This window comes from Struthio camelus, chromosome 8 (assembly GCF_040807025.1).
Source record: "Struthio camelus isolate bStrCam1 chromosome 8, bStrCam1.hap1, whole genome shotgun sequence".
Taxonomy (NCBI): Eukaryota; Metazoa; Chordata; class Aves; order Struthioniformes; family Struthionidae; genus Struthio; species Struthio camelus.
In genome coordinates, this window is record NC_090949.1 from 12804012 (window position 1) to 12925907 (window position 121896).

General features: G+C 40.7%; 1 protein-coding gene and 1 long non-coding RNA gene across 3 annotated transcripts; one reads left to right on the top strand and one right to left on the bottom strand.

The window, feature by feature from the left end:
* Positions 1-20882: 20882 nt before the first annotated feature.
* On the top strand, positions 20883-121187 carry NR5A2 (nuclear receptor subfamily 5 group A member 2). 2 transcript variants are annotated; one of them, XM_068952136.1, is made up of 8 exons: positions 20883-21218; positions 31239-31376; positions 33475-33593; positions 34877-35018; positions 37789-38435; positions 76739-76858; positions 89881-90028; positions 118387-121187. In XM_068952136.1, the coding sequence occupies exons 1-8, from the start codon at positions 21155-21157 to the stop codon at positions 118632-118634; spliced, it is 1626 nt and encodes a 541-aa protein (XP_068808237.1). In that variant the 5' UTR covers positions 20883-21154; the 3' UTR covers positions 118635-121187. The 2 variants fall into 2 exon arrangements, with proteins under 2 accessions (XP_068808237.1, XP_068808238.1); XM_068952137.1 differs by lacking the exon at positions 20883-21218 and adding an exon at positions 24902-24918.
* On the bottom strand, positions 79285-93717 carry LOC138067996 (uncharacterized). Its single transcript, XR_011142481.1, has 3 exons — positions 93416-93717; positions 84276-85702; positions 79285-83808 (listed from the first exon to the last, which is right to left on the bottom strand). It is a non-coding gene; the product is annotated as an uncharacterized lncRNA (long non-coding RNA).
* Positions 121188-121896: the final 709 nt, after the last annotated feature.

The window sequence follows — 121896 nt, forward strand, 5'->3', positions numbered from 1 at the left end:
CTTTGTTAAACATTCCTAATATACCGTAATAGTGGTAATACCTAATGATAGGTGATGGCCTAAATCATAAATGCTTTTCTAAACTCTTGTTTTAGAATTGCTTTTAGCACTGGATGTTGTAGTCTGATAAGACACTCCTGCACTAGGCAATCAACTGAAAGTAGCAATTGGCATGGAAACTGCTGTACAAGAAATTGGCTTTTTTTACCCCCTCACTCTTCTTTCGTTATGTCTTTGTGAACTCTATAAAAAAGACAAATTAAAGTGAAAATTTGTAACTAAGAAAGACTTACCAGGAAAATATTTTCCAAAATTAACTAGGAGTATTTTTAATTCTGCATGAGATTTTGTAGTTAACAACAATGATATAAAAAAACTCATCTTTTCAATCTTTTATTTCAAAACTTAGTTAATTGATAGTTCATGAGTCAGAGTGTAACTAATTGAACGCATCCCTTCCAATGGATGCAATTTGCCAGCCTCAGCTGAGACATTCAACTATTTACATATAGGGTAATGTAGAATATATGATGGTGTGGGAAGAAAGTTTTTTTTTTTTTTTAGTCAGAAACAGTTGGGAGTATTAGTTATTTTCAGACAATGAAACTGTGCATCTTAATTGAATTCTGAGACAATTTCCTGAGACATTCTGCGTGTGCAACATGTGTTAGTAGAAAGCCATGCTAATACGCTGAAGAGATTTTTTTTATGTTGTTGCACATTTATTTGTTTCCAGTCTTCTTGGGAGCTTGTCTTGATTCCTATTTTCTGTACCACTGCAAGGTGGTAAAGGCCTCTGCAGTGAGATATAGTTTTAAGTGTAGTATTTATTCTCAGCCTAAAATATATTTTAAATGTCTAATTAAATCCATTCTCCTTTGTGTTCTGTCTTAGAACAGATGCACAGTGCACTTATTCTGCATGCTGACAGGTTTTTGGCTGCTTGTAAATCCTGAAAATATTGATCAGTTAAAAATATTCGGATGCTTGCATCCCTTGATTCTGCTTACCACAGCCTTTCTTCCTGGTCAGCTAGGAGAGCACCAGCAATTTTGTTATAATGATAAATGACCCTCATAGACAGGTCACTCTTTTTTACCTAAAGCCACAATTTGCTCCTTCCTTTAGGTCACAACCTGATTTTTCAGGGTGACAGATTTATTACTTTCTTTGTGTGCTAAAAAACAAATCACCAACAATTGCTCAAAATACAGTCCTGTCACAATAACTTTGAGCACTTCCCAGACAGAATGATGCAATACAAGTTTTTTTTCCTGTTTTCAAAGCAGCAAAATCACTTGCACACTTACCACAGCTGTTATGAAGAGGAGGAGTTTGGCTCATTTCATTGTACACAACATGTCCAGGCTACTCTCAAAAGAATGAAATATTTAAAACCTATCAAAAACCCCATTAAGTCTTTCTTAATGAGAGAGGTGTCACTTTTAAATAAGGGTCATTACAGAGTCATTTCAAACTGGTCTGACTGTGTTCCTGACGATGACTTTTGGATGGAAGCAGTAAAATAATGTTTGCCAAAATAAAGTGAAGCTTTCTAGACATCTTTACCATCTCCCCGTGTCTGAACCCCTGGGGCAACTCAGAGTTACTCTCAACTAAAAGCTGTTATTTTTAGCCTCCTCAGATGTTTCTGAGGAGACCTTTCTTTGATGGCTTTGGGTGATACGATGGTCCCAGGATACCGGTCCCATGCAACATCACAGAAGCTAAGATTTCTTTTGAATTTGAGTAAAAACCAAGTCCTCAGACCTCAAAACCTCACTCCAGCTGCAGTTCCCCAGTCAGGAAACCTGATATGACTAGAACAAGGCTACCTAAAACAGAAGACCTATGTGAGGCTGGGTGCACAGTTCCCTCATCACCCCTACCAAGGGGCATTGCATTAGCTTTCCATGGGCATGGCTGGAAGACAGGGGCCAGAGCTGGTAACTCAAGAAATGAAGCCATGAGTAGTCCCGTCCTGGCGAAGCCTGACTGCACTGACCAGAGCCCATCAAGATAATCAGTCAATACATAAGATAGAGACATTCAGCATCTACACTACTCTAATGTGGAGCTGACCCGTTAAATCCGCATCTGCTAAATAGCTACCATACTAACAGCATTTAATTTCTCATCTTCACCCTCAAAAGAAATAAGTCATGCTAACTAGGGTGTTTTGGGAAGTTGCATATTTTACAGGAATACTGAAATGACCGGGAAGCAATCTACTCCAGTAGCTTAACATCATGGACAGCCAAGACCAGGAACTTCAGACCAAATACCCTGAGGGGAACAGCTATAAAATAATAAAACAAACATAAAAATAATGCTTGTGACAAATACAAACTATGCAGTGTTGCAAGAATCTTATTTAAAAAGCAAAGAAAGAGCTGAGCTACAAAACAATGTTACATTTGTTCTGAAGACAGACATTTTCTGAAGCCAAAGCTCTCTTGGAGTCTTATATCCACAACGGTCTTGTAGATGAAGATGTTAGGCTAGAATCAGAAGAACCAAGTCATCTTTCCATCTCTTTCTTGTCTGAGCTTGATAAAATACTTAATCACTTTGTGCCTAGCCCCAATCTAAAAACTAAAGGAATACAACACCTCCTTTCTTTCACTTTTGTCTCTTCAGCGAATAAATCCCTCTGAACAAATATTGCTATTGCTATTGATCAACATTGCTGTATTGATGTATTTGATGATAGCTAGCAGAAGAGGGACATGGATCGGTTTGAATGCCTAGATGCTGCTTTTTATACACAACCAGAAGCACTCAGTGGGACAGTAGAGGCAAACATAGATCTCTGCATCCCCTGATGCAGCTTGCAGATGAAAAGGGCTCTACTGAAGCCTACTACTACTGAGTAGGCTCAGTACTACCTGCTCAGCCTCTACTGAGTTGTCTTTTGAACTCCCTCATGAATCTGCCACCAGGGACAGGCTATGAACAGTTTAACTGTGTTCTCTCTCAGAGGTTTGCAACATTTGACCACCAAAGATTCATTGTCTGCTCTTAGTACCTCTTTAACGTTATGCTGATTGTTTTGTGAAGGAAAGCAGTTACTAAAATCCTTCAAATATCAACAGTTATAAAAGTAAAAGAATATTCAAATTAACCTAAAATATATAATTTAGCACAGCTGAACTATACTCTACTGCTCGTACTACAGTGCTGCAACTGAGCTCCAGCGTTACAACCTTTACACAGGCAAAGCCACCCCCTGATTCCAAGGTATCTTCCCCAAAACAGCAAGGGACACATCTTCACAAAGCAAAACATTTCATAGTTTGCAAACTCTTGAGGCTGATCTAGCCAAACCTCTATGATTTATACCGAGTTCCAAATCTTGAGTAGTTCAGGCTTTTCATCTCATCATAATATACACATTATAGAGCTGCTGTCCTCCTGCTATGCGATGTTGGTAATACTATGCCATTAAACACACACACTGTAAACACAGACTTCTGATTAACACATAATTTAGTAGAACAGCTTTTGATAACTTGTGTGCTCAACTGTAGAGTACATAAAGTAGAAGATACAAACACAAGGAAACAAATGAAGTAGAACTATTTTATGTAGAGACTAGTGCATCCTTCGGAAAAAAACTGCCAAATAAGATCACTGGAGTGAACAGCGCAGCCAAAGCTTATGTAAAAAAAGACTCTGCAGGAGCAAATGAGAAGAGGGAAAGTGAGCACTGACAAGTTCAGAGATAAAGCAATTAAGTGAGGCTGAGAAAAAGCTTCTTGGGGTAAAAGACCTGCTTCTGTGTGTTAATTCAAATGCCATTAAGTCTGCAAATATTGAATGGAAGAAAGTCCTGATTTTCAGTGAATCGTTGACACTATTCTTCAGTCTTTTGGTCACAAATGGAGAATCTCTGCTTCTACACAGTTTTTTCAATCTATCTGTCCTTGGCATGTGCACATGAGAATCCCAAGGTGTCTCACGACACCTCAATTTCATGCTCAGTCACTTGGGGCTACTAGTAATTTTAAATGCTCTTCTTTTGCAAATGCGTGTCTCATCATGATCCTTCTCTTACCAGTTTGCAACAGTTTTCCCTGCTCCTGAGCTTTACCTTGCACATAATCCGCAATAAATATGAGCACCACCTAGGTGTTTTTAAGGAATTTAAATTGCCTTCCCAGCTGCAATCTTGTTCATACATGCGTTTGGCTCCAGCTGGCAACCCTCCATTTCAGGAGGGCTACATAATGAATACAAGTTGCTTCCATTTCTGCCTGATGGTTCTACTAATGAGCTTGTCTCCTCTGAGATGTCTTTGATAAAAAATAAAATCACAGAGTCCTAAGACATACAAGATTTCCACTGAGTTCCATAGGAGGTCTCATAAGTAAAAAGAGCATGGGCTTGAGATATAAATGCTCAGAAACAGATCTTTCCATCTAGCTAGCTACACACACCACACACTCTCCACATGAGAATAGGAGTGATAAGTAGCCTAAGAAAGGCTACTTATCTTTACTGATATGTAATGAAGACTATTTTCCCTAAGATTCTTTTTGTATTGTTGAAAGAAATGACTACCATTTCAAACCTATCCCCTGAAAGAAAAGAAAATAAAGTTGGTGATCATTAGCCAGCTTTATTCTGTTTACTGAGATAAGGTTTATAGCTCTGATATGAGACAAAATTCTCTCAGGACAGCTCATGCTAACCTTTTAGCACAGAAAGTACCTATTGAGATACTTAAAGATGCTGTCCCATCATGATGACTCCTGCATTCATATAGGAGAGAGAGCATGATTTAAAGAGCAAAAAGTAACTGAACTGTGCTCTGTTGTGTTGGTTTGCTGTCCCCAGGTCATAGAATATTTTCCTTTGCAGACAATCATTTTGCAGGCTATAACAAAGCATGGAGTTAGATTTGCTGCTTTAGTTTAACCTGTCTTGCCCATATTTGTAAAGGTCACATTCTGTGATAAAATTTTTCATTTCACATTTCTGAAAACTGACAAGAAAGTGGCAGATATCTGAAGCTAAATAAACTTCAGATTTCTCTTTTCCTGACAGGCTAACGTGAACACCTGAACAAGGCTATTCAAATAGTAAGCTCACAAATTTTCCTAGCTACATGCACCAGGAGAAAAATCTAATGACTAGGGAGCTGTTCACCAGAGTTGCAAACAAGCAAGCGTCTCAACAGCTCATCTGCCAGGCCCTCTCATGATTGCAAGCCGGAATGGGCCCATTAGTCTCAGTGCAAAATAAAAATCATACTGCTGTACCAAAACAGTGGAAAATGCTAAATTTCCTTGCACGGGTGCCAGCCAGCACAGCTGCTGGAACAAAAGTTAATGTTCAGAATGAAATCACCGTGTTGTGATCTCATTCAGAGCATAGCTGTTTAGTGAGTTGAAGGGATAGACGGAGATAAGAGAAGAAGAGGAGCCATGGAGGCCTGGCCTGCTCTGAGTTAAACAAAAGTCTGCCTGTTAATCCAGATTAAGGAAATCTAGGCAGCTTTGTGTCTGAACACACTTTAAGACAGATTTTCCCCATCTTAATTTGCTTCAAGAGAATTTCTGGAATAAATTAAACTAATGAAACAGAGAGAACCCTTTGGGAAATATCTATACTCAGGCTTTTACCAGTTTAACTAGCTTAAATGCAAAATTGGCACCAGAGGACAGAAACTGCCATTACAGAAGCCTAGAGACAAGAACAATTCTGCTGGCCTGCAGTTGCATTTCTGTTTGCTCCCAATAAGCCACTCCTTCCTTTCCTCCCCTTCCCTCCGTTGACTCTCAACGAGCTCACTTCCTAGTCAGGGTCTCTTTGCGTGCCTCTTTCTTTAGTGACCCAAGTCAGACAACGAAGCCCACTGCTCCGAGAAGTCTTGGCTGCCCAAATCCTGGGCTTCTCTCGCTGATTTAGCTTACACATCACTAAAAAATTGACACTCCTGCTCACTGTTTCCCTTCCTATGATGAAGCATTTAGTGATTTAATTAGAGGTTTACCAAGCTGTCTACAATCCTCCAATCAAGGCCCAAAAAGTATTAAAAGTCAATAGTACAGTATTACTCAATTAACAGCTCATGAGATCAGGAATGACAAAGATTTGTTTCCATTTATTTGTTTCAACCAAACTATTTCAGTGACAAGGAAGATAAAAGTTCTATTCCTCCTAGTTTAACTACATTGGAGTAAGAACCAAAACACAAGAACCACACATCTGTAGAGGAAGCATTCAAATACCATGTTTTGCTGGGTTTAGAGTAAGATAGGTAATTCTGCCCTTCAGTGGCAGTTCTCACAGGAGTCTCTCAGATTACCGTGAGGGATTTTCATTCAGATTCTCAAAGTTTTTCTCATGTGCACAGTGCTACCTAATGCTTAACTCGCAGCAGACTGAGAGCTGTAAAAATGCTACAGAATAGTTCAGCTGCAAAGAATGAACTGTAGATATCTGCACCCACAAATCCCAACTGCTACTTTTAGCTAAAGCACATATTTTTGGCACTGTCAATTACCAGGATCCAGCAGGACACACGCACAAGCACACTGTTCGATTGCACAAGATGCCTACATGTCTCCTGGAGAGCCAGAGTGGTGAAATCCTAGCAGAAAGAGATATGATAACCAAAGGAAAACAGTAGCAGATTTAAATGCCTGGGTGCATAAAATGAGGCAGCTGTATCAGTGAAGACAAAAGATTTTGGCAGGACATCCCGGAGCACTCCATGCTTTTCACTTTTGCCTGTTCACCCTTTAATGACCGCAGTCAAAAATACTGAACTGAGAGACACAGAATCACTTTTCCATGAAGGAACAAATCACATCAGATCTTGAACCATCGCACATTTGCTGTTGGCTTTGGTGCATATGCTACCATGAATCAGCAGTCATGTGGTTGTTTATTCCAAGATAACATAGTTATGTGTAAGAAATGAGAGTTTTGCCTTTTCCTAAATGGCCTAAAATTCAAGTTCTGCGAGCAGAATTTCAGTTCCTGAAATTAGTCCAACTAAATCAAGCTAAATCCTGCTGCTCTTTGATTTAGGCTTTTAAAAGAAAACCTATTTCTGTGCCTAAAGTACTACTCCTCTGGCACTGCCTTCTTTCACTTGGACTCTTTCTAGCTTTAACTATCTCCTCAAACATTACTGTGAACCTGCGCCCCCCCCCCCTTTTCCCAGGCACCAGTAGTAAGCAATATTTACTCCTCTTCAGCATACCCCTTTCAGCCTGTTCTTATTACAGTTGCATGTGTGGATAGAGACTACACAGCAAGCCTCACTGGAATAACCAAACAGATAAGACATACAAGTTCGTAAGGAATAAAAAAATTAAAATACCACTTTTCCATACCTTGACTGTCACTAGTTGCTCAAATTGTAATAATACAATGTTAGGTTTTATTCTGGGGTCCTGGGAGTTCTTTGTAATCTCCATGTCAGTTCAGTAAGCACGGAAAAACTTCACATTGGCTAGCCCTCTTTCTAATTTTTACCTCCTTAAATCTTCAGTCCTCATCTCTTGGCAAAATCCATTTAAACAGGGCTCGCAAGTTAATGGTTAAACTTGTTGTTTGTAGTACCATTAATATAGGTCAAGCAGCACAATAGTTACAACTGCTGAGAGGGAAGGTACATAAAGACACAGTAAGCAGTTCAGGACCTTATTACAACACGTCTATCAAACGCAGAGGTACAAACAATGTGTCTGATTCATCAAAAAGATAACTTCTGCTGACAGTACACACTGTTCCCTGGAGTCTCTTACGCATGGCTCAAAAATTAAAATTGGAAATGTACACTACACACACACATTCTTGCAAATGTGAGTATGTTTCAGCACAGCGAGCATTTCTATGAAAAATACCAGATATAGGCAGTGGAATTAATTCAGCTTTCATTTGCATCACTGAAAAAACTCAGCAACAGCTTTGACTTTACTCTGCATTTTCTCTCATGCAACCAAGGGAAGAATTTGTCCCACCAGGCCCAAGGACACACATTTTTCACCGTGGGATGCACGTGCATAATGTCTACAAGAGGAATTACCTTATGCTTTATTCAAGAATATTCAAAAAGACAGACCTCTATGCCTCAGAAATTTAGTATTTCAGGAATACTGACAGTAAGTACTTTTTCAAAACCAATGGCACCTTAAAGCTTCACAACATAGATTACTTATGCTCAGTGCCAGTCATTCACTGTCTGCCAGTTCAAATACACATCGCTCCCGATTTGGCTGTCAAGCTCCCTGGCTGAGGTTCCCAAACTAAAGTAAATTCCCAGATACTCTACTGCAGTGAAAGCTGAAAGAATAGCCTGGCTTCAAGGCTGCAAGAGTCTACCATCTGTGTCCACTGAAACACCTTTCTCTTAGTAATTATTTGTATCGTGATAGCATGTAGAAACATCAATGAAGTTTGTAATGGGATGTGCATCTTTTTTTTAACTTCCAAACCAAACATGATAAAGCAGGCTTTTCTGACCAAGCATTTTGGAAGTATGTACAGCATCACATTTCAAATAGTTTCTCCTTCAACCAAAACACTTATAAAATGCTTTCACCTCAGTCTCTTAAGTTAAAAACTTTATTCATGCCTAAGATCTAGCAGTTTTAATTCCAAGACCACCAGGTGAATACTGCAAATCTGGGGTAGAGGGATGAAGTTGCATTGAGCAGTATATTTTACTATGTGTAACAAAATACAGAACTGACACTAGAAAGAAAAAAAGAAGTCATGACAGATTAAAGTTATAATGTGCCTAAGATTTTCTTTCCAATAGATTTATTGCGATTTTTTTTAAATCAGTGGTAATCAAAGCCACTTTTCATCTGTTTATCACACTGATAGAATACTTTGCATTTCTGTAGTACTTGCTATGTCTTGCTTCGAGGTGCTTTATGAACCTTGGACTAGGTCTTCAGCAAGTATTAATTGGCATAGCTCAATAATGACTAACAAAACTCTTCTGCACTGCAGTAGCTGAAGAGTGATTAATTGACAAAGCTTCACAAGAGTTTTGTAGACAGAGAAGGGGCATGTAGCAATAACATCATCTGACAATGAAACAGTAAATCACAGATGTAATGTTTCTAATATCTTATGAAATAAAAATACTCTGTGCAATTGTGATTTGAAACGCTAGGTGAAGCTTACCAAAACCACTCTAACCACCTTAAGACAGACAAAAGACTGCACGGTTTTGTGCATGTTATACACTGTCATGCATGTCTCGTGGGGTGTGTTCCAGTGCAGCCAATGGTGTCACACAATTAAAAATTCACTTTTGACACTTTTCAAATGAAATCTGGTGCATGTTATTTATACTACGAAATAAAGACAGCTTGATAAACTATTCTTTCTTCTCATTATACTCACACTACCGGGGCAGTCTCCCGAGACAGCTTGGATAATGTAGCAGCTCAACAAAAATAGCAGAGAGAAAAAGGAATTGTTGTGCATTCATTTAGACATTTTTGCTTTTCCATATTACTGGTCTTCCCTGAAAGCTTCCTGTGTTGCACTTTCCTCACTCAGAAGAGATGTGTTCCACTTTAGTGCAGATTTACAGGAAACTCTATTGCTATATAGTTCCTCCCATTAACAGAGCTGAACACTTTTTGTAAAGAAACTGCTTATACTAACAGCACTGACTCGTACAATATTTTCTCCTGAGGATCAATGAAGATTTGATATAATTCATTTGACAGCTGCAAAGGAGAGAAGAAAAACTAGCAGAAAGTCAAAGAAACTATCCTAGAAAATGGCAGATAAGAAACAGGAGAAGACAGTCCACAGAACGTGCTGTAATCACCTGTAGAAGCACATGTGACTCCTACCTAAAATGGGTAATTCATGGCACGTACAGAAAGGTGGGAGCAAGGCTGCTTCCTTAGGAACTCAACGGACATCTCTGCACAGTCTCCCAGGAAGCAGGAGGTGGAGCTGTGCCTTGCTGATGTTCCGATTTGCAAGGGAATAAGGAAAGGGCTCGGCCTCTTCCCCACCCATCCCCACCCTTGCAGTTCACCCTGAGAAGATATCTGCTGAATTTCAGCTTATGACACTTCATCCTTTTTAAAATGGGGGAGGGAGGGGGAACTACACACTTTTAAATCCAGTGAAGACTATAAGTCACCGAAACCAGTTTCATTAACCTCTTTTTAAAATGTTGTTCTAATTCCAAAGATTTTTGTGTTTATTTCAGAAATTTTCCCCTTTTGTTATTATGACTGTCCTGTTTAAACAGAGAATTAAGATGAATAAAACTAAAGCTGTGCTGCTGATAAAGCACTCTGTAAATGCTGATAAATCAGTACAATTCAGTATTCCTATGAACTTCCACTGGGTCAGCCAGGATTATAACAGTTCACTTTGTTTCTACTAAAACACAAGTAGGAACATATCTGCCAATAATGCTGCCCTAATTTAATATTGTACCTTTTTAAAATTGGTGCAAACTTCTGTGAAGATCAATAGGCCATAATAAAATGATAAATGTTTCTAACAAAATCTAGATCCTTACTAGTGAATCTATATAACCAATTATGAAGTACGTGGATGGTCCTGGAAATATGACACCTGCTGTGAAGAAATGCAGACTGGTGCCCTATCTAAAGGTAGGTACCCTTCTCAGAGTATGAACTAAGTAGGCTTCATCTTTAAATTCTGTGCTTTATTAAGGATTCTCCTGACATGTGGTGTGCTTAAAACCCTTCAAAAAACTGGAAATAGCAAACTCTTCTTTACAACACTTCAGTAACCTGGTAGGACAATAGGGTCTTTGTATTTTGGAGTGTCTCTAGGACTGAATCATATCAGAGATTCACGATTCTCTAAACAGCTTCTCAGAACAATGGTATAAAAGCAATTGAGGCTTAAGGAGAAGTACAAAGTACCACACATTGCAGCCAGCTTTCAACACTGTGGGTAATCAAATCAAATAAGATAAAGTAAGGATCACCTAACTCACTATACAGCCATTTAGGTCTCTGCTTTAAAGATGGTTCTTTACATCTTCCACAAGCAGAAAGCTGCAGGCTTACAGGTCCTGCCTGTGAAAATGACAGATTTCAGAGTTCCCCTTGGCACACAGAGGTCTTGCACAAAAGGCTCAGGATTCATAAAGATTTCATTTTGATATGTTTAACTCATATTTTCTAGTCAGCTCAGCTCTAAGATAGCTTGGCAGAGTAAAAAACACAACCGTGGATGTGCTGGGATGCTTAGATTTGGGGTGCGTTGGTCAAGCTGTGACGTACCGAAGTGATCATAATTATTTCTATAGCAGTCAACGTGTAAGAAGATGGTTCAAAGATAAGCAAGGAGATATGATACCTTCTCATAAAGGCTGTATAGAACTCAGCCCAACCGACCTTTTCCAGATGTGTTAGGTATGTGTCTTCACATCTGATGTTATCAACATCATTGCCTCCCATGTATAACGAGGCAGACGTACTGACACAGCTCTCTGAACTGAAGTGTTTCTCAAATAACCTTTTGCAGTAGGACCAGGATTAGCCTCAAATCCCATATGAATCTACTATAAAGCCCCAGAGCTAAAGCTTTTTCACAGAAAAATCTTTTTAAAAATAGAACAGAGTCTTTGCATGTGGCAGAAGAAACACTGGGATTTTGGCTTCATGAGTTCTTCTGTTCAGAGAAAAACTCTATGAAAGACCAACTTTCCCAGTACAGCTGCTTCCAGGGAAGAACATGAATGGGGGCTCAGTGACCCATGGCATCCAGCACAGTCTGGGGAACTGAAGCAATATTGCGGGTTGCAACTTTCTGACAGAACAAAACCATGGGGATCCAACTGCCTTCTTGCAATTGAGGTGTATTATATTAAAGAGGCGAAAAAATACAGTGCAAGCTCAAAGGTTAAAAGCAACTCTTATTATTCCAGATGCTACAGTGCAAAGGGTTTCAGCTTTAGCCTACTAGGATTGCCTGCTATTTTAATGCTCTATATGCAGAATATTTACTGTACTCCTTTATATAAAGGAAGCATTTCTGGTAGTTGCAGCACTGTCATTACTGCAAGCAGCACAAAACCTAACTTGGGCTTAATATCCTCAACACCTGTAACTCAGGAGAAGCTCAGTGTGGGGGCCAAGCTAAGATTTCAGAGGTATACAGGAGGCAGCAATCAGAGGAAAACTGCCCAGAAAAGTAGACAGTGAAAAGAAGACAGTGAAGAACCAGACGAGAGAAAAATGAGATCTAAAGTAGAAAGAGGGGGAAATAAGATCAGTGGCAGAATAAAGAAGCTAGAAAGATAAAGGTTTCTGTGTTTGAAGTAACAAAATGTGCTTTTACTCATGGGGTAGAAACATTTTGAGCTACAACAATTTCACTTGAATTATGCTAGTTTCTAAAGTCCACTGATATTACAGTAGAAATGATACAGAAATGCTTGACTTCCTGCCAAAATCCTAGAGCCTGTTGCAAAATTAAAGACTATTTACCAAACTTTTGAAATTAAAAAATAAGATAAAATTAAAAGCTCAACTCTTGTCCCTTCCCAACATTTTATATCACTACAATGTCAGTGACTTCACTAAAGCAGCTCTCACTGAGATAAATGAGGAAAAGATTCTGGTTTGTTTTGGTTTTTATAAAATATATTATACAGCTGGTCTGAGCCTCCTCTAGTGAGGTCAGTATCAGAAGTCTTAAGACTTTCAATGAGAAAAGGACTGAGAAAATGTCCATAATAACTGATAAAAGTACGCACTTAGACCAAGAAGAACCTTTCCTTGTCTTGGTCTCTCCAATTTTGTCTGAACACTGATCTTTGAGTCAGATAGAACTGCCACTCCATTCCACCCCTCTTCTGCCTTTCCATAATTTGTTCGAGTTGTGCATTAAGTAAATAATTGATCCAGTACATTATTCTGAAGTTCCTAAATGTTTTATACAGGACTGAAAAAAAATCACTGTAAAACTTTGAATATTTTGTAAAATGTGAAACTTTGATGAGAATTCTATACAACTTCTTGACACAGCACATGAGGATGCAGGGAAGGAGTGAGGGGGCACTTCTTGTACAAAAAAATAGGAGGGTCCACACCGACATCCTACACGTTATCAGATTCAGAACTTACTGTTCTGTTAATATGAAATGAAGATCAATATTTATTGTTCAGTCATTACCTCCCATGAACTGATGCACAAATATCAAACATGGCAGCGAGTTAAGGAGACCAGATAATACCAGGCATAGGTGCCATACTTCAGAAATAAGACTGAGCTGCACGTTGCACATGTCATGGTCCTCTCTAGTCTCTCACCTGCAAGAGTGTTTTCTCCCCTCTCAGGGTACTGGTGAGCAGCCAAGACAGGCAGTATACCAGCACTGCAACCGCCTGCTTCAGAGCTGTTGCTAACTTCTCACAATTAAGATTTTGTGAAGGTCAGTGGCATTTTTTCCAGACACCACAGAAGACAGCATGTTCTTCTTAGTTGCCCTTCATTTTGAGCTAAATTACTCCCTCCTTTTATAAAAGGAAAAAAAGGGAAACTTTAAATGAATAGGAAGAATCCCAAGAGACAATCAGATTGCCATTTGAAAAGCCTTTGCCTTCTAAGTTAAAAGCAGGCAGAAGCCCCAGCAAGTCCATGTGCTTCATGGAAGAGATGAGAACTCCTTTAAAAGGCTTGAGAAGGAAGGAGAACAGAATGTAGAATGATGAATGAAGTCACCATTGACTTTACTCACAAGAGTAATCCTACTGAAGCAATAGAAGAGTAATAAATGACTTCCCTTATATGTGAAGGAACGCCTTCTTCTATGTGAAAGCAAGATCATTCCTCAGGATGGGGAACACTAGTACCAATATGAAAGTGTTGATGGAAAATCTAGAAATTCAGAGAGATGTTTAACTAGCTTGCTTCACCAACTTCACTGCAGTTCTACATGCTCAGCCTTGCCCCAAGTCTTTCTGCTTTCAGATCCAAAACTTCTGGTGGATGTTATAGAAAGATCAAAGATTTAGGCAGGGAAAAGAAACAATAGGGCAGCCATTTTTTGTTTAGATGTTTATGCTTTACAAGCAGTGAATCTCAGATGAGTTTGGGATGGTAATTTCATGATGTAAAAGCTGCCAGGGAGCATCAGGGGCCAACTGCACCCTAAGGGAAGGCAAAATGAGGGCCACCACACGGGCTGGGCAGAGACCTCACCACTAAGGCACAATCCTACGGCACCAGAGCCGGACAAGCGGAGCAGCACAGCAACTGCAGCAGGTCTCGCGGAGGCTCCAGAGATGGTCAGCAGAAAGCAAGGTAACAAGGCATGTCAGAGGTTAGGCCAGGACATCTAAACAACAGCTCAGAAACAGGCCCACCTACAGCAAACTGAAGGAACAGTTTAGGGCCCAGGTTGGCGCTTAAATAGAGCCCTGGGCTATGGCAGGGATTGTGGGTGGGCACAGGTGAGGCTAGTCAGGGCCATTAAGGCCTATCAGTGCCCTCAAGGCCTTGACAAAAGCTTCTTTTTTATCATTCTTCTATTATTATTCTATTAAACAACTCTTATTGTATATATATTCATAATACAGTATTTTCCAGAGGTCATCATCAGGTCTTCAGCTTCATTGTGCACACCGTTGTCTGGATCACTGAAAGCCTTTCAGTCTAACTAGGGAATAGGCAGCAGTGACCAGAGGAAAGCAGCAGTGTTATGACGAGACTTATGTGAATTTATGATTAACAAGAGTAATTAAATATCTGTTACTATATCCTGGTGTGGTAGAAATACCCAGAAGCCCCAGTCTGAGACCAAGAAATTAATCTAGGCCCTATACAAACAGAATGGCTGAACAGTAACTAATGATTTGCATGCACAGCTGAAGATGCATTAAAAGTCCAATTCAAAATTGCTCACTGAAAACTCCCTTAAGAAATTCCAGGGGCTCCTGCTCTCCCTAGAAATATAAGCACCCAAACTCCATAGTTATCTTTGTTTTTTATTGTGGCCCAAGCATATAATAAAATTGCTATACTGTCTGATAAACTGTGAACACATTGTATAAAAAGATAAAAAAAATTAATTAATATGTTACACTAATCTATTATTCATGTAACTTCACTAGGGAAACTATGTTCTTGAAGGAATGAAGTATTTTTCAGATCTTAAGCCTATTTGTTCTGGTTTTTTAGAACTGTAAGATTCACCGTGCCTAAATGACTTAGAAGACAATGAAAAAGCTGTGTTTCTTCAATGTTATATATGCTTATGAAATATACCCATTCGATAGAATAGATACCCTATTTTTCTATGAAGCTTACATCTAGATATAAAGTAGTTATTCATCCTCAAATTTCAGCATATGTCTCCAGAAAATAACCACCTTAAAATCTCAATTGCCAAGAGAAAGACTAGTGTGCTGTTTAATTATTAGTGCCATAAACCAGAGCAATATTTACCTGCCTATAACAGAGCTTAGGAAAATCCACTTATCTCTCCTGCCAGGTGCTACATTTCTCACAGTTATTACAAAAATGATAGAAATCCTTAGTTTCTGAGTGGTCTGTAGCCCACCTTTCTCTCCTGCCTCATACCCTTCCCAAAGAACGTCAGCTTTGTAATTGGAACAAATTCTGGACCTCCTTGTTAGGAAGACAGAAGGAACTGAAAGGTCTTGTCTGCAGCAGATCTCACCCGTCACTCAAGCGCTGAGCCTCAGGTCCCTCCTCCTACCTGCAGTTTGGCCCATTGTGTGTCTTTGTGCGCTGCTCTGCAGTTTGAAAGCCTCCAGACATCCTTCTGTCCCTAGTGCAATGACTGAGTTTCAGCAGGGAGACACTCCTCTGCTTAAATGGAAAATGCTGTCCTGAACTGCTTGCATTTGCCTGTCTTTCACTTGTCATTTGCACTCACGTCCCGCTGACTCCATGGTTTCCAGAAAGGCCAAACTTTAGCATACCTTCAGCTTCCTTCAGGAGTAGAAATTAGTCAGAACCTCATCAGTGCACTCATAGCCTTTCAGGATTATGTCTCCTGAGGTAAGACTTGATATTTCCATCCTGTCTCACGCTAAGTTTTGGGGGGGTTGACTGTGGCATCTCTACACTTATGTACATATCTTGAAAAGCCAGAGAATCTAGCCACTGCATTCAAAAGGTTTTAAGTACCAGTACTTTAAGACTTTTTTCCTCCTCACCTTCCAAAGTAATATATTCCTGATTTTTTATTAACAGTGCCCTAAGAAGGAACTGTTTTCTGCTCCTGAGTGCTACGTAAAATGACGGATGAGTTCACAACACCTGTTGCTGGTACATACATGGAAGTAATTTCCCCTCACCTATTGCACAGAAATCTGTTCTTTTCTCACACAGTCAAATACTCTGCTCCTATTTCTAGTAAATATCTCCCAGATAAGCTTCAAAAAGGTCCTGTAAGTAACTAATTAATATCATTTTTCTTTGTATGTCAGTAAGTTAGACTGTTGAAGAAAAGGAGGCATGCAGGAAATTCAAATTGAAGATGTTTGGATAGATGGATGGGCGGATAGACAGACAGATAGCTAAAACTTACCTGGATAGGTATTCTCACACCATGAAAAAGTTTGATTTTCTCGAGTACAGAGCTCCGACACTAAATCTGTGCCCCACCAAAACTCATGCCGGTCCTTCAGTCAGGGCCAAAGCAGGACTTTGTGATTCACAACCGTATGCTTTCTTTTGCATAGAATTAAGTTTCCATCCTAAGCAGTCCTGAAGGCTTTCTGATTGCTTACTTAACATAAGAGAGTAATTACAAATGTCTGCATTTACCTCCTATTCTAGATATTAATTTATTAGCAGAAATAGTTATTGAAATAATTTATTGAAAGTAATTATCAGGGAAAAGTCACAGGAAGCAATTTTATAATTTGTACAATTCATTATTCACCTCTGAATACTGATTTCTATTAAACTGTGTTCAATAAGTCACAGAACAGAAATATAAAAGAGATTAAAATATTCTAAATGATTAATGTAATCAGGGAAAACAGTTTGCATTTTGAACATCCACAGAGAACTCACTGCCCTTCTACTCTCTGGAGCTGGATTTGAATACACTGAAAATAACAAATAAGGAGTGGCGGATGCTGAAATGTATTTTAGTGCTATTACATTTCGTATTTGATGTGATAAGCATAACATGTAAATATATGTATAAAAACCAAAACTAATAAGACATGCAATCATATCATGTGACTAAATAGTGACTGGGAATCAACTTCTGGAAACAACTGATCAAGCTAGAATTTTTACATTTTGGTACTATAATTATTTGATCGAAACACCCAAAAGGTGGAGAGCAACAGACAGGTCAGATTCTCCTAATTTCTTTACAGAAACACTGGGGGAAACCATAAAACTGTTTTTTTTAATGCCATGGTTTTCCACATCTAAAATTATACAAAATTCATGAAGGTAGAGAAAAATACACTGAAACTTCCAAAAGAATTTTAAATGTCTGTGATAGATCCAGAGGAATATTGGAATGACTGAAATGCAGACAAGTTTTAAAAGAGTGATTTCCAAATCAAAGAAGAGAGTTTGTAAATCTCTTTTCACCTAAATAAACCTCCAGCTGACACCAACTGGACTACTCTCAGGAGTGGATAGCTCATGCCTGGTAGGCTTTGTGCCAGGGTCAATGCCACGTTTGCCATGGACTTTCAGCAGAATGAGGATCGTGTCCCTCTTTTGATGTGTGCTGTGCAGAATGTTTAGTTTTGTTGAGGCTTACTGACAATAAAATCAACAGTACCTTGCAAAGGCATAGAAAGACAATGAGGAACATACTGGATTCAGAAGAGCAATATGCAAAAGGAAAAGGACAAATTCAAGAGTGACCTCACTGAATTTACACCTACATATATAAATCAGGAATTCAAACTCTTTGAAAAGGTCACTGTCCATTTGTCAAGCCATTTCCAGAGCTTGTATCTTACCATTCTTACATGCCCAAATTAAATATCAGCAATGAAAATGTCCACTAGAGGAGAAACTAATTCTTATTCCATTTTTGTCGTAAATGGTTGCAAAATAATTTGATATGCAAGAGTCCAAGGAGGGATTGTTGCCAAGCTTTTGAAATCAGGTACATTTTCATTGAGGACATTTGTCTGAGGGACAAAAAAGGGACAATTTCATCATACAAGGACTAGCAGGAAAAAAAACTAAATGTTTTTCAATACATTATCTTCCTGAAAGACCAGAGACAGAAAAGCATGTGTCAAATAGTAACAGAATTACCTTCCAAAAGCCTTGTCTCACCTTTGCAGGATGGAAAAAAAAGCCTGGAAAACACAGAGATATCAAATGAGTTCATGATGCTTCAACCACAATTAGGAAAAGCGGAAGCAGGAAAAGTTAGGAAGGCCAGCGCCTGCTTTACCAGGGAGTTTATTGTGAAAAGGATACAGTTCAAAACTACTGATCTAGTTCTTAAAGTACATAGCTTCAGTGGGACAACTCAGATGCCTAACATTACACACATCCTTATGTATCTTTCTCAGCTGGGCCCCAAAACATATCACTGCTAAATATAAAGAGCGGCTGGATCACAGGCTCTGGATTGCCCTGGAGTTTTCCTGCAAATTTCCTTTCCCCCATTGGACTGGGTATAAAGAAAGTAAAGAAAGTCTGGTTATGCACCTGGCATGCATTCTTCTATCAATGGAGATGATGTATCAGAAAGGGAAAAAAGAGCATTTTTAAATGACCTTGACATTTGATACTGATGCAAAAAAGAGAAGGAATGACAGTGTTCGAAGCCAAAAGCATGAAGTTTCTTTATATTTCTTATGATTTAGTATCTCTCTCCCCCACAGACGGCGGATTCCTTCATAGAGACTCTTGTATACGGGCCAAGAGAGCTTCAACAATGTCTCTGATGACACAGTGGAAAGTTTCTAACCACAGTATCATCTGCTGCATTTCTCTTTTATTTTATCCCTAGTCCCCAAAGACATATTTTTTTGCTGATGGAATAAAGAATTGTTTTTATTTTTTATGAATTGAATTTCAAATGTATTTGATCATCGAATGAATTAAAATAGAGAATCAAATTCTTTAGGTTTCCATGAAATCTGTTGCAATAGCTGGCTTCCAGTTTTCAGTCAATCTAATCAGATAAAGAAAATTCAGTGATCTGGAAAAGAGACCCACTGTATCTGTTTAATCAGACTTGTAACTTATTTTTTTTTCCTGTAATAAACAGGAAGATATATTTACATAGCAAGTTTTGCTTTTAAAGCATTTCTTAGACCTTACAGACAAAAATATTCATAACATTGCTGTAGGGAAGTATGGTACAGTCTGCTCACTTTACAAGTATAAAAAAGAGGAAGATAAAATTGATTTCCAGAAGTTTCTGGTGCACAAATCACCATGATTTTACTCGCCACATGCACCATTAACAAAAGGAATATTTATGATTGTGACTCATTAACTGGGTGACCAAATGTCTGGTTTATATGCTCCATCACGGCAAACAAAGCACAAGCAGTTATTGATTAAGAATTTGGAAAATCCCTCCATGCCATCCTGGCTAAGCTATAGAGAGGGGCAGTAGTGTACAGAACAAATGATATTCCAAGACGGATGGCTCTAAGGCCCAAGCCTCAGAAAGTCACTGCATGGTTTGCCACGTCAGCCCCATTTACAGGCCATGCTCTCATTTCTAGTCCTGACCAGATGAAGCCTGAAAAGCAATTCAGTTCGAGCACTAACTAACCTGTCTGTGACTTTATCATCAAAGCCTAGCCATTGTGACCACGTATATAAAAGAGCATATGTTGCTTTACAGCCCTCCACGAATTTCAAGAGAAAAACTCCTGCTGACTTCAAGAGGCTTCAAATCTAGCCCACAGTGGAATAACTTCTCTCTATTTTTCAAGAGCCTTGAAATATCAAATATCAGCCAATTATTCAGGTTTGGGTCTGATCTCACAAAGTGTATACAGGCTTAATTTACTGGGCTACAGTTGAAATGACTGCTGATGCCACTGCAATGAGAGGAGAAACAGGCCCCCACCAGCTGCAGCCTGCACTCAAAGGGATACAAATGCAGCACAGTGTCATTTAAAGACCTGGAGTGTCCCTGCATATCCACTGATGTGTGTGAAAGCAGCACTTGCCCCACTCACAACCATGCTGAAAAATCACCCAGGGATCTGCACAGCTGCCCACCATTATGATGTCTTTTTATAGCAAAACACTGTTGACAGCCATTTTACATGCTGTGAATGCGTTTTGTACCTAAGCAGCCTTAGAGGTGAACACAATACTGTCTATGTATCATAATCCTGGGATATCAATGTTTAACCATGCTGTAAAGCGCTCACTTTATTGAGAAAATAGTGTATGCTTTCAACTAAATGGCTGTCATCCAAACAACCTGGAGCTAGTCTCCAGCCTGAGGAGTAGGTGCAATAAAATGGTTTTGTCTGACAAAACCATCAGCAGAGATTTGCTAATGCTATTACTCAGGGTGTAGAATCCTAAACACATTCACAAGCCTCCTTTAAGGAATTAATGTTTGCTTGTTTTGCCATCCAAAGAGTGTTTACAGAAGCCAAAACAACCATGCTTGTTGTCCACTGTGCAAAGAGGTGATGACATCAAGAAGACAGGTCACAAGTCTGAGTTTATAGTCATTACACTTACATTGGTATGGCTTTTCATCCACTCAGTATGATCTTATGACCCCACAACTTTACAACCTTCCACTCTCCGGGCTTCATAGCACCTCTCCACTCTAAGTTAATCATTTCTCTGTCATTATCTGCCAAGAGTTCTTATCTTTTTTGCTGTCACTTTATAACAGGGCCCTCTTATCAAGCTGTACAAAATCACGTGATGATGCCAAACCTATCACAAGTTCCAATTCTTCTGATTAGAGACTATCATGAAATGGGATACATGGTTTACAGCAGGTCACTAATGCTGGAAAAAGTACAGAGTCCACTGCAAGACATGCTTGTTACTTTCTGAATTCTTGGATAATTTTTTTTGTTGTTGTTCATCACACTGACTTTCACTGAAGGTTATTATAGCCTGGGTCTCAAGGCCAGAAAAGTTTACAGGCTGCACCTCTTCTGTACTCAATGCTGTACACCTTGCACCCAAGGATACTGTATATTTATATCTAATAATGTCTTCTAGTTCTCACACAGCCAACATACAGGAATCTATAAAACATGGACTTACATCAGATGGTAAGTAACAGTTTTCTAACTGTTTTGATGACTCTGTGTAAATATACTAGACTTGAGCCTGTCCAAACTGAAAAAAAATCATTATAATTGGGGAGGCCAATAGAACTACTTAATTTACATATGTATTTATCCATACAGGAGCTTTATGATACTAGGTAAAAATGTAGGAAAATAGCTCATGAATCAGTGAAGAATTCTTTTCTCTGGAGATAATGCAGTTATCACATATATCATCAGACAATTAATGGTATTTTTATCTACTACAATTGCTAGTAACTGAAATGGTGTATGTGTATAAACATACATGAAAAGCATAAGTTTACCAATAGATTTAAACCACTTCTGGCCTGATTCTTCTGGATGAATAAAATCTCAGGAATGTTTTCAGATCTTTTCTGCAAGTATACAGATGTCAAATAGATTCCTTTATATATCTTAAAAGGGAGATACTTATTTGTTCTGTTGGGGAGAGGATGTTTCAGACAATAAAAGTCATTCAAGACTTTAGAGCAGCAGAGAACTTGAATGTTTTCAGTAGCATATGGAAATCCCACTCGTGCCATGTCGGGAAAGCTGGAGGGCACTGATGCTTCCACAGTGCAGGCATGAGGGGTGCTGGGTCCCTCGGGCTCCCACGGGCTGGGGGAGCCTGTGCTGCCAGGGCTGTGGTTCCTGCGGCTGGACCGCAGCGGGCTGCCTCTCCCCACTGCACTCCCTGCACTTCTCCTTGTGTCTTGTATCTCGGGTCATTCTGCCACTGAGAGCGAAGTGCCTTTCCTCCGGCAGGGTGACAGCATCTCCTGCCCGGCTGGCCTGTGTCCGGGCTCAGCCCCCCACAGGGTCCACAGAAATGGGGCTGAGCAGGGCTAGAGGTAGAGGAAGGCGTGCGGAGGGAAGCTTCTCCTTCACGGGTGCTGCAGGTGGGATGCGTTGGCTCCCTGGCCTGAGCAAGCCAGCCCAGCAGTGCCAGAGGTCCCACAGCCTGGGTTTTGTGGGTTTGCGCCGTATGAAAAAAGATGAAAGGAGGGAGCTTGGACCCAGGCGTGGGCACCAGGGCTCTCTCTCCTCCCCTTGTTCCCAAGGAAGGTCATTGCATGGCAGGCAAGGTGCTCGCCCTTATCCTGGGTGTGAAGTGAGCACCTTGCTGCCAAGGGAGGCTTTGGGGCCGGTGGGGCACGGGAATGAAGGGGGCAGCAATGGCTACAGGAAATTGCTTGAAATGTAACTGAAACCTGATCTTGATCTCCTGGGTGGAGCTGCCACTTCTTCTGGGGGAAATGAAGGGTGCACATGGGAAAAGCCCCCCACTCAGGACCCAGCCTGGGCTCCATCGCTGACAGCCTGCCCTCCAAGGGCTCCTTTCACACCCTCTCCCCCTCCCCTGCACCTCCCCTACAAGAACCTTGTCCAGCACTACAGTGAGGTTTGCTGGGCTAGAAATGAGTGGCTGGAGGAGTAATGCCCCAGGGACTGCATCATCAGGCCCTCCAGCCGGCTGGCCTTGGGGTCAATCCAGCTCCAAGGACAGGTTCCCAGCGCCTCTCCTCGGAGGGAGCCATGTGGTCCCTCCAGTAGTGCATCCACAGTGGTGGCAAGACACGTGGCAGCCTTGGCCTGCTGGGCACAGTTCCAGGCAGGGTCAGGCCTTACCTGGGCCAGGAGGGCTCATCCTGGGGAAGCCATGGAGAAGTCAAGGCAGGTGCCCTGTTGTGCGCCTTTGCAGGTGTGGGGTGCTCCTTCGCACAGCCCTGCCCCCAGAAGCATATGGAAATGAGGGGCAAGTCCAGCCTCCAAGCTGAGCCTCACTCTTTTGGTCCTTGCTCTGACTTTTGCTCCGTTCAGCTCCTGGGGAAGAAAAGGTGTTGGAAGAGCCTTCAGCATGGGATGGTAAAATAACCAGTAGTCTCATGCATGTGAAGAGTGATCACTTAGATAAAGTTTCTCATGGTGAAAGGATACAACCCAAGGAGAGGAGCAACTAAGACATTCCTCTCATCAAATTTTGTCCAACTCAGTGCAATTTTTATGGTTTCCAAAAAAGTGGCAGGTTTGGGTTCCCTAAATTGTGTGGATATGAGAGATAAATTGGTGGATAACACAAGGTAGCAGAGCACTGATGTCACCATACATCCAAAGTGAGCTTATATGAGTGCTGTATTGCAGACCTACTGGGACAGATTTGCAAAGCACAGCCTGGGAAAAGCTGGTGTAAATCCTATGAAACTATGAAATTCTGTGTGCCCAGGGTCCTAGGTATGTCCCAGTTCACGGTGGCCTTGCTGAAAAGTGAACATAACTCGGCATGTGTAAACTCACCACTGCGTACCTGTAAGGGTTAAAGAAGTGTAGCCCGCACCACCCCTCAGGCCTCTGTTTGGAGGTGGGAGGGAGTAGGAAGGACCTGGAGTCTGTTCTTATTTGCACTTGCAGAGTAATTCTTTAGAAGAAAGAGCTGTCCTCCCAGGGTGTAAGTAGAATCAGAATTGGGAGCACGTGTTTTTAACAGTAAGTCCTGCCCCTGGACTTTCACTTTTGTTCAGTCCTTCCCAGCACCTCCTTCGCTTTTCCCCCTCAAAGTCAAGGCAGAGTGAGCGGATGGCTTCTGGGGAAGTCTGCAAGGCGCCTCGCAGCAGCCCCCCTCGCAGCAGCCTCGCTGGCCCTGGGCCCTGGGCGAACGGAGGAGGCAGGAGCATGGGGAGTGCCTGCTCTACACACACGCACTCAAGTGTTTTCAGCCCATTTGGGGATAAGTTCATTTTTGGTATAAATCAGTGGTCAGAGTCACAGTAAGAATGACCTAGCTTTCTCTCAGCGAGAAGGGCCTCATCCAGCTCTCATGAATGCAAAACAGACCCTTTCCACTGATTTAAACAGGAGTGGATCTGTCCCCTGGAAAGCAAGCAGAGCCGTCCTGGAGCTGCAGCGTGAGCAGGCACTGCCCTTTGTTGACACCTGGGTTTAGGTTTACAGTCACACAGTCAAACAGGCAACTGGAATTCACTGGACCTTAATGGTACACAGTATCTTCCAGAGCAAGATCGTTAAATTGGCTTCCGAAAATGTTTATGAAGGTGCCATGACATTTTTCTTCTATCAGATTCATGGGCAGTACAAAGCTACTTTACTAGCATTTTTTTTCCTCTAATCAACCTCATCTTAGTGTCCTCAGGGATACTATGTAATTTTTATAAGCATTAGCTATGATTATTTAACACAAATAACTGTTTCATTAACTTAAAAAAGTGGTTATATAACAAGAAAATAATCTACTTGTAGTTTCTAACTGTGAAATTTTCCACCTTGTATAATACTTACTGCCATCTTAATTTTAATGTATGTCCTCAGGCAGTTTACTATATTATAATATAATTAGTGCTTTTGAGTTTGGCAAAGTTTGTTTTTTCTGTATTATTATTATTATTAGAATGCATATATAATGCAATTTTGTATGACTAACAAAGACAGCAAAGATTATCTTTAAAAGTTATATAAACATTTGCGTCTTCTGTAGAGTAGCTAAATACAGTAGAAAAATAGTTATATTAGGAAACATTCATGAGACTTTCAGGAGTGCTAGATAAAGTAAACTCCAGTCTCATTACAAATTCTTAGATTAGGATTTTGGCTAGTAATGATGTGGGGAAACGTCTGCTGGAATGAGTGGAGTTTGGGCTGTTGTGAGGACTGCAAGACTTGAGCCGTAAGCAAGTTGTTTATAACAATGTACCTTTGCTGTTATTCTTGATTTTTATGCTATTTTCTTCTCAATATACTTTTGGAAATTCAGTTTACTATTAAATGAGCTACTTACAAAGTGGCAGGACTTACATTTACAGCCAGCTTTTTCCGGTTAGTCTGATTTTAAATACCAAAATAGATGATGCAAAGTAACAATGATGATGCCCGTGGTCTCCTGAGGAAAGCCTGCAATGTTGACAAAATGCGTCCAGTCACTTGTCCATGTTGGTAATTTAAAGGTCAGCTCTCAAACTTGTCTTTATACAGGGTGAAAGGGAAGAATTATCTGCAGCAAGAGCTATGCTTGGCTGCAACATGGGGAAAATCATTACAGCTTCGTATGCCATGTTATTATTAACGTGTACAGTTGACTCGTATCACACAAGTACATTATATGCATTACATGGCTAACATATGCAACATGTACATATTAATATATATTAATATATTCCTATATGCAATGAACAGACATGCATATGTACATAATTCTTATTGAGATTTCTCCGTATAAACTATGCCTATTATATCTTTTCATGGTTTGTTTTATGATTATATACTTCTGTGTGGAGAAATCTTATGCGATATGTGTATATATGAGCTTTAGCTTTGTTCATGATAAAGATCAGCTATTAAATTACTTTTTGAAATAAAGTTTTTCAAGCTTCAAAACATAATTAGTAAGGGGGGGGGGGGGGTGGAGAGACGCAGACCTAAAACATCTTTTTTTCACCAGCGGATCAAGGTCAGTTGCCTCAGCAAAAGAAATTTCATTTTTAAGCCTGTCTGTGCAGGATAGAAATCAATTATCTCTTATGATACAGAGGCCAGTGCTCAGCCCTGACAGGAGCCTTGCTTTATATACAAATATATTTGTAGTTGCGTTTCTAGTTCAAGCTCCGGCGTTTTTAACTAGATGTTCCGCACACAGCTCCGAAAGGGCAGCACAGATAAAAGACAAAAACGGAAAAGCAAACAGCTCCCGGCGGCGGCAAGGGGCAGCGGGCTGGCGGCCGCAGGCGGCAGCGAGCGCGCCTGCCGGCGGCGGCCCGGCTTCCGCGGGCGCCCGCGCTGCTCCCGCGGGCGCCCGCGCACGGCCCCCGCCTCGCCCCCAGCAGGCAGGAGAGCCCGCAACTTTCCAAGCGCTCAGAGACGAGCGCAGCGCCTACTTTTTCCCTTCAAACCGTTAGCGGCAACAGGTCCCGGCAGCCCGTCGCCCTGCGCTGCCTTAGAGCGCCTTTTCCATATGGAAGTCAAAATAATTTATCGCCAGAAAGAAAAGAAACTAGCAGCGTTTCTGCTTGCAAAACTGGATCGTTAGGGGTCCCAATGGAGAAGGCTGCCGCGGGGAAGAGGTTGCGGTTTGCTGCCGGCGTGCATGCGGTGAATCCCTTCCGCAAGCTCCGGGCGGGGCTCGCCGCCCCGGCGCGCCCGGGGGGCCTCGGCTTGCGGCCCCGACGGCAGAGCTGCGGCCCCGCCGCCCCTCCGGCCGCTTCACAAGCCCTGCCGCCGCACCGCGCCGCACCGCGCCGCACCGCGCCGCGCCGCTGCCGCGCACAGGGCCCGGGCGAGGCACCGGCCGCCGCCGCCGCCTCCGGCCAAGCCCGCGCGGCTGCGGAGCGCGCCCTGCCCTTCCGCGCCGCTCCGCGCCGCCGTCTCGTGCGCGGCGCGCAGCTCGCTGCTCTTTAAAAATAGCCTCGCGGTCTTATTAATTGGCTGTTTGGAAACAGTGCTCTGTGCCGGACCGGAGCGGGTCGACACCCCCGTAAGGCAACAGCGAATCGTTCACAGCAGAGAAATGCAAGAGACTTTGAAAAGTGATCCTCTGCGGCGTGCGTTTTACTACAGAAAGTGTTTCAGCCTGAAGCACCCACTCTGTATCGCTGACAGCAGATCAAATAATAAAGAAAAATAAAGTATGTTTTTGTTTTTTCCGTTCCCTAGACAGGATAGTTTACTTTCCAAAGCTTAAGTTGGAGGCACTAACAACCTCCGCCCGATGAACCCCTAGAAATTAGAAGTAGTATTTCATCGGTAAAGTGATGAGAGGAGCCCGTTCCTGTTCGTTATGAGCTTTGGAAGGTTCAGAGGCACTCTTTCCTTTGCACGGTGGGGGTGATGATCCGTTTATGACCAGGAAGAAAGGAAGAAGGGAAAAAAAGATGGGGCAAGGAAGAGAAGAGAAGAGAAGAGAAGAGAAGAGAAGAGAAGAGAAGAGAAGAGAAGAGAAGAGAAGAGAAGAGAAGAGAAGAGAAGAAGAAAATAGAAAAAATGGAGAAAGAAAAGAGCGGAGTCTGATTTAGATACGTATTTCCTGCTGTGAAGAGCCTCGTGAAGTTGGGCGTGAGGGGGTGTGTGGTGAAGCAGCAAACACGCGTTACAAACTTTCCCAGCTGCAGAGGGGACCCGAGCGCGCCACACTCCGCGGCGTCTCCCTGCGGGCCGGGGCCATGTGTGCCGGGGCGGGGGCCGTGTCCACGCGTGCCCGGGGACAGGCTGCGTGGCGATGACTGTCGCCCCCCGTCTGGCTGAAGCCACCAGTTTCAGGGAGACATTGTTCTGGTAGACTCTGCTGCTGGCTGCAAACGCGGATGTTCAGCGGGGAAGGAAGGTGGGAACATGTTGTGGATTTCTCTCCTTCGAAAATATTTCCCAATAAGCCTTTTTGACTGTCTTCGGGTTTAGACTTCCCTAGAAAAAAGTTTCAGTCTTTCATTCATTTATTGCTTTCATTTGTTTCTGCGAAGTTTGCCTTGATCACTCCCCGCCAAAGGCAGGATACATCAGTCCCTCTTCGGGACACTTTCTTGCACAAAGGCAGAAGGGACCATGCTATTTGTTGCTCACGGGGCAGACCCTCAAAGTTGGAAACGCCCCTCCTTAGGGAAAAAGTCTTTGAAATGTGCCCAGCTCTGTGGCCTCTTTGAAGCTGTGAGAAATTGGAGCTTGCCTTAAATACCATCACATAGAACGCTCTACCTTGAAAACAAAGAGGTGAAAGATGTTTCAGATTATTTAAAAAAAATAGACAGTTTTTTAATGTAAGTGTACATACATTTAAATTGGGAAGTATAAAATATTCCAGGTCTTGCTCCTTGTGCTAATCAAGGCTGCTGGAAGCTCCCCGAGCCATCATCTTTTATAATTATAATTACACGCGTCAATCAAGACCTTCAGGCAAAGTCAGAACAAGGCAGGCAAACTCAGGAGAGAAATCACATTAAAAAAAAAGTTTGGAGAACTTAGTAAGGAATGGAGGAGAGATTAGAAGAAAGGGTAATTAAGGTTGCTCAAGGCAATCGTGAGAGCTAGAACTCCATGTTAAATTAAATGTAGCCACAAGGGACCAGGTATCATTTATAATATGCACTGCCCTAAACTGTTACTTCGGAGAAAGGTGGATGTGTAATAACCACTCCAAAGTATTTTCATGTATAGCAATAGCTCGCGGAGTAGCTTTGCAACGCAGTTTGAACTCGCTCCAATGCCATGAATCCCACGAGCACGAGCGAAGCGCTGGGGACGGGTGCTAGGGGAGGGGGACCGCTCTTGCCGGGGGCGCGCTCCGGCGGAGGGGAGCCGCGCCTGGCCCGCGCCGGCCCCGACGGGGCAGGCAGCTCCCCGGACTGCCCGGGAGTCTGGTCCTGCCTGCCCTGCCTGCAAAGGATTTTTCCTCCCCGGCTTTCGCTTAAAACGTCGGTGCCTTTCAGGGAGCAGCAACAACGAGAACAGCCTCGGCGGGGCTTCACCAAGCGGCGTGAATGCCCGCGGCGGTGAGCAGGAAGGAAGGGACCCGGTTACTTCCCCGACCGAGCTCCGAGGGCTGCAGGACCCAGGTCCTGGCCGTGTGTTGCCGATACGTCTTAATTAAGCTTTGCAAGGTCTGCTGGAAAAAAACCGTCCTGGCTCTGACAACGCTTCTGCTGCGGGTAGGGGCAGCGGGGAGGCGAAGCTCCCCCGCGAGCCACCCCCAAGGGCTACCTCGACACCCGTCGGGCCAGGAGCAGCTCAGGCTGCCCCGCTGCAGGCTCGCAAGGCGGGAGGCCCCGGCCCCGCCGCGCCGCGGAGACCCCCGGCCGCAGCGCAGAGCCGCGGCGCAGCGCCGAGCCTCCGCCCGGCGCCTGGGCAAGCGGAGCGGAGCCGCGGCGGTGCGCTGCCGGCGTTGCCAGTGCCGAGCCGAATGGACTCAGCTCTGGGCAAGGGTACCCGGCGACGCCCGAGAGAGGGCTTATTAATGGTTAATAAATCTGGGGAAAACAAATTCCCAAGGGCCGAAACGGGGTCTCCTCCCAAGCGGCTCTCTGCCAAGAGACGAGGGCATTCCCTCGGGAGTTGTCAGCCACCACCCCTTAGCCATCGAGCGGTCTGGTACCGCAGCTCGCCACCTTGCTATGTTAAAAGTTACTCGCAGGCTGCTAAGCTGTGAAATTATAACTTGAGAAATAATATGTTGGTATAGATCAAGACTTCGCCTGCCCGGCCTCCGTCCCGAAGCGGGATGGGAAAAAGGCGTGAGTGTATGGAGATAGAGAGGTCTGAGTCTCTTCACATCCGATCTACCCCCAAACACTAAATCTTGCATACAGAAGGAAAAAAAGAGAGAATTTCTACTTCAGTGGCGCTGGTGCCCATCTGGCTCGAGATCTGCAGTGAATCAAGCGGAGAGCTCTACTTGATGCGAAAGTTCAAACTGTCTAGGAAAGAGCACAACCAAATTCACTGTCTGTACTTGAAGGACTTAATCCCACTTCGCTACAAACCTTTCGATCATCAACAGTTTTTAGTAAATCAGAGCAAGGGTCAAGTTTTACAAAGTCTGTCCTAACAGATAGGAAATACTATACCCTGCGCTGTAGTCAGTTCTGCGCCTCACTTTCAATCGGAAGCAATTTTCAGCGCCAAATATTTTCAGCTCTTAATATACGCAACGAAGATTCAAGTGTCAAAGAAGTTCGGCCACCCCAGCGGGCGGACAGGGGGGGCTCGGATGCTTTCAGAGGTGCAAATAACGCTCATCCCACACCGGCAAACATACGCGCCCGGCGGGAGCGGGGCGGCCAGGGGCCCCGCCGCCGCCCGGGGCCGGCCCGGGCTCACGCCGGCAGCGCTCGGGTGCCGGGAACGAGTTCTCCGGGACACCGCTGGAAGTGGTCCCGCTCGCTGCCCTGCTGGCCGGGGAAGGGAGCCTCTTGCTCAAGCGATGGCTCTGTCAGGACATTGGCTTTTGTGCAAACGATGCAACTGGCACCGATAGATTTCGCAAGAAGTTTTCAGGGGAGGAGACCCGACAAAGCTAGGACTGGGACAGCAAGCTCAAGTGTGGCTCCCGCCCGCTTCTCTCAGGCTCCAGGGCTGCGCGCAAGCGACGCGGCCGCAAGGGCCGGGGTTGTCCGGGCGGCGAGCCTGCCGCTGGCCGCCTCTGCCCGCACGGACGGAAGGGGAGGGCGGCGGCGAGGCTGCCCGCGGGGCACGCACCCTCCGCCACGGCTCCGGAGCCAAGGCGCAGCCCGGCTCGCCGGGGCCGGCGGCCCGTCGGGCTCCGCTGGTGCGGGAAGGGGTGGTTGTAGCCCTGGCCCCCACCCCGCAGCCTGGCTTAGCAAGCGGGCGGCGGTTAGCACGCTTAGCAAGTGTGTGCGTGCGTGCGTGTGTGTGTGTGTGTGTGCGTGCGTGCGGGGGTGTTGCTCATCCCATCTCTGCCTTATTGGCTGTAAGGGCGGTGTCGGTGCCCCCCTTCGCCGGAGCCCTCGCGCCCCGCAGCCCCCGGGCTCCGGGAGCGCCTCCCCGCGGGCCCGGGGCTAGAGGTCTCGACTCGGCACCTCCGCACTTGTGGCGGGGGGAGGAGGGGGAGGAGGAGGAGGAGGGAGGAAGGGAGGAGGGGGACGGGGGTGGGAACCCTGTCCAGCAGCACCAGCGGCAGCAGAGCGCTCCTGTGCACTGTGCCGCTCCGCATGGATCGGGGCGCCGGGCTGCCGCCGCGCTGAGCCCCGGGCGGAGCTGCTGTAGGCTCCCGGGGTTGCTCCTTCCTCCTTGGCACCCCCCGGTCTTCCTCCTCCTCCTCGCCTCTCCGCCCCCGCCGCCTGCAGCCCGGCCACCGGTCCGCGGCTCCCTCAGCCGCGGGCACCCGGCGGCGCTTCCCGGCGGCCGGGGCGGCCGGGGCCGCTCGGTGCTCCCGCTGCAGCAGGGCAAGGGCTGGCTTGGAGGAGAGGGAGGGAAGAGGAGGAGGAGGAAGAGGCAGCGGCCGCCGAGCGCCCCTTGCTCCAGCTAAATCTGTGCTGCCGTGTCCAGGTGCTGGTGTTGCGGACGGACACGGAGCCCCCAGCCCGGCCCGCAGCCGCCTTGTCATGCTGCCCAAAGTGGAGACGGAAGCCCTGGGACTCGCCCGGTCGAATGGGGAACAGGGGCAGATGCCGGAAAACATGCAAGGTAAGGGAGGAAAGGCACGGCACCCCGCTCCGCGCACGCCCCGGCCCCCCTCAACAAACTGCCCCTTCGTCCTGCCAAAAAAGTTTACGACCGCTGCCCGAGTGGCCGGGCGAGCCGCCCCGCCGCCGCCGCCGGCTCCGGTTCCCGCGGGCCGACTTGCAGCGCAGCTCGGGCCGCAGCGGGGGGCCCGGGACTCCCCGCTCCGGGGCCACGGCACGGAGGTGCCGCCGCCGGGGAACCACCAAGCAGAGGGGCGGGTGGCAGCGGCCGCCGGGAGCCTTCCCCGGATTGCAAACGCCTCTCGGGTCGCTGCTGGCTGGCAGCGGCCCCGCTGCAGATCCGGGGGGGGAGTTGGGGGGGGGGACGGTCTCATCTCCGGCTGGCGCAAAAGAGCCCCCAAGTTTATGGTGGAGAGAGCTGCGCTTGGAAAGTCGAGTCCCGGTGAGCACCTCCCGCGCAGCGCCTGGCGAGGCAGCGGCGGCCCGGGCACGGTGCAGGTGACGAGCGGCTGCGGCGGCAGCTCTGCCCCGCGGCGCCCCGACGGGGGACGCGGCGGCGGCGGCGCGATGCCCCAGCGGAGGGGGTTCTGGCCATGCCCCTGCGGGCCGGGGGCTGCAGGGAGGGAGCGGGGCTCGGCTGCCTGCCCTGCGCCCGGTGCACCCACAGTGCCCCCCTGCCCTGCCCGCCTCCCCCGGGCGGAAACTCCTGTGCTGGCCGCTGTTTCGAAATTGGTCCGTCTCCCGGCGGGAGCCTGCCGGGAAGCGAGGCGCGGTGGGCCGGGGGCTCGGAGGTGCTGGGGGCGCCCCCCCCCTTCCTCGCCCGCCGAGGAGGATCTGTGCCAGGGCGCGGCGCTCGGAAAACCCCTGCTTTCCCGCTTGGTTTTTCCTGCGAGAAGGGGGAACTTTGTCCCAGCACCGGGCCCGGGAGCAGCGGCCGAGGGAGCAGAGGGCCGGGCCGCGCCGGGCCCGGCCCTCCGCCTCCTCCTGCCGCCGCCCCGCGTCCGCCCCACGCCGCCGGCGGGCGGCTGATCCCCGGCCGCGGAGACGTTTCCCTGGGCTGCGTGACGGCCGGTTAGTGCCCCGGCTCTGCGCCCGCTCCGGCACAGCGCCGGGCTCGGCCCCGCGCTGCCCGCATCCCCCGCCGGGCCCCGGCCCCGGCGGTGCGGGGCGGCCGCTGAGCGCGCCGGGGGCGCCCGGCGAAGGGGCAAACCCTCGGCCCTGCCGCCGCCTCTCGCAGGGATCACTGGTTGCGTTACCGGTATACATTTGTTGAGCACATCGGAGGTTTAGCAGCAGGAAAAGGGAAGAAAACCGGCCCTGCGGTGCGCGGCGGGGTTTCTCGCGGGGAATACACCAGCCCTGCTGACTGGGCTCTTTGTGGGGCGACCCAGCCCCGGCGGCCGCGCTGCGCCCGGGCCGGCGCGGGCTTCAGCAGGCTCCTGCGCGCAGCTCCCCTGCCGGGGCTGGCTGCCGCCCGGCCGCGACGCAGCGCTGCGGGCCAGCGGTGGCCCGGCGGGCTGGCCGAGAGGGGCGGGGAGCCCCGGGGCGCCGAGCGGGGCCGGCGCCTGCAGCTGGCGTTGCCACTGGGTAACTCGCGTTTAGCGCAGCGCAGAAGTGCCGGCTCTGTCGCGTACAAGTTTAGGCTAAGTAAATATTTGCAAGCTGATGTTGAAAGACAACTTTAAAGGAAACAAACTGTTCCATACAGCCCAAGTTGATTTAAATGCGTCCGTGCCACTTCATCTTTTCATTCTGCCTTTTTAAAGCATGTTCGTGATCATTTGGGGATTTAAATGAATTCATTTAGTTTGTGATTCCATGAATTAAGGACTGGGTTAACAGCGCTCTGTAAATATAAACATTAAGAGCATAAAACTGTAAAGTTGATAGGTTTTGTCCGCTTGTTAAGTATCATGCAGATTTGCCGTTGATTAAGCGTTGCATGCTTCAATGCAAGCTGTGTTTTTTAAAAATAAAACTTTTTTTTTCATTTTACAGTGGTATATTTAAGTTTTTTTTTCTCTAGCTCAGAATAGCTGCAATAAATTTGAGTTATTAATGTAGATTCTAATTGAATGTGCTGTTTCTCCTTTTTCCAGTGTCTCAGTTTAAAATGGTGAATTACTCTTATGATGAAGACCTTGAGGAACTGTGTCCGGTCTGTGGAGATAAAGTGTCTGGGTACCATTATGGACTTCTCACCTGTGAAAGCTGCAAGGTTCTGTACTAATTACTTCATTCAAACAGAAGTATAGCCAAAAAGTTTCAAATATAGAAAGAAAAAAAAGATGATTAAAGAAAAGAGAGATGTGTAATAATTTGGGTTCTTTCTGATCTGTTTCTTGTTACACTCACATATAAAATTAACCTCCAAAAAGCTTTAGGATTTAGAAGCCTCTTAGAAATCTCAGTTGCACAAATGGAGAGAAACAACTCGGACTGTTTTGCATTGCAGCTTTACCATTGCTTTAAAGTGTTTTGCTGTTGTGAAGGGATATAGTTACAGAACAACTTTCATTCCTAACTGTCCTAAATATTAATCTTAGCTGATTTATATATATTCAGACTATTTCTGTTCCCGGAGCATAAGACGAAAAGGTGTCACTGATACAGATCAGCTTTACAAAATCTAACGCAGCTTTCTTAAGATTTTTCATACGTCAGTAGTAGAATGTAAACTTCTTTGACTATAATGACTTTGCACTTTTTTCATACAAACTATGTACTGTTAGGACTTCCTTGACACACTAAGTCACGTAACTAATGTACGATTTGTTTTGAGACTAAAACATTCACAAATGCAGTTTATCATATTGGAAGATAATTTCAGAACTATTTAAACTCTAAAGTACAGTAGTACTATGCAGATAAATTTACGGCATCTGTCAAATAATATGTGAAAGATTTTTTTTTAAGTTCTAAGTAAGGCACTGTGAAGGAAACTCCTTTGGCAGAGCAATGCAATTTAAAATATTTAGTGCATGGAAAAATTAACTTAGCACACGACATTTTCATGAAAAAAAAAATCAATGAGAAATGAATAACAAGCACTTATTATGCTTCTAGCATGCACCAAAGGGATATACAGTAGCCAGAGGTATTCTGTATTTCTGTTTTCTTTGCAACAGTGTTCCCATTTATTCCTCATAAAGTTACTTTAAAATAAACACTTCGATCATTTTACAATTATTCAAGAGTACAAAAGGGAGGAACTGGTCAGCTTTGCTATTTCTGCTACCTCTGTTAGGAACGCAGGAGACTTCAGCCAGTCTTACCAACCTTTGACATAAGTCTATAAAACACAGCACTAATACAAGAATACCTCCTCTGGAGTCTGGCAGTTTTCTCCTGGGTACATCTCACTGAAATTTAAAATAAACCATGTAACTTCATAAGTGCTTGAGTGGTATCTGAAAAGTATTTGACAATGATTTCCATAAAATAAAATGCTGAAGCCCACTGTTAAAGTAAAACAGGCTAACTTTTTTATCTATCATACAGGGATTCTTTAAGCGAACAGTCCAGAATAACAAAAGGTACACATGTATAGAAAATCAGAATTGCCAGATTGACAAAACACAGAGAAAACGATGCCCTTACTGTCGATTTCAAAAATGTCTAAGTGTTGGAATGAAATTAGAAGGTAAGAGCCATAGTCTTGCTGATATTATCAAGTATCCAATAGGTTAATTTCTGAAAATATGATAGAATTCTATATGTTATTATATGATATATACTATTTTATACAAATTTGGCTACATATTTATGACTTTTTTGATATTGTAGTAAAAGATGGTTTTGTGTGTGTGCTTAATGAAATTGTTGCTTTTCAAAAAATTCTCCTGAGTAAATGATAAATCACTAAAGACTAGTCAAAACCATAAACCCATTTTACATATGTGTATATATGTAATTTAATATTTCAATAATTAATTTAGAGTTTGTGCATGAAGGGATCTAGACAGCATGGAAATTAGTTCTGCAGCTTTTTAAAAACAGGCTTAATTTAGATTAAATGTAAAATGTGTAAGCAGTGTCCAGATGAGAAAAAAAAGTAATTACAAGTAAATGCAGATCTTCTTCATGGAGTGACCTGATTTTATTTATATTTAATAGGATTTTTATTTTTAATGTGCTTCTGACAATAAGCTAGAGATCAGATAAAAACAGATAAACCAGTCTGAGGGTTTTCCTCACATTGACTGGTCTTTGGGTTTAAGGAACTAAATGATCTCTAAAGTTTTGTCCTATATTTTTGTGATGCTACACCTGAGATATTTTTAGAAATGAAAGAGAATAAGGCATTTTCAAGTACATTTTTTGACTATACTACGCTCGCTTATGTACAAAGAACAATGAAAAAAGTAGCATATCCTTTGAGATAACAGCATGCAAAACTATCAGTAAGAATCAAATCTAGGACTCATACTGGTTTAACACAATGCATTCTAACTTTGATATATCGAATACTAAAATTCCAATTTCACAACAAATGGCATTATTGCTTGACTAAGGACAGGATCAGAAACATACCTTGCTATTCTTATGATTGTATGAAATGGCATTCACCTGAGACACTTAACCAGGAATGCTCAGGCCGAAAGCTAACCATAAAAGATAAGGGCCAATCACTCGAGTTTGGCAAGGAAATCTGTAGATTTATCTGAAGATAAACAGCCAGATCAGCCATCTGCAGTCTGGCGAATTCAACACTATTCTATTTGCCCACAAGACTCAGCTACACTGAATATCCTGTATTACTGCATATTCTTCCAAATTCAAACAATAAAATAAAAAGACATTTGGAATCCTTTTCCCATTGCTGGCATTAAGAACAAGGGTAAAATATGAGTGTGTACTCCTACTTTTAACTCTTCTCTATTACTGGCAGTGAGATAGGACCAATTTTTGTGCTTCTGTGATCACATGCAGTTCACCTTTAATTTCTGTTGGAGTTATAAAAAGTATTTCCCCATAGAATTTGGCTTACAGTTTTTAATTGTAGAGTACTTGGAGGATACTATGCATATTGATTTAAAGGTAATTACCTTTAGCCTCAACATTTAGCAGCATGTTGTTTCAGTTATTTCATTTTCCTGCAATTTTCTCCCCCCCCCCAAAATTAACAGCAATATTAGCAACAGTGGGTTTTTTTTTTTTTACTATAAATATAAGGTATTTGTAGTTCTAAAGATGCTCTAAAAATTTTATATAATCTTTCTTATGTCACGTCCATACAATTTCTCTTCCTCTAGCCAGCAAATTGGAAGAACACATACTTTCATAATTGCAAATGCTTTTGACGTTTTTATGTGTATTTCCCTGATAGTGATACATATAGGCTGAAAGTCTAGTTCATAAATTACTGCAGAACAAAAAAATCATTAAACGTTAAAGTCCTTATGATAATGTACAGTATTATGTGTATCTAGCATTCACAATAAATTTTTAATGTTGTACTAATCCCTAAGATAAAAAGCTCAAGAACTTAACCTCCAGCAATCTCAGCAGTCTCAACATGTCACCAGACTGTCAGAGGTTCCTCTTTCAATCTAATTGCCATTGGGCAAGGTGGGCTTGGTAGGAGCTACTCACTAGCCCATTAGATATATACCACGGCAACACCCACTGCTATGACAGAGACCACCAATATGACTCCCAAGGCAGCTGTTGAGGTGGATTTGTTTTAATTATTTCTAATTCCAGAGATATGACAAGCCAGAACAGTGTCAATAGTTTGTGTGTCACTCCCACCTTGCATGTGGAAGACAGCAAGCTGGCAGCGTTCTCTGGGCACGTTCCAACTGCAGCTAAATATTTCTGTAGCTGGTCACCTCACCAGCAACCTCCTAAACTTCCTACACTAACTTGATCAGAACGATCAAAAGGAAGTATTTCCTTTTTGCCAAGGAAGGCATATTCCCCTTTGTGACTACTGAACAGTTCACAGTTTACGTTCTGGATGTTTTGCTGTGGTAGGAGGCAGTAATGGAATGATTATAATGAGCCAGTATGGTCTGCTGGATACGTCTCCGACAAAATCTGGACATCAGCCCTTGTTTCTTAATGATATAGTAGCTTAACATAAAACCAAACATTCACTGAGATCTCAACCTGATCCCATGGCAGGTGTGAAATTCCTGAGGCCAACCATCGTGTTTGTCCCTGTGTCCTAATCAATGTAAACAGCAGACTTTCCATACTAGTAATATGCATGAGGTACTTAAAAATACCAGAGAAAACGGTGTTTGTTAAATCAGATAAAATCTTTTCCTTTAGGAATAAAAGTGCTATTCTGAATTTAAAAAACATTAAAGGAATTACATTTTTATACTTTCCTAATGTATGTTCTGCTCAAAAATGTTGATCTCTTCAGTTTTAATTACGTTTTACATCCTTCTTTGCCCTGACAGCTGTGCGAGCTGACCGAATGCGCGGAGGCAGAAACAAGTTTGGACCAATGTACAAGAGAGACAGGGCACTGAAGCAGCAGAAGAAAGCCCTTATCCGAGCAAATGGACTTAAACTGGAAGCCATGACTCAGGTGATCCAAGCAATGCCCACTGACCTGACAATATCCTCTGCAATCCAGAACATCCATTCTGCCTCCAAAGGCCTACCTCTGAACCATACTGCCTTGCCTCCTACAGACTATGACAGAAGTCCCTTTGTAACCTCTCCAATTAGCATGACAATGCCACCCCATGGCAGCTTGCAAGGTTACCAAACCTATGGCCATTTTCCAAGTCGTGCGATCAAGTCCGAGTACCCCGACCCTTATACTAGCTCACCAGAGTCAATAATGGGCTATTCATACATGGATAGTTATCAAACAAGCTCACCAGCAAGTATTCCACATCTGATATTGGAACTCCTGAAATGTGAGCCAGATGAGCCACAAGTCCAAGCTAAGATCATGGCCTACCTGCAGCAAGAGCAAGCCAACAGAAGCAAGCATGACAAGCTCAACACATTTGGGCTTATGTGTAAAATGGCTGACCAAACCCTCTTCTCCATTGTTGAGTGGGCTAGGAGTAGCATCTTTTTTAGAGAACTTAAGGTAGGTAACAACCTTACATTATGTTATTCAATCAAGAAAAAAATATCATTTGCTGCAATGTTGTATTTTAAGCAAGAAAGTATGCTTTATCTTTTTTTTTTTCTTTAAACTATGCATCTCATGCTTAATTTATTTGGCTTGATGTAGGTGGACTATCTTGAGGAGAAATTTGTAGCTGTCTTCCATCTGAGTTGGTTATAAGCTGTCTCAAAGAGATTCAAGTTTCAATTCAGCCCTTTTGTATTTTACTATTTATCACAATTGTTATTAACCTCCACTGGGCCTAGCATAAATTTTACTCCTTCCCTATCAATACTTCTCACTGTCATGCTGCTGTTCTGAGGTTCTGAGTTCTAAGTATGCATATTGCACCATTCTACATATCACTTACATAATTATTCTATTATCCCAAGCAACATATGGGGGAACCCTATTTCTGCCCTTCGGTGTATACTCCACATATAATTCCATATTTGGAATATTGAATTTTTCACCAGAATATTATTTTGCGTGCATGTGTGTGTGTGTGTGTGTGTGCGTGTGTTTGTGTATTTAACCATAAATGCTGAATCCCAAGTAATGTATACACAGAAGAGAAAGCAAGGAGGAGGAAGGTACCTTAAGGACTGACTCCCATTGGTTCTCATCACCATTGATACACTAGGTATTCCTTTAATCTATGCTGGTTACAATCACCCTTCAGGCTGTTCCTTGTTGGAGCACTAGAGTTGGACCACCCAATAAATCCTGATGCACAGGTCTCTGGTGCCCAGAAATTCTCCCACAGAAGTTTCTCTGATTATTCATTAAGGCAATTTTGTTGTCTATTATGGTCATGTCTGACACTGAAATATTAAGCCAGGAATTTCGGATTAGATATTAGAGATAAACTACAGTGCTCAGCCACTCCCTTGATACAGAAATTAGCTCTGGATTGATTTAAAAAAAAACTTCTGCCTCAGAAAAACTGCATAACGAATTCAAATCACATCTGAATTTCCCTATCGTATTGCTAGTTACTGAATCTCCTCCTGCTACACAGAGATGTTGTTGTCTCAACAGTTTTCTGCTGAACTATGCGTAAAGTCTTGTGACCACCCATAACTTCTTGCTGACTCCTGTCTAGCTAAGGGAAAGTAATGCAATGTCCAAACAGAATAACTACCATACAATTTCACTGAGAATTGAATCTATGGGAATCAAGAGCACAGAATCGAGACCCCCTTAAAAAGCTATAGCCAGGTTGCTTGCCACAAAATTATTTCAGTCATAACCATAAAGATACCAAGACATGTGAAATGAAACCTGATTACAGGAAAAGCAAGGTAACTTTCATTGTGTTGCATATACAACTCTGGCTTCTCTCAGATATTTCATTAGAATGGATGCAGGGACCATTAAAAACTCAGCCCACATGAAGAGAAAGAAAGGAGGGAGTTTACTCTAAGGGGAAAGATAAGACATTAAAGGGAGGAAAAGACTGTCACATCTTTGTTTGCTATATAAGTTGTTTATGGTTTTATAGTAACCCATGCTCCCCATTTTAAATATAAAGATTAAAATTGCAGACATAATAGATTTCCAGGAAACCATGTCCTAACAATCAGACCAGGTCTTTCTACCGATACACTGGGGATTATTTTAGTCTGGGAGTAATCATGTTAAAAGCACTGAGACTTGCAGAGTAAGATACTATTCAGTGTGAGTAAGAATTTTTAAGTTATTATGATCTGCCTTAAAATGTCATTTAATTAATGATTAAAGTTACAATATGAAAAGATATTTAAGCAATATTCACTTTTTCTAGTCACATGGCTTAATCAGTAGGCAGATTCCACAAGCATGCAACATGCTATGCTGGGAAGGGACAGTCTTCACATCCTACCTCAACCTTGAAGATATTCTTCAACATATATGTTTACTAGTATGGACATATAAGATATAAACATTCATTCCATGGAAGTGCTGACCAACAGCTCCAGGCTCTGGCAGTATATATATAAACCTGTGCATATACAGACTTCTAGAAATATATATATTCTGGAAATTCATGACATACAAGCTTTGTGACCTTATATTTGAGATAGTGTTATATCTTCTGGCATACTCAGATCTTTTTTTAGTTAGACATGATCTACTAAACCACACAGCATTCATGAGCCATATCAACAAACTTGCAAATCTATTTACATCCAGTATTTAGGGACCAGATTAAATGCAACGGTAAAAATTTGAAGCTTTTCAACTTCAGAAGAACCTGAAGTGCTCAAAACTTGTTTAGATCAGACTCTCCATTGTTAACAGCAATGGAGAGTCTGATAAAACATCTGATAACGTCATCTGTCTTTGCAGCTGAGAGAATCATAATTAAGCAAAACTTGTATTCCTGTGGGGTTTCCATACCTTCCCTGAACACAAGTGTCTTGTGTCAGCCCGCAGTGTCAGCTCCTCCTGGTCAAGGCAGCAAAAGCAGCTATCTCCAAATGCTTCACAGAACATAGAACCTTTGGGGGGAAAAAAAATGACTTCAGGATATGACAGAGAGATTTTAAACACAGAAGTAAGGGAAGAGGCACTTATGAGGAAGAGGTAACTAGATTTCCAGAACAGCTAGCTTTGTTCCCTATCTGTAGATAGCTGAGAAGTATGTATTGGCTTTAAAAGATATTTTCCTATTATTCCTACTTGTCTAAGCTTAAAGACTGAATCTTGAGATCTCTTCCAGATGAGATAGGTGCTCTGGAAGATCTCTAGGATTAAAATTTTACCTTGGATAAGTAACTCACATAAGTAATAAAACAATAAAAGTGTATATAAAGGTGGTTTGTATGAAATTCACAATGATTCTGTCATTACAGGCCATGCCTTGCACAACTGGGTGTGAGTTACTAAATAGCATGTTTGCCAAGTCTTTACTGTATCCGTTCAATTCATTCTAAACCTATTCTTACGTATTTGTCTCTTCAGTTCATACGAAAGGGGAAACATTTTCCTTTCTCTTTACACCTAGGAATTTGTAGCTGGAATGATTCAGGAGGGATTGAAAAGGAGGAGGGCATGATGAAAAAATGCTGTCTCAGCCCATCAGTGGTTTAGGTCATATTTATCTCAGAGATCACAGAGATGATTTAGAAACAAAAATCAGTGAATTATGGTTTTAAAATTTCCTTTTTTTCTTTCCATTTGGCTGACAACTGATTTTTTTTAAAGTGATCTCAAATGATAACAAACATATTTTAAAACTTTAATCCATGAAGTTTTTATCAGCTCATGCATTATCACAACTTTTTCACCTGTTGCTATACAAAACTGTCAGCACCGTTTTGGAACCCATTATACAAGTAGCAGATACAAAGTAAAAATATAGATGGCACGGAACTAACTACAGCACATTCTGCATTTCGTAGAACCAAAATTATATATCAATTTAAAAGTACATAATTTCTTAAGGGTAATGTTCATACTTGCTAAAGAGCAGATCCTTACATCTTCAGATCGGATATCAGAAATGAATGGAAATATTAATGAAGCAAAATAGTCAGGATGAATAACAATGCCAGAGTAAGATCCTAAGCAGCCAGCTGCAATCTGGTTACTTTGATTTCAACACCTGCCTAATATCTCAAACATACATATCTGCCTTGGAAATTCAGGATATTTTGTAAGAACATTAGTAATTCTGCTTTTGACATCATATATTACTTGCTTATTCATATTGAGAAATGCTTCTGTATATTTCTTTATACATAGATGAAATAAGAATACAGAGATAACCTCCCAGCAGACTCCTGATAATAGCAATAGCAAAGCAGCCTTTTGTTTGCTATTCTGGAGTTGTTGAAAGCTCAGTAAATATAAAAGTAAGATTATATCCATCTTATCCTCAGCTATGAAAACTCAGGAATGCCCTGGGGATGCTAGATTTGTAGCCAGCTGTCCTAGTCGGGTGAAAGGTCTTTGTACAAAGCTAAAAAGAAAATATTGCAAGAGTGTCTAGGGTCCAAAGGTTACCTGGCCCCAAGAAAGGATGCAGGCAGTTCCAGTGGACCTGTCTTTCCTCATCAGCTCACATCAGGGAAAATTCAACAGCTACTTCCAAAGTTAAGTATTCCTCAGCCCATAAAAGGAAGCAGCCTCTGCCTGGAGCAGGAAGACAACAGGACCTGCACTGGAGAATAGCCCTTAGGTTGCTCTCTCCTGGCTAAGGATCAGAAAAATAACTGAATGCTGATAGTCATGAAAAAGGCACTAAAGGACTTGTGAGTCACAGAAAATATTACCTTGACTTATTTGGCTATTTTAGTGAGGATGTCATAGGTCAAAGTACTATGTGAGCACAAATCCATTTAGTGAATGATTGCAGGAAGAGGCGGCATACTTCACGTTAAAGCAGCTCATCCTAAAACTATCCACTGAGTTTGCAAATTGATTTAGGCCATTCATTGATGCCAGACTGTATGAGTTCTAGGATAGACTCTTCCCTGTGAGTGAGTCCACACTTGCATTAGGAGTAAAGTACCCTCCAAAGAAACAATGGTTTAATTGTGTATCTTCAAAAGGTTTAACTTCTGTTGTATGTGGCAACAAGGAAGCTTTGGCAGCTCATAAGGGGACAGATGCCTAGTTTTGTATTACATATTCCTATATGAACTCTCTATAATTTATAGAGAGCTATAGTAAACTGTATTCAACTATATTAGCAGAATTGCAAAGTGTTTCTTAAAGCAGTGCAAATTTAGTGAGAACAGGGTCAACTAAACCACTGGAATCTGTCTTCATTTTCCTGTAAAACGTATTAGTATAGATACTCTATATGTGATCTTTAATTTCCATCTCTGTGCAATTAAGTAGCAAGAAATGCACAGAAAAACAGGAAATTGCAGTGCAAAAATCCAGTTAAACTGGATTAATTAAAATTAGGGAAAAAATCTATTTATTTCTGGAAAAAAATATCAGCAGTAGAATACCTTTAAAAGATCTTCCTCAGGGTGATGAAAGGTTGACGTATTATTTAGGCTCAAGTAATCAAAGGCAATTTGATAACTTGAAGTGCTTTGGACTTTGTAGTATGCATTTATCAGGACAGGAAATGTAACTAACAGAGCTGATGAAATGAAACTTTTGCAGTGTTCTTTCAATTAAGGAAGTTGCCAGAAACTGAGGTTTAGGATTTCCCTTAGTATCACTAATCACAGTAGTTAGTTAATATGCTGTCATGGGTAGCTGTTGATTTTTTGTCTAACTTAAACACATTTGATCTGTGGGAGGAAAAAAAAATAAATAATACACCGTTCTCTCAAACAATTTAAAATGTTTTATCTTACAAAACGAAATAATTCTTTGCTTTAAAATCATCGATTTAATTAAGTTTCCTTGGATTATAAAGAGCAGATATTCATAGCAGGAAACATGTTGGGAGAGGTTTTTTTTTTTTGGAGAAGATGTAGGGGTGGGGAAACAGTAAAGCTATTGTTATAGAAAGAGAAGCCTCAGCAGAGAAACTAGTGATTAATGAAGCTTCAGATTATACCTGCCACCCATCTGAACCTCGTAGAACACTTTATTAGGTATTAACTTCATGATCTTCTCTCTTGCTCTCTCCTGTAAAAAGCCAGTGACTAAATGCAGCATTTCAGCACGTGGGCATGTTGTTTCGTTACTTTTTCAAAGTTTGTTCAGTGTTAATTCAGTGCTACTTTTTCTAGTGGTATGAAAGACAGCATTTTTCTATGTCCATTCATTTCAGACCTGGATACTTTAGTTTGTTACTCTGCCATATAATGTAGTCACCTGTGATAGCAGGAAATTGGATTCAGTGACACTCTGGATTTAGTTTCTTTTCCATCTAGCATCTGACATTCAGCATTGCGCCAAGACTAAGCAGCTGTGCTCCATGTGGGTGGAGGTGGCCAATTCTCTACTTGAGTGGATTTTGGAGTCACCAGTTCACTGTAGCAAATTTACTCATGTTTCCATGAATAGCCACAATACAATAACGATGTTTAGTTACTTCTGAATTAGACACAATTTGAGCAAGTAACAATCCCAAAAACTGTCCAGTCCATCCTAACGCTAATAACAAGATAGGAAGATATAATAGGCGATAGTATGAGCCTGAGGCATCGTCATGCAGCTACAGCCACTCCTGTCACCTGGCCTGAAGCACACACTGCAACCTTAGGAAGAGGGAAGAGCCTTGCTTGCATGCATATCTGCAAGCTGGAGGCATTCATTACACAAACCAGAAGCTCAACACTTACAGTTTAATTTTTTTTTCTTCAAAATGTAGGTGTCCCATTAAAAGCACAAGAAAATTATCAGCAGTGACATTAGAAAGATCGCATGCGTGATACTACCAAATACATCACACACTGCTGAATGGCAAAGTGGAAGATATACTGCGCTTTAGATCTTGCATGCTGTGGCTAGTCCAAAGTGATATTAAGGTGAATTCTGATATGGATTGCAGAACTGGAAAAGAAACTGGACACTAGTAAATACTGAGCTATATTAACATGGAATATGGTATTCCCAGACCCCTACTTTTAACAGTTATTTTCTGCTAGGAGGAATCAATCTTTTTGTGAAGCGGTGGGGACAGCTTTACAAATTAAAAATTAGATAACTCCCATCTCTTATAAAACCATAGACCTATCATTTCCCGTTATCACATACAAAAAGTCAGTTTTATGACTAGAATGACAGATCTTCACTTGCAAAGAACACCCTTCATATTTTGCAAGTTTCTGTGCCACACAAAAAAAAGTGCCACCTTTTTCCCCACAACTTATGACATTTCTTTCAACCAAGCAGTAAATCTTACTGCAGGAAAAGCATGGTTCCTCACTCTCTGGGATTGGTTTCCTTGAGATGCAGTGCTTCTACACAACACCCGTACAATATTCTTGTTTGTATGGGATGGTTCCCAGTGACAGTGAAAATTTGCCTGTATAAATCCATAAATACCGTTTAGATTTAAGGACGTTTCTTTGTTAATAACCTGTTGCCCTTAGGAACAGCTACAGTTAGGATGAGATCATAGCCATATTGAAGTCACCTGCAGGCTTCCCATCAATTCTGCTCAAGCCCTATGATTTAAATTGATGAGGTCTTATACTTGCATACATAAAGGTAAGCTGCTGCAGACCAAGGGATGATTATTTTTGTATATACAGCATTGTGGAGTCAATATGTCACATTATCCACTCAGCTCTAAGTTTGAAAAGTGCTGACAAACTTGGAGAAAAGCAGAGGAAAGTTTGATTTATGAAGAAAGACAGAGAGACCTGAATATCCGTGGCTTGATAAAACAACAAATATAGGCATATGACAGCTGTGTAGAAGCACAGCCTCTGAACAAAGCAAAGCCTGTGCAGAGTAAGGAAATGTGTACTGCCTCTAGTAGAGCTTGTAGCATGGTTTCCTCAAAATTGGGTCTTCAGACTGATTGTTGGAGGGAAGGTCTAAAGCTAAGATCTTTCAAATCAGGCTGTATAGTGCATCCAGCCTGTTTTGAGTGATCTTAGAAGTTTCAGCTAAAGAGAGGAGAACCTAGTAGAGGACGTAGTAAGTCTTTTCCATCTCCAATTTTAGAATTGTGTTATAAATTGGAGCTTTAAATAGAAGGAAATAGGAAAATTGAGAGGGAGATTGCACTTAAAATTTTCTAAATAACATCTCTGCACATTCAAACTTTGACCAGTATATATTAACAAGTAGACTTTCAGACACCTAAAATAGTATAGCCCACCTGCTGTAAGGGAGAAATGTCACTTTATGCTAGACAAAAACCTGGCCATAGATTTTTGTATTATTTATTTATTTTTGGTCATGTATCAAAGCAATCAGGGTTTGCTCCATTTCACAGCCTCAAGTTATGAGTGCTTGAATCTATGCCATCCAGCTTACAAACACAAGCAAAAAGTAATTTCATGCTCTGGAAATAAAATTAATTTGCATTTTTTTCCCCCCCACTATAAGCAAAGATGCTAAAACAGTGACCTTGAAAAAAGGTGCAGTTTGGTACAAGAGGAAAGGTTATTTCAATAATTAGTTTGAAAAATATATGCAATTTAAGGAATATCCAAATGAATGACAAACATTTAGTTTTAACTCCACTGCAGGCAAACTGAAGACTGTGGCACTTATAATATAACAGCCACCTCCAAAATGCACTGTTTTATTGAACTCAAGTGCAGGACAGGTCTCCCATTAAAAGTGACAAAAAAGGGCAATGTAATCACTCTCATATTTCCCAAATCCAGCTGGAAAGATCAGTTTAAAGCAAGCTGAATTGTAGCTAAATACCAGTACTGTTAAAACAGCCTTTAACAGTTTTCTGATTACTTCCCCCCCCCCCCCCCACACACACACAATAAAACCTCCGCGGTTACAAGCCCCCAGCTACTACAACACCACGCTCACAAAAAGCACGCTTCGCGTTCAAAGCTAGCGTGGGCGACGCTGCAGCGCACGGCGCTCACGTGCTGCCTGATCACCTTACAGGCGTCAAGGGGAAGGCCATGTTGCCGCAAAGCGATTACTGTTGCTAACGAACCAAACCCATTGCCTAGCGTGTACTTCACCTGGTAGGTGCACAGTGTTTTTGTTACCTGCTGCACTTATTACCGAGCGCATAGATAGGCCCTCAGGGGTGGCACTGCCTGTGCGCTGTGAGGGGAAGGTAACATGGCCGCCCTGGCTGCTCCTCAGGCACCAGAGCACCAAAACCACCACAGGCTGCACACACCTTCTCCAGTGGGGCCCACAGGGGCAGCTGTCTGGAGGGATGAAGCTGCCCAGAGGGGCTGGTGGGCACAGCACAGCTGGGCTGGGCAGGAAAGGAGGCCTCAGCCCCAGCCTAAATGGGGCCAGGGCAGGTGTGGGGGGTGGCTGGGGCCAGGTGGGGCCAGGTGGGGCCAGTCAGGGCCGTTAGAGCCGTCAGGGCGGCCGTTAGGGCCGTTAGAGCCCCACCCACAACGTCATCCTGTGGCAGGGGAAGGAGTGTTGTCCGCGTGCTCAGTGACAGCGGACAGTTCTGAGGGGCTGCTCTGAACAACACAGCTGGCTTGAAAGTCTCATGGCTGCCTGTCTGAGACGAAGTCCCCGTCCCCGAGCTGGGGGAGCCGGCAGGGCCCGGGATGGCGCCCAGGGCCACACGCTGCCTCTGGGCTAGTAGTGGGAGCGCCGCCGGCGTTTCTCCCTTTAAGTGCAAACCGCTAATTATCCTCACACTTTTCTTCAACGTTTCTCTGAATCCAGCTGCTTTCAGCGGAGTTAAAGGACACACACGGGTTTTTTCCCCAAAATGTTCTTCATTTGCAGATTTGAAATAGGGACTGAAAGTTGTACCTAATGACATTGCTTTTGGTACGTTTGTAGCACCCTATAGATGAAAAAAAGGGAAGATTTAAGAAGGAATTAGGGAAAACTAAGGAAGAAATAAAGCACAGTACCAGTGGGAAAGTGAAGCTCTAGTTTTACGTGGCCATGCCCTAGGCCTTTTTTCTACTTCCGTACCTGGTGGTTAGGTAAACATCAGGGCAGTCTGAGCAAATATAAAATATTTAATGCTGTGTCTTGGAATTGTCCCAGTCATTAGAACAACCATTACAGACCCCCCTCCCCAAAAATATAATAAATTAGCAAAACAAGATACCAAATAATCATATTCTGGTGAAAAAAAGAAACTTCATTCCGGAATTGTCTGTCATACTCATCATCTGGAGAGGAAAAGAACCTAAAATCTGTCTTCAGAAATTCAGAAATAGAAAAATGTTTTTAAAATCTAAATACAGCTCTTGCATTTGTTGAAAGAAAAGTTACTTTGATATTTGTTGCTAAATAAAATCTTGGATCAAGTAAATTTAATTTAAAAAATTAGTTAAGGCAACAATAAACACAGGAAATATACATGAATAAAATGTTCTAAAAGTCAGGCAAGTCTTTTAAGGCTATAAATATCACCTAAGCAAGGCCTCTATAATTAGCAAAGGGTGAACAAAAGAAGACATCCAGAAATAGATGGGGAGGGGGGAGGCTGGGAGGGTGAAATGTCTTGGTTAACCTTATTCAAGTGTTCTTTCCATAGCATAGGAAATGGTTCCAGCTAGCTCATGAGTTCTGCTGGTATTAACTGATTTTTAAAAGGACATTTCCATGTTGTCCGTATGCCAAGGAAATTCTTTTACTGGCATGTTTGCTGAATACAGGAAACATCATCCTGACTGAGTGACACTGGATGTGACGAAGAATTGTATCTTTATTCTGGTGTTACAGTCCGCATTGTGTGTTTGTTTCGGCAGGTTACCTTTTTGTATTTATTGGGGAATACTTACTGCAGTCTCGAAATCTGTCCTGCGTAATGAGCCAGCACGGTGCCTGGTGGCGCTGCGTCATATGCGTTCCCAGGATCCCTCGTTAGTCCAGAAGTAATTTGCTGCACTCCTTGTGCACCCCCCAGTCCAGCTCATCTGTCTTAGAGGTCACAGCCTGCTGGGACCTGTCCTTCTCTCTGTCCTATGGCCAGAATTCCCTATGCAAGAAAATGGGTGTACCTACAACTGCTTACTCTACCAGATAGCAAGCTGAAGAAGTCAGGCTTGCATTTAGTGGTTTTCAGTGTTAAGCCGAGTTGCGTTGATGGGCCCAATCTTGCACTAACTATTGGAAGAAAACTTTACTGAAGTCAATGAGAGTTTTGTCTGAATAAGAAGTGCAAGTCTTGAATAGTGTATTTCCAGTTTCGCTCACAGTATCTGCAAGTTTCCTGTTTTCTTTTGTAAAGCTGCCTGTGTCAACTGTTTGATTTAAGTTTTGTTTCTTACATGTTATTTCTAAATTCCCTTTTTGTTCGATTTATTTCCTCTTCTTTTGCTTTCTCTGTTTTTTGGGAATTATGTTACCACCACAGTCACTACCTAGGGGACAGTAACTGTAGTTGTCTGTGGCTGTGGGCCCCAGTGTCCTATCCCACCGAGAGATCTCCAACAAAAGCCAGTATGTTGCAGTGACACTCCCTTAAGATTCTTGTGCACCCTTTTGGGAAATGATGCTCTAGGGCTTGACATGGGAGGGTGGCAGAAATCTCTAAGAAGAGGGCTCAAAGTGGATGGGTCACAGGCTTGTGGTCTTCTCTTCATCTGGCTCTTGCTGGAGCTCAGCAATCACAAAAAAGTCACAAAGATAGTTAATCCAAAGTCTGTTAACTGTCTCTCACGTAACAGCAAAAAAAATCCAGGGAGACTAATGGGAGACAATTGCACAAAAAAATCTCTTGTCCTACTCCAGCTTGCTTGTGCAGGTGTTTTAGGGCATAGCAGCCATGACATTACAAAAGGATGTGGGAGATAGTAGGGATGTGGGACAGAGGGTGCTGGAAAGCACCAGGCTAAATTAGGTGGTGCAAATTATCTAATGTGCAAGTAGGAGTCAAGACTAATGCTGTAGTTCTGCTCAGGTCGCCAGGCTCTAAAATAGTCTCTGCTGCTTCAGTAACCACTGCACAACCACTGATGTTCCTTCTAACTAGAAATGGAGCAAAGAGAGGGAGATCGGAAGAGAGCTGCTCACAAACAAATACTCTTGGACTATTAATTAGTACATATGCACCAGTTTTACACTCGTGAAAAGCAAGATCAGGCAATTCTCTGTCTTTGAGACTGATACCTAGAATATCCCAACAGTATTTTCAAGCATAAATTGGCCACATTGCTAAGATTCTACCCAGACTTGCTAGGCTTTGAGAAATCCAAAATAGTTACGTGGAGCAGCATCGAAAACCTGTCTTTCTGATGCAGGATTTGGAACAAAAGAATAGTGCTTTACAATACAGTAAATTAATAATAATAATAATAATAATAATAACAACAACAATAACCTGAAGTACAAATAAACACATGGCAATTATTTTACTTTATTTTAGACCTGTCATTCACAAGATGATAGGTTCTTATTCTGTAAATATGTTCAAGGACAATGCTTGCTCTTCAGTAAGAATGAACTTTCAGTGGGATTTTAGACATAATAGTTCACTCACTCAAAGTGAGTGTTTACATGACTTGCTCTCTTAAACAGTATTTATTTTTCATCTGCATTCGTCTCCTTTAAAGCATACCTTTTCCTTCCACTCCACTCAATGGGAGCTCCACATATTTTGCCTTTAATTCCCTTGCACATTGACAACTCCAACTGACGTTAGTAAGAGTTACCGTGGAGTCTCTTTCTCTCTCTCGCTCTTTCTTTCTCTCTCTCTCTCTCTCTCTCTCTCTGTAGAAGAGGGCAGTTTTTGGTAGTTTATCCCAGCAGTGGCTGGTGTATTTACAGCTCAGGTGAAGGAGCATTATCAAAAGGGCACAGATTGCCTCTCAAGAATATATCGGCATTTCTTCTATGTCCCTGTCAAAGTGGAACTCGACCTTTTACTCCAGACTGAATAACAAACATGGTGTCAAAACTGTGAAAAAAATAACACTTGTCATTCTAACAAACTCCTCTCAATTATGAAAAGATTGCTTAGTGTTATCTTCTTTTTTTTTAGTAGTAATAAATTCAGCTAGCCAGCAAAACCTTTCTTTATCAGCTGCTAAGATAGTATCCTAGAGCAATTAATATGAATTAGAAAAGATCAGTTCTTTCTTCAAGAGACCAAGATTCTCTAGTGCCAGATGCTGCAAACCCAATAAACTGCAACTTGTATTGCAGTATAGAAACTGTGCTTTGGATTTCAGAGGTACTTTGTATAGGAGCACAATACTAAATATTGGGCAAGATTGACAGAATCTGGTCCTTTGTTTGCAATGCTTCTTGCTTTATCAAAAATAAACAACAAAATAAAACCCCTCACCATCAACACTTGCATCTTGAAAACAGAAATATTGTTCTATTTTGAGATTTTGATCTCAGGCTTGCATATTCACATGTACCGAGAGACACAATGGACAGGAGCCGCTTTTCTCCTTCTTCAGTAAGACCTATTGCATGTGGCTTTCTGTGCTAACATAACCCTCCTTCCAATATTTCAAAAGATACAGAGCTTCCCAGCATGATGATAAAGTTTTCCTGTGTTCCAATAATAAAAGTTGAACGTACCAGTAATTTCCAGTTCCTCTGTGTCGGGCAGCCTGTGAAGACTAGCTCAGAAGTACCCAACTTGCAATATCAGTGTGGGAGTCGGAAACAGATGTTCACCGGACAATACAATTTGTTGTCACTGTCGATACTATGTGGCACTTTTCCCAACAGAAATTGTTTGTAGCTGGAAAAGAATGTAAGGAATGATTCATGTCCCAAATTATTTTTCATTTTTTAGATGTTATATACTCCTTGTTTTCTTTTTTTTCAAATGACTGAATAACAGAGGCAGTCAAAAATACAATTAGCTGGACTTGTAGCCTCTGTGCAGTACCTCAGCCAATTAAGTTTAAAGCTCTTTCCTAAAGACAAGGCATTACATTATATTACAAAAGACAAGAGTCAAATTCTCTTCTTTAGAATTTGGGCACTGTACTCTTTTAGTCTTATAAAGATTTGATGCTCAGTAGCTATTTATTTTCACAAAAGGCACATGGAAGAGGGTAAATGGGACAAAAACGGTTCAAGTGTATCTGTGAGTCTGTATGTATAAAGGTTATAATTTATTTTATTCATATAATAGCACTTTGTTGATTTGTAAAGTAGTTTCTTTATACTTTGGAAATTCAAATAGGCCATTTAGGCATTCAAAACTGATTGGACACTCAAATGAGAAAAATTCTCTATTAGAATAATGTATGATGCCTAGCCTTGATTTCAAAATTTCATGAATATTACAAAAGCAAATACACTAGATCATGCTTACTGTAAAAGGCAATGGCTTAGTCTAGGTGCTCTTTAAATTAAATATTAATTTTTCAGAGATGCATCAAATATATTTAACAAAGGACCAGATGCAGAAAGCCTAGGTGAAATCAGGCCTAAAAACATATGACTATATTCAATAGGCATCTCAACAAAAGCTAAAGATATGATTGCCACAACGCTTGGAAATACCACCTATATTTTACATCAAAAAGTAATGCTCTGGGTATTTTTAAAAATGAAGACATCTAGGATCTGAATCGGAGTTCATTGAAATCAGTGGCAAAACTCACTTATAGTTGTTGACTATTTTATCTTTCCCAGGCTTTCTTTAGAGATACTGAAGAGAAAGAAAAAGCATATGTAATGATAGAGTCCAAACAAAAGTAAAACGTTTTAGCACTGTAAAATCAAGCAACTATCTTATTTTTGCAAAGGCAAACTTCACAGCAGCCTTTTTGTAATAGTTATTTTGCATTTACTTTTGCAGTGTCCAACAACAGACTAGTCTAGTGCTCTATGTCAGACTTCAGTCAATGAGAAACATGAAATGGTCTTCTGCTTTGCATTTCTTTTTAACTACTGCAAAATCCAACCCCAAGCCCCAACTATAGTTCAACTTTTTTATGCTTTTAGATGTAGTGAATTTTGAAATACTTTAATGGTGGAGCAGTATCCCTTTGGATGATTTTACTTAAGAGCTTGAACTCTATGCCTAATTTTCAAAGTCCGCATGTGATAAGACTAAATGAAACTAGCTAACTAGATTGTGTGGCATACACTTGTAAGTAATATGCTGAGTGTTTGTATGTGTGCCTGCATATGTGTATTTTTATATTTACTCATGGATTAAACTGTGTTTTCCATCCAGTGGGTGTTGGTTAAGTGCCAGAGTGATTTGGATTAGAACAGGGTATGGGCTGATCTAGCTACAGTGGTATTTTTCCTTTCATCATCATGCAGGGAATACTACGACAGTTTTTTTTTTTTAATTTATGAAATAGACAAAATTAAATGTCCATACCAGACATACCATTAGGTTATGGGGAGTGAAAGAGAAACATTGTATTAGGCCTTGTTCTTTTGTCTGGACCCAGCAAAGAAGTCCTGAATGTACAAAACAGCTGGGAAACTTCATGTGTAGTACGCAGCTTGAATAATGAATCCAAGATTTTAAGAAATCAATCTGATTAGGCTTTATTTCAAGTGACTGCTTCCTAGTGCTGTAGTATTTCTCTTTGTAAAATATGAATCAATACAGATGTTGTGTTATGTGGGTGCATTACATCATTTTCAATACTAACTGTATTCTCATTTTAACCATCATGGCAGTTGAACCCTAATAAATATTTCAGACTTCTAAGACTTCTCATTGCAATACTAGATATAGAATGTGTATGTCGTAGAAAGTTTTAATATGACTTAGCATTTCAGAAATTACTGGATCAAAACACATTAGTTTGCAAAAGTAATTCGTCCACTATTTTCAGTGTTACTATTTTTTGTGTTAATTTTCCTGCTGACTAGAATTTTGGCATCTCATATTGACAATTTACATTTAATTATCTTTTTAAAAGAAGAGAGCCGTTTCAAGGAAATGAATTTTGATGATAATGTTACAGGAAAGATTTCAGAAAAGAGAGAGCTTAAATCAGAAGGGATGCGGCCCACCGTAGAGTAACTAGAACAAACAGTATTTGGAAAAGAGGAAATCCTTGGATGCTGTACAATATCGGTGTGTACACCGGAGTTAGTTAGAGCACTCTGAATCTCATCTTTTGATCTCGGGCGATATTTTTCTCTGTTATGTCACAGAGGTCACCTGGCTCATGTGTGACAAACTGCCTGCATAAGTCACAGTGCCAGTGGCAGAGATTTGTAACCATGTCCCTGGTCCATTGCCTTTGAATTATTTCACAGGCCCTCTGCTTTACATTTACACTCTGTCGGAAGATGAACAGGGGAAGGGAGTAAAATCAAGGGCAGGGTCTCATCCTGAAGGACAAGGGGAAACAGGTGGAAGGTTAATGGCCCTGGAGCGTATCCACAAGCCTCTCAGGCTTGATATATGGGCCTCAGGCCTAAAACGGGCATTGGCTTTCAAAGATATATTATTTCATTTGAGGAGAGACATTCTGGAGTTCCTGCATTTGTCTGCTGATAGATGATCCTCTGTCCACAATTGGTTATGGCGTGTGAGTTTTCCTTGGGCCTGCTCCCGTACATAAAAATTTTGCTGAGCTCTCCAACCTTTCACATGCCTTTAAGAATGGGACGTGTGCAGGCCTTTTGGCAGGCTGCTGGATTTTTGTCGCTGCTATTTTCGTAGTTCCTTTTGAGCCATGAGGCAAGTGGGGGATGAAAGACACTTCTGTTCATTCATACATAACTGGATAAGGGTGGCCTTGCAAAAGAAAAAAAAAGTGGGGGAGAAGAAGATGTCAGGAATCAATTATGCATACATACGTGTGTCTAGAGCCTGCAAGGAAGTCGGTCCGTCTAATCCACTATGTTATACTGACACATGCCCACATAAAACATGGAAATCATTGAAGTAACTTCTACAACCCCTCTTCTTTTATGATATTTCACTTTTCATAAGGGTTTTCACATGTATTTGAGCATGTGGGCAAAGAACAACAATAGTGATTCCATATCTAAGGCTTTTGGTTTTGGGGCCCTACCCAGAACACGTGCCGGCAGACGCACAGCATCTCCTAATACCCAGCCGTTACTACTTCTTAGCTAAGTTCCTGATGACTCAGAGCCAAATCGTGCTTTCTCATATGCTAAAAAATCTCTAATTGCCTTAAATGGGTAGGATTAAGTACAAAGGTGTAATTCTACTAACGGGCATAGACTGTGCTCAGTGCAAAGCACGATCGGAAGCGCAGAGTGCTGGCAGGATCAGGCCCCTGCGCGTGCGTTTGTGCCCTGGTTCAGAAGGCGCCTGAGCGTGCAGGGACGAGCCGGGGGCCAAAGCCTCCCTTCAGAAAGGGGCCGAGCCCTGAATTTGCTACCAGGCAAGCGTTCCCACAGCAGCGCCTTTGATTGCATGGCTATAATAAATCACAGAGAAAATTGTTTAAAAACCAAACAGTTTGAAGAAAAATTAAAAATACTAGCACATTTTATAGTTTAAAGTAGCAAACTTAACAGTTTGTTAACAAAGTTGTTCTTTTGATTTTCTAAATACAGTTGTAGTAACTGTTACAGGATTGTATTTCTAATACTTATTACTCTGTAACAGCATGATTTAAGAAAAGTGGGATGTATATTTTTGCTTTATAAAGTATATTCGATTAGATTTTCTTTTATAATAGACTTCAGTTTTAGTGGATAGATTTTTCCTGAAAGAATTCACATAAATTATGTTTAAACTTCTCCTGCTTTTACCTTTTTCACTATTCCTATAAATATACCACTTTGATAACCAAAAAACAAGCACAGTATATATGTAATAAGTTATAATGTAGTTTGTTTGCTTTGCTTTTTTACGGTAAAATTTGCATTTATATAAATAATTTGTTAGGGTTTTTCTGGCTGCGTTAGTAGATTAAATTTAAATGTAACTCATGGCTCAGTCTGAATTTATAATTGAAGTGTTGTACCAGGACTGTGTTATTTCAGTAATTAGGAACTGTTTTTGCTCTCATTGAACTCAATTGCAAAACCCCCATCACTTTAGTGGGCGCAGACTTGGGATCGTTCTGTGTTTCAGTCAGTCCCTGTGGAAAGCGTGCTGTTGTAATACAATTATTTTCTCTTCCTTTAGTATCCTGCAGAGTTTAAGTTAGACAAGTGCGCTAAAGACTTGAGAGGCATATTTAGTGTCTGCTGCAGCAGTAGGAAGGAAATCTGAGGACTTGTTAAAAGGAAAGATTTAGAATCAGAAATTCTGCAGAGAGAACTGAGCGGAGCGTTAGCAGGCGGGAGAATCTGCTTTTCCACTTGTTGCTTTGATAATGGATAAAAGGCTGTCATGAACTGCAGGCGACCAGCTGGGAGCAGAGAGAATAATCCTGGCAGAGGGCTGGCCCCAGACTACACAGGCATTCTTTTAAATCTCAGACACTGTAGGAAAGTTGATTTTTTTTTCCCCTTCCATCATCATCATTATTCATGATGATGTCTTCCACCCTGGTGTAATGTGTTGGTCAACTAAATCTACTTTACAATATTTTTCTGTTTGAAGTATAAGCAAATAACACATAGACGAAGCTATTTCAGCTATTTCATTCAACTGGCTAAAGATTCCCAAAATTCCAGAGAACTGGATCAGGCATAAAGCACTGCGGCGGTAAGAAATCTCTTGCTCGGTTGTAAAGGTATTGCACCCAACCTGCAGACAGTGACAGCAACGATCTGCAGTGTATTTCTTCTGTGTAATCAGTTGCTTGCTGTTAACACGCTTGCTAAATGAAACCTGGAGGATCTGCTACTTGAAAGAGCATGGCAAGAGGGTGTCGTTTGTTAGAAAAAGAGCACAAACAGATGCAAACGCAGTGACGGCAGAGCCCAGCAAGCACGCTCACAGCTAACTTTGCTGGTGTGCACCACGCTGCCAAGGTCATGTTACTGACATGCTTAGGCGCAGGCAGGATTGGGCCACTAGCATTTGCTAGCATGTGTACCCGTGCTTGACTGCAACTGAGTTGTTTCGACTTACGTTATTCCAGCAGTGGGGGGGGAGAGGGTACTTGAAGCTCTGCTTGTCATCCTATACCATTCATTTTAATAATATATTTAGGGGCCTAGCTTACTTTGTATTCTTATGTGTAATTACCCATATATAAAAAAAAAAAAAACCACATACTCATTAGTGTTCTGTTCCACTGACTTAATTGTACTCCTTAATTAAATCTTGAGTAACTGGGGGTCACTGCAGTGTCAGTGGGATTTGTCACTGTTTGTCAGCAGGTGTCTGGTCACATCTATTTCTGGTTTCCCTGTTGCTGTATTCTGTTTAGGAGCATGGTCTTTTCTAAATGCAAAGCACTGTTACGCACTACCTTATTGTGTTTAGTGCCTCACAAATTCAATGAAACACCAGGGAATCCATTCTGTAATATTAGTACCCTCCCAGTCTTGAGATACAGAAGATGGGCAATCAGGCAAATTTAAACATTTTCAAAACGTAATTCATTACCTCAGGTGTGTTCCTTTTCAAAGGCTTATTGTTTCTGCACTGAAAAACTATGATCTTATTAATTTGTCAGATAATCTTGTTTTCAATAAGCATAAAAAATACCTTGATGTACTGCAAATATAAGTCCAGGGATACTTCTCCTTTCCCATACTTCCTAAACATGAAATGAATTTGAAACACGATCAGCAAGAACAAGCTAAATCAATATTACATGCCTAACAAATACAACATAGCATGTGCTACTATTGCTGTGTTGCTTGGAGTCAGAGGACCTAGGTTCCTGGTTCAGTGTTCCTTGAATAATTCAGTGGGAATTCTGCATGTGCAATAAGTGCATAACAGTGCCATTGCTTTCTATTTCAAATTTGCATGTTTGGGGTTTGTTATTTTAGCAAGTTACTTAGGGGAAATATAATTCCCATGTTTACGCATATAATAGGCACCTAATGTTCATCTGAATAATTGATTAGTCAAGTCAGGCTTTCATAATTAGTTGCTGGCTTTCCAGTATAAGCCCACAAAACACTTGCTGTCAGTCTACAGACATTTTTAATTTATTAATATATATGTTATCAAAAGAGATGCAGTAGTTACCTGGAAAGCATTTATTATTTATTCTGTGGAGGCAGAAGAAGCATTTCCATTCTAGACACGTATTTTCAATCTATTGTAACTTTCCCAGAAGATTATCTTTTTGTTCTGAAAGTTTCCATGGATGTTCTCTGCCTGTAATCACTTGCAAGTGGAAATAGAGATTTTTTTTTTTTAAATCATTTCAGACATTCTTGTGTTATACAGAAGTTAAAGGGTGACATGTTTCATTGATTATAAACTAATGTGTATCATTCGTTTGTATTTAGATAAACACACCACCATCTAAGTAGATGCCACTAGCAGATATTCCTAATGCAGTCATAGGCTGTCACCAGACAAAGGCATCTGTTGATAGCACATGTGTGACAGTGATGTTGCGGTTATGAATTGTGGAGCTATACGTGATTAATTGCAGAATTGTTAAGATAAATTGTATTTATCATGTAACTCAAATACCTCATTTGAACTCTACCACTAATCCATTTTTGCTTCCTTATATTCCTGACCTTTGAACAGCTTTCAAGTAGTTGTCATTCAGGGTGAAAAACACCGTCGTTGCTCCAGAAACTTTCCATTATATGCTTAAAATAAAAAATTTGATTGTAAAATACAGAAAGAAAAAATAGTCACTACTTACTAATAGTGAGTTTAAGACCTAATGTCTGAGGAGACATCAGGACTAGAAATTGTGTGGCTTATTTTACTGGGAAACAAACTTCGCCTTTCCATTGGGAGGCAGCATTCGCTTCTACCACTTGTTGAGTGTGAGACATTGAATTGTAAAAAGATATTATTATGGAAAAGATACTTTAGTTCTACATGCGCAATACCTTTACTTCTCCTAGCCCCTGTTCAGAAAAGTCACCTTTTTTCAGTGAAAATATTTAAGCTTCTGCTTCCCATCAGTGAGATCAGAGCAAATGCTTCAATAAATGTGTAAGTGCTTTCCCAAATCAAAGTCCTTCTGAGGCTTGTCGTATTGGACGTGTTTTAAATTCCTCACCTTACAAGTGGCAGGTACAAATATAATATCAGAATTTTAAAAACCTTTCAAATCTAAAACATTTCTATTATAGAGTAGCTTTTTTTGTTTGTTTGGAAAGAACATAATGTAAAAACCACATCACAGTGGTAGAAAAAAATTGTATGCCCTTTTTGGTGGTGTGATTTATTTAATCGTGGTTCACCACTGTGAATTATGTGGTCTCACAAAATTCATGCCACAAAGTTCTCAAGCAAAACTGCAGCATCTTGTATACTACCCTATAAAATATGTATTCACATTACATCGTACACATATACCCTCTCTCGGTGTCTACTGAAAGAGAGAAGAATACAGTAGCATTTTTCTCTTCAACAGAAGTTTAATAACATACCACCCATTGCAAAATGCACATGTATTTCTAAAGGTATCAAGATAAAGTCCTTCCTACACAATACACGTATCTTGTACTTATTATAAAAATAATAAAACAAAATATAAAAAAATTAAAAATAAAAATAATCTTTATAAAAATATATAAAATGTAATCTCTGTAGACATACAAAAATATAAAATCTCATTATCTGTTTCTGTATTCATTGCAAAATTATAAAAAAATGAAACACTATATTGCAAAGACAATATAGTTTGGATTCGGAGCTAAGTTTGCAGTTGCTGTTTTAATTTCAGTATAACATTTTGTGCATTGTTAAAATCTCAGTTATAGTGTTACACTAATGTATGGATTTTCTAATGGGATATTTTTAAGAGTAAAAGTTACTACCTGGAAAGTATTCCTAATTTAGGCTGGTAGCCTAGTTAAGAATTAGAGCTGTGCAACTGCAGAGATGTCCACTATTAGCGTACAAAGTTCTCACCAGTTCGCCTGTCTATTAACCTGAGAGTTCAAAAACATTTCCCAATGGCATTATATGGCTATCTCAGTTCTTCCATTTAGACTTTGAAAGAGCATTGTTTCAAAAAAGATGTTTTAGTATTGGAAATAAATTCATCTGTTAAACAGATTCATATTTCCGTGGTTACAAGGGTGATGTGATCACAAGGCGGAAGAGAGATCATATAAATAAACAATGAATTACAAACCTGAATAGGATCGCTAAGTCTGTTTTTCTAGGTTACCGTTAAATGAGAGCCATTATGTGGGCTTTCAGATAAACTCACAAAGCTCTTATCTATACAAACCTGACAGATATGCCATTATTCTTAGTGAATAACAGAAGTTATATCATTTAGTTTCATTAAAAATGCATTAATCCATTTTTAGTAACCTTCTTCTAATTCATTGATTCAATTATACACCGAACAATAAAAATGTTTGGTGTAATAAAAATACAGTATTAAAATGTGCTTTATACATAAATATTTCAGTGCTGCAAGATTATTCAGGGTTTTAAATATATTAAGAAGAGGAATGTCATGTTTTGGGCCAACAAAGTGCGGTTTTGTTGGACATCTCTGAAACCGTAGATCAAAAGGAAGACTAGTCTTTAAAACGAGAAGGCCTGAAGTGGTCGCACTTCTTACTTAGAGAGGCTGCAGTCGTTTCGTGGACAGACTTCCTACAAAGTTAGTGGTAGTTACCGGTATCGCCCCATGAAAAGGACAGGGTAGTATTATGGGATGCGCACGTGCCTCGCTCCTAAGCATGAGGAAGCTGGGTTCTTCCAAAGGCTCTGGCTGGGGCCGGCGCTCCCGCGGGTGGGTGGTTTGAGCCGGGCGCCGCGCTGGCGCTCCGCGCCTAATGCTTCCTCTGCGGGCCGCGTCCGGAGCAACTCGCCCGTTGCCGATGCTCCCTTTCTGCCCAGGTAAATCCCCACGAAAGCCGCTCACCTTTGGCCTGCCTAAAACCAGACGAGGACTCTTGGGGCTGGGCCCAGGGCTGATGCAAGGCCTGCGGGCGTTTTGCTTGCCAGGCAGGGTGTTCAGCCCCGGCGGCATCGGGAGCCGGTCGTGCAGCAGTGGCAGCGATTCTCCTTAGTCCGAATAAATAGCGCAGGGCTCGAGGACAGCTCTTAATCCTGCAGTGCAGGAAAACCAATTAGAGTTATTCACCGAAGTCCTTCATCTATTTTGACACAGCTAGTACTTCTGATCGGTTTTTATTCAGTTTCTTTTATTAATTTTTGTGGCAGGAGAGCAAAGTATCACTGGCTGTGTTTTACATGCTCTCTCAGTGATGCTGGTCAGGCACGGCTGAGCAGGCTTCTGCGCGAGACAGTCGGTTTTCGTGGTAGCTGTGAAAAGCTGGCGTGATTTCTACAAGGTTTCCAAGACCGGAGGAAAAGAAAGCGCTCCATATTTTCATTAGTCATCTCTTTCCAGATTTACTTTTAATTCTTTCAGCAAAGCAGATCATTAAAAGCGCTGACCTGAGGTCTTCATTCAGATATCAGGCTTGCGGTGCCATATAATGTGCACCGCAGGGCAGAGGTCGCGCTGACGAGTCTGTTAATGCAGTCACGCCGGGATAAGATCAATCTCCATACTTCACCGTATTGATCTAATGACTCATTGGCACTTCCCTCTTTGAATTGATTAGCCCGTGTGCGAAACGAGGCGGATGGGCTTCTGCCCCTGAGGAGTGTGGCGGGGCGCACCCATGGCCGGGGAAGGCGGTGTTCTCACCGCTTCATTTGGGTGGCTCGTTATGGGGATGGCTCGCAGGGAATAAGGGTCATAACATTGTGTTATGAATTATTTACAACAAAAGATCAGGTTTTTGCTTCGTTTTGATTTATGCTCTACCTGTACTGAATCCTTTCCAAGCAGAGCAGGAAGAAAGAGACCTGAATGCCTAACGAATACCAAACATTTGCATAAAGAGGACCGCCACATATAAGTGACCTTAAAATGCAATTTCACTAATATAAGGTAATCATAGTGGATATGAGGGTGGGAATAGACTTCATGGGTCATCTAATCCATTCCCCTTATACAATGACAGAAATGATATAGAAATGAATTACATTTTGATTGCATACACTGGAAAAGTACTCACCTTGCATCTAGTTCAGACTTCTCAGGGAGCTTCATAAACAAATTGCACTGTAAAAAGAGATAATTTGCCTGCAACATGCGAGAGAAAAAATAAACTATGCGCATTGCTTACTTTTTAAAAGTACCCTAAAGAAACCCAGATTCAATTCCATTTATCAAATAGTCATATATTTGCAAAATACGTGTATTTGACAGAGTAGATAGGATTTTGGTGCTGTGTGTGCTCATGCAAGAGGAAATATAAAAGGAGCTGTCGCCAGAAGCTGAGTTTAGAAGTTGGCTAATGCTAGGCTGTATTTAAGAAATGTGTACATTATCACAGTCTTCACAAATATAAAGCAATACAAACTAAGGACCTGCTCCTTGAAGTCTTATACTAAAGCACAGACATTTTTGTATTTTTGTCTACATATGGATTGTTGGATCAGTCTCAAAGACATGTATAATGAAATACTTTATTATATACCATCCAATCTCGGTTACATAGGATGTCAGGTTATACAGTTATGCCACAGTACAAAAATATTCAGGTAAATATTCTCATTGTGTTGTTAAGCTGATGCTTATACCTATGTAGGAAGAGAGCGCTGTATTATTTTACTGGATTTTCTGGGTTTCTTTTGGAGGCTGGCAGTTTAAACTGAAAGATAGATATTTTTATTTACAGGGAACTGTCCATGCATGTTCCAGGCAGTGAGGCAGCACCTCTCTGCTGTTGGATTTATGGTAACATCAACAGATACTGCATAAAAACATAATAATAGTCAGTCCCTTCTCTAAAGACCTTAGAATCTGAGAGAGAGACAACAAGGAAAGGAAAGAGAAGCACAGAGATTATTTAAAAATGAAGATGATTAGTCAAAAAAAAAAAAAAGAAAAAAGCCAAGGAATTCAGTCCAATGCCTGTCAATCAAATGAGGCTGCATGTCTGTATAATCTTGCATCTGTTTATATTTCTAAACCATTCAGGCTATTTTATGTATCAGGAAAGTCAACCTGGTATCCATTTATGTTTAACCCATATTAAAAGAAAATTCTATTACACCTCAAAAAAAGTTGTTGGAGGCAGAGTCGCAATGCACCTTATTTTGATAAAGCTGGGATTAATCAGTAAGTTTTCTCTACATTTGGATATCAAAGTAACCTTTTAGTCATGGTAAATCTTCAGAAGCAGAACCTGTTAATAAACTTAATTAGAAAACAAAGCAACTGACTTAGACTACCAGTAGATTGCCAGGCACTTGGACACAAGCTATGCAAAAATAATTTTTGTAAGAAAACGTTGCATTTTTGTTACAAGCTCTTGCCATTGCTCTTCGAGCAAAGAGTACGTATTGACCAAGTTTCTGCTGCTGTGACTAAAACTTAGCTCCCATGTTTGCCATGTATGGTGCACTCATGGGTGAATTGAAGGTAATCAGAGCAAGCTGGTTTTGCTCTTCATCCCCCCAGGTGACATCAAGAAATGTGCTAGGGCAGAACCGAATAGACTGGATGTACAGACTTTCTTCTCTTTTCCTAAGCTCATGCTTAATCTCCTATTGCATATGGACATTTAGGAACCCAATTTAGAGGCTAAAAATTCAGATACCTCATAATTAGTCCACCAACAACAGGGAGATTCAGAAGCTTAGCTGTGAGTGCCTCCTTCACCATTCCACAATCATTTTTACCTGTAAAATTCCAGTTCATTCTGTGGTTTGCACTGCAAAAAATCTCTCATCCACACTTCCTAACAAGCAGCCCAAATATTAACAGAGTTTTTTCAAGGATATGGATATTTTTAAGTAAATATTAATATTAATCTTAACTGCAGCTTTAATGTCTGCATGGAACCTGGGCAGAGCTGTGACAACCTTATTTTAATAATACCTCAGAGATTTCCAAATTAGAATACAGGAAACAGGAAGTGGGAATAAATGAAACAATGCCAAATAAAAGGATAAATGGAAAAAACATTTTAAGGAACACTTGCCTATTCCTTAAACCTTCATTCAATCAACACTTCCTGTCCTTTTTAATAGCATGACTCTGTCTGCTCTTTTACACTTGAATTTTTCAGGAAAGGAGCTAATTTTCTTGTAGATGATGTTCATAGTTGAAAGAATTTAGCCAGATGGTAGTAGCGGCATGCCGAGAGCCTCCTGCAATGCTTTTAAGATGTAAAGAAAAGTGCTAAGCGTTTTGGATCATTTCTGCGTGCAGTAGCTCATTGGATCATGCATCAGTGCTACCTGCTTCTTCTGCCCAGCCTTCTTGTATGACTTCAGCTCCCTTCGGTGGTGTTTTTAAGCAACCTTTTCCATCAAATCAGATGCTGGCTTAACACACAATAACCCCCTTCGGATGTCCTATAGTGCTGGATATGCTTTCACTTTGTCCCTTATCATTGGATCACCTTTCTGACTTAATCTGTGTCCCATGCTTATTTTGTAACCTTGCGCAAGTCACTTAATATCTCAAGACCAGAAGCTACTGTCAGTTATGCTGAAGACATATAACCAGCATAACTCCACTCATGAAGTCAACCCCAGTGAAGCCCAGCTACCTCATTTGCAAAATGGAAATTAATTACTTTTTCAAACTTCATGAATATTAATTATTTTTTTCATAACATCTTTGAAGATGAAAAGATGTTAAAATTCTTGGACCTAAACTACAGGGTGGTAGATGCTGTATAAATACAAAAGACAGAGGGAAATGAGATATAGTTTTTAATTTTATTGTTATAATTAATGCTAATTCTGTCTAGCTTTTTAATATCTAGCATTGCAGTCATCAATCCCACTTCCATGCCACTAGTTTTCCTTCCTTTATTCACTCTGGTTGGCCCTAAGGGTCAGTATACAAGCAGAGGATCTGGAAGACTTCTATTTTTAGCTCAGTCATTACAGTTGGGGAAATTCAGTCCTTTCCATTGCTTCCGTTTCACTTTCAGTAAAATGGGGATCATAATATTGGTCTCTTAAAGTATGTAGGTAGGTACCATTACATAACCGTTATAAACTGTTATTTTCTGCAGCTCTCCTCTTCTCACATCCAAGGTGTTTCCTGTGCATAATGTGGAAATTCATCACTTTACACTAATTCCTTAGTTTTGTCTGTTGGTGATTTTTTCTGATCTATGCATTCTCCAGACAATCGCAGCTTTTGGCAGTAGGGCATCTTCCAGAGATGCTTCCAGCCCTGTGTGCATCTTTTCCTGTTAAGCTGATTTCTCTTTGCCTTTCACGGCCACTTTTTAGCAGAGATCTCTTCTTTCTGTATTACAGGATTGAATTTGTGGCTTTCTGTTTCTCTCATGTCTATTCCAGGCTTAGCTATTTTCACATTGGTAAAACACATTATGTAACTCATGTTGTTGGTTCTTAATAACTTTCTTATTGCTCCCTTAAAGCTTTGTCTGGTACTCCTCAACTCTTTGTCTTGAACTCAAATAACCTTGGGACTCAGTAGAGCAGTATCTTGGTTTCCTGAATTATCTTGATGTTAAAGTTTTCTTGTTTAACTTGTCCTTCTCTTGGGCACTTTTAGACCATGTCTGTATTGCTAGTTGAAACATAGGAGGTGAGTCTGGATTTGAGTATATACTCAGATCTGTCTTCAGCCATAGCCTCATCAGTCTCTCTTGTAACCTTCACATCATTTCTGACCCTTCAGTTACCTTATACCTGGTCTTTTATATGTATTTCTCTGTCATAGCCCTCACAAAATTTCCATGTCTGTAAGTGCCTCAACTCTATTCCTTCAATAAAATTCACCCATGCCTTTATCTTCTCTTTCATGGGCTCCTGCAATTTTCTTCATATTCTCCAGCTCAGCACAGACCTCTGTTGGTCCCTGTTGCTGCTTTCACGGATGTGGCATTTGCCTCTGCTTTGCTCCACCGCACCAGCTGATGGCTGTCACTGCTGCGGCTCCTGGGGTGTAAGACAGCCTCTCTGTATTTTTACCTCAGCAGCACACCATCTCCATTCACATCGTGTCTGAAGATACAGATTCTCATGATTTCTTACTGCTTTCACTGTAAATTTGCTCGGCTGTTCTATTACATATCATGAGAAAACGCTGTGGGATACACGTGTATGGGAAGTGCAGTGCTGCAGCCTAGTACCAGCCTCTAGTGCAAAGGTGTAACACAGGCGTATACTTTCTGAGTCCTGTTTAACTCGCTCTAGCTCCCCGGCTTGAGACTTGAGATCCATATGCTTTAGTGATTCAGACATGGGCAGAAGGAAATATCTGCCCTTATCTAACTGTATGTTTGTCAAAAGCATTAAGAGGAAAATGAAAAGTAAAATACAAAACAACATATTTTAATTCTTGAAACAGATTAAAATGTTGTGCAATCAAAAGTGAAAGAACATTTAAAATACAAAACTGATCTTTCTATGCCCAACATAATGCTTCATACAAAGTACATATTAATTCTAAGTAAGCAAATAAATAGTATCAATTGTAGCCTTAATGGATCACTATAGGAATTCACATTGTGATATATTTTAGTATGCACCACTGAAAAAGTAAATATTACTAGAGCAATACAGGCAAAAATAAAAGTAAAATTTTGCTAGAGTATATGCTTTTAAAACGCATTACTTTCAGAATAAAAATTAGTTCTACCTTCAGATTTGGTGTACACAAAAATAGTATGTAACATCCAATATATTAGATTCTTTGTATGGTTTTTCAAAGTGTCCAACCCTGGGTGTCTCTAATGCACACACGTAAAACGATTCTTCTCTCATTCGCATTGCTGTAAAGTAACTCCTTTTTAATCAGAAGATTAATTGTACATTACCCTGATATAACTGTAAATATAATCGGACACTGTGTACGCAAACCAACCTTTGTAGCTGCTACCTCTTAGAATAGTAAGGCTACGCTCCTCTTATGGACTGGCCTTCTCCCATCACCACACCCTGCTTGAGTAGCTGTACTGGAAATAAAAACATGCAGACCCTATTGGACAGGAGAGTACCCACACAGTGTAATTTAGATGAGAGCCAATTTAAGTAACTCTTGTGTTAATGCATGTGGAAAACAGTGCTATGGGGCAAGCAGCACTTGAAAGTGCAGGACCTTAAGTGTGCAGAGAGGTTGCTCTGCCTGCCTGTTACCATATTAAAGGTTCTCTCTGAAATCAGCATGTCTCTGCTGTGTCACAAGTGAAAAATATTTTCCATGTTATATTTAGTTGATTGAGTTTTAAAAGAATATTTATTTTGCAGAAGATAAATTTGGTTCTTATTAGGACTTTGTCTTTAATATTTTACACTATTAACAGTGCATCTCTGTGTTGTATTGATCTCTGTCAAGATTTGATGTTGCTGTTTTCTAATAAATTTTACAAATGAGAGCTAATGTAGGAGGTAAAGTTTACCTATAGACTATTGGAATAAGTGTCAGCTGGAAAAATGGGGTAGGTGTTAGAAAAATGACGTGATAATTTACCCAATAAATCATCACTTAGGAAGGGACCATTACATATTAGAAATACTTTTAAATAATGCTAAACTATTTGTGACTTAGAGAAGTCAATAGAGACTTTAATCAAAGGCTGCTGTACAAGAGAGTGAAATTGCTGATTCAATATATTCAGAATAAATTCACCACCAGTACTTTTAAAATTTACTAGGCTCAGTCTTGTCTTCTGGTTCCCAGGAGCTCATCACTGCGTATCCTAAAAAGCAGATCAGACCCACAAGGATGACAATGGATTTAATGGGCTTAATTCTGATTTCATTTATGTAGAAATCAACGTACCTGTGTTCCTGCAAGTGAGCTAAGAATCTGGCCCATCAGATTTTTGCAGTTTGTTTGTTGGCATCAGAAAACACAGGTGTATATCTGCAGTAATTTAAGGGAGCAAAACAGTCTTACCACCAAAATTGCTATACAAAGTGCATAGAATTATCTGACTTTTAAATTCTAGGCCCAATTTTGCATAACTTTATGCTGTACTAACATCAGTAGAGATACTCACAGGAGTAGGATTTTGAAGATCGGTTCTTTGGGCCCAGTCCTGAAAATGACACCTCCTCCTTCTCTCTGTGAACCATGCGCTGAGAAGAATAATTTTTCTCTTTCCTTGTCTTTGCTTTCACTTTGACAGGGACAAAACACTGCATTGTAAGCAAAATTTTCATTTGGGACTCAAAAGAAATCCTTTTCTTATTTTCAGTAGAAAAAACAAAACCAAAAAAAGAACCCAAGAAAAACACATTTATAATTCATCAGAAATAATGCTGACTGCAAAATACTAAGTAATCTTCATGCAGTTTACACAGGATATGGAGAGATAAATGTGTTTTTCAGGAAAAGGAGGAGGAGGAGGAGTTTTATATGTTGCATTTGAGGCCCTATAATATGTATATATATATATACAAAGTTTATAGTAACATTCCATTCATCAGAGGTTTGAAGAACTGAGATTTTTTTATCTACCTTTTCCAGAATAGAGGGGGCTACTGTCCACACGGACTCCAAAGATCGATAAAAGAAAAGAAGTCTTGTTCTTTAGCAGGGACATCATTTGCTGCTTGCCCAGACCTTCTTTAGCAATGTGAGGCCCCTAAGCCCGTGCAGCTGGTGTTACAGTCCTGCAGGAAAATGGGATGACTGTGACCTAATACTTAAGGCTGCTCTTCTGGAAGCATTTTGGGTAGACAGAAGGTGAGCACTGAAACTGGGAGATGTCTCGTCACTGCTGGTTTCATCACTAGAACCTGTCTTTCACAGTCATCTTACACATAGCTCTCCAGGGAGCATGCAAGAAGAGAAGCTTTAACAAAGCCACCCCTCTCCTCTTTCACATTTGCTAGACAGGAAAGATCACACACCTTTCTGAGCCCGGACACCATGTATTCCCCACCCTAAGTTTTGGGAGGGTAAAAGTGAAGGAACGTTCAAAGGTGTAATATTGCTTAATGCTATAAATTCCCCATCCTTGTCCTCTAACAAATTGAAAAGAGGCTTGATGTCCCAAATATTAATAGTTCAGTGAGCAAGGAATTAGTGGAGCATTTTAGTCCTTCTCTCCCTCTCTCACTTCGTGTTCCCTGCTGTTGACTAAAGGGAGAGCTTATGAGCCTTTCCGTCGGCATGGTACTTACGCAGTTACTTTCCTCTATCCAGATACTGATTTGCCTAATGCGTTCAGGGACTGAATATCTTGGGAACATGAACTCCCTGTTGAAATGAGCTGACATTGGCTGATGGATTCACAAGTTATTGAAGGGAGAGGTACATGCATGCACACACATACACACACACGCATGCATAGATGCACAGAGTATAAGTACATCTTTATAAGGTCCTCTTAAGAACCCATAAAGGATCAGGAGAAGGCACACACTGAAATATTTCCATTCTTCTTTTCATTTTTAAATTATGATAAAATGTAAAATGCCAAACTGGAATAAACTGTATACTCCCTTTGCACTAGAGCTGGATTGCAACAGGCAGCAGACAGTGGTGTGACACAACTTTGGCTTGTAAAGATCGCTCCCTGCCTTTATGTAGAGGAGGCAATTTATAGACAGGTTTTTAAACATAGGTTTCCAGCAAAAAGCTGGAACACTCATAGTTAACATTAAATCATTTTTTTCTTGATCTTTGTAGCATTTTATTACAGAAGCTCCAGATAATAACCACATTTCATTATGACATTCACTGATTCTGAAAGTGAGGCACGTTTTCTTTTAAAACCGCATCAGCTGCTACGTGCTGCTTTTTGACAGCAGCCTTGCACAGGAGGCTTCCCACTGTTAGCAGCCACCCATCTGGAGAGTCCAAATCCTTCCCTACCTGTGTAACAACCTGGAAGCCATGCCTTCATTCAGTAGTCAAAATTAGCCTCTGGAGTGCACTTGTCTTGTAAAACTTTGGTTTGGAGCGATCTGCTTCACTATAGCATAAGAACAGCGAGTAACAACTTGAGCTGTATGTCTGCAATGACTTGTGAGTGATTTCCAAATTACATTCAAAAGAAAGTTCAGCCATCTCTTGAACTTGCATGCTTCAGGCTGAACAATTCAGACAGATGTTTAATCACTTCATATTCACTAGGAGATGGCTATTCAATGGCCGTAGAATTTAAAAGGGGCATTGTGAGATGAATGCCTCACGTTATTTCTATATTGGCATTCCCTTTTAGAAGCATAAGTAAAAACAACTCAGCTGCATCTAACATTTTTATCGCATAAATTTCAATCATCATATTTTTTGTTTTAATCATTAGATACCCTTTTAAATTTTTAGCAGCAGAAAAGCCCAAAGCTATAGTACCAGTTGATGCAAATGAAAACAGATGAAAAGAGATCCTCCAGCTTCTCGAAAGGGAGGTGTCGAATGGGTAAAAGGTGATTGTATTCTTCAACTGGATCTGCAGCAATAATTATAAGGAAAATATTTAACTTAAAGCAGCACAAAAAAATGCATGACCCTGAAACTTTTAACAGGTAATTCATCAAATGCCAGGTTGAAAATATCTCGTCAGAAGAAAAATTGTAATAAATCTGCAGTTGTTGGTTACAGTACGCTAAATATTGTGAAACACTTTCCTAAAAGAAAGATACAATGTGGTTTTGATAAGATTAAGGTGCATTTCAGCAAAACATACACATTATTCTTCATTTTACTGTTTAGCAATTTCAATGTTCTTCTTCAGAGAAAACAAAACTTTATAATGATTAACGTTCTGTGCTGTGGGAAGCATACACTCTACAACAATACGACTCTTGTATTGCAATAGCCTTCCTCATCTATAACATCAGCACAAATAGTTTTTCAGATGAGTAACCAGCATTTCTGAGATAAGTCCTTCCTTTAACTACAATTGATAACGTGTGATTGTGTATTGCAGTGTCAACAGAGGCCTCAACGAGCCTGGCAAATTTCCCCCAATTCCCATAGCAAAAGCAGAGGGCCCAGCTGAGCGGGAGCCCGGCGTTTCTAGGCCAATGAGCCCCCCCCCCCCCCCCCCCACTCCGACCCATCTTTCTGTCCTCCCAAGAAAGAGTGCGTCACTACAGTGCTCAGGATTACACCTTCGCACTTCAAACAGAGTGTATTTCCCCTATACCTGGAAAAAGCCTACACAGATTGCTTTATATCGTGTAAGATAAATTATGCAAACTAATAGTTGTGTCTACATTTATTCTCACGCTTGCCTATTTTCTAATTCTTATTAGTAGTGGAGAACTCCGAAATCTGATTTAAAGTTACCTAAAAATTCTAACTTGCAGAGGGGATCAGTGGAGGAACCCAGGCACGCAGCCAAGGAATTCTGTGTTCAAAAGTGTATTTGGATATTTAACAGTATTAAGTTCACTGTGCAAATAAGCAATACCAAGTGAATCTTTCATAGCAGACACAAAGATGTATCCCTGTGCCACCAGGCCCCACGGTGCTGCTAACTCTCAGGGAAGGGGGGGGTCAGCGGACTTTGGAGGACATGGGGGTCTGTCTCTCTGTGTCTCCCTCTTTTCACCAACCTAGTCTTTTTGATGTTCTAAATGAGGAACATACCCCAGCTTGCTGTGAAGCTGCAGGGTAAGCTAATGTAGGGACCCTCACGCTTGGGGCATAGACTGTCCTACCACACTGTGACCCACCTTCACCAGTTCCCACAGGCTCCTTCTGCTCTCAGCTGCACAGCAGCTCTGCTCTGGTGCTTTACTGAGAAGAGATGGGATTGCCCGTGGCTGGGAGAAAAAAGGGGAACAGCCGGTCTGCATCCAGCCCTCTTGAGCACTACAGCAAATGGGCTGCGCGAGCAGCAATTCCCTCCTCTGTGGGAGAGAGAGCAAAAGGTTTGTTTCTCACATACCACGATACTGAAGTCTAATTGATTAATAGTATTGTTATCATTTGATTCTGTGCACGTTTTGAATCATAATACTGTCAAGATATTGCCCACCGTGAAGATATGTTTCCAAGCCAGTATAGGAAGGACAAAATCTTAAAACCTTATCAGAAGATACTAGGTTGTATCCTGCCAACAGCCTGTACAGGAAATACCCACCAGTGGCTATTGCATAGGCAAACTGGCTGTGCAGTGTAGTTGCTCATGCTTACCTTTCAGTCTTCCACATGCTAAAAGATCTTTTCTGCTCAATGACTTATGCTGCTACAGTAGTTTATCCTGGCTAGCATGGTAACTAATAGGCAGCACAGTGGGATGGTGCTAGGTGGCTGTGACAATAATAGTTTGTCTTCCAGCTTAAGGAAAATACTACAGATAGTCCAAATAGCGTGAGATAAAGGCTGTGAATGACTGCAAATTCTAACATACTTCCTTGTTCTCACCGAAGGCACAGGTCAATAGCATTTGCATGTAGGAAATAGGATATACCAATTGACATGCACTAATGCTATCAGAAAGCTATCCCTTGCTCCACCTTTGTGTCCCTACTGCTTAAGAAATAGACAATATACGTGCCCACTTTCACCTCTGGGGCTATTTCTGCCCATGCTGGTGATATCTGCCACCCTCTGCTTCCCTGACGCGGAGTCCTTACTCGCTCCTCCTCAACACCAGCAGCATCCCTCACTCACTCTCACACAATCCCTTCAGGTCTGCATCATATCCAGTCTCACCATCCTCATCTTCAAGGTTTTGTCTTACCTCCACCTTTCCTTATCTTTTCTAACCTCATCACCTTCCCCTCCTTTAAAGTCTCCTCTTAAGCACTCTCTTTGCTTCCCTTGACTTTCAACAGCAGTTTTACAAGTTTGTTCTTTTATTCCTTTTACTCCTTTTAACATTATTGTTCTTTCATGTCATACTGCATGCTAGAAACAGCTTTTTATTTCTGTTGAGTCACACACCCTCCCTTAGCTTCCTTCACATTTCTCATTAGAAGTTAATTCTTCAGCAACAATTTCCACTTGTGTTATCCCTACTGATAAGAGCCTTCATCTGAATGCCACTGGCCAGATAGGACCTAAATTTAACCATCTGTGCACAATGTTGACTCATGCTTTTGCTTGAGGCTAGATAACTGTCAAATGGGTACCTCGTTTAACAAATTGCTTAGGTAATGCAGTGGTTACTTTATCCTTGTGTCAATGTTCTGCTATGGCCGGGAGGAGCTGCAAATTTGGGAAGTGTTCTTGCAGCGGCCCGTTGTTGGTCATATGATGTTCAATTTTTATTTATAGGTATTCCCCGTAGCTGGGACAAAGGGCGTTTTTTGATGTTGTTGTCCATACATTGATAATGCTCACAAAAATCTCCACAAACTGAAGAACCTCAAAGTTTAGCCAATAGTGCAAGCCTATGAGCTTATTTCTCTTTCAGTGTATAATGTGATTGAAAATGATGTTCGTTACTGAGGAAGTCCCAGACTGGACCCAAGTCATCTCGGTGACAGAATCTTACCTTTTAGCCTGCTCTCCCTGTTAATGGAAGACCAAAATACTTCAGCTGTGGAGTCGTAAGACTGAATTTGGCAAAGGTGCTTTTTCTGTAGAGGACCTTCCTCTCCAGAATTCACTCTCCACTTTGGCCATCAAAGCTAATTGCCTCTTTGCCTTTGAGGATCAGTTTAAGGCACATACTTGTTTTGGTCAAAGGTTGAGTTTAGTTACGCCAGACAATATGTTTCTGTGACTCATTTATTCAGTTGCCCACGGAAGCATGAAGGTGTTTATGTTCTGGTTGGACTAGATCCACTTCATAAAGTTTACCATCTCATTCTAACGTATTAAGTGTTTGTTACCATTTTTATTCAGAAGTGGTCTGTTTTCTGTTTTTCAATTTTCCAATTAGTATGCATTAGCAGAGATACTGTATGTGTTTTTCATTATTTCCATACCTTTTAGAAGTAGTCTGTAACTGATCACTTGCCCTACGTTTTAGTACTACCTGACTCTCCTTAAAATCATCTCTGTTTCTTCATAGTGCAAACTGGGAAGCATTCTGCTGCCCAACCACCTTTCTTATACTCGCAAAAGCAGATGGATCTAATAGTCCTCTCAAGCCAATACTGCATTGTGGATATTTATTTTGCTTTTTGTGCTATCCAGTTTATGGGCTTTAGCTGGTTAAATTACAGTAAATGCGAAGAAGCAGATTTTGTGAACAGTGGTATGAGTCTTGTAGAACAGCAGGAGCAGACTCTGTGCAAAACATTTTTTTGTGCTTTTGCCACCTCATACTGCTCTCACAGCACTGGCTCAGTAATGATATGATAAAGCTTGGGAGGTAAGCTTTTGATTGCAGGGTAGCTGCTGTTGGGGCCTTCAGAAAGCCAGACTTGTAAAATGCAGTTTGTTTTCAAAAGTCGCTGCCTGTGGCTGAGACAGAGGGGTTAGCTGGAAATATGTCATTTAGAATATAATCAAATGCTTGACCCCTCATTCAGGTAGCAGTTGTTACTGCATGGAGTTTGAATGTTTAAACTGTCTCACAACTTGTTTTGTTCAGATGTTCTGGCAATTCTGTGTGAAACACTAGTTTTGCATGAAACTATCATGTTAGCATGATCTATATGATTTTTGTAACATCTTTTTTTGTAACACAGGAGAAAATGATCACAAATCAGTTTCAGGTAAAAAGCAAGAATACTCAGATCTGTAAATTTCAAATAATTCCTTGTATTTTAGATTTGGCCCATATTTTGTTAGGGAGTGTATCACTGTAGCAATTTACAGTCCTCTGGAGCTAAAAAGTCACTTGGTTGAAATGGTTTTGTAGTCAAATACATGTTGTGGGCAGAGGAAGAGAGATTTTTTAATATAGACTCAGCCTTGCTCTGTGATCTGAACAGAAATGAATTATCATGGGCATAGACAGCATGGGGACAGAGCAAGGCTGCGTTTGTGATAGCACTAGCTACTACTCTGACTTAGTAATATATCCATCTAGAGAGTCCACACCTCTTTCTCTCCTCCATCTCTATTGCCAATGGATATGTGGCTCGTGGGTGATATCTGAGCATACGTGTATTAACTGTGACTGTAAGCAGAACAGCAATTATGTTGAAAGATTATTCTTAATACTGCAAAGCCAAAGCATGCAAGAATTCTGAAATATCAAAACTGAGATTGTTCACACAATAGTAATTCAGCCCCTTTGTGTCTATGTATTAAAATCACTATGATAACAAAAATGCAGATTGAGGACAAGATTAGCATAGATCATACAAGCATTAAATAATTTTGCAGTGCTTGATTTCACAACCTTAAAATGTTCTTTTGGTATAGGTATTCAGATATAATTCCCCGCCCCTTTTTTAAGAGCAAACTAAACAAAAGTGGCAAATGATATCATCCTCTAGGTAGGCCAGTAGTGGCGAGGACAAGACATGCGGTTTACCAGAAGAGGTAACTGCTGCACTTGTGGAGCAGCAGAAAGCAAGAGTCTTGGGTGCTAATCCAGGCTTGTGGAGGGGAACATGCTCAGCCGTACACAGGTTCTTCTGCCCTTTTCTCCCCATTGGCTTTGTGCTAATCTGCTCACTTTCTCTACTCTTTCTTTCCTCGTTTCATTCCCTTATACAGTCCAAAGAAGGGAAATAATTTAGGCAGATTTTGAAGGGGCAAAAACTGGGACAAGAACAGCTGGGAGAGGGACTGTGGGCAGAGAGAAGGGAAGTTAGGACTAATAAGGAACGTAAACAGAGACTTAGATGTTTAAGCTGTTAAAATTTCAGCCATACATCAAGTGACTCAAAACAAGTAGGAAATACTAGGTGACTTTCGTAGACGGCACTAAAAAAATCTATCAGTAGCAAATGTTACTGCTTTCTCTATGTAAGCACATCACACAACCAGAAGACACACTTGCAAAGATAAAGCTCAAAAATTCATTAAATCATAGATGATAACATATGAAAAGACCTATTGCACCATCTAATTCAGCTCATGCAAGATTGCTCTCTATAATGTGGTTTCCTGCGCATTGCCAAGTCTGCTTCCAGACTGATCGAAATTAGAACCCCTGAACGGCTATTTTGGTAGTTCTTTCTCTCTGAAATTTTAGGCAAGTCTTCACTTTAAATATTTTCTTTTTTAGTTTCTTTTTTATATCTCCTAGGTTACAAACATTTTGAACCTGTTCAGCAATTGCTATCTATGCAGGTTTCTCACTGCCTCATGCGTATCACTTTCTTCCCCTACCTGTGACATCTGAAGCTAAACAGCTTCTGCTTATGAAGAAGTTTTCTTCCTTTTTCAGAGTGCCAGAGCCATTATTAGAGTGTTTACCTGTTTCTTCACTTTATTGCTTTGCAAGGGAACTCCCTCTGATTTGGCCCTGTTGCAGCAGCAGTGCTGCTGAAATTTGCAGATCCTTCACTATTTCTGGAAGCTAAGGTCCAAGGATGGGGAATATGAAGATCTTCACATTAGCATTGTTTCTGCTATTATTATTTCTGGATAAAAATAATACCCCATTCCATGAGCATTTCATAAATGTCTTATATAATCTGTTACTATTACTTTGCATAACAATGCTGTAATTCTGCTTTCCTAGAATGCAATCAGTTGTAAATATTCTGTGCATTTTATGGATAATGGTTTTGGCAGGGGCCTCTTTATTTAGCTGAGAATAGCAATTTTGTGAACAAAGACTTTTCAACAGTATTTCTGTTCTCATAACATTAACCAGCCACTCAAAGACGGAGGCGTGGTAGCCGGTTCTGGTCGGTGGCTCTGTCGCGTGATGTGAGAACTGCTCCCACAGTAATGTCACCAACGTTCATGCTTGCTTTACAGGTTGATGACCAAATGAAGTTGCTTCAGAACTGCTGGAGTGAACTCTTAATTCTAGATCACATTTACCGGCAAGTGGTACACGGAAAAGAAGGCTCTATCCTTCTGGTTACCGGGCAACAAGTGAGTATGTGGGCTCAGAGCAGTATTGATGGCTTTTTAATAATCATTTTCAAAATAACAGGAGTTTAACTAGATCAGAAGCACTCCTGGGTCCTGAGAGATTCTCCACAATAATGTAGATAAAATGACTTGTGCACTCTGTTCTTAGTCTGCTTGATTACAGTTAAACTTAGAAAAGCAGATACAATCATAAGCACTTTGCTTTTCAAATATACTTGTATACTTCAGTGATTGAAAAATAGTAGATGAAAAGTGTTTCTCAAGAAGTTATATTTTCTTAGGGCTAAAATGATTTCTGACAACAACAAAAAAAACTCCTAAACCCTACGCTTTAGGTATGAGCAATTACCGTTTATTTTCCCTTCAGAATTGTGGTTTACGCAAAAGAATCACTAGCTGGATCAGAAACCTAGATAACTTGCAGCTATTACCACAGAAATATCTTGCTCTTAGAGAAGTATGCACATGTGTGAGAGGAAATCAGAAGCTGAGACCTCTAATCCCAGGAAAAATTGTTCAGCCCATGGGATAAATGCAGGTACTGTCTCAGGAACTGTCTCCGGGTATGGACTCTGCAGTTTCTACACAGCTTTCCAAGGGTTAATTTTCTCCAGGCATCAGATGCACAGGTCACCCAAAACATAAGAGCAAAAATGTGGCAATCATGTCAGGAAAACTGTGAGAAAACCCAAATAAAATAGAAAGCTTTGTCTCATTCATACTTTCCAAAGCGCAAATGACTCGACAATGAAAATAAGAACCTCATTCCTAAGATTCTTATTCTGACTTTAATGGAAAAAACGTCACAGCATCAATGAGAAGTAAAGCGTGCCTGTGCCTTGTATTCCTGATTCAAAGTGAAAACAAGTGAGGGGCCGTTGCTATTTAAGTAGCTGCAAACTAAACTGTGTCACTTTATACACACATGGGAAAGAGTTCCTTTTTCTAACTATACAGATACACCACTTATCTCTATGTGCTGCAGTATTTCCTTAAAGCTATAGTCATTTCAAGTCTGTAGCCATTTCTCAACACTCGGAAGTGTTTATAAGAATCAGAAGAGAAAGAAAAGTAACTATTTGCACTTATGATAATAGCTGTGTAGTGAAAGAGAGAAATGGTCCAGTCATCCAAGAATAGAAATGGGAAGATTCAAATGCTAGCTACGAAGCTGACTCCTGCACATCCTGTGGAAAGTCACTAACCTCTCTGAGATAAAGCTGTACTCCCTAATTATATTAGCTGAAATTAGTTGCATTACTTTTGATTTAGACTGGTATTGTTGAGAGAATTACTGATCCGCTTTCTGTTTCATCATCTGCAAAAAAAAAAAGGACAACTGTACTGGCAATTATCTTATTTACGACGCCGGGTGCTTGGCTGATTCCGTTGTTTATGAAGCTCTCAGTATATTGACAGTTCTCTGTTCCTGAGAGAACGGCCAAATTAATGTCTCATTTGCTTCGCGACAAGCTAGTTTTTAAAAGTTCTGAGTGTTTAAGTCCTATTGAAATCAATAGACATCTAAATATCTTTAAAGGCTAGGCATTGTCCCCATTTTTCCACGGCAATCATTCTTACTGCATTACCCACTTTTACTTGGAAAAAAACAGATGTTGGACAATAGATAGCGGGGTGCTTATTAAATGCTCTGTTTAAAGAAAGATCATCAGCTCAATTTGGACATTGTAGATTTCCAGAAAGAATTATCGTCTCAAACTAAATTAAAATCTGACTAAATTGGACTGATTGCATATGTTTTTGCCCCAGGTTTTGTCAAATAGGTTTAACACGTCCCCCTTTCAGCCCAGTTTCACTTCTACCTACGCCAGCATTTGTCATTCTGAAGTTGGTGCCAGCACCTCAGTCTCCTGTCGTCCATCAAACTTTCCTCCTCGCACGTAGGCTGCTTGGAGAACAGAGGCCACATTACAAGAACACCACACAGGAACACCACAGTCGGTCCCTTTCCTTATGGACGGACTCCTCCTCATATCGCTCTCGCGAACAGAGAAACAGGGAGACACCATAACGGAAGCAAATATGCAGTTTCTGGCTGCTGTTTTGAAAATTGGAAAGAGTCTGCAATGTGCAGATAATGTCACTACAGCAAACAGCTGGCGGGTTCCAGTCATGATTTCATTCAGCTCTGATCACTGTCAACTGAGATTAAAAGCCATATTGCTTATGGAAGCGGGCGCTGACTGTGCCTGCTCTCCTTGGAGTGAGCATGACAGACGTAGCCAGGGAAAGACTACTGGTAGCTGAGGTATTTCAGAAATGCTGTGCATGAGTTACATGCCATTTGGCATTCACACACCTTTACTTTAAAGCACCACCTATTTAAATGATTTTCAGGAGTGAAAATCATTCGCTGAAGAATTTCTTTTTTTTTTTTAGGTGAACAAAGCAGGGTGAGCTAAGCAGAACGTTTAAAATATCTAGAGTTACCGGAGCCGTAGATATTTGAATCACAGAATAATCCGGACTGGAGGGGACTTCAGCGGGTCTGTAATCCAATCCCCTGCTCAAACTAGGTTGCTCAGGGCTTTATCCAGCCAGGTCTTGAAAACCTCCAGGGATGGAGACTGCACAGCCTCTGTGGGCTCTCTGCTCCACTGCCTGACTGTCATCACAGGGAAGAAGTTTCTCCTTAGTTGCAGTATGAGCCTCCCTTGTTTCAGCTTATGTGCGTTGTCCCTTGTCCTCCTACCACACACCAGTGTGACGAGCCTGGATCCATCTTCCTGATAGCCATGTTATAGGTACTTGGGGACTGCTGTTTGGCTCCCCCGCCAAAGTCATCTCTTCTCCTAGTTGAACAAGCCCCTTTCCCTCACCCTCTCCACACATGGCAAGTACTCCAGCCCCTGAGCATCTTGGTGGCCCTCCACTGATGCACTCCAGGTTATCCCTGTCTTTCATATATTGGGGGCCCAAAACTGGACACAGTATCTAGATATAGTCTAACTTGTGCTGAATAGAGGGGAACTTCCCTCCATCTACTGGTCGTGCTCCTGTTAATATAGCCCAGGATGTCTTATGATGCTGTTGGCCTACTCTGCTGCCAGGGCACATTGCTGGCCCATGCTGTGTTTGCTATCTGCCAAGACCCCCAGGTCCTTTTCAGCGCAGCTGCTCCCCTGCCAGCCTGCCCCCAGGCTGTATGGTTGCAAGGGGCTATTCCTTGCCATGTGCAGAACTTGGCATTTGTCCTGTTGAATTTCATAATGTCCTTGTTACTCCATTCCTCCAGGCTGTCTAGGTCCTTCAGGATGGCAGCTCTGGATGACTGTTCCCCCACAACACTTTGGTGTCATTTGGAAACTTAATGTGTGCTTGTTCCATTGCCTCCTCAAGGTCATTGATAAAGGGGTTAAACAGGGCAGGTTCAGACCCCTGCAGTACTCCACTTGTTAGTGGCTTCCAGATAGAGCATTACCCATTAACCAGTAATCTCTAATCCCAGCCTTTCACCCATTTTTTTCACCCATCTGGTCGTCCACCCATCCAGACTATAACCCCAAATGTGTTCCCAGAGGACTCACTCCATGATTTTCCTAGGGATCACAGTGAGGCTATCTGGCCTGTAGTTCCCCAAATCATCCTCATAGCCTTTTTTGAAGATCAGTGCAACGTTTGCTTTTCCCCAGTGATGGAGGACTTCCCTCAGTCTCCATGATCTTTCAAAGATGACAGTGGGCAGCCTTGCAAGGACATCGATTGTTCTCACAGCACCTTTGGATGCAGCCGCTCCAATCCCATGGGCTTCCATTGGCCTGAGTTCTCTCAAGTAATCCCTGGCTCGATCCTCACCCACTGCTCATCACTCTCTGCCTCCTTGAACATTGCTTGGGAGACCTTGTTAGCAAAGAAGGCACAGATTACCTCAGTCTTGTCTGTTTGCCACCAGTAAATGACCAGCCCCATTCAGCAGCAGTCCCATGTTTTCCTTGCTCATCCTCGGACTAATAGTAATGTGGTAAAGCTCTTTCTGTTGCATCTTGACGTCCCTCACAAGTGTCAACTCCGGTTGAACTTGGGCTTTTTTAACCTCACCTCTACATGCCTGGGCGATGCTTCTAAACTACACCTTCAGAGGCCTTCCTCTCCTCCTTCCACCTGAGGTATACTGCCTTTTTGCATTGTAGCTCAGTCATGAGTTAGCTGTTTAGCCAAATCAATCTGATACATCTGCTTCCTTTCCCTGAGTATCAGGTTAGACCTTTTTGGCTGCATCAACTCAGTCAGTTGTCTTTCTAAGACACAAGGGCACTTGAAATGTATTTATGAAAGAGGAATTATGACTCTGTCTGTGTACTCTGTATTGACTGTAAAATAATTCTGGAAATCCAGAGTTCTAGACCAAGGTATTACCAGCATTTGCTTTTGCACTAAATGCTGCATACTTGTCAGTAGCTGCCCTGATCCTCCTGCTTCCTCCAGTAAGGAAAGAGAAACAACTAGGTCGCCATCTCGTAAAAATCAATTGATTAAGGTTTGGAAAGCACTTTGACACTTCTGATGAAAAGTGCTGTAGATGTTTTTATTTATTGCTACCAGCAAAGCACTATGAGCAAAATTACAGTCAATCATCTGGCTTTCGAAGATATTAACTTTAAACTGAGGACCTGAGCTAGATAGCCTACTTTATTACCTGAGAGATCATGATTATTGTCACAAGTTAGCAAATTTAAGACCTTAGAAGCCTTCTTCCTTGCTTTCTTTAATATATCCCTCCATAAAAGCTACCCATAAATACAGTCCTTTTCACAATCACAATCAAGGAAGAAGCTATAATTGGAAAGTAACTGCTTTCCTCACTTAAAGAGCACAGCTTCTGCTCCTGAAATACAAAAGTCCAACTTCATCTAGTTCTCTGGGGCCATGCCATTTTCAGTTCTATATGAGGTACCTAAAATGGGCTAGTAAAAGCATACTGAATAATTTTCAAGCACACTGGCTCAAACCCATTACCTCCAGGCATTCCTATCACATTACCATACCTCTGCATTTCCCTCAAGCCATTGGCTTATGAGTTTTTCCCAGTGTCAATCCACTGTTCCCACTTGGATGGGAAAAAAGTGCAGTCAGCAACAAAGAAGCAAGCATTGGCCCTTGCACAAAAAGGTTGTGTTTTATTTTATTTTGTTATTTGTTTGGCTAGAGTTTCATAAAAGAAGCTCCTCTGTGTGTATATGTTTCAAGAAAGCACTTTTTTCAAATCATTACGATTCCTCAGCAGTTCCTCAGAAATGAGTTTCTCTCTATGCTGCACACTTCATTTTCTGTACTAAGTATTGCCCCTCAGCAGTAGTAATTACCATTTCAAAAGGAAATAAAGTAGCACAAATGCATTTTACAACTCTCCAAATTTTATAATAGAAAACAGCTAAGGAGTGATTTGCAATGCAGTAGTAATTGTAAATCATTGCCAATATGCTTTCCACATGCCAGGTTTCATAGGCTTGCCATGTGGCATGTAATTTTAACAGACCATTTCTAATTATAGGACTTTAATTCCTCCAACTTGAGCACTTTCCGGTTGTATCTTCTGTACCAGCAATATGCGGCCAAATTCCAAGGTCCAGAACACACAGGATAGATATTAAAGCTTGGTATAGCATACAATTTTTCATGAATTTTCTTGCAGCAGTCAACATACAACATATGAATTATAGCCTTGGCTGCCCAGACACAAGCTGCTCATTTTGTTCGTACCTATACTCTGATCACTGCTGTTGCCAAATCTGCACTCTGCTGAGTTTGGTCAAAGGCATTCAGATAAAAAGACTGTCCAAAAATATGCCTAAATCTCAAATTTCTTTGAGATTGCTCAAACTGCTGAATAACTGGCAGCACCTGGATTATGTTCTAGAGTAACATCAGAGAAGAACATGAGAGCCAACCCACATCTCAATAGTGTTGCATTCTGAAGCAAGTTCAAATTTTTGATTTAGTAGCTTGTTTCTAGACTTTACAGCTTTTTCAGCTGTACTTTATTAAATGTGTCAATGTATGGCATAGAGGCTTTGTTTGGGGATTTTTCTGTGGCAAAAATATCTCTGTTGGACTTACCCGTTTGCAAAGAAGGCTTCTGCTGTCCCAACTTTGCTGTATTGGCTTGAGCCTTTGCAGAATCTGCTTGTCTAGGGAACAAGTTCAAGGAGATGGCCTTGTTGCTGAGAAGGTTCCCAGGAGGCAGCTTAACTACAAAATGTGGGCTACCGATGAGGGCGTTGAAAAGAAAATTCACCTTTGCAGAAGTAGTACTGCTGTAGAGAAAGTTACCGGAGGAAGCAGTTTCTCAGGATGAGAGAAAGGAGCTGGCAAAGAAAGGATAAGCAAACTGGCTTTTCCTTCATCTTAAGAAATGAATAAAAATATGCATACTAGTTACAGGTACGATAAGCTAATGGATAGCTAATGGAAAGCTATTACTTACTTCTTATGTTCTCAAGTAGTCATTATTGTGTGTGTGTGTGTGTGTGTGTGTGATTAAGCACTTTTTCAGTCTGAAAAGAAATTAGTTATCAAATGATCCCAGCAGCAAGGGAATTGCAGTAGAACTTAAAAAAAAATTAACAACTCTTTGATTTATATATAAAGGAAGCAGATAGTAATCATGTTAGCTTTTTCTATCAGCACACTGAAATACAATACCTGACAAGTGCCAAAAGAAATTGCAATAATAAAATGTTGCTTCTTCTTTGCTTTTTCATTAAGTTTGTGATTGCAGTGAGGGAAGCTTCAGAGTTGTAGTAGGCTAAAAAATAGTATCTGAATTTAGGGGCCAAATTCAGAAGTTCTTACAAACAAACAGTTCTTACAGACAAACGAGCAGGATTTGATTCAAGATCAAACAAGGCCAAGCAATCATTATTTTGCTGTTCAGTGTAGTATTTGTTATCTTGTATGCAGTCTTGCACAATTCATCACTCTGATGGCTTCTGCCTGAAGGAAAAGAAAACAAGGTTGTGTTGGTTGTTAAGAGTGTCTCATGTCTTACGAAGATATGCTATCTGCTTTTTCAGGCTGAACTAGCTGTCCTTAGCTAAATTAGGTAAAACTTATCAGAATACCATCTTAATCATAAGGTGCTCGATTCAGGTTTGCCCAAAGAGTGACTAAACGCTTTGAGCCTTTCAAGTGACTCTAGACACCTGTGAGCAAACTGATCCCAATTTGCATCTTCTTAGATGCCCTTGCTATGTTGCCATGAAACTATCATAACACTGTGACTTTGACTTTAAGTCTAAAATTCCAGTTCCAGTAAAATTGTCATGGAGAGGACACACAACATGAACCACTGCTCAAAACTGTTCCCTTGCCCACTGGCTGACTCTGCTGCGTTCATAGGAAACACTTTGCTTTTGTGCTCTGTACGCATTGCTCCCCTAAAGAGAACAAAAGCGACTTGCCTGGAGTCTGGCAGCGTTTCTTCAGGGCTGCCACTCCTCCATACAGATCTCTCATTAGGGAACCGATTCCTCCATATAAATCCAAATCTCCCTATAAGGTCCCAAATTTAGTTTTAAGCTTGAAGAGAAGAGTCACTCTGAGCCCCGACTCAAGGAAGGAAGCGCTACATCAGCCTGTCCCACTGATGCAGCGATACTGATGGGCTCCACAGCGAGCACGTCCCGTCTTCCACTGATGGGATGGATTCAAAATAGTAGAACAGGGTTTTGTATAAGATAAGAGAGTAAAAGGGAAAATGCAATTAAGGTGTTAAAAGCATTGTCTTTCTCTCCCCCGAAGAAATAGACTGAGTTAGCGCAGCCCTAGTGATGCTACCTAAATATTCACAACAAAATTTCCAGTAATGAGTCTGATTTCCAATGAAGCTTGTGGATATTCAAACTGAGCAGTGATTCCAGATCATCTCTATATAAAAAGTAGGAAACGCACTGTAAAACTTCAGTAAAGAAATGGAGTCTGTTGCTCTGTAGCTTAGTTAGGGTCTACATGTTACGGTAGCAGCCTCATATCAGTAATTTGAAAGACCTGCTATTCATCATTACTAGAGTAGGAAATGTCATGTTACTGACTACAACAACTATCTGCATGAAGCTTAATGATACTTTTGTTATCATGTGTAGCATAAATATAACTATCATAAATTAATATATATTTGGTCAAGTACAGGCCATAAAATTATTCATGTCTGGATGTATTAGTGATTTTGAAACTAAGTTAGACAAAGTAAATACAGTACTTTGGAATGTTACTATTTGCATATTATAACTAATTAGCAAGCACAATAGCAGCATCCTAAGGGAAAGGTCCACTGGTAACTTAATTCATTATCTTCTATTATTGTGTATCACGTTAAAATGACAAGCATCTTACACTGTGTAAGTCATCACGATTTTAATTAATTAATCCAGAACTGATAAACGCTTACCTGCTAGTTCTGTCCATGCTGAGCCCTCCTTAATTTTTATATGTAAGCACCTCTTCAAAGTGTTTTTCCATGTTCATTTGCTTACAAACAGAACACAAATATTGTTTTAAAAGTTTTTAATGAGAGTTTTATATGAAAAGCTCAAAATGAGTTTAATGGTAAAATATATATTCTCCCTTACCTCAGGAAGCCATTGAAGGGTAACTCTGGTTGTGACAATAAATTAACCTGCTTGCTATATACCATGCTCACCACTCCCTTCTGCAGGAAAAGCTCACCTGCCCACGTAGACATGAACCAGAACCAGCTCACAGTCCCCCTGCAGGGCCAAGGCTTCAAAACCGGGGACAGATCATTGCGGGACACTCCTCAGGCCTTGAGCTGGGTTTGTCACCAGAGGAGGGAGAGAGGTGGGACGCAGCGGTGGCAGCCAGTACCTGTAATTACAGGCAGTCTGTTGTAAATACAACCCATGGCTGTAGCTTTCTTCCTTAATTATATAATTCCTGCTTCTGGCTCAAGAGAACATCATTTAATGGTAGAGAGTACCTGATAGCAGGCGTTATCAAGTGAAACCACTCTAATCCTCTCTTCTGGAGACTGCTGCAAGCTTGCTGAGGCATTGAGAAGGGATGGTACAGGTCCACACAACATTTCCACCCAACATCCTCTGCCCCCGCACTGTCATATCCCAGAAGTTAAATACAATTCAATTTTAGGAGAAGGAAGGAACCTGATTCTGCCATTAAATTTCTGGCTCTATTTTGTGGGCATAGAGAGGAGTCAATACCGGAGGCATCTGTGCCACCACCTGACTCCACCAGGGACCTGCCTTCAAGAACAGTTCATTACTGTGAAAAATCACATGCAGAACAAAAAAGTGCAAGTGCTCCCTGCGTTCCTGGCCTTCGGCTTCCGCTTTTATTTAGCCCAGGATATAGCTCCATGTTGTAGCAGCACTAGCTTAACTCCGCTTTCATTGACATGATAGGGATTTGGACATTTAACTGTATCAAGTAAGTTTTGACTGTATCAAGAAAAGAATTTAGAAAAAAATACTATTTCAGTGCCTGCAGTCCCATTTAAGTTATCACTCTCTCGCCCTCGGCTTTTCTGTTTATTTTCCTTTGCTGTTATTGCCTACGTTTTCATATTGAGTGGCCCGCAAGGGCCCGGCGGCCTGGGTGGCGGGGTGGGATCTCAGACACCTGCCGGCCGGTGGAGCCGGCAGCCCCCTCCGGCCGCTGGCGTCACCTGCGCCGTGCACGCGGGAGCGAGATGCGCGCAGACCGGGGGGACCTGCAAGAGTTAGCCGTCAGAAATGCTGGGAGAGGTATGGCATGAAGGCTGCCTGTACAAGGGAGTTAAGCACATTTATCTACTTAGCATTCAGAGCTGAAAAGCCTCTCCTAGAGTTCAGTGCTAACTTTTTCACCAAACCAAGCCAAGGAAGGTTCCCCCCGCTCTTTTTGCCCAATACTCATGATCAGAAGATATAAGATAGGCAAGTTTAAGCACCGGAAGTACAACCACGATCACTAGAACAAGCAGCCAGGCAAATTATTCAGGGCTGTTCTGTCTACGCTGCTTTGGTACCAAACCTACCCCGTTAAACCGCTATCAATACTTCAGTATTATTATATTCATCATGCAAGACAGCCTTGTGTGCTGGTACCTGGGAAATTCACGTCACTGTTAGACTGTGCAGGCATAACTTAATGCCCAGCATTTTACTTTTGAATTAGGTAACGGTGGAAGCTTCACTGAAGCATCTGTTTTCAAAAATGCCAGTCAACATACCATCTTCAACATCAAAACCAACTGTACAATGTCATACTATTAATTGTGAGGCAAAAATCATCATTTTTTTCAGTTGTGGGTTTGATTTTACCAAATGAAATTCATGGTGCAATATTAGGAAAATGCTATGATTTGGGTGTGCAATTTTTGCTGAAGATCCAGGCTGTTTTGAGCTTTGCTTTTTAAAAGTATTTTTAATCATGAATTGGAGGTAAAAGAATTATTGCACCCTTTAGTATCAATTTCTGTGCACAGGACCAAGCAAGCCCAGGACAGCACACTGTTTAATGTGACTACTTTTTCAGAATAGACATTAACTGAGGCTTTTTCATGCACAGTTGATTTTGTATAAGCTGATTGACACCTTTGGGGGTCGTCTTTCCACTGACTCATAATTTTGCTCACTCTTGAAAAAGGCTTCTGCACACCCAGTATTCTCTAGTTAAAGCTGAAAATTCAACTCATCATATTTACACAATAAAAAAAAAATCCATTCTGCGTTGTTTTTAATTGCAAATCCTACTCAAGGGACCAATTCTCCTGCTTAGGAGGCAGCCCTGTGCCTTCTACTAGAGAACCAACTGCAGTCAATTATGGTAATGAAATGTCAATAAATATAAAAATTTAATACAGCCTGCTTTTGGTGAGTGGCAGATGAGGACTTGCCTCCCAGACAAATTTGCTGGTGCTGCAAATATTAAATGCACCTGAAAGAGTAGCAGGTTGCCTGAGAGCTCTCCAGTAGAGGGATGGTGGGAGATCCAGACACCTTTTGGGTTTTTCCATTATGGTGTAATCGCTGCAGTAAGGCCAGTCATGTTCCTGACATCCAAACATCTTAACTTGTTATTATGAAGTGAATAGCATATTCCTCCCCCACCAAACTGGAAGCTCAGTGAGGGATTTTTGAATTTTTTTTCCCCTTAACAAAGCATTAGAGTTACAAAAGGGAAATTAAGTTGTGAATGAGTTGACTCTTGTATGTGAACTGCTTCTCAATGGGAAGTAGTTAAATCATTTCATCATATTAAACTTCTCTTCCAATAGAAAGTATTTGGGGTGTGGTACTATTTTTTACATATTTATCTAAGTATATACATTCTTAGATATAAATATATAGAGATACAGATACAGATACCAGATTAACTAGATTAACTAGTTTATGAAAGAAAGTATGCTGTAAAAGAAGGCAATAAAACCTATCTCACAGAATACTTAAGCATAATCGCTTGACTTCATTGAAACATAAGCACAAATTTAAGTGCTTTGCAGAATTGGGGCAGTGTTATTCTTAATATCCACACAAAAAGTGTAACTTCATTTTTTCTGTACAGTTGTCTTCAATCAATGTCTTGAGAGCGCTAAGTGACATATAAATAAAGCATCTTATTTAAAGTCAGTAACCTATTGATTATATTAAGGTCGTCACTAGGAGAATTTATTTTAGTTCCTTTCAATTACTTCTATTCTTCTGTCTATCTTTTCTGGCTGAAATTTTGACAGGGTTAAAGTCAGGTTTTTGTTCTTGTTTTACTCTTGTTTATGCTTGGGCAAAATCAGTTCAATAGTTTTAAGATCAAAAAAAGGGTGTTTCAAAATACAATATTCCATAACATTTATTTTAAAAATTTAATTTTAAGGGATTAGTGGCAGAAAAATAAAACTTTGCAGTATGTGTCTATATTTCCTCTGGTGATACCTGGCCACTCTTTATTAACTTCTTTATTGTGGGAGACCTCAAAGACAGGATTAAAGCAGTGATACCTTTAAACACATCATTAACCCAAAGCGTGCACTTACCACCGTGCTTGGTCTCAGTTTAGAGCCAGGCATAGTTTATATAATCATTTTATATGGTTATATGAAGTATGGTTACCAATTTCCATGTTGTTATGGAGGCTCCTAAAAAGGAAAGGCTTTGCGAATACTCAAGCAGCCAGGCAAGAAAGGATATTTTCGAAACCCGCCGATAATCTGCTTAGTGTTAGCCAGTCGGCCAGGAGCAATCGGCCACAGTAGCAAGCAGCGGCACTTTGGCGGCCCAGGGGACGTCTGATGAGAACAGGGCCGAGCTGAGGGCACCACAGCTGAACCAGTTCCTGAAATCACAACGTGGCTTCGTTCACTGCGGTTGTTGAACGGGACGCTGTGACCGCAGCTGACCGGCGCACAGCTCCTGCCTGCTCCTCCTTCGCTCACAGAGGAGGAATTCCCAGACCGCGTCCGCCAGAACTAACTCCAGCAAATAACCAGATTTTGCATAGCCAAGGAGAAAATAAGCCACCCTCACAATACCTCTGTTTCCTCTGGGAACACACAGACATTTCTGGGCTTGAATAGATGTTTCTGGCCAAGTTGTGGACACTGGATCATTTCCCATGAATACCATTTTATCCCTCTGGACTAATACAACCAGTGTAGGCATGAAGCCCACTTCATCAGTCTCCCTCCACAGGATCATACAATTACAATTAGAACGCGACCCCAAGTGAATAAAACAAGCTGATACGGCGCACCGCTACCAGCATCATAACCAGTAGTCATATATAACGCTTCTAAAAAAAGCTAATGCAGACAAACCGGCATTCACAGTGACGTGACGTACCATTAAGGTATATGATATAAAAATATTTCCAGTTTATACTGTCGTGCTGAGATAGGTTTGTATATAAAATCATCTTGACTTGATGACATCATTAAATTGAGAATTGATTCTTGTATCCAAGAGTATCCCAGTTACATGGGGTTGCTTGAAACATTAAAAAAGTGATTCTGTGGGTCTGATAATCATACAGAAATATAATTCTCTTTACAGGTGGATTACTCAGTAATAGCATCTCAAGCTGGAGCCACCCTCAACAATCTTATGAGCCATGCCCAAGAACTAGTAGCAAAGCTTCGTTCCCTGCAGTTTGATCTACGAGAATTTGTATGTCTCAAATTCTTGGTGCTGTTTAGTTTAGGTAGGTAAATTCTACTCTTCATACACTACTTATTATTGATATTGGTACTATTTACTATACAATCGTTGAAAATCTTTTGCTTTTATTTATTTTCTCTGAAAAAAACAAAATACAACTTTGAAATATATTTTATGAAGTTTATAGCAATCTGACGATTCTCTTTTAAGTACCACTTGCAGGACAATTGTGTAGCAGGATTAAAAGTGGACTTCTATGGAAATGATTCCTAAAACCTATGGAATTTAACAGAATATTATATGCTGTCTGTATGCGCTTTTTGAATATCCCAGAACACAGATGAAATTCTATTATAAATTCTAGAGAATAGTGGAAAAATACAGAATGGCATATTTCCTATGGTATTGAAGGTAGTCACGGAGCAGATGGAGAGGGGATATGGGTGAAACATACCTGCTTTTTTAAATGCATTTGAATGGTAAGTATAAACAATCTTGTTAGCACATTGCTGTCACATTGCCACACAAATCAGGAAAGTAACTAATAGTTTTAACGAACAATAAAAGGCACTCTTAAAGCGCAAAGTAATGGTAATAGTTTTATGACAGCTCTGGCTAGGAAATAACCTCTAAATGGAGATTGTTTTGCTCTAGTGGAAATGACTCAGAATGGGAAAGATACCTATGCAAGACAAATTAGTTAAATCAGTACCTTCCAATGAATCAGTCAAGAAAAATCACCAACACCAGGAATAAAAAAGGGATTAGGGAGATGGATTCTTCCTGACTTCATAGGAACAGACTTTTCTGCCTGTCTTCTGTTTTAGGTTTGCGCTCTGTTGATTTAATAAAGCTGGTTTAAATAAACTTTGGCCAAGTGAATTTTTACTTACTGGCACACAGTTGAAAGAAGAGACTTAAAAATATAAATAAGATCAGATTCAGCCACCCCTACGTAGCCAAAACTCCGTTTTTACTCAAAAGGTATTTTGTGTGCAGGGACCCTGAACTGTTGAGCCAAGAACAGCAATGAAAGAATTATCAGCAGTGGTGACATTTAGTAAAGTTTTCCTTTAATTTTCTGTTTAAAAAATGCTTCTGTAAAGGAATAAAATTCTACAAATACATTATTATAATACAATCGCTTTTAAACTAAAAGCAGCAAAATGTTTTGGTTGTATTGCAAATTGTCAGTTGCTGTCTTAAATATATCTTTGCATATAGTGTTTATAGAATTTGAACTTGCTTCGGAAAACTTTAGATGAAGTTCTTTTTAAATATAAGTAGCATTAAGAAGAAATACCTCAGTGGTATATGATATGTAGAAATAAATAAGAATTATTTTAAAAACTAAAATGAAGTTAAAAGTATTGACTTTAATGAACCATGTACATTCTGAATCCTAGGAAGGCGTGATAGATTTATCTTGTAACTGTTAACCCGTTGTATTCAGGGCTTTGCCTCTTCCCGTGTCTTAGATTCAGAGAAGGAAAAGCAAACCATCTGTTGCAGAAATTATAATGTTTTATGAATTAATTTGATGAAAAACAAGAATTCAGTTTTCCTAATTCCTAACAAGTAGATTTTCCTGTCATTGGACAGGGGGTGCAGAAATGTCTGAAGAGCTTTGTAGCCTTTCTCTGACAAAATATTTAGAGAATTCGTGTCACTTCAGGGATACTTTAAATTAGCTGAATAAGGGAAGTGCATTTGGAAAATGCTTACATTTAGGTGGCCCTTATATTTGATGCCTTTCATCAACATGCTTTTAATTCATTTAGGAATTATTCTTCCTTTAGCTCTTATCTAATTCTGCAAGGTGATGTGCCCAACTTCAAAACGAGTTGGGTAAATATACTTTGCAAGCTTGTACCAAGACAGGTTATCTCATTCTCATCTCATTTATGCCACTGTAAAAAGAGCTCATCCTGCTCCTAACAGGAGCCTTGTAGTCAAGCTACTTGCATACAGAAATGGCATAGCTAAGAAAGGTTCAACGCCTTTGAAACTGATTAATTCATTATTTAGCATATTGCATAATTCAGTTTGCTAATAGCCAAAGCTAGATGTTGTGCAGCAAAGAGTAGAATGTAAAGATGTTACCGCTTAACCCACAGAACTAAGGCTAATATTTAATGAGAATCATGATAAAACTGAAATGAAAAACAGAGAAAGCCTTTCCAGCTAAGCACAGAAGTTTGTTGCCAAACATATGAATGAATAGTCTGGCTGAAGTTAGTGCAACTGCTCACATCCTTCAACTGTTTAAGAGTCAAGTTTTTAAAGACATGGAAGTGCCTAACAATGCTGGCAGACATCCAACAGGATTGTCAAAACCAGCTAAGCATCAAACTCCTATTGAAATAATTGAGAGCAATTACTGTACCTAAGTATCTAGGTGCATTTGCCACATATCTACATGTGTTAGGCATCTCAACAGAAAACTGGTCTTAAGGCCAAAAATACATCATTTAATCAAAACAAATTTTTCAAAAACCTGAGCGGGCTCTCATTGAAAAACTGGCCCTGTAATGTCTAATTAAATAAAAAGCACTTCAAGACATACTAGGCTTTTTACATTTCTAAGGATGTTCATACTGCAGTGTTAATGAAACCAATAAAACCTTATACTGTTGTATAGTACATACTATGTATATGTGTGTGTCTTACGTAACGCCTCTCAAAGGCATTATGAAGTCAATAATCTACAGAATTAATTTATTGAGAAGAAGGCTGTTTGTTTTTTATAACTGTGCAGCTGCGAGGCTGCCTTCTAAGGCTGTTTGTTTTTCATGGCTGTACTCTGTATCTTCACAAGATTGCAATCTCCTTGAGGGCAAAGAACTTTGTCTTCACCTTTTTTTCTAACATTTCAGAAGTGATTAGCCTAGTAAACTAAGAGTAAAATAACATTTAAAACCCAAAGCACATACAATTTTTCAAAATACAATTAAATCGTGCCAGTCTTGCTTGCTAGATTTTAAACATGAGAGGTAAATTGTTAATTATTTACTCGTCAGAGGTTCTAAAGGGTTTGTACAAGAAAACGCTTTTGATTGTTAGTAGCATTAAAGAAGAGGCTGCTGAAGTTTGGACAGATGTATTTGTATTGTAGCCTTTATGGCTAGCAGTGCACAAGTCCTTCTGCAGTCGCACAGACTCCACACTAGTGAGTGATACCGTCCAGGCACATGAGTTCAGGTCCTTTTTCCGTCTGTGCCCATCCGACCAACATTGCCAACTACACAATGATGCGGCTGACTCAGCGATTATTTGATAAGACAGAATACTTGGGTAACTAATTTCTTAGACAGTGTAACATTTCCTTAGTTTATTTCTTTCTAATATAATATATTTAGAATTAGGTAACTTTTAAGTTTCCTCCATCAGTTATAAAAACTCGATTTTTTTACAGCCAGGTAGTTCTTACCTCTGTACATAAGAGAGTCTCCTTTCATGACTGTGCATCTTCACACATCCGTGACTGTCTTTCCGTCCACCAGAAGTAGTCCCCCATAAGTGTCCTCATGCCATCAGCACAGTTCTGGCAATAGTCACTGCCTCTCTCTGGCGATGAGCAAGTCCATCACTCTTGGAGTATTGCTCTGAGAAGATAAGTTCAGCTGAATCTGTCCTTCGTTGTTGTGCTCCTATAGGGTGAGAGTCAGCAAGGAACAAATCAGTTCTTACAACCAGCACAATCATCACAATCACACTAGGGACGACTGTCTTGACCGTGGTTGGGACACAGCTCTATTTCAGACTAACAAGAGCCTTGCCTCAAAATGACATTAAATCACCAGCAGAGACCCCCTCCTTCACAACTTCACTGCACCATCCACAATCAATCAATTTTTCCGTCAAGGCACAACAAGTTTGGACTAAATTTAAATCCTATCACATTACTCCGATAGCCATCCACTTACTTGATCTACAGAGCAACCTATTATACTAATCCAGCAGGATTCCTTTAGAGACTCACAAATAATCTTTCAATGAGTGAGTCCTCCAGCTGTGTACCTCTTCACTGCACATAAATTAATGTGTTGCTTTCCTGTCTCACAACACACCAGAACAACATTATGCAAGTCAGCCAATCTGACTGACACCTAGGATCACAGACAAGCAAATAGAAACAGGGCTTGTGATCAGAACTGCACTTCCCAGCTTTGGCTGGATGTGATTACGATATGGTAATCGTACCATATGATGATATGATTGCTAACCTGTCTTCTAGCCACTTCTTCCCCAACTTGATCTCTGAGAGACATGACTGAATTCTTGCATCCAAGATGCATCTTGGCTGCAAATGATACACTAGGTGCTAATTGAATTATATATTTGAGGAGGAGCTGCAGCAAAAGCATCTCTTTGCAAAGGAGCAATCCCTCCGCTAGCATGATTTACTTGAAAGAAATCTTCCATTTAGATGGCTTAGAAATAGCAAATTCTGTTATCCATCTCAGTTGCAATTATCTTGCAGTATTAGCTTGCTTCAAGGTAAATCAGGACATCAGTTCTGATAGCAATGATCCTTACCAACCTTTCTTTTGTTGAGGAATACATCATATTTACAACTCCCACAATGTGCATGTTCTGTGGGAGCATCATTCCTATGTTTTCACGCATACTTACTTCCAAGTAAGGAATGGGCTGAAGTGAAGGTAATTAATGTGGACACCAAACCACAGTTTAACTTGGATATATCAACCAAGCTTTTTTCACAGTCTGAAGATACTACAGATAAAAAATTCAGCAGCTCAAGAGATACACAAAACTGGATTTTCCTGACCTCTTACTTGCATTTGGCAGGCTATTTGCAAGAAGAAAGAAACAAGAGCCATGGCAATTCAGCAACTGTAACTGTGCAATTGATGGAAGGTTAGTGTCTAGGCATACATTGCAAAACTGGGAAGGAAGGAAGAAATCTTTGCAAGACCTGAATGTTAACCCTACACTTAATACTAGTTCTGCAGGTTTTACATTTATGAACTCATCTCCAAAATATGAAAAGAGCACATCTAAGAAAGCTGCCTTTCAGAGAGCTGTATAGGTGTTTATCAAATTTTATCAGTTTATCAAATTTCCCACTAAATGAGCATAGACACACCTGGCTTTCCCAAAGCTTGCGAAGCTGAAGGTAACAGGCAATTTCTTTACCCTAATCCCAGACCAATAAAACTAGTTTTTCTACAGTGCGTGGCCAACATAGTCTACAATACACATACAAAAAATAGACCTAAAAATAAATAAAAAATGTTTCCTTCTCATTACTAATTGCTGTTTTGAATCAAGATATACTGCATATAGAACAAGCGAATGTGTCAGTTTATTAGCTTCTTTGACTTTTCATTTCTGAATTTGACATTAGTTTGGAAACTCTCTTTTTATTATTTTGTCCTAAACCAGGATTAGAAATTTCAAAAGATCCTTGTACTGTTGATTAATGTGTTTTTTAAAAGGAGACAGTAACTAAAACTCATCATACATGTCTGAGCATTTTTGCTTTGAACATCTGATTATAACTGGGGAAATTATTTTTGTCTTCTACTCTGTTCACACTTCTTGTATTTGACAGTGCCACTGAGCACTGAGGACAGGCTGCTACACTAGATCTGCTCTCAAGTCAATGGAGAGGGGGATTCCCTCGATTTTCTTGGGTAGGTTTTCATATAACGGAGGACAGAAAAGCTAGGTTTATAAAAGCATAAAATCAGCAGGACTTGTATATAATTTTTAATTGTTGAAAAATTATCCTGTTTCAATATGATGGCACCTCTTTAAAAATACATACCTTATTAATTGCATTACATGCCTTCAGAATATTTCTGCTTAAAGATTTGGATCTGGTAGACAGCCCAAAGCCGTCAGCTCCCTTTGGAGTTGACAGGGCTTGCAAGAGGAGGTCTAGTCCTGCCCTCTGCAGAATCTGGTATATGACATGGTCAGCTCTCTAACGCCTACTTAAAAATAATCAGCATATACAGAAACAGTGATCAGCTGCCCAGTGACAGCAATCATCTAAAAACAATAAGTGCTAGCTGCAGACTACTTAACTGTAACACGCAGTACAAACCAACGTACAAATAGATGAATAATTAAAAAAAAATCAAAAATATCCATTCTGCCCATACATTCCAGCTTGCAGAGAAGAATACATGTATTTTAGCAGCAAAAAAGCTTGATAATTAATAGTTATTATTAAAATTCTCTGATTCTGGAGCAGAAATAGCTTGGTATACTCTTCTGGGGTGAAATCTTGGTCTCACTAAAGCCAAAAAGTTTCCCACTGGTTTTACTGTGACCAAAATTTGTTTCACTGCTTCTTTGCTTTTTGTCCTATCACGAAATTATGCTCAGATCAACTTTTCATCGATTAAATTTGCTAAATGGCTAATTTTAAATAATATTTTAAGAGCCAAATGCGTGTCTTACACGGTATACTTTCTATCATCTTCTGATGCAACAGATCTCTCTTCATTTTGCCATCCAATATCTTTACAGGCTGGTCACTTAACCTGAAATCAGCTGTTGTTTTCTCTTTACCAAAACTTCCCATTTGTCCTGCTAGTTTTTATTATCTGAACTCAGCAAGGATGATTTGTCAAAGCACCCATCAGAGCAGTTTGTAAAGTGAAATGCCAATAGTAAGAAAGTTAGACATCATTTGACCCACGTCCAGGCACTTGTCTGCCCGCGGAGCTAAGTGCTGGACGAGGCAGCAGCTGACTGGTACTGCTCTCTTATCGCTGTCAGGACACAGATAAATGTATTTCATTTAAGAAACGAAGGCTTTATCAATGGGCAAATAATTGCAGAGCCACTATTGATCTCAGATCTCACTTAACATGAGACAAGAGGGACCCGTAGAAATGGTAAACATTTCATCGCTATGTGTGGCAAACAATAGGCTCTTGCTTAAACAAAAAAAGAGACCTCATTTTCAAGCAAACCGCAGCGTTACTTAAGGGGACAGCCGTGATCCCCTAACTAGGCGATACGTTGATGCCCTTTTCTTAGATCACTCTTTCCTTGCTCTTAGCTCTGAAGTGTTAGAGGTGAGATGGGAGGAGAGTAAACCTCATTACTGGGCTCCACCATTTGCTCTTTTGGAAAGCTTCCTGTCAAGAGCTTCATGCAGATGAAACAGGCTGAAATGAAGCATTTTGTGAGACAAACTCTACCCTCACTATTCACAAGACCAGTAGGAGCTTCCTTTGAACGTGCATCCAACAAGAAAAAACACAAAGCCTACACGTCCTCACTTTCATTTGGTTCCATTAATTCAGATCAGTGCAGTTATGAAATAGTCTGGAGCTGAAAATAACCTTTTAAATTATCTATTGCCTTTTTTAATATACTTTATGTAACATCATTGGTCTACTGGGAGATTTACAGACAAGCCAGAGCCTGTGCTACAGTGAGCTTGCAATATAAATATACAGAAAAGATAAGGAAGAATCTGCTGTTTGCAGCAGCAAACAATGATGAAACGTTGGGTTGTACATATTTTCACTTCTACAATTTTTGCTGAGGGTTTAGTTTGGGGTATCACATATGCAGATAAGAAGATAACCGTGTAAGCATCAGTTGGAAGTAGCATTACAAAGGATATTGATCGCATTTGGTGGTATTTATGATGCTTAAGGGTACACAGACAAAGAGAATAGCAGAATGAAACAAAGGAATTAGTGCAGCATGTGGTTTTATCAGATAAAAAGAGTCTGAAAAAGAAACAGGAAACAAGACTGGAGAATTAGACAAGAGCTAATTCGTGCGTGATATAGTGTTGAAGGCATAACTTAACAAATTTCGGCATATGGATCTTTCTTGCAGACTGCCTAATACTAATACACTATACGATAAACAAATATGGATCTGCCTTTTACACTTTCTGGTGAAAGAGGCAGCACCATCTCTCCAAAGCACAGTCCAGTAAACTTGGGAACTTACTAAGAACAAGAATGAGCCAAAAGGTGTCTGCCCCCCATCATTAGGATATTTTAGTATCAGAACTCAGGGAAAAAATGATTAAACTACCAGGTGACAGACTTAAAACACAAAGGAGGTAGCTCTTCAGCTCAGCGTGTTATTCAGCTCTGCAACTCCGTGCTGCAAGATGCAGTAGAGGCTGAAAGTTTTCATGGTTACCAAAGTCACCTGGAGAAATTAATGAAAGAAAAATCCTTTGAAGGCTATAAAATACAAAAACACTACTTCTGGTTCTTCCTAACTCCCTGTTGCTCGACCCTGATACGACTGCTCCTAGGAAGTATTGCTCCATGATTTTCTTCTTACACTGTTCCCCAGGGCATAGTCCCAGTATGACCATTCCCGTGTGCTCACTGGGAAAGTATACACTGCTTGTAGTTTTTCAGGGACTCTGTTTTCCTGGCTGCAAAATGGAGAAAGTGGTTCTTTAGCAGGATACCAAGTAGCTCACAGATACTGCCACTGTGTTTTCACTCAGCACCTTCAGCCACAGGATGTGAAGCAAGTGCTATGAAGTTGAAGTGAAAAGTATTGCATGAGCAAGTTGTCCCTGAGAAGCCAGTGGAAGCCTGTAACGGAGCACGTGTCCAGGGAGCGAACTTGGCATCGCACGGGCACTCGCTCCTTACTCACAGTCACAGTACTTCAGGTTTCAGGCAGTCTTATTCAAAATGGCCACGCTGGTAGTTTTTACTTTTGATAATTTGTAAATATACAAGTACTGTACACCTAGTTTTACAGGTATATTATTTATAATACATATTTATATCTAGGCTGATACTATGAGGATGTTTTATAAAATCCATTGGCAGTCTTTGTTATATATTCACCCATTCTATTACCCAGGTGCATTTCTAAGATTGTACCTACTGAACACCGATAAGCAAGTGCAGTATCCCGGGGCTCTGTATGATTATCATTCAGCCCGGGCTTTCAGATTTCCATGGATTATATTTGAATTTAGAAAAATACTTACTGTACACTGGCAAATCCAGGCTGATATCTCAGCCCTAATGTCTAACTACAGTAAATGTTCAAGGATAATAATGACAAATAAACATTTCCTAAAACCTATGTAATCATGTGGAACTCAGGAAGGTTTGTTTAGTATTCAAGAGATATGACTGTTCAATATTTATACCACAGAGACTTGGCAGAAGCAAATAATGGTACATAAAGCTGATGCTTGTCTTAATTAAATGCAGTGTAATAGGTGTTGGGGTTTTCTTCTTAGTGAACAGAGCAGTTTAGCAATGACTAGATATAACTCACTCTGAAGTTTACAGTTTAAACCCAATCAATATGTATTTATATCAAGGGAGGGGACTGAATATAATATCTTATTAGGTGACAGCTGACTAATAGATAAAAACAAGATTTAAGTATGTTTTTCCACATACTGGTTTGTGACAGAATATTTGCTGCCTTGGATTCTTGATTATTGTTTGCTTGTACTAATAGTATTTTGAATAGAAGACTTTTTTAAATTAATGTCCCTTCAGATAGACTGGGAATGAAAACCAGAAAATGTAAAATGGGATCAAGCAAGGAGAATCCTTTTACTGTGACAAACTTGTTGCTCAAATGAAACAACTGTTAGTAACGTTTGCTAATTTTATGATTAGGAATCCATAATGGCAGGTGACATTTTTAAATGCTCATGCTCTTCAAGTTTACAATCTAAACATGTCATGACGGATAGGTGTTAACTGGCAGAGACTACGAGGACAGGCACCGTCCTAGCATGCCTACAGCCAAGGCTAGTGTCACGGCCAACAGAGTTTAGAGAAGGGATATAAAGAAGGTGGATAAAGAGATTTTGGGGAGAGCTCCTATTAAGCATGAAAGTCAGAGCGGAGCAAGCAGAAAGGCGCTTGGTTGGGAAAGGTGGCAAGCAGGCAATGGAGATGGTGCCGTGGGCAAGCTAGAGGCAGGAGATGAACTCTGGACACTGAGTGATTGATAACAGGTAAGGAAGGAACCGCTAGTAAAGGACCTTGAAAGTGAACACAAACAATTTATGTCTGATGCAGCAGAGAAACGGAAGACACAAGAAGGCAGGGAAGCAATGAGCCTGGAAAGGTGTCTCAGCAGCAGCATTTGTCAAGGCCAAAGAAAGAAATGCTGTGGTAATTGAGATGTGACATGATGAGGCCACATAGTATTTGTTAAAGGTTTAATCCAGGAAACAATGGCTACCGTGAGCAACCCGTGGAAGTCACTGAGAACACATTTATACGATTAGATATGTTATATTACCTAATCAATAGTTTGGGATATGTTATACTAAAAGTGGACAGATTTAAAAGTGATGATCACTGACTTTTCTGAGCTTACCGAGCTCATCTCTGGATGTAATGGAGTCTCTGTCTCTTGACTTCTGAAATCAAGATGACCATTTCTTTAAATTATTATGGTACACCTCAAGCAAAAGTTATAGATTTGATGCACAAGCTGCTGGATGGAGATCTATGGCTTGTATTGAACAAAATGCTAATGTAGATAATGATAATGATTATATGGGCCCTTTTTGCCCCCCAAAGCAGTGAAAGTAAATTTCATAGGCAAGATGTTTAAATTTATCATGAGTCTTCTAACCTCACTATTTTTACAGACTTTCCTCAATTTGCCAGGTTTGAATTCTGTAACTTCTAATGTGAGCATGTTGTCAGCCATCATGTACAGTTCCTTACTGCTGCATGTCCCCCATCGCATATGCGAACTAGAGCTAACTCTCTTATAAGAGCTGGTGAGGTTCAGGAGAACAATTAAAGAGCCAGTCCACTCCTGAAACATTTCACTGTTCTCTGGGTCTCAAGCACCGTGGCCAGGCCTCTCCACCCTGCGACTAGAAGAGCTAGTCCAGTTTTAATCTCTGGGAAAGGAAACAATTGAACGTGAATAAAAACTCATTTAGGATCATATCATGAGAGACTTTTTGCATTGCCCAAAATAGAAATCGATCCTCTTGTCTCTTACTCTGTTTCTGACTCCATTATTGACTATGCAGCTTTGAAGTCTCTTAAATGATACATTAATTATCCTCGCTGGTAAGTGAAAACAATACCTACTTATCTTTGTAAATAGTAGTGAAATCCAAAGTATATAAGGTACTACCTACGGTACAACCAAATTGAAATAACATTGTTTAAAATATCTACCGATATCATAACAAAGGCAAAGGTTAAAATGAACCTGACTTAAAATGTCTTGAATAGATTTTGAGCAAACTGGATCCTTTCCTTTGTAAATTACTCAACATGAAAAGAAAGCTTGCTTGCTGTATTTTCATGTGAGAGCCTAAAAAAGGCAAACTTTTGAAAATTCATCCTTTAGGAGACTATTTTTAGAAGCGAATTTGGCATTGTGTGCAACATGCACGGTGAAGTGGATTTTCTTTTGCCCTGTTCTTTCACGTCTCTGCTTTTCCTGAATTCTTTATAGAGAAACAAAACAAAAGACATCTTCTCTTCACTTTATCTGTCAGAACCAGCAGCAAAAGCCAAATAATTGAAAATAAGTCCTGATTCTCAAACTACTTATAGATGCTAAATGATGATATATGGAGTGAAGACTTTGATAAACTAGCCTTTGCTTCCTGAGAACACTTTTTGCCCAAGCTGACAGATTTTAGTCCAGCCTCCCATGCAGGTCCTAAAAATTGTGCATGCACTTGAAGGAAAGGAGGACAGCATCTATCTTATAGTTAGTTATCCTTTGGATGAAATTTCCAAATACTTATTTTTTAAAATCTTAGAAGAAATACATTATATAAAGGGAATGAAATATGAATGCTGTCCTTATAAGTTACAGTTAAGAATTAAAGTAGTATTTTAATGAATAAAACTTTAATCATTTTTCTCAGCCCTGGATGCCAGAGTCGTGAATAATAAACTTCTTACAGGAATTCCAGAGATAAACTTGTTTCATGGCTGATTATGTTTTTTGAATAAACTACACTAAATTGTAGAGAAATTTAATAATCGCTGTTGATTTGTCCTGATTTTATTTCATGAAGTGCAATGAATGTTACAAATTCATCCCTCATGTAACTGTTGAGTACAATGGCATTATTTGAGACGTGAATTTGATCCAATCTGATTATTACTGGTTTATGTTGCTTGCTTCTCTGACAGCTGAAAGCCATTGAGGGGGAAAAAAACCCCACTAAACGGTCTTCAGCCAGTACTTTTTGTTTTTGTTTTTATTTCTTTCTAAAATGCATATTTTAGAATGTTAGATGCTTAAGGGAAAATTAGGTCATTTATTTGTTAGATACAAATCTTACAAGTAATTAGAAACATGGGTACCAAGCACTGTTTGTATTCAGTGCCTTTGTATGCAGACAATGGGAATTTCAGAATAACCCAATCAGTGTGCTCTGCAACCACACGCCAAAGCACTTTTTCTCTCTCTAATATGTTTATACAATAGTAGTAAGTATGGCATTTAAGCAATTCCTATAAGGGGAAAAAACACCCCAAAATAACCCATATTTACATTTGTCTCTGCTTTTGAAATACTTTGGGAATTTCTGTCCCATTATTAATATACATTTTATATGTTTAAGGTGAAAGTTAGAATGTATTTTACATGTAAGAGAGGAACTATAAGATTATACAGAATCGTTTTATCGACAGAAGTGACAGCAGCAGCCACTTCAGGGGCTGCTTTTGGTAGCCACGTTTCCCAGCATAACATGGGAATAAACAGATATATGTTAAGATAGAAAGATATATATATATATGAATGAATGAATATATTTAATCTTGAGGCTGGTAGGACCACCTGATACGTTTAACTTGAGCATGTGCTTAAATGCTTCACTGAATGGGGAGCATACTAAAAGAGCACAGCGGTTATATTCACTTAGCGCTTGTTATAGCGGACTACTTATTAAATACTTTTTATACTGGGATGCATGGACTACAAGTTAGGACCCCCTGCTCAGTGGAATCAGGGCACTTAGTTCTATTTAAAAACATACAGTGCAAACAGAGGATCTTACCTGAAAGTTTGTATTTCCCTGACTGTCAGCCATTTATTGGAGACACATCAGACTGCGTCAACCCCCTCTCTGTTTCTCTTATCCCTCTGATGCTCTGGCAAGGCTGGATATTGGAAAGGAAAGGAAAGTAATGGCTATCGCTGAGTGATCAAAAATAGAGAGGTGAAATACTATAAAGAAATAATGAAAAGAAGTAAAAGGAGACTTAAACGGAAGGGCACAGAAAAAAAGAATCTGCAAGAGTGATGAGAAGAGCAGCAGAAGAGGCCAATCTGCATTGGGCAAAACAGGAATCAAGGATGATAGATGAAAACTAGGGACAGCGACGACACGAAGCAGAGGAACAGGCAGAGGGAGAACGGAGGACTTCATACAGGAAAGGCAGCCAGAAAATAGGGGAAAACGGACAGGAAGGAAGGAGAAATTATGCAACTGTGATCAAAGCCAAGTGAGAGATGGAAGGGGAGGAAACAGAAGCAAACAGGAAAGAAACAATGAAAGAAAATTCAGAAACAAACTTTACAGCTCAGCTGCCAATACAGCTGAGACCATAAACTGGGAGACAGACTTGGACTGTGCAGAAACACACTTTTCCCCAAGCTCAAGGCCTGCAGCGTGTCCCCTGACTTCTGTGAAATTACAACTCCAGAGGCCCCTCACAAGCCGGCACGGAGATTAGATGAACCTTGCGGAACAGGGATTCCCTGCATTGCCCTGTGCCCGCACAGAGCTGTCGAGCACGTGGCAAACTGAAATAGCTGCAAAAGCCCCAAAACAGTCCATGTGCCTCGCAAAAGTTTAATCTGCCCATGTCATCCTCCTAGGGGTATTGTTAAGAGTTCTCTTTATAAGACTGTTCAAGAATTAACAAGGAAAATCCTACATTTAACATCATCCCCAGTTCCGGGGGTGAGTTGATGCGTATTATAAACATATTCCATGACACCTCCACAGGCCAGGTGAAGCAGAGAGTCTGTTCTCAAGAGACAACAGGATTTCAACATCGAAACGGGCATTATGCATCTTCCCTCTCTCCCAAAACCACAAGTTGTAATAGAGATCAGTGGATCGCTCAGGACGGGACCGACAACGTCATCCAATCTTGCACTAGGGGGAAACCCGTAGCGCAAGCAGAATAAACGATGCAGACTGTCCCGCAAGCCCAGCCGGAGACAGGCTGGATGGGTGGTACTTTAGGAAAGTCCTTTCCTCTTGTCTGTCTCTTCTGGGAGACGCTTGGCTTTAGAGAAGGGAGTCACTGGCAAGGTTGAAGAGGACAAGCCAGACCCTTAGTCCCTTAAAGAAGTTCTGGAAAACAACATTGCACACAGGAAATATTCTAAGAGGTTACTGAGGACTGTGTCGCCTAAACGCTACAACGCGCTCCAGCTAGGCAGCTAGCTCTAACCTGGGTTTCCTCCTCCCCTTCTTTTGGAGAGAGGAAAGCAACGCCCTCGCAATTAACTAAAAACATAGGTAAAACTGCCAGAGATGAGACAGAGAGTAAAAAGGGGCCTGAGCGTTTAAAAGCATTCCTGCTAAAAACCTCAGCAGGCAAACTGTAAAATTCAGAGATCATTGCACTCTCCCCCGCCCCAACGCGTGGCAGAGGCAGAAGCAGACACTTAAAAGATCTTTCACTTACTTACGTGCCTTTGGCACCCTTTCAGGATGCTCGGGAACTGGAAATGGCTGCAGTAAATGTATTTTCTCTGCGTTTGCCTTTCTTGACAAAACAGCTCCAATATTTTGATCTCAAGAATAATCAGCTCTTTTGTGTTTCCTTTTCAACTAGCTGCAGACTTTTGCAAGTTAAAAATTAATGACAGCTTCTCTTCCTCTTTTTCTTTAAACATAACCCTTCTGTGCTCTTTTCTGAAAAACTTTCTTTTTTTCTACAACCTTTAACTATTAGTCTAAGCTGCATTCAACCCACTCTTTCGCTCTCTTTCTGCGGTAACACACAAAACGGATTCCACCACAACAAAACAACGCGGCTTGTAGAAACCATTATTTTGAAGATGAAACATTGTGTTGTGTCCTTTACCACTATTACGGGCAGTCAGTCTGTTAGAACATATTGGGCGATTATGGGCTAGTCCTTTCAGAGAAAGCCATGGGTTTCAAGTTAGCAGTAACCATATATCAATTCTTGAGATTATGCCATGATTTACTGTCACAGCATCATGTATTCTCTGATTTTCTGCCTCCTATGAAACATTGTGCTTTCCTTTTCTATTGATGTATCAACTATAATAGTTACAAGCAGCTACAGAAAAATCGATAGTGAACTTTCATTACTGTGCACATAAAGAGTGCCACGCGGTGAGAGCACCTACCTCTTAAATAGTCACCAGTGGTAAGGTACACTATCTATGTCTGTTATTTTGGTCTAAATGAAGAATGTCTGAATTTGAAACGTCAAATAACTAGAATTTTTGACACCACTGGATTCTATGTCAAGTTTTTCCAGTACGTGATTTTTTTCCAGGTGTCAAGTTTGATTTGTCTTTTCTGTGCTGGGATCCGTGTATTTTTTTAAACCCAGAGCTGGCCTAAGAAATGAATAGCAAAATAAAATATTGCTGGGCTGTGCTTTGCTGTAAGCTAATTAGGTTTGGTCGGACACTAGTAAGAGCTGTGTTAATATTCATCAAACTAGTCTATATCACGAGCTGACTTTGATTAAGGCGAACAGGCCAATAATCTCTGTGTTAAACAAACAGCTAAAACAGAGGTGAAAAAGTTACTACAGTTAGTAGTAAATATTACCACAGGCTCAGACGTGCTCTTAGGACTGAGCAAAACACTGAGTTGCTTTTCAGTGCACAGACTGGAAAAAAACAGGTTTAAATATACGTTTTTGCCTCTGGGAACATGTTAACCTCCAGTTAGTGAATGTAAATCAAGAAAGCCAAGAAACAAAAGGAAATGTATGAGTATATTGCCTTGAATACGCTCAGGCCACTTGGAATTCTCCAGCAACGCAGTCTGAATTTCCGCAAGGAGGGCAGGCGAATTCTGTAGCAAGATTTAGTGATTACCTTGGCATTTTGAGACTATGGTAATGCACAGCTATGAATGCACTTTTTATTCCTGAGTACCTTAGAATTTGGAAGCCTGTACATTTCCATGAAACTAAAACACAAGGATGTACATGTATGTTTACATGAACTGTATCCCATCAAACGTATAGCCATTGTCTGTCATGGCTGCAGGGTTATAGAAAAGCCATATTTCTTGGGCTAGACAAAACTTGCAGGAAAAATGACCTTTAAAAGTAAGAAATTCAGATTGCTTTTATGATTTTCATAGTAGTAACTCGTACAACTTTTACCGTAAAACAAAAAATAAAGCAGAGAAAATTCATTCCAAATGGCAACTCATAATCCTGTCTGTAAATAAATACCTACAGCGGGGAAAATTCACTCACTCGGACGGGTGTAGTGAGATCTAGCTACAATTGAACTTAGTCCAATGACTGTTGATTTCAGCGAAGGATGAACTAAAAATCCTTCCAGACCCTGAGTAATAGAGGAAAAATCTGAGGGCAGATTCAATGAGATGAGTCAAGAAACTTAGCAGAGCGTCCCTGGGAGCGTGAAGGTGCTCATATCACTGACGGGGTGAGCCCAGCCAGGGCAGAAAAAGTGCAAATGTCAGTGGCAAGATCGAGTCTCGACATATTACCTAGTGTGCCCCATCTCTGAGAGCTGCAGGCGAAGAGAAGAGGACGCTGGACGCTAGAAATAAAGCTCTCTTCTCAGAGCCTCATCTTCTAAATATCATTCGCCCCATACACTCGCACCCACACTTTTAGGAGGACATAATTATTAGAAAGGAAAGAGAGTAGATCTAGGTTCTGAATCCCTGCTGGATTTCCTGGGTGACATTAAATCAGTTATTCTCTTCGCCCGTGGCTCCTTATCTGTAACGTAGGTTTAACAATATTTCCATGGAATATTTCCACACTTCTCTATCCCATCTGGTTAAAAGATGGGTACCTCTCTTCAGTGTTTTCTGCATGCCAGCACGGACACTTGCAAAGTGCCAGTGTAGTTGCAGATATCACTGTTTGAAACTGGCTTCTGTCAATCATATTTTCCAAATCATTTCAGTAACTAAGCATAGGCATAATAGTGTCATAGTGGGGAAAAAAAAAAACCCACAACCCGAAATCTGCAACTTTCATTCAAATCGATAGCCATTATCAGAAACAATATGCTTTGAAATACTGCAGCAGGGAATTATTTACCTTAGTTGCACTTAGGATCCATGAAAGCTGGACTGAGAACACTGGAGAATGAAGCATTTCTTTTTCCGACGTTGCGGGCAGCTTGGCTTCAGTGTAGACGGGAACTGCCGGGATGCGTGAGGGCGCTCCGGCTCGGAGCCCATTCACTCCCTCGTCTTTCTTTGAGGAGCAGCAACACGTCTAAGCAATATTCATATCCACGGTCCTTCTCAACCAGGCACGACAGTGATCTGATGACTGATGTGCACAGTTCCAAGGGTGCGGTGGCACCAAACTTATGAACGCTTTTCACCTCAGCCAGCAGATTTTTTTGTCTGACTTGATATGGAATAGAAACAGTATCTTAGAGACAACTGCCTCAACATGCCATCACTGCTCTCATGAGCTCTGTAGTTATAATGCCTACGTTACAAATAATTGTAAAAGCCAGCAGTAAAGTCCAGTTCTTGTACGTAAAAATAGTAAAATTCAAATGTTTGGCCAATAGTAGTCACATGTTCGTTACTACTGTAGTTATCCTGGACAATGCTGTTTAGTACGTTAGGGAATCACAGCAACTGCACGGAGTAAACGTGTTCTGAATTCACCTCCTGGCACCCCTTTAATAAGAGAGAGACAGCTACTGCGGCTGAGACAGGAAATGGTGGATTCCTTTGGTCAGGATCTCTGTAGCTCCTTTTGCAACATGTGCCAGAACGCGTAGATCAAAAAAAAAAAATCACATTATGGATTTACTGTCCTTCACATACAAAACACATATCCTCAGGCATGTGAATGAATTATCAATTTACATGATGTCCAAACATTATTGATAAGGACTTGGCTTTAATAACCTCATTAGAAAATCAGTTTGACAATAGGTTTTGGTTTTGCTCTGGAACCCAGGTAGTTGTTCTTTGAGTTATTTTCTTTCACTTTGAAGGTTTTGTCAGGTCTCCATGAGTAAATGCTAGGGCCATGGCCAATTCCCGCCTGCTGATGTCTACGGTCAGGCCAAGAAAGCGCCCCGTGAATTATTCTCTGTGCGCACAATACTTTGGTTGCTCCAGTGAAACCACTCTCTCCCAAAAAGGACTAAGCCCCGCAAGCTAAGATGTCTGCTGGCTGAAACTCATCAAGCCACATTATATGTATTTTTTCAGTTAAATTTAAGTGTGTCTTTAATGACCTTACTGGGTTCATAATATTCTGCAGCTTCCAGCATTGAGCAACTAAATGAATGGCATTTTGCTTTATATTATCTAAACACAAGTACACAAGAAAACAGTCCTTTTACTGATCTCTGCTTGCCATATCTTACATGGGCATGGATAGCTTCCTTTTTCATGTTCCTTTTAAACTAGAATCAGCTTCCACTGATATAACTTAGTTCAGTGAAAGAACTCGATCAGTTCGAAGTTAGCAGAAATACTGGCACATAAAACTAACCAAATCGTACATAATGCTGATTTTTTTTGTCTTTTTGAAAGCAGTATGACAAAAAAAGATGATTAGCTGACTGTCTTACAGTGAGACTAGTTTCATAATAAGGTAAAAGTCTTAAAATCCTAGATTATTTGTCAATGACGTTGACAGAAAATCATGGTACAGTATCGTACCTCTGAGATTACTGCATCACTGAAACATCTTTGCTTAACTTTGCTTCTCTTTTTAAAGAAAAGATATTGTAATCATTTTTGGTCCTATCAGACTTTGGACCTAAACAGAAGAATAAAACCAAACAAAATTCACTGAGTAATAAAAAAGTGGTATGAAGTTCTACTCTCATCTGTAAACCACTATAATAATATAATTGGTTGGTCTAATATTTTTAACCAAGTTCAAAAAGTTTGAAATATAATAATTAAATGCAAATACAGTTCCGATCCCAAAGACCAGAAGAATGCCTTTAAGCTAGTATTTATAACAAGAACTATTCGACTGAGCTCTCTTGTAAATTTTATCATACCTGAGGCAGTTTTCCTCAGTCGATTAGCTGGAAAGCTGAATTTATCCTGAGGCAAACCAGACATCTAGTACAGGCTAAATTCAACTACTGGAGCTTAAATTTGGCTTAATATATCCCCACTTGGATCTGCCTGTTTAATTCTCTTTCATATGATAACGCTGGTTTATTCATAGCCTGGACTTGCCACCTGAACAAACTGTACCTCATATCTTATTCTAATGGAATAAGAAAACTTTGCAAAAACCACAAAAGTTCCTGACTGAAAATCAAATGCAAATTTGGGATTAAAAACTGTTTTGTAAAGTGACTACAAGATTAGCACAGAGAATTTTTCCCCCAAGGAGCACTGCTTTTTATGATCATGCATTTTTTATACTCTGCAGAGACAGATGGGCTTTATAAAAGGATACAGCCTGCTACCCAAGAGGGTTCCAGTGGCAGCTGCAATTCTGTGTTTTAACCACTGTAGAAATTTATGTAGGATTTTTTAAAGAAAATATTTATATTTCTTCTTTTAGGACTGTATCACCCCTTGGTGTAGTTCCAGTGATGGCAGTAGAAATACCTCCGAGATTAATCTGGCCCATTATTCCTATTTCAAACAGCACTTGAGTAGTGGGGGAAAGGATAGTTCATGTTCAAACTTCTCATAAGCACAAAGGTAAATATAAGTCCAGTAACTCAGAACAGTTGTAAGCATCTAAACAAAAGCAGAGCAAATATTCTCGAGAAGAAAGGGAACCATTCAAAAATTCCCATTCCTTCTCTCTAAATATTCACTTCTTCTCAGGAAAATAATATATTGTTTCCTTGCTCCTCTCTACATTATGCTCTAGTGTCTGCTATTGCTAGTTATATGTAACACCCTTTCCGCCTCAGTTCATAACTTCAAGGATTTTATATCATGCCCTATCACCATTCCCAGGCACTTCATAAATATGTATGATATTTTAAACTGGTCACACCCTACAAATTGTAGATGTTGACAGCCAGTTCCCTTGAAACACCAACAATCCTGTATTGTCCACATGCTATTGAAGATTTAAAAGATGTTTCAAAAATTAACTAGTGAAAACACTCGGTCCAATAAATTTATTATTTGTTCATATTTTGTTAACTATTTTATCAAAAGCCTTATTTTCTGCTTTTATCAAATGTGATGCTTTTTTCTGGTAACTGTAAATGTGATATAAACTAGTGCTGTGGCAGTAGATTTGACTACTTTTAAGTACATATTTTGATACTTCCTAACAGTGTAATATTTAACATACTAGTTTTCTTCTCCATGTTTATTCCAACTAAATATTCAGAAGACAAACCCAGCCCAGGACTATCCCATGGATCTTGGATTAGACAAGGAGGCAGGAAAAACAACTGCTGGCTCATGATCTTTCACAGATTCTCTGCAGACCTGCAGTCTGCAGCCCCAGTTTTTCTACCTGTACCAGAATACAAATACGAGCATGACACCGCAGTATAGTGGTCAGGGAGTTTCTCCCTAGAAAGGAGAGACTTAAACTGAGTCCTTTTTTTCTAGGACTGAACTGTAGTTTGCTTTAAGCATTCACTAGATCAAATACACAAACAATCCTGGAAGCAGGAACTTAGAAACCCAGGTCAGCCCAGGCAGGTTCCCTCACCCCTAGCCTACCAAGTCAGGCTGTAACATCTGGCTTCCAACCCCTTGCATGCTCTTCTCTCTGCAGCAGCACAGCTTCAACCGCTGTGCTGCTGCATACCTTCAGTGAGACCAGTCTGTAAGCAGCGGTGGCCAAGAGCACTCTTCAGGGAGGTGGGAAACTCCGATTGCTTGAAGGATTTCTTTGAAGACACAACGGAGGAGCAGCACTGGTCTAACTCCTGTTCCTCTGCTGCATCTTCAGAGAAAGCAGCAGTTACTCTTGTGTGTGGAACCTAATCCCACCGGTGAATGCTAAGCATGTGCGAAAATGCCTATAGAATAAGCCGGCAAGTGATAGATAGCTGGGCGAAGCTATGAGCCAAGCAACGTGTTGCATTGCTCACCCAAAACAGGGGCAAGTCTGGGACATCAGCAGCGACATAACTCCTGACATGCAGGAAACTTCAAAAAGTAAAATTAAATAAGGAGCTTCTATAGTTTAGGCATCATTAAGATGAAGAGAGGCCTAAGCAAGTGGTCTGGAATCGCTGTTTTGGCATTCAGTGCCTCTGGTCCTCTTTGGGACCGGTCCAGAGCTTCTTTAACCAGCTCTCCCAACTGGCTCTGCACACCCTTGGTTGTGTTACTGCACTTAGCCGTGCTTTTCCCTCATGAGGCTCAATGAAAAACGCTGGACTTTGTATTTAAGGGTGCAGCTGGCTTTGGACTTTGGCTCAGGACTTCTGTGAAACTCTTCCTCAAAAAGTGGCCTGGCAGGATTCTGTTTGTGTTGTGTTTCAATGACTACCATATCACGTATGCATTATTTGGAAGTAATAAGGATGTTGGTTCTCGGGGTGCCAGGACAAGAAGCAGGTGGAGATTTGTTTGTTTAACTTTCAAGTCAGTAAACTCATCCTGAGCTGTTGAAAGTCAAGCTGTTTTATTTTCCTGAGTAATCACCAGTGATAAAGATTCAAGAGATCAAATTAGGCTTTGCCCTTTGTCTTCACTGGGGTTGCATGAACAGAAACAACTGGAATTCAATAAACTAATTGCACAGTTGCACCAGGACAGGAATTCAGCTTATTGTCCTATAGCTCCCTTTTCATTGCAGAGCTAACGGAAGCAAAAGCAATTATAAAATTCTTCACAAAAGTAAATAAACACTTCATTCTTAATAGAAATGAGAGCTGACTTGCTGAGTAAAAATCTGGCATTTTACAATCATTTGGAAATAGAAAAATATGCTTCAGTATTTTAAATACATTGCAAAGACGCCAACCACTATGAAACAACATCAAAAAGTGTTTGAGCTGAGTTCTGAGCTGGTCTGAAACAAACTGAAGGTCCATCGAGATTCAATACTGAGGGGATGAAGTAGGATTCAAACTAAGAATTACGGCTTGTTTTCTCACGAGCATCTTATTCTGGCTTTAAAAAAATACATCATTTTGCCTAATGCTTATGCACAAATAAAATACATTGCTATAGCAGAATTTAATTAAGATTTTCAAAACAATGTACTCATTATCTGACGTTAGTTCAACTGAACATAAAAATTACTTTATGACCCTAATAAACAGTTAGAGATTGATCATTATACTGTTATAGATAGCTCAGCCACTGCCAAAAAAGAATCCTTCTAAAGACAGGAAAGTTTTCTGTGCTTTCAGTTTGGACTTGGGAATCTTAAGAAAATGACAGTGATTGTTTTAGTTATAACTTAAAGGTCTTGTTTCAAGTTTTGGAAAGTGCCAAATATAGCACTTTACAACTTACTAACAAACAGATCTAGCAAAAATTGTTTCCCATGCATTTTAAGTAAATAATACTCAGCATAACCCTGCTCTAATAAAATCAAGGAGAATTTTGCAATAAGGAGCTTAACTTTACCATAAATCTCCCTTCATTATAGTATTTTCTCTGTCAAAGAGGCTTAGATATAGAATGGCATACGTCTGCTTTCATGACAGATGTGCTATGTTGAAGTGTTTTTGTCACCATTAGTTGCGATGAAGGAGAATTGTGGGTAATCTGCAGAGACTGGCAGTTTATCAACCATTACTACTCTTTCCCTCAAAAAAAAAAATCTTTATTCAAATGTCAAATCTACCTCTGTTTCAAGTCTTGTAAACTGAAAGGTTTGCAGGGCTAGAAGAAGGTGAACAAAGGAACTAGGAAAAAACTGTATCTGAGGAGAGAATTGTTTGGTAAGGTTCCTTATCTCGGTCCTGAGCAATGCCCCTTCTTCGAATTATTCTGGGGAAAAAACCTTCATCAGAATTAACATATTTCATTTTCAAGGTCAAATGGGAATTAGCCTCATACCAAAGCCCCTGACTGGAACTTCAACTTCAGGCTACAGAGGTCCATTGTATTTTTACCTGATAAAACAATTTTTTTTTTTAATTGGAGGCAATACTTTTTATTAGGCTAATCAGTCTGGTTGGAAGAATAGACCAACCTCTTAGAGAGCACGTCTGAAGGACATGCTGATGAAAATATAATCGCTAGAATTTGGAAAATATCATATTTTTACCTACACGTATTTGAAAGTGATTGCCAAAAAGAGCTGCTAAACATTAGGGACCAGGTGGATTTTATTAAAGTCCTGCATATTCCTTCAGTGGAACCTGGCTCAACGCACCCCTACACCTACTCCTCCTTTCGGGGAAAGGACGCTAGATCCTGCACTGGTATCAAGTCTTATTGCCTTAAGTATCTATAAGACTTTTTCCAGTCTTGTGAAACTGAGAAACTGGTACCCACGGAGAAGCCTAAACATAACTTTGATTCATCCTTGCAATACTAGGAGCTGCGATGGGGCAAAATGTACAGAGGCAGCTAGAACGATGGGATTTGTGTCTGCACCTGCGCGCTGCTTTTCGTGATCCTGGAAGGGGCGCCTGATAGATGAGATGTGTAGTAAAAATTGACCAGCTTTCTATGGAATATATTTATGCTGCTCTTAAGGACTTACTGTTTTTCAGATTTAAATTTCTCATTCTCTTTCATTTTTCTTTTCAAAATTCCCAGACCAAGGGAAGCTCTCTACGGAGTAATACACCACCAAATTTTCAGTATTTCATGTTTAGAATATGAGAGGGAGAAAATCTCTCTGAAACATAAATATTTTCCCCCTCTAAAGACCAGACCCATTTTTGGGAAAAATATGCAAAAGTGTTCTCCTCGGGCTGAACGTTGTATGCAGTTTCAGCTTAAAGCACAGCTTTATAGCAGATGTATAAAATAAGCAGAACTGGGGGATTTGTGGGAATAGTAGGAGATCTTTACTGTGACTACAGAGCAGATACTGACACACTGTAATATTTTTGTCTTAATCGTCAAAAGTAAGCTATAGAGAACAAAAATTCTTTGTTTGACAGAAAAGCAATTGCTATTTCTCATAAAACATATTATATATGCCAGAAGACCTAAGGGTTTACTCTCCAATAACGATAGAAAAAGATGTGCGCCCCACTGTGAGCTCACAGTAAGGCTGTTTCATGTAAAAAGTTGGTAATTAGTCCCTGAGTGAATAAAGTAGAAGAGATAAGAGACTGATACTTAGTGAAGCAACACAAAACACTTTTTCTAGCTGCTAGGATTTAAAGGGTGTGTGGGTGGGAGGGGGAGACCTATTCCTACTCATTTAATTTACAAGCCTCTAAACCTTGAAAACTGATTTCTTACATTAAGCCTAAACATGTGTACTTTAAATTGTTACTAACCGATGTAAAGATTGATAAGAGACACGTCAACCCAAAAAAAGCGGGCAAGAATGAAGAATTAGATGAGAGCACAAAAGACTGCTGAGCTATACATCACTAGTGCATTTCAAGCTCTGTGTACACCACTGACTTCAGCAGAATTACACCAGCACTACCTGATCTTTCACCAAGTTACCTTATTTGTGTTCGCGCTATCTTTATCCAAAAGGAAATACTTGGAAAATTAAATCATGTGCCTTTAGCAGGCATTATATCATAAATGCCAAGAGGAAAAAAACCCAAAGCATAGGAAGAACATCTACTTACAACTCAAAATTATTATTGAATAATATTTGTAATATTATCAACTAAATGCTAAGAACCAGAAGTGAAAACTGTATAGCATTCCTTGCTCTACCTGCAAGAGTCAGAGCTACTAGAAAATAATTTAAGATTTGCAATGCCTTTATGTTTTTCCCTCATTATTCTTCCTCTTTGGAACTAGCCCACCAATTTGGGATGCTCTCTCAAAAATAACTACATTATTTATATAACAATTATGTGTTAGTCAATCCCCTTTTTTAACGATACACAAAATATCACCCGAGAGGTTGAGAAATCACAGCGGAGCTTTACATAACGTTCTCCAGTTAGCACAGACCCGCAGACTTCTCTCTTTGGGTTTCCTCATTTGCTGTACTGCAGCATTTGTTGTTAATGCATGACGGATGAAAGCACTTACCGAAAGGCATTTCCAAAAATCGTGGTGACTTCACAGAGACTTCCTTCCAAAAGACCTAACTGGTGCTCAGGTAATCTCTGCCTTCCCGCTATTGTGGCCACAGTCCTGCTGATGCGACCTGGAGAGATCGACACCCAGATGAATTGTCTAATGATGCCTTAAATCATAATCATTTGAACTATGAGTAATTTGATTCAGGAAAGAAACAACCAAGAAAATTCAACATATTTTCACTGTGGTTAACTAATAACACCTTGTTTACAAACACCTGATCCTCACTACAGTTATCGGGAATTTATGCAGAGGAAATACATGACGAGCATTTTCGCTGTCTGGATATGGCCCCAGAACTATTACGGAGGTTTACTGTTACTGTTAATTGGAGTTATTGTTATATGACTTTAGCGTTTCTGTTGCTGTATATGAGTATTTAAAGGACTTTCCACTGGAGTGAGAGGAAAAAAACCCACATTGTTATCTTCCCCCACCCCCCTAGTTTTGCAGCTTCCATGAAATTCGGCCATGCCACTTAACTAACAAGTGCACAGCAACACCTATACAACTGACAGGTACTCCAGCTGCCAGCAACCGCTGATCATGCAGATGGGGGTGATATAAATAAAATATTATGCCTACTTTTGACTTGACTATGATATGGCCGCATGTGGAGACAGAAGGCATCTCTGAAACATGCATCTGAATTCACCACTTTTGCTGGAAACTGGAGAAAATTTGTGATTCTCAGATTTTGTTTCTTCTTGATCTCTAGTAAGAATTGATTTTGTGATGCTGCCAATGAAAATATATCCCATGCGGTACCTTGCAGATACTCAAGAGCAAAAATGAGAGTGAATCTGTTCTCCCAAGAAGTCAGCACAGTTTAATCTCAGAACATGATTCAAAGCAGATAGACAGCAATGGAAAGATGCCTATTCAATTTAATGGGGCTTAAATCAGCTACCAATTTCTAAAACTTTCTGATGTTCAAAGTTACTTTTAACAGAAAAATTGAGATACTAACTCTAAAATCATTACGTGTATTATCGTACTGTTTGACACAGTTTAATCTCCAGCACAGTCACTACTTGTCTGTTGTTTCCCTGCTCTGTCTGTGGGAATTTCTGATTTTCATTCTTGATAGCATTTTTCATCTAGAAGCAACCTATTTAAAACAATGGTGATGTTTGATACTGTTCTTAAGAACTTTATAAAAATACGCTTACAACACCCAAACTGTAAACTAGGTTGCACTCTCTACAAAATAGCTTGGTAATTTTATGTAGCTACATTAAAAAAAAAAACAGCTATATTTTGTGCTAGAAAATGTCCAGCATAATGCAACAAAAACACAATTATCCAAAGATCTCCAAAGACACTGGCAAAAAACTTTAGCTAAATGAGTTTGAGTAGCTCAGGGAGCTGGCAGATCAGCTTTGAAGTTTCCAGTTCTCCTCACACTAAATAACGCAAAGTTCAGATGCTTCTTTTGGACAGCTGTTGCAATCCAGGTATTGCTAGCAAGTTCCTTAAGGCTAGATCACAAAATTCAGGTGAGGTTGTGCCTGTGGCTCCCGAATGACCAGCACAGCTCCAGAGAGCCAGTCAGCCTTGGAGCCGTGCGCGGTACCAGAGCGATCTCTGGTCCGCCACCAAGATCCTCGGCTTTCTTCCTTGCCCCTGTCCTTGTCCCTTGCCTTCTTCAACCCTTTCCCTAGTTCTCCAGCACACAATTATGTGCAAGAACCAATGTTTACTCTATTTAAAGCACTCCTAGAAAAGGTGCAGTTAGACCCCATTTGCACAGCCTCCCAAGCCATCGATGGGCTGGGTGACCAACGCATGTTCCAGGTTTACAAACAAAAAGATCCAATTCCCTGCCAGTTAAATGCTGGAATTTACAGTGAATCAGATTCCGCCAAATTCCCCAGGTCCTGTGCTCCTTATGAAGAACCTTCATAAAGGGGCAGATTTAGCTTAATTCAAAGGCAGTTAGCAGAGCAGTTTTGCTCGGGGTTGCCATGCTTTAACATTATGAGAAAATTACAGTAATCTATTGACGGTATGAATGATCAAACATCCGCTAAAGCATGTTCTCCAGCAAGAGCACTTTGATCGCTTCACTCCTTTGGCATTATAGCAGCACCCTAATTTGCAAGCTTTGGAATAACTTTTGCATTCTTCAGACATGACCAAAGAAAGACGCCACCAGAATAATTTTGCAAAGTATATCAAATAAGAAGTTGTTAATATACTGGCATTTATCTCTGACTTCAGCATTTCTGAAGAAGCTTGGAGTTGCCATGTAGGAACAGAGGCTAATCAAACAGAGGTAGCGTGAACAAACTGTACCTGCCTTGCTGGTGTAAATGACCGTCGTCCAATATCAAAGAAAATCGGTGTATTGGATTTCAGAAACCATATGCAGGTTAAAGGGCACTGTTCTTATCTGGTATTCCACCCAAAGGACAATGATTTCATTTTGTAAAGATCATTAGTCAGTGAAATATATATTTTAGAGAGTTTCTAGTAGGGGAGATTATTTTGGCAGCCACTGGAGTGTACCAGATGGTTCATTAGCATAGGCTAGACAAGTCAGAGGCTTTCAGAATCATTTAGAAAATGTCAAACAGAAACAAGAACCCTGTCACTTTTTATTAGAATTAACTACATCATACCCTGGACACAGATTTCACCTTGGGTCAGAAAAATTAATACAGAATTATATGAATTGTGTAACATACTAGGTTAAAGATAGGCCTTCCTCTCGGGACTCATTTGCTAGCAATATATTATGGTCTTCTACTTTAGGAATCCTCACCCTTTCTTTTTGTAAGATATGAAAAGAGCTGACCTTGCTCAGACTCCATTGGTGTCTAATTGATTTGAGGTATATGCAGAATTTCAACCAGACACTCTGCTAAAGCTCTTTTGTGATCATTTTCCCAGGAAAGCTGGCAAAAGGGTTTGCTGAATATTCAGCAGCTTGTAAAGTATGCTTTTGTCAGGAGGAAAAGAAAATACAACCATTTACTGAAACAGGAATTAAACTCTGCCTTAGTAAACAGGAATTAAAATGCAACTCAACTGTTGTTACTTTTTTTTTTTTTATTATTATTATTCAGATGTCAAAAATCTTGAGAACTTCCAGCTTGTGGAAGGTGTTCAGGAACAAGTGAATGCTGCTCTGCTGGACTACACAATGTGTAATTACCCACAGCAAACAGACAAATTTGGGCAGCTTCTCCTGCGACTACCAGAAATCCGGGCCATCAGCATGCAGGCTGAAGAATACCTCTACTACAAACACCTGAACGGGGATGTTCCGTGTAATAACCTTCTCATTGAGATGCTGCATGCAAAGAGAGCATAAATTATACCCATTAGAGCTTCTGCTTTCAAGGAAAAAAATATACTCTGAACTGCTCCGAGCAACACTAATTAAAATGTGGTTTTAAGACTTTGCAAAATGGTATAATAATCAAATACTAATAGTAAATAAGTGATGTATCAGGGTATTTGTATTGCAAACTGTGAATCATATGCTACACATCCCCAAAGGAATCTATATAGGACTTTATACCGGCGTGAAGTGAACTTAACGAGTGGATACTATCACCAATGTCGACATGAAAAAGGACAGAATGATTCTTGTATATTTAACTCTGCTGATTGCCAATATGAAGAAATTTAGGAAAAAAACTGGTCTGTATTATTGAGCTAAGATAGTGGGGAATTTGAGTGCACTAAATTCCTTCGTTGTATAGCAGGACTTGTAAAACAGTTCTACTAGATGCAAAACTGCGTCTTTAGCATCCTCTGCCATCCTTCCAAGGACCCAACACTTACTTCTTCTGTGATAAACGATGTGGCATCCGTTCAACAGTCCGCAAGAGAGAGCCGGAGTAGGCCACATGCTATATAGTATCGCCACCAAATCACACGAGGCTGGTTTTGAATGTCTGTCTCTCAGGCCTGCAAAAAGGTCATATGAAGAGTCTGTTAACAAGTTAGCTTGGCATTCTTACTATGTTCTAAAGTTTGTTTTGTCACGTGTTCATGTTGTTCAGTCAGGCAGTATCCCTCTTCTACTTACTGTTATAGGATGGCTATTAAGCATCAAAGATAAATATTGCAAAAGAAATTAGGCAATTCAACAATATGCTCAGCCAGTGCAGTGGCTAAAAATCGCCTCTGCTATATCTTCATGGCTGTTTCCAAATAAACATGTGTTAGCCATCAGAGAGGATAGCGTCCTTCACCAAAAAAAAAAACCAAACTTCTCTAGAGCTCCAAATACTAATTAAAAAAAAAAAAACTGAAATTTGTTGTTTAGCTATGCAAGAAGAGACAAAGCAACTGTATGAGCTATGATACCACAGACGGAGCTTGTTAAGATTTTTAAATTGCCAATACTGAAGAAAATAAATTTCCATTCAAAAGTCCAACGTATAATGCAACATTCTTTTCTAAGTTAGTTAATACAGATCTTTTGCACAAAGAAAGAAGAGTGATACTGCCATGTCTACGTAGGCCAAAGTCTGCTGCAGAACAAATATTGGAGAAGAACAAACAATTCTCTCTCTGTCCAAATGAAGATATCAGTATTATAACATGTAGTGCCACAGTTCTAAAAGTCTTGCCTTATTTCATTATCCTTAAAGGTAACCGTGCAGGTGTGGATCAACATACATTTAAAATAAAGTATTAATCTCTAACAATAAAGAAAACATAGTGTTTACATTCTTTAGGTCCTGTGGGGAAAAAACTGTGATAAAATTGCAAAGCAGTGATTTCCTTAATATTGCTTTCAAATTGGTAATTATTTTACCAGTACTTAATTACTGTATGTCGTGAGACACTAAAATCAAACGGGGGATTTCATTTTGACTTTAATTTTTGAGATTATCGGCTGCACAATCACTTGTAGAAACTGTATAAAATCCTAATCCTTTAATTTTTTTTTGTCATGAAGATTGCTGGCTTTTGAATAGTTTATTTATATTGTATATGATAGTTTCCACTGTAGACAATTATGATGCTAATTTATTGTTCTTTGGTTTCATCTTTATATAAGATACAGCCAGAACGAAGAAGCCAAATATATGTGTTTACTGTAGCATGTCTTCAAGTTAGTGGAACATAGTTCAGGGACGTACAAGGGTCTTTACAGTTGAAATCATTCACTTGATTAAATGTCTGTAAATCTTCATAATCCTAATGTAGTTTATTTAAATCTATTGTAAATTATGTGAGTTGTAGCTTTTTCTGTTTCACGTGAACTTGAAAAGGTGCATTCTCTGAATTGCTTTTCCCCAACCGCTCGCACATCGCATACCAAAGACATCAGTCACTAACCTCGGCGTTAGCCCGAAGCGCGTTGTTTTAATCGCCCACGCCGATCAGCTGTAACGCTGCGCGCGCGCAGGGCACTGGCGCTCCCGGCGCCGCCGACCCGGGCGACCCAAGCGTGGGGCCGACCGCGTCCCGCCGCCGCGGGACCTACGGCAGCGCCGGGGCAGTCGGCGGGGGCTGTGAAACACACGCACGCACGCACGCAGATAAGTGCGGTCATGCTTTTTTCCTTTTCAGAAGACCAACAAAACGTATTTCAAGCGTTCATATTCTGTATTTTTCTCCTATTTCTATTGGAATGCTACAGTGAACCTCACTGAATATTAAAGAATAAAAATCTAAAGTGAAACGTGTTGCTAACCGAATTCACGGCACCGTTATCTACGTACAGGACAAAAGAAGTAAAACAAGGACGTAAAAGAAAAGCAAAATTTTCCGTACAACGTAATGGAAACGGTTTCAGACAAACTAACATACGCCGGCCCGTATCTGTGGTTCCAAGAATCCCAGCAGATTGCCCAAAGTTTGCGAACAAAAAAAAAAAAAAACCCAACTCATGTTAATTGTTAACTACTTTGTAATCAGACATTTACTTACGACTGCCTTATTGATTACAGGACGTATTAGTAAAAGCAGACTAAAACACAAAGGTTTTGGCTTTGGCTGGTTTATTATAGTTGTTCTGTGTTTGTAAACAGACAATCTGTAACGTCTGACTATTTGTATTACAGATGTTCTGCAGCTGCCTTGGATTTAAATCCGTGCGACTCTTAGAATGTGCAGTGAGTTACTTGGTGACGTTGAAGTTCTCTTACTGTATCGGTGAAATACATATTGTCATGTCAGTTCTTGCCAGGAGTTTCTCATCACCAATGGAATTTTTTTTTTTTTTCAGTATTTCAATAAATATTGATATGCCCACACTGACCACTTTTAAATTGTCTTTATAAGAACCAGGGTTCCACTGCAACAAAGCACTAGTCAAAAATCAGTGACTCTGAGGGTAAAAGGTAAGCGAAATAAGAGCGCCTGAGCAAATTTGACGTGGAGAGGAAGAGGCACATAAACGCGGAGAGCAGCGCCTGCAAAAGCTCAGGCCGTGACGATGAGCACGCGGAGGCTGAGCGGAAAACACTGCTAAACGGTTTGGAAAAGGCGCATCTCTATTCAAAAGGATTTTAGCAGTTAATCCTTACCAATAAATATATTCCACCTCATACCGCACGCCTGACTTTCACTGTAAATGTTACCTAAACAGGGTTAAGCGGCCAAAGGACCAG

Bases quoted from the DNA above. Each gene is read 5' to 3' on its own strand.
- NR5A2 (XM_068952136.1), top strand. From the start codon at position 21,155: ATGTCTTCTAGTTCTCACACAGCCAACATACAGGAATCTATAAAACAT. The intron at 33,594-34,876 runs GTTCTGTACTAA...TCTATCATACAG, and splicing joins TCACCTGTGAAAGCTGCAAG to GGATTCTTTAAGCGAACAGT. The intron at 38,436-76,738 runs GTAGGTAACAAC...CTTGCTTTACAG, and splicing joins TCTTTTTTAGAGAACTTAAG to GTTGATGACCAAATGAAGTT.